We start from the raw sequence: 121,896 nt of genomic DNA on the forward strand, positions 1-121,896 counted from the left end.
ATTTTATTTTATTTATTTGTTTTTGTTTTTGTAAAGACAGTTGTTCGAATCAAAAGCCCATCACCATATGCCCTTAGTGAGTCTTTTTAGCCCACTTCTGATAAGATTTCTGCTATGTTTCCACTTATCTTCAAAGTGTTGTTGTGCATCTCAGCCATGCCTGTAGCTGCCCATCTACTTAAAAGATACAGATTGGTCCACAGATTTGCCCAGCTTCAACTTCAAGCTTTGGCAAAAAATGTATTTGAAAGACTAGATAAAGGTAGGGAAGCAGAGTTGGGCTATTGATTAGAACGTCTGACTCAAAGTTCTAAGGTTTGGGTTTCAAATCTCTTCTCTGGCATTCCTGTGTCGAGTTAGAATCTTCTTCCTGGTTTTCTGCGGGTACTCCAGCATTGACCAATTACAGTGCCAAATTCTTCTTATTCTCCTAAAAATGAACAGGGATGATCAAGGTTGACTGGTTTGAATTATTCTTTCAGTTAGAATTAAATGAAACCAATAAACTGATTTGAATGACTGCGATTGGCTGGCAACCAGTTCAGGGTGTGCCCCGCCTCCTGCCCGATGACAGCTGGGATAGGCTCCAGCACGCCCGCGACCCTAGTGAGGAGAAGCGGCTCAGAAAATAAATAGATGGATGGATGGATGATTTGAATGAATTTGCACATTGCCCAGCCTTGATAAAATATTAAATGTTAAAAACATTAGTCTAACCTTGTGTAATCACCAAATTTATGCATCTCGATACCAGATTGTTAATTCAGAGAAGCAATGCTGACATTTTCAGTGTATCTGTGGTGGTAAACATGATTTTTCAGTTATTCATAAATATCATTGCAGCCCAATCACAGCCTTATTTTAAAAAAAAAAAAAAAAAGTCATGAAGTTTGTGTTAAAGTTACTAAGGCGAGTGTGTGTGTTTTGTGATTCGCAAAGTTGTAAATACTGCTTTTTGGCTGTTAGGCAGTAGTGCCTAGCAGCCCTGGCTCCACCCCCTCGGGTCACTGACCTCTCCGGATTTTGATGGACCACACAACTCGGGGGGGCACTGATACACGGGGTAGGGCCAATGACTGCTAGTCGGGGACCTGGCAGTCATAGTAATAGGGGGGGAGGTGGGTCTCAGTTACTTGCATGGCGGTGCTCCCGAGGCCGGGCCCCCCGGGCTGGATGACTGCTTGGTGTTGGGGCTGACCTCTCATGGCCCGGGGCTGATTCCCCCCTCTTATCGTTCCCTTGTCGGGTGCCCCTATCCACCCTCCTTTCCAACAAACAAGGGACACTTTCCCGCCCTCGGGCTGGGGGAGGACTGGCTGGATCGCAGGCCCTGCGGGTTGGGGCGTCTGGCTCTGTTGGCGATGGAGGGGAGGAGGGGTGGCGCGGCGTGTGGGGCGGTGGGTGTTGTGGGGTGGTTGGCTGGGGGGGGTGGCATTGGGTCCCTGCGGCCCCCGCTGGGTGGCCGGTTGTCGGGGTGCCTCGGTGGGGCCAGCGGAGCGCCCTGGGTCCCTCGGTGTGGGACGTGTCCCGTCCGCCGGGCTGCTCTCAGGTGGACCCCTGGGCCTGATCCCGCCCCTCGATTGATTGGGTGGGGTCCTCAGCCGCCGCGGTGCGGCCACAGCAATTACATGACACTTCTGTCAGTCTTTGTGCATGTAAAACGGCATCAATTCACTTGCATGTATCCGCAGGCACACACCCCTTACTGCAACAAATAACTCATGAATATGCAAATCGCTTGTGTATCCCCTCATTTATACTCTCGTCCTGTACACTTTTATAATTGACATAATTAATGCCACTCCACTTCAGTTGTACAGCCGGGTTCACGACCCTGGTCCTACATGCTTCTTCTCCTGTCCTTGTCCTGTTCTATCTTATCTTGTCCTTCCCTCACAGGGTGTAGCACTACAGCCCCATGCAACACTCATATTTAATGTTTCATTGTTGTAGATTATGTAACGATTTACTTCATTCATCCTATTTACAATTAGTGCTTTATCTTTTGTCTTTGTTTCTTTCTCCCTTCCAGAAACTTTATGTTCGATTGATCAAGTCTGATTCTCAATAAACCTCAATTATAATACCACAGCGGAAGCTTAAAAACTCCACTGTGACACAGTAAAACTGTTTCGGCATAAAAGGGATACAGATTTCCCATTCTGCTTGACCTAACAGCCGAACAGGACAAAAAAAATAAATAAATGTATGGATGGATTGTCAGCCCCAAATGTTTTTCAAACCGATCGAGGAGGGGAAATCATTCTCAACACACCCTACAACACAGGATAATTGCTTAGGATAATTTTTGGGACACATCCAATAATCAAATACAAAAAACAACAACTGCGACTGAAATATTATTTAGCATTAACAACGATGATAGAACAGGTTCAGAGAAGCAAGATATTCCCCGTCCATGGCCTTATTGAAGAGAATTGTTTGATGTTGTCGGCTTCATGAATGAATCATGGTGACTATGTTGTCTTTTGTGTGCTCCAAACCTCTCCATCTAACATCAAAAAAAAAAAAAAAAAAACATAGAAGCAAGGTGTACTTTTTCAGTTGAGTTATCCACAGCTAATTATCTTTTTTTTGTTTGTCAGTTCACAATGTTACTAAAGCTATCAAATAGGCAAACTATTCCTATATACATTGGGCCAAGTTATCAAAATACGTAGTGTATCTAAATGACAGTAAAAATTAAGTTTAAATTTTTACTTTTACCAGTTCCGTCTGTACTTTAACTTAAAAAACAGAGTTAAATCAGTATGTCTACTTTTACCAGTCTTTCTTTACAGAAATGTATGTACGTCAACCTAAGTACAGAGTATAAGTACTTTTTCCAAATTGTATGCAGCAGTGTCACAACCAGGCTTTTATAAGCATCTGCCACTGTGCCAGGAAAACTATTCATTAGTTGAAGACAACAGAAGTGTGAAAATTGGGTTTCCTTCCAAAAATGAAAGGAAGTATCATAATATTCAAGGTCTAGGAAAAGCTAACAAGTGGCAGATTCTTCCAAATGATTTTTTGATGAAATGATGTTGAATTAGTGTTTCTAATCGTCTTCTTCTATTTTATGTCAATTGTTTGACTGTATGGCAGCCCCTCCTCCACTGTTGCAGCAGAATGAGAAAAACTGTGCCACCCAGTGGGTGGCTGGAGGACATCATCAACTACAATGTTGCTTGTTGACAAATGGTCAACTCAATCTGCATGGGCCATTGTGTGCTTTCGGGCTTTAACAGATGCTTTGCAAACAGTGTACCTCCATGTCATAAATATAAATTACTTTTATACATGTACCTACTGCTCTCTGGACGACTAAGAGGAATAGTTTTGATTTGTTGCCGAGTTGCCGAAAAAAAAGGCAATGATCTCCAGGCTATATGGACAAGTGAGAGCAACTAGAAAACAATCGGAAACATACACAATAGGAAGACAATCGCAAGAATGAATACTCTCTCGCCGACCTTTCCCCTCTATATGTATTCTCAGTGGATTGCATCCCTTGATACACTAATAGGAAACAGTAGACAGAACTGGGCCCCAAAAATCTGATTACATTCTGGCCAGTGCATCCAATTAGCAAGTCAAGCGAAACCTCTGCCTGGGGCAAATGGAAATGTAGATAAGATCCTCCGGACAAATTGGAGGTACAATATAATAAAGGACTGACTGATGGAGACCGGGAGTCTTAAGATGCTATCTAACAGGCATGCTGACTCGCCTCGCTTCTGCTGACCAAGCGTTAACCGTGGTCTTCATCCACTGAGCAAAAAAAAGATAATTGTGTTTCTTCATATCAAATATATATAATAAATTACACTCCTGCCAGTTCAGAGACTTGGTAGCATGGGCTCATCAGAGTACAATGTGCTTTAAATGGGTTCCAATTTGGATCAGTCAAATAAAACCCTGTCGGTAGTGAATGTATTCATATGTCTTCCTTCACAGAAGGGTGATCAAAGAGGGTGTAGTCTGTGGGAGTCAGCTCTTTCGCGTTCAAAATATCTGAATTCAAACCACTTTGCCATTAAAGTGGGGCGCAAACCTCCCACTTCTTGTCTCGGGAAGGCATGTATTTTTCATGTTAATGTCACTTTACCTGCATCAATAAACAGTGAATGGAGAGCTGCAGGTGGCATGTTGTGGCGAATGTGATTTACAGTGCAGGAGTTAAAACAGCTCCTCGCTCAGCATCGACGATCAAAGAAAGCAACTTCCCTCGTGTGGAAAAAAAAGCTCTTTGCTACTCCACAGGGGCGGTGGGCGTGAATCTGCATGCAGCCAGAGGTGATTTGTCATAACAGAATGTGGGAATGTGAATAAAGGAGCGCACCTAACAGGGACATTTATTTGAAAACAGTTTGCCTTTTTTTTTTTTTTTAAGTCACCGAAGATTAACCTAATTTAATAATTCATACTTTTTTTTTTAGTATTTTTGTTTGGAAAGAATTTTTCATGTTTTCTTGTGCCTTACACTGAGGACTGTAGCATGGAAAAAGGCACCTGTAAAAAAACTTTTTTTTTTTTAAATAAAGTACAAATTACATTAAGTCTTTCAGTTAGAATTAAATGAAACCAATAAACTGATTTGAATGACTGCGATTGGCTGGCAACCAGTTCAGGGTGTGCCCCGCCTCCCGCCCGAAGATAACTGGGAAAGGCTCCAGCAATCCCGCGACCCTTGTGACGATAAGCAGCTCAGAAAATGGATGGATGGATGCTACAAGCAAAAAAAAAAAAAACAGACAAAGAACCAACGTAGAGTGGGACAGCTCAAAAATGTTGTGTCTCTGATCAGTTTTGTGGTTTAGTGCCTTGCTCAAGGACACTTGAAAACTAGTCACTTTTTTCAAAGCTGAGTGAGTGAGTGAAAGCAGTTCAGTTCATATTTGTGTGTATTCTTAACAAACTCCTGCATCATAATTCGTCATAAATCAACAATATTCTTGGATAATCACATTTTTGGTTCTTATGTCTACATTCCAAAAGTCCAGTGGTTCCATTATTAAAGTGGTTTACTTGCCTCTTGACTTCCATGCAGCATGGGTTGAGACGGTTGGAATGTCTGAGTGTGAATAGTTGGCTGTAAAAAAAGTATTCAAACTCTGTACTTGGGTAGAAGAAAAGATACTTGTTTAAAATATACTCTGGTATAAGTAGAAGTACTGGTTCAACTCCTATACTTAAGTAAACATAAAAAAGTAGACTCTCAAATGTATTTACTGTACAAAAGTAAAAAAAAAAATTACATTCATTTATATACAATATCCGATTTGATAACTTGGTGCAACAAAAAGATGAACTATACACACACAAGAGTTTTCCTCTTATTAACTTGCATAGTGCGTGTACTGATAAGAAGCAAAACATATACAATAACTACATAGCTAGAGTTGGCTCGACATTTAGGCAATCAAAACAGCTTTGCTCGCGTTGTGAAGTGAGTAACACAAAATGCGAAATTAGCAAATGATATCACCTGGAAAAATATACCTAATTTTGTATTTGTAGTGTATTTTCAGATTTTGAAAATCCAGAAGCTGCTGGTTTTGAAACTGACGGAAGACACAATGCATTCGCCACGACTCAAACAATTTTCTTAAACAAGGCGATGAACGGGGACGATCACGTTCCTCCATGTCGCTGCTGTCCCTGTATTGTCTGCCTCATAAGACTCCAAGAGCTCAATCAGTCAAGATCGCAACCGCAATTGACTTTACTTTCTTTAAGTCTTGTTTACGTCAGGTTGTCAACCGCGGAGGATGAAAAAAATGAGCCGGTTTAAACGCAATAAGGAGGAGAAAGTATATATGGCTCTTTTCAAATGTAGGGAATAAAAGTATTTACAGTAACTAAGGAATTTAACTGCTATATGTGCCCTGCAGTTAACTGTCAAGCCGTCCAGGGTGTAGTCTGCTTTGGGCCAGAAGTCAGCTAATATAGGCTTCGGGTCCCCGTGAACCTCAATAGGCTATGCCGCATAGAAAATGGATGGGTCTTCAATCAAAGCTTCTGTGCTCTGTGTACATCGCTTCAAATATCCATATCACACTACACTTCCTTCACTTGCCAGTCAAAACCTCCTCCGTTTGGATGCGTGACTTCACTCAATCGCTGTATTGAATCAATCTTAAATATCACCCTCTACAGTATCCAGTATAACTTATCACAAAGGGCCTAGGATAAGAGAACACGTTTCACTCCTTTAATACATAGCAGTGCATATTAAATATCCGCCAGCCTCACTGCATATACTGTAATTACCGAACACCACAGAAAAGAGAAGTCGTAGCTAATGCAAAAATATCTCAAGCAGCTTTTATTTAGTCTGAGCTGCATTCAAATCTTCCAAGACTCTTTGTTGCCAAGCAACATGAACCTGAGATACTTTATAGCCGTGTGGTTATGGAGTCCCCCCCTCAGGCTTTTGACAATGTATATGAGACATTTACTTGGCATCCCTTTTCCTTGGACCGCAATGAAGTATGGTTCCAAAATTAAAATTCTGCTGCTGATTATGGAGCCGCAATAACTAGCAGGGATTTCCCCTAATCCTCATGGGTGAGGTGTATTTTCTCCCGGTCTAATTGGAGATGCAGAAAAATGGAGGATAAGTCGGAAAAATGAGGTTGAAGTGTAAAATATTTTAATCCAAACATGAAATTGCTTTTTTTGTGACAAAGTAATGCAAAAGAAAGCATTGTGTAATTGAACCTCTGAGGTCAAACAATCTATTCTGGACGCTGGTCCACCTCCAATTGATTCTGATTTAGTGGCATTTTAACATTGAGAATAACAAAGAATAAGATAACCAATTTTGATGTAAAAGAGAAAACTTAACTTTACTTAACTTTAAGAAGAAAGCCATATCACAAAAACAAGCCAAAGAAAAAGTAAAACTTCCATCAATTTTTCTACGCCGCTTTAGGCTACCAGGTGAGCTAGAGCTGACTTTAGGCGAGAGGCGATTGGACACCTTGGACTGGTCGCCAGCCAATTGCGGGGCCCATATAGACAAACAATCATTCACACCTATGGACAATTTAGAATCGACATTTAACCTAATATGAATGCGGGAAGAAGCCGGAGTACCGGAGTAGAAAATTCCACACAGGAATACCAGAATCCACATTTGAACCCTGAACCTCAAAACAGTGAGACAGACGTGCTAACCACAACCGTGCTCCGATGCCCAAAAGCAAAACATTAATAAAAATAATTATGTTTGCTGCACTGACTTCTTGCAAGTTTGCGGGTTTGAAGTAATGTACAGACCTTTTTCACTTAAAGACCCTGTAAAGCGAATTCAGAGAGCATTTGTATTTGTTTTTCAATATATGTTTGAAGATAATTCTTGAAAATGTGCAACAACTGTGAACTACAGTGTGTGAGGAACTCGATTGTGGACGATTGTAGCGTGAAACTTATGAGTTACTTTGGCCCACCGCACACCAAGCAACATGGTTGAAAAGGTCTGAAATGGACCATCGCAAAAACATTACAGTTGGCAACTCTTCGCCACACAGAAAGCGATGAAGTACCTCACGTCTACCAACGTGCTGCAACGGAAAAGTTGCAACCACGTACTGTATGGGTTTTGAGGCTCCACATACAATATACAGTTACAATACTGTTGTTACTTTTTATTAAACCATAAAAACGTGGCATGATTGTCATGGAAGAAGCGGTTGGCAACAAAGACGAGGAAATGTGCAGAATAAGGAGAGAGTGTGGATATTTTGAGAGGCTGTTGGCAATGATCAGTGCCCTATTCACTGACCACTGCACCCGTGCATTTCAGCAACAAGATCACGCTTTGCTTTCGAGCCACAGGTACATATGAAATTATGAACACAGTTATGTATTACTGTAAAACACTATGTATGCTGTACAGTAAAATATTGGTACGGCTTGGCGGCGCCGTGGTTGCCACTGTTCAAATGCTGAATTGTGCAACCATTCTACTTTAGCGTCTGCACCAAATCTGATTTAACCTAATTTCTGTCTAGTTCAATGTCATGGAGTGTGCCATGTTAAGAAATCTGCATGAAAGCCAAGACAGACTAAGATGGGACGACTTTATGCTGGGACTGTACCACTCTCACACTCCTGAGATGAGAAATGAACCAGACTGGAGTGCTCACGTCGTTGGCTGCGGTCCAGTTTAATTAGTGGAAATCTGAGAATACAGCACACTGACAAGTGAATATCTATCTCGGGATCTTTGGGGGCCAAGGGGAGACAGCTGATATAATTTTGCAGCCTACCTCAATTTGTAAACAACATTGATCAATTTGACACAGTTTTTACAAATGGTTATAGTTTAGAAAAATGACAGGTAATTACAATAAAGGTGCAGGGCCAGAACTGTCAGTAATATAGATAATGGCCTGGGAATAAACTGCATCATTGATCTCCCTTGCAACATGATGACCAACAGCATTAGATAAGAAACCGCAATGGAGAGAATCTTCATGAAAAAGAGTAGATGACACGGATTAAAACACAGCCAATAGAACAAAGAGAGCACTAAAGGCATTGTGATTAAAAGAGAGCTGCACCATTCTTTGTGCGTCTCCGTACAAGCTCAGTGACAACATCAGAGCTCAGCGTGCCTTTGCAGCATTCGCCTCTCTGCATATCAACTCCTTCATCTTTCACCGTGGCATTTTAATACTGCATCATGTCCTAGCGCTAACTCACAACAGCGTCTGCAAAGATACAAAAGGCTGATATATTTGCTGTCTATTCTCCGCTTGTGCGCGATCATTGCTGAAGAAGGACACTTTTTTTTTTCCTTTGATACCGCATGGAAATATCAAAATAGGCCGCGTACATGTGGGATAAAATCAAATCAACAGGAATGTTATAGAATATTTTTCAGACTTCCACTCAGCTGAAGTGCTCGAGAAGTAGGGCAACACAGTTCCTCTTGCACGCGGCCAAACGAACAGAAATTGCCCGGGGAGCTGGAAATCAGGCTCAAGGGTACAATGAGGATGGCAACGCTCATTCAGAGCTGTGATCAGCCATGATAACTGGCAGGTCAATGACAACATTCAAAAGCAAACAACGCATGCACTAAAGAGCCTCATTGTTCGACAGGGCCAACGGGAAAATGAGGTTCCACATCACCAGGGAGATATCACAAGGGGGCAACTAAGCGACTGGAACGCAGCCTTGAGATTGAAATTAGGAACAAAAAATGGTGGTATTAAAATTCAGATGCTGCACAGCGGAGAACACTGTGGTGTTTCTAATATTTTACCCATTTCATGCAGCTGCAGGGCTGTCAGGTTCAGCGAGGACATCTCTTACCTAAACACTATTAGAAGGACTGACCTACATTTACAAACAAAGTACTCATATTTGTTACATAAAATTGTATTAATGTATTTCCGAATGTCTATTCTCAGAATTTTTCAGGGTTTCTCTTAGCTGCACTGCCTCCAGTAATCTGTATAGCCCATCATTTTGTAGTTGATTAACGCAAAGGTCATCAAATTATTCGATACACCTTTCAGTCTGATGTATTATTCATTATGTCAGTCACCTCTATTAGATTGCATGGGTGTACCAAATATTGTGGCCCATACAATTGGTGGAGTGCTGATTTTCACCTCCCTCTTTTATGTTCAAATGCAGGAGGTTCTGCCTTTTACAGTATATTCAGTGGAATGTCCAAATAAAAAAGCTTATACTACTTTAAATTGATATAAACAATCAAGCCAGTGGCTTGTGGCCTGTCCTGCCTGCTTACCTTCACCCAGTGTCAGCCGGAACTGACATCAGTCCCCCATCAACTTCCACAGGAACAGCAATAGCATAGAAAATGGATGGATATCAAATAAACTGATTAATAATAATAATATGAATAGTTTTTAGCACTGTACTGAGGGCATCACTTGCATTTCTCATTTATTCCTGCACAAATTATAGCACGTTTTTATTGCTCTGAAAATATTTCTTTCATTCTTCAGACACCGTAAGACTGTCATGATATTGAAATGGAATGGAGCCAACTTTTTCCCTTGATGATTTATAGCTCAGTAGCGTTGTTCAAGAGGAAACTAAAAAGCATCATAAGGAAACTCCTTGTTAGCTTGTATTATCGTGCTTCTGCACGAATTTAACACAATTGTTCAGCTAAGCTAAATTTAATTTCACTATTTTTCCACAGTTGCTTTGCATATTCATCCATGATATTTCAATTGTTGGTTGAACTTTTCCCTATTTGTTGAAGACTTCCACACTATTAAAGCAAGCTCTACACCCACCTGCAAGTAAAACCTACTTTATGTCTCTTCAAACTGAATGTGCAAATAAATTAGTGAGAAATGCAGCCATTTTTACTGCCATCACACTTTAATTAGGTTTGTGTGGATGCATACAGCATCTGTTGAGAATTTGGAGACAAGATCTCTTTCAGTTAACTCAGTGCACGGAACACCTCGTTGTGACAGCATCCAAAATTAATTTAGATTGAGCAGCAGCAGCAGAATAAACCCCAACAAAAACACAAACAATCCGTCAGGTATCGGTAATCCTGCAGTGCCACATTGTTCTTCCAACACCCACTTGCTGTCCAGCAACATGCTTTTTTACACTTTGTGCTCTTCCTCCTACCCACGGGAGCAAGCTTAGCTCTCCTCGTTGCCAGAAATACTGGAAGTAATCGCAATGTAGGCTGTTTGAAAATCATTCACAATAGACCAAATCATTCACTACTACACTGTAAACTTTCAGATTTTACAGCTATGTCTGTCATGTTTTAATTGTTTTGTTTGTACAACCCCAATTCCAATGAAGCTGGGACGTTGTGTTATACATAAATAAAAACTGAATACAATGATTTGCAAATCATGTTCAACCTATATTGAATTGAATACACTACAAAGGCAAGATAATTAATGTTATTGTTTTTAGCAAATAATCATTAACTTAGAATTGTATGGCTGCAACATGTTCCAAAAAAGCTGGGACAGGTGGCAAAAATAGACTGAAAAAGTTGAGGAATGCATCATCAAACACCTGTTTGGAACATCCCGCAGGGGAACAGACTAATTGGGAACAGGTGGGTGCCATGGTTGGTTATAAAAGGAGCTTCCCTGAATTGTTCAGTCATTCACAAGCAAAGATGGGGTGAGTTTAAGGACAATGTTCCTCAATGAGCAATTGCAAGGAATTTAGGGATTTTATCATCTACGGTCCATATCATCATCAAAAGGTTCAGAGAATCTGGAGAAATCACTGCATGTAAGCGGCAAGGCCCGAAAACCAACATTGAATGCCCGTGACCTTCGATCCCTCAGGCGGCACTGCATCAAAAACCGACATCAATGTGGAAAGGATATCACCACATGGGCTCAGGAACACTTCAGAAAACCAATGTCAGTAAATACAGTTCGGCGCTACATCCGTAACTCCAACTTGAAACTCTACTATGCAAAGCAAAAGCCATTTATCAACAACACCCAGAAACGCCGCCAGCTTCTCTGGGCCAGAACTCATCTAAGATGGACTGATGCAAAGTAGAAAAGTGTTCTGTGGTCCGACGAGTCCACATTTCAAATTGTTTCTGGAAATTGTGGACGTCGTGTCCACCGGGCCAAAGAGGAAAAGAACCATCCAGAATGTTATGGACGCAATGTGTGGTTTGCAGGTCCGCGTTACAGTTAGGAGGTTTGGTGTTCGAAACTCAGATTGGGCCTTCCAGTGTGAAGTTTGCATGTGTTCCCCATGCTTGTGTGGGTTTTCTCCAAGTACTGCGGCTTCCTCCTATTTCTCAAAAACATTGTCCACTGGTCTGAATGGTTGTTTGTCTTTATGTTCTCTATGATTGACTGGTGACCATTCCAGAGTTTACCCCACCTAAATGCCCAAAGTCTGCTGGGATGGGCTCCTGCTACTGCCATCCTAATCGGGACAAGCAACATGGAAAATGGATGTATGTATGTACATATTAATTCACATAACTGCAATATTACTCAGTAGACCTGTTTCACTCATATTAAGTATGGCCTTGGCTAAATGTGAAACTTCAGATATTGCCTAACAGTAACACTTTTAACTACAACGATAATTAATTAAATCTATATGAAATAGCATAAATTAAGGACAATTAAGGCAGATGAAATTCTCTTAAATTGTTTTTGTTTACACTTGTGAAACAGCACAATGAGCTCACCCTGTAACGATTACATAGAAATACAGGAACAAGGCAGTTAAATGCATGGCCTAGCTGTTCTTTTCCATAGTGTGTAAGGTAAACAGATCGATGTGAGGCCAGGGATATTGTATCTCTTCTGACTGTGAGCCTTGTTTCCTCTGTTGTTTCTGCCATGCGTCACATAAATGAAAACTTCGCTTGTGTAGGGCTACAGAAATTTTGTGTGCAGTCAGGTGACTTCCTTGCTCCGTTTGATTGGTGAAATGGAGGCAAACGTTGCTAGTGGTTACGTAGGACTGGTGAAAGAGATTCATGTGACAGCGCCAGAGGCAGAAGTCTCTGATGAACCTAAACAAATCGATGCTGCAAGCAATAATATATAGATACAAATAAACATATAGAGCAGAATGTCGCTCAATGTAACAAAGTAAAACAGGGGTTTCTTCTTAACTAAAATACTCAAGTAAAAGTAAAAATTATGGCGCATTAAAACTACTCTGACTAGTACAATTGAACCTAAAAATTACTAAAGTTATTATAATGGAGTCAATTTAGCTTGTTACTTACCCACCTTACAGGAGTCAGTATCCTCATTTGTAAATAAATGGGAAAATCATATGCAACATGTCAACGCTTTGTGTGTGTGTGGGGGGGGATTGTATTTCTTCCTCTGTGTGCCTCACACTAGTTCAAGATGTCCTCTGGATTGGTTTCAGCCAGACCCTCCCTCACATTCTCATCTTCTCAAAGATAAATTGTCTGCCAGCCAACTGATCTGGATCATTCAGGGTCTAAATGAAGAGTGAGCCAGAAGAGACGGCCTTGTCAATTTGTTCCTGTCCACTTCAAGCCTCCCTAGTGGGAACATCTCAATCCTTGCAGGAAGATGTTGCAGCATTCCGCTTTCGATTTTAGCACATGAAAATTAACCCCCCACATGTTTTCTATAGAAGACAAGTGAAAGTAATTTATTAAAGCCAGCCATGCCCGCTGCAAAATGGTTTACTTCACACGGGCTTTGCTGTCATGAGACTTCCCATTTCTTTCAGATAAATGTTGCCACACATCCTCTAGCACCCTGTCTTCATCCATTTACCTTCCATTCCTACACTTTATAGCAGTTTAGCAAATAGCAGGAGCACATAGACGCGGTTTAGAGCAGGAGAAATGAGCGTTGTTACACCAACAGCAACAGATAGACAGATAGCTGTACTGGCAGTGCAATTTGTATCTACATTTGCCTTGATTGGCCTAAGCAAATTTCCTTGGACAAATTAACCTAGAGAGAGAGAGATTAATGAGTTAATCTAAACCATTCTCTTTGGTCCTCTGTGTGGAAAGTAAATACTGTCGTGGCAAATACAGGCGTCATTATGCGCCTTCAGCCCGCCTGGATGCACAAGAAATGTGACGGATTAATCTCAATTGTATCTTATAAACGGTTTCCATAAACAAAGAAAGGTGCCTAAATGAACCAGCAGGAATAATGTATCAAAGGTCCACTTAAGAAACCTGGTAACGTTTTATCTTAATGAACTCTAAATAGTTCTTCTCTGTTTGCTTGAACATCCAACTTTGATAAATGCACACATTTTAGCAAGAAGACATCCACCTCTACCCTGTAAACACAATGCAGGGAAATTATTATAATGAGCTGCTCAAAGCATTAAAAGGTACGTATAAAAAATCCAGCACTATCGTCCGTACCCAGACATTGTGTCCTAGTTAATACACTCGATGATTCAGAGCCTGCAGTCTGAAATTTCACTAACAGCCATTGTATTTTCATTAGAGACCCTCAATAATCCAGTCAAATACCACACAATGATTCCGTGTTTTGACAAGCAATGTCTGTTTTTGTAGCCTACTTAAGAGAAGCATTTTCACACGTTGCTGTTTAAAAAAAATGTTTTGAAATCTTAATGCTGATGTGGGTAATAGAGAAAATATGTCAAAAAAAAAATATTTCATGTAATTTGTTCTGCATTATTGCTATTCAAATAAGTCTCGAATTTCTAACTTACAATACAAATAATGGTGGTCTGTCAGTCGGCACGTCTGCCTCACAGTCAGGAGGTTCTAAATTCGAATCTCAGCTCGAGCTGTTGCTTGCTATGGGTTTTCTATGGACGCTCCGGCTTCCTCCTACATTCCAAAAACATGTCCAAATTGCTCATCGGTGTGATTATATGAATAGTTGTTTGTCTGTGTGTGCCCTACGATTGGTCGAAAACTATTCCAGGGTGTACCCCGCCTCTCGCCCAAAGTCACTTGGGATAGGCTCCAGTTCACCTGCAACACTAATGAATACAAGGGCTACAGAACATGGATGGATGGATAATTCAAACCATCAATATTGGTCATCCCACATGCCATGAGGCACTTACTACTTTGTTTTGAACTTAATTTCTCAAACCAGATTTTTTTAAATGTCATACAATACTTATAGCAGTATTATCACAACACATTAACAGCCTTCGATGTTGCCTCCTGAGTCCCAGGGACAAGTTATTTCTATGTGGGGGTGGGGGGGGGAATAAATACATTTCCTCGCAAAATGTTAAAGAAAATTGTTTTCTTTTAAATGAAATATTTTGCCAAGTTAATTTATTCTGTTCATCACCATCCCACAACCTTGTCAATAATTGACAGCAAAAGTCAATGTTGTTTGCACTAACTTGGGATCTTTTATTAAATCAGTTCTTGTAAACGGACCAGTACTTGGAAATGAAGTGATTTATTCATTTTATTGCTTTGTCTCCATGAAATACAGTTTAAACATGAAGATGAATTGAGATTTGAATCCAGAACCTCAGAAGAGTCAAAACAATGAGGCGAACCTGCTAAACGCTGCAGTACGTGTATATCCCAATGTGCTGCCTCACTTTGTCACATTGTATGTAACTGATCAAAAAAGGTCACATGGGCATTAATAATGCATACTACAATTTGTGTATAAAATTCTTTGAAGTAACACGCACACGCGCACAGACGCACAGACGCACACACACACACACACACACACACACACACACTCACTCACTCACTCATACACAGATGCTCGCCCCACTTCTTGGTTTCTATGGCAATCCCCAGAGGAACTTTCCCCAAATTTCCCATGTGCAATTAGAACACAATTTCCATAAGGATTAATATTTTTCTACATAAATCTCTCACTTCATGCTTCCAATTGATACTCTGGCTGCAGGTTAGCCAACCATAACATTGGACTATGAGAGAGGCACTTAAAAATTATTTTTCTTTTCTTTTTTCACGAAAAACACCAAAGCAAAAACAAAGTGCAAGTAACCCAGATAGAGAATTTGTGTTTGTGCTTCGTCAAAATGGATTGACAGTCTGGTCTCAAGGGTGAGCGAGAAGCCATCTGACATAATCATTATCTAAAATGCTGATTGAGATGCTGCTGCTGAGCTAAGCTTCGTTTCTCACAAGATGAACTAGAGGTGAGAAGTGATCGCTTGTCTAAGTACATCCCTGATTGTATTTATTTTTATGATTTTCATGACTCAAATGGGATATGGTGAGAGAGTATGCTGTGATAGAAACACGCTTTTTTGTTCAGTTGGACTTCGTCACTCTCCTGCTCACTAGTTAAATGTGTGTGCTGTGCCGTTGGGCTTTGTGTGTGTGTGTGTGATTGTTTGTGTGTTGTGTGTGTAGTGTTTGTGTGTAGAAAAGCAAATGATCCAAGACACATTTTCATTGCAGTCACTGACGCAAACAAATGCTTGGCACGCTTATCAGTTTTGTCGCCCAGCAGGCCAGGCTATTGGTAATAATTAAGTAGTAGTAGTGATAAGATGACCAACGGCTGCCAAGCCAATAACTCTTCATAAGCATAGATTTCCAAAGGCGCTCATCATTACCCCTTAACGTATGAATGGACTTGTAAGCAACCACAGTCTACAGTGTAAAGCCATGAACATGAAATGTTGTGATAAAAGGTTGGTTCAGTCTGTCAGGAGTTGCCTTTGAAGCAGGGGGCTGTGGGTTGAGGACGCACTGCAAACGAAAAACAAAAAAGAATGCCCGGTGGAAAGGCTTATGTAATGGCATGCCTGCTCCCACTAGATGGCGGCCCATCCAGATGCATTGTCTCCCCTGCAGAGCCTCATTAGTATTCATTCTAATGAATCCCATCTATCTACAGTACCCTGCAAACGTCTTAGCCCCCATTAGATTTGTTGTTTTACCAATTCTATGATTTCCATTTGTAATAAAAATGTCACTCAGCTGATTGGTGATCCCTGCTAAGGCTAAAATGGAAATGTGGAATGCTGTATTTGGGTATGTTGCCTCCTGAGTCAGGCAGGATGATGAACAGATGGCTCTTGCCATTATGATTCTGCAGGGTGGATGGTTGCATTTAAAATGTATGCACTCCTTTATCCAGATCTTCAGCAAAATAAAAAAAACACCGCACATATATAGTTTTACAATAATACCCAACTAGACTTATAATATCAAATGTACCTGTGGCTAAAAAGAAAAGTGTGGAGAGTCTATTATTTCTATGATATAGTTACAGCAGCCAGAGAAATCTGCTTCTTCCTTGACAGTTGTTTGTGGTTCAGTAAAAGGTGTATAAAACCGGGGGTTGCCGTTTTTCCGTTGGACTGTGTTGGTATATGAGCAAGAGTAAATCGCCAGGTGTGCAGGTATGAGTCGCTGACTGTAATTTGTTTGCGATTGCCCAATTCTGGTACATTCGTCGCTTGATGCACGGTGGTCCTACAGTGATGGGTAATTCCTTGGACCATCCGCTAACCTTCTACAAACCTCCATGGAAATCTATTGTATAATTTATGCGCAATCCTGCTAAAGCGGTGTACACGCCTACTGATTTTTAACATCTTAACCAATTATTAAAATATGAAAGACCCTACAGATAGGCAAGTTTGTTTTACTGCTTAGTTTGTGAGTAATGTACTCGAGAATACCAACGCAGCACACATGCTGCCTCTCACCTGAACTGTGAGCAGCAGCACGGTGCCAGAGGGCATCGAAAGCGCTGGAAAATACAAAGAAGAAATAGTACTAGTACAAGAAGAACTGCTATGCTGCCTGCCTCTTGTAACCACACTGTGGTTGCATAGTCTTCTTCTTGTCATTTTTATTCTGGTGAATGAGTTGTGAGACATGTTACAATACATGTAGCAATCTTCCTAATTGGCAATTGTTTTATTTCACGTCACAATCACAAAGTCCCTTGTTCGGCTTAATTATCGGTAGGTCTTAACCAGACACATAAGGTTTGTGATATTTCACATTTATGACTGTTGTCCAAGCATATCCAGGAGGAAAAATCAGTCCTAACACATACTCCACAGGATAATAGGTCAACGTAATCTTTTAGCGACCACACATAATCGGACCTTTGCTGATTGTCGGTATGTGTGTGTGTGACCATTTACTGCTTTGCTATACCGGAATGCTGTGGCAAAAAAAGAAAAGGTGATTAAAAGAGCAAAGCTAAGGGTGTGCAAATGCACAATATTATATATCTACATTTGTACTTTGTGCACAATTATATCACATATAATAAGCATCTTCCGGAAAAACATCAGAGACCACTTGCAATCAGAAGTAGGCCACTCCATTAAAAACAAGTGTTATGCAGAGTACAATTTGTTCCACTCATTTGAGGAAGTAGTTTCCTCACCAGACTGCCACACGCAAACTGCATTAACGCCTTATATTGAAGTCGGGTCACATACCAACCTGATATTTCATGAGCCAAAATAGCAAGCAGCCTGCCAGCTGCCTAAATGAACAATGGCCTATGTGATGACTGACAAAATCTTGAGTCTGAAAGCAAAGAAAGTGTCTTCGCAGGATGTGAGATGTCAGCCACAATCTCATGTTGGACATAAATTGTTCCCTTCGCAATGATGGATTTCCGTCCCAAGGCTTCTCATAAACATCTCCAGAGGAGAACAGCTTTTTTTCTCCCCTCACACAAGCCAGCCTGTGGGCTCTCACTCGCAACGTGACAAGGTTTCTTTTGTTTCTATTGGCAGCATGTATATACCCTGAGATCTAGCCACACTGGCCCGCATGGGGACAGGACACGATGTCAGAGGACTGCTCAGTTTTAATATCGCTCCCAGGCACAAGTTGAGCTAGATTGGTAGAGCTGCAGCCCTTTTTCTTGGTGATTTATAGACCAAGGATAATGATAACACAACATATACCCAAGCATGTACCTCAAAAGGAAACCTAAGAAAGTTGAAGGAGTCAGAGGAGGTATTGGGGTTAGGCTGTTTTGTCCGAAAAGTCAAAAGGTCGTCGACCGGAGGGCAGGGCGTGAATGAGAGGGTGTGCAGGTAGTGTGTGTGTGTGGGCTGTCCTGCCTTCATCCCATCCTGGGTCAATTTACCTCTCCATCCCAGCACACTGACCTTTTAATATGGGCTATGCCTCCTCTCCTTTCACCCAAGCTTTTATGACCGCATGTAAATCTCTCTCTGGTAACACAAACTTGTCAGCCCTCTTTGAGCCTCTTTCTTTTCAACACATTTATCCTCATCGAGAATTCAAAGAGGGCCCGTCATAGGGAGGCGGTATGCGGCTCAATTCAAGTTAAAGGAGAAGGGGAAAGACCGAGGGATGATCAAAAAGGAGAAAGTCCAGAATGAAACCCTAGACATGGGAATGGCTGGACAACCCAGTGAGCGTAGGGGAGGGGGAAAAAATGCCCCTCTGAGATAAAAGGCAGCCGACAGCATGAATAAGTCATTAAAGAAGACATGTAGATAAAAAAAAGGAAAAATAATATAACACTCAATCGTAGATAGATGTCTGTACTTGAAGTGCAAGCTCACGAGATGAGACAGGGATGCCAATGCCGAAAAAATAAAAAAAAAATGAAAACGTTTGACATGGGAAAGTGATGAACGTCATCTGTATTTGGTTTGTTTTAGAGTTAACTGCTTTTACTCAAAAAAAAAAAAGACACGCTCCAAGGGTATTTGTGGAGAACAGACTGTATTGATGCAGGTCGGTCATTAACTCCTCAGACAGGACTCACTTTTACAACATGATGTTCGGCAATAAAATACCACCCAGAGAATTCAGCTTCTGGTCCTCACGGCAGATTTGTGCTCTATTTATGGAGGCAGAGAAAACACATGGGTGAAAGCAAGCAAATCTTAACTGACTGTATTCTACAGCTGCTCTATGGTGCTGTGTGTGAGTGTGAGTAACAAGTCCCAAAGAGAAAAAAATAAAGAACTCTAAACCTGATCCGTCTTAGTTAAGCAATAAGAGCTGTAATAGTCTGACAAGGGTCACGCTTATTGGTGTTGCCACATTGTGAAACCAGGAAACTTGTGGAGGGAAGCTTACAACTAAATTTACTGGGCGCTGTAAATTCAACCGCTTTAACGGTTATATTGACAATGTGATGTTGGCTTGTGTGCGCCGGGAAAGGGAAAACTTGAAGAAAGCCCCACCAACATATTTCATGTTGTTTTACACCTGATTCCATTGCCTTTTTTCTGCATCATTTCTCTAATAGTAGATGATAGCAACCACGGGATACCTTAATAATTTAACCCGCGCTGCAGCTACCGAACGTTGCTCATATTACTTTTCTAAATTGCTTTGTATTTGTTGCCGTTTGACTGCCGTGAGGAATTGCGGATCACTCTGAAATTACCAAGAAATAACTGCACTCAATGGGCCCGTGCAGCGAATCCTAATCATCCGATACCTCCGTCTCTAAACCCAGGGAATAGCTTTGTATCACTGATTGTGTAGAAGACTGAGTGCCAAACAAAGTCATTGTACAAATGTCACTCCCATTCTGCCATTAGTTGTGAGACACTTTAACTACTTACTATCAGGCCTTTCACGACTGTGGGCTTGTTAGGACTTTAATGACTTGAAATTCCCTGAACAAACACAGCGTCTGGGAAGAGGTCGCACGGCTCTCCTTTCACTCTTCGACTCGGTGCTCGCTTTTGTTTGCTTATTTCAAGGCGTCTTACTAAAAACACAGTGTCCTAATTCTGGATTAGGTGACCTTGTTAACACAAATGTTCCCAAATGCATTGCCATTAACCCCTAACCCTTTGAAATGGGCTCATTATATTGTATTTAAAGGGAAACGTAGAACAATGGGTGCCAGTAGAACAACACAATTTAATCAGCTGTATTGTGTGGGATCTTGAGGTGGAATTGGAGGTAACCAGATGAAGATTAGATTTATTTAAGACCCTCGGAGACTAGCCGCTCACCCGTGCTTCAGGAAGAACAAAATAGGTCGTTGTGGCTTTTTGGAGCTCCGCTCAGTGGGCGAGAGGCACTTTTGTCTATTCAGTAGTCATGTTAATCACAGCCCAGTAAAGGAAAAGAATCACACTTGTTTCCAGTCAGAGTTCCAGTCAGGGGTTAAGGTAAACAATCACAGGCCAGTATTGGCTGACTCAAATATAAGATAACAACGTTGTTGTTGTTGTATTTAAACAATATGAGATATTCCCGTGGTGAGCATGTTTCTGCCGAGGCTCAGGGTTTAAATCTTAGCTCTGGCCTACATGTGTGCAAGTACTTCTCGTGCTTGCGGGAATTTTCTGCTGGTATTCCAGCTTCCTCCCATATTCCAAAAGCCTGCATGTTAGTTTCTATGAAGGCTGTTTGCCTACATGTGCTCGGCGATTGGCTGGCGACCAGTTCAGGGTGTACCCCGCCTCTCGCCCAAATTCAGCTGGGATGGGCTTCAGCTCACCCACGACGTGAATGAGGGCAACCATGATTTAAGAAAATGGATGGATTTTGTTGTACTATGCAGTGGAGCAGAATTGCAAAGTATCATCCTGTTTATTATCTTTTTCCAATATTGTATAGTTAAATACTTTTAGATACTTTATGAGATACTTTTCTATTTTGTTTTGCGTGTTTGTGCCCACCATGATTTTATAATATGGTGGCAGAGAAACATCCTGTAACTTGATTTGATAATGTCAAAATGATGGAATGGGAGAATGGCTCAATGGCCATTCTGATCTTCTCATTTTTGTTTTTTTCTATTTTTAGGTAGTAGTTCTTTACACTTTCTAAGAATAAATTCATCTAGCAATGCTATTTTTAATGACGACAGCCAGACAGAATAGTCAGCATGAATGTATTACCCCCGTTGTGGATGAAAGAGCTGTCATGTTGTAGTGGATGTGGGCTGGGTTGAATCGAGTAAAGGCGCCATGAATGATTGGCGGCAGGACAGCATGTTGGTCTTTTCCTGCCTAGTGAGCAGCTAATGGTGCACAGAGAATACAGGGAGAGGAGAGGGGAGGGGTTAGGATAAACACTGCTGCCCTGCTATGACGCCAGATGGGCTGTCAGCTATATATTGTTGCTTGTAACAAAGCCTACGCACCATGCTCGGCACTTGGAGAGCACTGACGAATGAAATAGGCCGACGCGTGAATGTTTTTACTGCTGGTGCCGACCCGCCTACAAACACTCATTTGTTCTCACAATCAAGATCAAATGACCTTATTCCGCAGCTCCACATCTCAGACTCTCTGCAGGAAGGACTCTCTTACACTCGTAATATGAATAGCAAATATGGTGTTTATGTTAATCCGATTCAAGAAATGTGACAAAGGTTTTGTCCACCTATCAGTTTTCTATAGTGCATTTTTTTTTTTTTTTTTTTTGGAGCTGCAGCCGATCCCAGCTGATGTTGGGCGAAAAGCAGAGGGCAAGGTGTGAATATAAGTGTGGATGGCTGGTTGTCCCAATGTGCCCTGCAACCACGGCAAGCCAATCGCAAGCAGTATAGAAAACGAACGGATGGATGGATGGATGGATGGATGGACGGACGGCAACTATGGACAATTTAGTTTTAAAGGAACTTGACACACATGTTTTTAGCATGTGGGATGAAGCCAGAGTATTCCCCCCACCAAAAATAAATAAATAAAAACACACACAAGCAGAGAGAACATGAGATTTGAGCCAGGAACCTCAGAACTGCGTGGCAGATGTGCTAACTAGTAAGCTACTGCACTGCTGGTTGCCAACCAATTCCGAAATGATAAATGTTTTCTTTCTCTCTAAAATAATGACCATGTGGCTGTCTGTCCTTCTTAACAATTCTTATGCATATTCTTGATTTGAAAAAACTGACTCACCCATTAAAAATAAATTTTACTGTCTGACCACGGCATTAGGTACACTGACACAATCTAATGAGATCCAATACAAGACCTGTAGATACAGTAAAAACCTTCCGTTTTACATTATAAAGATGTTCAAATTGAATTGACATTGTTTGTAAGCTGTCGTGATGGTATATGATGCAATACAGTTTTAACACCAATGCAAAGTTCCACTGTAATAGCACTGAGAGGAGCACAGACCTGTTTGTGTTAATCTTTTTTTTTTTTTTTTAAGTTCGCAAATAATGTCATCATTCATGACGTAAGAAAAATACATACACACACTGAGTCTGTGGTTTGTTGGGTGAACCACCATTGTGAATAAAAAATTCCCCAATCTGTACCTCTATAGATAAAGATACACACTAAAAATTAGTTTATTCTTTCTTGGCCCTTCCTCATCTTTGTCACAGGCCACATTGTAATTATCACATTGTTTCATATTGGCAACTAATTAATGGATGGTAACAAAAACAATATCGCAACGTCATGTCAACGAAATGTTGGTACGGAGTTTAGCAAGAAACATGAAGTACACGCACGATATGCTTCAGCGGGCACCACAATATGATGTGGCGGGGCAGATCTGGCACACAGGCCTTGAGTTTGACACCTATGGTCTGAACATTCAAACCCTCAAGACAACACACACCTCCCCCATCACTCAGGGTGGGGCAGCCATCTGCCTTGAGTAGCAATATCACAATGACCAGGTCAGAGGAATCCATTCATGAGCAAAGACTTTTCTGATGGTAAAACTTCAACCCGACCTCTTCTGCAAACCTTTGGCAAGCCCTTTTAACATTTAAAAGCTACACTGGAATTGTGTTGTAGATGTCTGCAATTCAGTCTTGCCACGTCAAAAAGAACATTGTAGACATCCCCAACTATATTCTTCCTATCCACAATTGGCATTTCCGATATCTGCAACGTCATTTCGCCTAGAGGACACATTACTTTTGCCATTCATATGTATGGGGTTCATCATTACCAATATCTACAATTCAGTTGCAGATACCCGTGAATTACAGCTATCAGCAACGGAACTATAGATATCTGTCACTCCAGTTTGAGATATCTACAATTTTATATGAACAAGTCATAATTCCATTACAAGATACCTTTAATTCACCTCAATTCAAGATATCACTGTCACTTTTTAGGTGTCGTCAATGAAATTTTAACTAGTTGAAACGATGTAGTAGATATACTATATGTAACTGGAATGATGGGTTTATGACAAGTCAGAATTATTTTTTTAGATATCTCCAACTGGATTTAGAGTTACAATTCAGATTCAGATTGACGTAATTCTATCTTTAATGAGAAACCCCACACATGAATGGCTAAAGTGACGTCAAATGATGTTGCAGATATCTGGAATTCAGTTTTGAGTAGGCAAGACTGAATTACAGATATAAGCTTCGACAAGTCAGAATTATGTTACAGATAACTTGAATGAAAACTCCCGCTATTCATAATGTAATTACGACTTGTCAGAAAGACGTTGATATTCACAATGCTAATTGCGAAAAGTCAAACTTAGCTTCTAAATGTTGAAACCGCTCGCCAATCAAACCATGGTTCATCTGCTCTGTATATTTAAAAAACGTTGCGTTTTGAAGTAGCCTGCTGATGACCTAATCACATGCGGCTTTATTTTTTTATGCAAGATACTATCAAAGTCAACTGTAGCCTTGCTAAACCACTTTAGCCGTAAGTTGCGTAAGAATATCGTGACAAAACACAGATGCTGTGCCAACAAGGGTGAGCTATTTTGTCACAGTCTGACACCAGCGCGGCAACAATGGAAGACGAGTCTCGTTGCCCCACTCCGCAGTTTGCGTTTTCTTACCTCACGCTATCTGAAAATGAGGGAAGTGTAACTTAGGAGCATCATGACTGCTGTATAGCATCTTGTGATCTGCGTTTGGCCGGAGGTGTGAGAGGTGAAATGGCGATCTCACAGCAGACATTTGCAGCATCTATCAGTCAGGCTGGTTGATCTACAGAAGGGGAAGTGAACGTGGTTTCACGTGCGTGCATGTGACGAGGCAGTCAGACAACAAGAGAAATGATAAACAGGTTCATTGGGAGTTCAACATGTTCTCCCAGCGTCATCAACTTTGGTTTTGTTGCTTTAGCTCTCATTTTGCCTTGTTTGTTTTTCTCTCTTTATGGATACTTCTAATTACCCTCTTACTGCACTTGTACAGGAGAACCTAACAAGATTCATCCATCCAGTTTTTATAGGGCTTGTTGTTATGAGCATCAGTCTATCGTAGCTGACTTTGGGCAACGGACAGGGTACATCCCAAACTGGTTGGCTGCCAATCGCAGTGAACATAGAGACAAACAACCATATACTTGACATCCAGCCCTATAGACAATTTACAGTAGATTCTTCAATGAACCTGACCTGTTTTTAGAATGTGTGAGAAAACCCAAACAAACATTGGGAGCACCTGAGCCGAGATTCAAACACGGCACCTCAGAACTATAACTATGCTAACTATTGGGCCACCCTGCTGCCACTGTTCTTACTCCATTCATCCATCCATCCATCCATCCATCCATTCTCTACCATCCTTTTCAGGGTCAGCTGGAGCTTATTCCATCTGACTTCAGGCAAAAGACTGACTACACCGTGGACCGGTTGCCAGGGCACATGTAGTGACAGATAACCATTCACACACACATTTGCCCCATTGCTGAGTGGGAACTGAACCCATGCTGTCTGCACAGAAGTGACGCAAATAATCCTTAAGATCATCAGTGACCTGTTCTTATTGCAACGGTAATATCTTGGGACACACCACGATAGTAAACCAGTTAATCAATCATGTTTTTGGCTTATCGTAGGCCTTTTTGTCATCATGAGTAACTATGCTGGTGCACAAGCAAGGTTCATAAAGGGATGCTTGGATGAGTTTGTTGTGAGACAACTTCAGCTCTGACCTCAACCCCATCAAACTACAACAGAGATTGATAGTCAGCAAAGCCCTGGCCCCCCAGTGCCAATAGCACTGACTTCAAAAATGTTCTTGTGGATGAATGCGCAAACCATTGGAGAAGAATCTTCCAGAAAGCTTTCCCCAGGAGATATAATGGCCACGTGTCCCAGAGATCTAATACCTATATATCACCTTTACTGTGCACAACTACGCATATGAGATGGCTTAAAGATGAGAATATAAAGCAGCTATGACACCGAAGCCCATTATTAAAGAAAAGAACCGAGGCATCTTGCAGCAAGATTGAAGTGCTTGTTGGATAAATGAATCATATAGTATAATGCAAAAAGAATTATTATTTTTAAAAAAATCTTGATTTATGTCATCTGGTGTCTCTGTGAAACAAAGCCAGGTGCTGTCATTATGTATGAAGAAAAAAATATAAAAGCCCTCCAGATGATTCGGAAACTTGATGATGGGAGAAACGATCTTTCTCTGCCTGTTATGATGGTAGCCAGCCCCCAGGCTTCCCAAACCAGAAAATCTAATGAATCATGGGGGATGAGACAAGCATAACATAAGAAAGGGTATCTGTGCATGATGCGAGACGAGAAAAAAGGGTGTTGTGTTGTGTTGTGTGAGTCATCATTACTGGCGCCAGACAATGTAAGGTGAGAAAGACTGATAAAAGTCAGTACAACAGAAAGGTGATTAAGATCAGGTTACAGGTACAATAAAAAGTCAATTTCCATTTATACTCACCGGACACTTTATTAGGTACAATCTAATGGGATCCACTATACAAGAAGTGCATTTACAAAATGCTGTATTGCTCACCTTGGGATTTAACAATGTTTTTGTTCAGGTTGGAGCTTGACGTGCACGGCAATGCATCTTCAAACGTTTTCTAATATTTGTGTTACTTTATTTGGTTACTTGAGCATTGCAAATTATTAGAAACCCCATCATTGTAAAGACAGAACGTTTCGATCCAGTTCTTGCATTGAATCTCATTAGATTGTATGACCCGTAAGTGTATTTATTTTCATTGGAAATCCATACCATAGCAGCCTGCGCACACCTTGGATAAAACCATGTTCTGACATGACTAAGTGTGGTTAAATGTCATGTTCACTTGTCAGATTTATTTCTGCACATTTGGACAAGAAATTCCTTACTAAATCACTTACTTTATGGTAACCTTTAGAGAAGCTCCTAGAGTATACCAGAACAGCTAAGTTACTTTTTAGATTTTGTATTGGATACTTTATTATTAACCTCCATTCAAAGGGCAACCAATTATGTCTGCACAATAGTAAGAAGGACGCATATGAGTGAGGGTGGAGGATTCTATTTAATATCTTTTCAGACACTTGCTTCTTATTTTAAAATATGCTGAATGTTATATCTCACACCCTTATGGTAAAAAGCAAATAACTTGACATTTTGAGAAATGTGCTCATTTTGGGGGGATTCAAATGAAGTACCCCAAAAGAGGTTTACAAACACAGGAAGCGTGCTACGCTTTTGTGATCCATCCATGTGTCTCTCGCCTCAGGAGTTGTCATAAAACGAAGTCAAACACAGCAATGTTGCCAAGTGAGGATTTTGGGGCCCCTTCTTCACTATCTCTGTCAGCGAAGAAGACATAAAGACTCTCTTTTATGATAGAAGAGGTATTGCTTTCTCAAATAGCTTTGCTCAAGCAATCGACGGCCCCATAAAAATAGATTCCCTTTGGCATTTTCACCCAAATGATGTGCTTAAAACTCGAAAAGAAAACACAGCGTTAATTTAAGTAATATTAACATTGAGTACTTCTGTTGTGTTTCTTTTAAAAAGAAGCGATTCAGCTAATATTTTGGATGTTAAAAGAGGAGTAGAAGAAATATAACTCCAGAAACATTGATTGCATGCCATGTTCATTGGTTGATATTCTCCACTCAGGGCCACGGAAAAGTGATCGAGGGAGGAAACGGGAACAAAGAAGAAAAGTAATCAAAATGTAATTTGTTATATTACTTTGAGAGGGAAATTGAAATAGTTACACTTCTATTATATTTTCAACATAGGGGTAACTTGTAATTGTAACCAACTACATTTCCAAAGTAATTTTCCAAACATTGCTGATTTAGATATATTTGTATTACTTACTTTTTAAATGTTTTTAAATAAAGTGAACCAGATATTTTCAGTTCATTTCAAAAATAATAACAACGCCTATGACAGAGACACATCTCTGCTTTATATTTGCTCTTGTCTTTTTTTTTTAACACCGGTTCCCATCAAATCATAACTGATGTCAAACAGCCTCCGAATACTGTGGCAAAGTAAATTATTGTGCATTTTGTACATTTTCTGTGCTGTTTTAAATTCAACTAAGTCATAAAATGTGTACAGAATTTAAACTGATAAATATTATATGAATTGGTTCTATGTTGTTCAATTGATTAATAATTTTATAGCGCTTTTTTGTAGCTTAAAAATAGGATGAGTGTTACTTTTATATGTTTTACTCCATATCTCCACACGATAAGTCATATATGTCGTTAACAGTGTAACAGAGAACGTTAACGTGTATAATGACTTCCTATTTAGGACACCCAACGTTTTACAAAAAAATAGCTATGGCTTTTGGCATTTTAGTTTTACACTATCTATATATGGCTTTCAACAAATGAATGATGCACTCTTTCTATTTCTCTGAAATTTACCATGATTTTAACCAGTTTTTTGAGGGGGGCCGGGGGGGGGGGGTTCCAAGTTGATTTTCTACAGCCCTTTATTAGATTTGTAAAAACACAAAGAAACCATTTATGACCAAAATAGTAACAACATTTCTAGTCATGAACCCCCTGAATAAAGATAATTCAGTTACAGCAGTAAATAGCGTGAACTGCGATAGTTCTTTTAAAATTCTTTACTTTCTACTTTCAGCAGTATAGATTGCTTGTTTTGGTTCTGAATGTAGAGATGTGATTCTGCTGCTGCGTATAGAGTGATCCACCCCCTATACGTCATTCACTACCATTGAATCTTATTACATCTAAGACACTTAGGATACTCAAAACAACCAGCCAGCCATGACCACCACAGCATCCTGTCTCAACATCTGCCAATGTATATGTCAAAGTGTCTTACATTCGTCAGACAACATAGAAAACCAGATGGAAAGCTCCCAAGGGGCACAAGGGGCCATCTATAATTCAATTACTGTGTACACACACACATATGTCAGTGAAAGACTTAAGTAGCCAATGGGTACGAGAGAGAGAAATCCTTACTGGTCCGAAGCTACCCGCAGGAAAGAGGAACGTGATGGATCAGGCATTGATTTGATTTGAAGCGAGTGTGAAAGCTTCTGTCCGTGGCCTCTGCCAGAAAGGTTGAACCATGATTGAGCAATGGCTGTCTGGAGGCTTTGTACAGGAAAACTGTTAATGGGCAAGCTGGACCTGCTGCTCGCAAAAACATTTTTGCACAAATTGGTTGTAAATTAAATGTTGGTTTAATATACACAAAATACATACATGCAAAACATTTTCCATTTTTTCCATTTCTTTTGGAGATATTTCACATTACGGAAGAATGCTCCAGTGATGCTATAAGAGATTCTTTAATGCTTCTATGCTGAGAAATGTTGCGTAATGAGTTGATGTAGACACTGTGTTCAAAACATTTACTGAAAGAAATGCAAAATTTTCATCTCTAAACCTGTGTGATGACACTAAAGTTCTCCATGGCTGATTATTGCAACAAAATTGTTCGCATGATTTATCAATAGATACAGTATGTTACTTTCCTTAATGTTAAATTATTTGTCAAACTAAATTCATTTAAATGCAGGAGTCACTGACTTATAATATGAAATAAAGAATGTACTGTATGTATTTGATTACAGAAATACACACGCACAACTTGCCCTACGTTCCTACCACAAACAAAATCCTGCCTGTTTTCCTATGATAGAATATAGTCACTCCTACATGTCAAAACGTGATTCATAAATTTAATTTAAAAAAATAATTCTGACAGCAGATCTAGGTTATTTAAAAAATACATTCGTAGTATTTTTGATTATGGTCAATTATTGTTCATGTAGCTAAGATACACCAATGTAACAATACATTCTATTCTGCTGGATCTATTTAATCATATACAATAAATCTTTTATACAGTGCATTTTGTAATTGATTCATTGATCCTATTCAAGTTAAATTCGACTCCCTGAATGTATGTAATTATCCATCATTCCACCCTTTAATTGTAATCACTTTTTACACTTCTGGGTGCTGAGATTCAACAGCCTCTTGCAGCCGGTTCGACTCATTCATTCATTCATCTTCCGCTCCGCTTATCCTCACCAGGGTCACGGGCGTGCTGGAGCCTATCCCAGCTATCTTCGGGCAAGAGTCGGGGTACACACGAACTGGACGCCAGCCAATCACAGCTGTTCGACTCGCTTTCGCTTTTATTTCTTTGTTTCTGTCTCTTATTGTATTTTTTCCAATTTACTTTTTTTGTTCTTGTCTAGGCGGCATGGTGGCCGACTGGTTAGAGCGTCAGCCTCACAGTTCTGAGGACCCGGGTTCAATCCCCGGCCCCGCCTGTGTGGAGTTTGCATGTTCTCCCCGTGCCTGCGTGGGTTTTCTCCGGGCACTCCGGCTTCCTCCCACATCCCAAAAACATGCATGAATTGGAGACATTGGAACTGGAACATATGCTGGCATCCAAGCAACGTCTTTTTCATGGATGCCCCTGCTTATTTTATTTCAGCAAGACAATGCCAAACCACATTCTGCACGTGTTACAGTAGTGTGGCTTCGTAGTAAAAGAGTGCGGGTACTAGACTGGCCTGACTGCAGTCCAGACCTGTCACCCATTGAAAATGTGTGGCGCATTATGAAGCGTAAAATACGACAACGGAGACCCCGGACTGTTGAACAGCTGAAGTTGTATATCAAGCAAGAACGGGAAAGAATTCCACCTACAAAGCTTCAAAAATTAGTGTCCTCAGTTCCCAAATGTTTATTGAATGTTGTTAAAAGAAAAGGTGATGTAACACATTGGTAAACATGACCCTGCCTTAGCTTTTTTGGAACATGTTGCAGCCATAAAATTCTAAGTTAATGATTATTTGCTAAAAACAATAAAGTTTATCAGTTTGAACATTAGATATCTTGTCTTTGTAGTGTATTCAATTAAATATAGGTTGAACATGATTTGCAACTCATTGTATTCTGTTTTTATTTATGTTTAACACAACGTCCCAACTTCATTGGAATTGGGGTTGTACAGTCTTGAAATCATGCAGACTGACAGAGTGAAACTTAAAAAAAAAAGACAAATTAAGACAATAAATGCATTAGCTATGTCTATTGAGGATGTACATATTTACAGCAAGTGCAAAAAATAAACTTAAGTCTAGCTGCTAATATAATTGCCACCCAAGGAGCTTGCCATAAAAAGCTGCAAACATAAACAATGAATCTATATGATGTTTGCATTAGTCTGCACAATTAGCAAGCCATCTTCTACTATTAGCATGCATCTAATTAACTTGTAACCTCCATCTCGCGAAAGAAGCGACTTTTAGATTTTTCCTGTCAGGTGTTTCTACAACATCGAGTCACTCGCATAATTTGTTTGGCGCACCTTTTAAACAGGACTGATGCCCACCAATTTTCACCTGGGCTTTAATAAACCCATGTCCCAAGTAACTTCACAAAGTCGTTTTTAACTACACATTTGCATATGAAATCACTTCACAAACTATATATGATATGATACATACAGGCTTTGTCACTGCAGGAGTACACAAAGTCTCTCACGGCACGTATGGATTGGAAGCCCACAGGTCTGTTTTTCTCTCAGCTGCATGCACATGGGCCACACGTCACACGACTCATAATACTTCCGGTATTATGAGTCGGTGCTTGCATCACAATAAAAGTATGAGTTTCAAAATAAAAGTCTTTGTGTGTCTGTGTGTATATATATATATACATATACACAGAGAGAGAGAGAGAGAGAGAGAGAGAGAGATAAAGTAAAACAACCCCCACTGGCCGGACGTTTGACTCCTCTGGTCTAAAGGACAGATGAGGCGCTGAAGAAGTGTTTCAATGTCACCGATCGGTTTTATGTTTTATGAGGTATATTTTCTTGATTGCTGTTGTTGTTGTTGTTAATGTACTGTGTTTTATGTTCGCTTTTTATTTATGTGCAGCACTTTCTTTCAGCTGCAGTTGTTGATTAAATTGCTCTAATAAATAAAGTTGAGTGGTGTTTCTACTGTAAATGTTATATTCAATATCTATGAAACACATCTTGGTGCCTCTTACAGTGCACAAGGCAAATATTTTTGGGGGAGGTTGTAGTCAATGAGCAAGAAATGATATACAGTACACATGTTTTTTATCTAGGTACAAGACCAAGGTAAACAGAGAGTAGCAGGATGAAGTCAGCTGAAACACACACAACTCTCTTGATGTTATTGATGATATCCCAGAAGCTTTGTTGACACTTCTGATAATGATATATTCTGTCGGCTGCCTTGGAGCGTCACTCTTCAGCCACCGCGGCTCAAAGCAAATAACCAAGTGTCTCACTACCTGACAGATAATAATCGGTCTGAAAAAAAAAAATTACTTTATGGTGGCGCGGTCCCACCTGAGGCCTAAAAATCCTCCATGTGTCCCCATAAAGGCAGTCTATTATCTACCAGGTCCAGCCATGAACACCACATTGTTCATGAGTCAGATTTTGTTGTTTTTCCGAGTGAAAATGTGTTTTCACCACTCTTAACAACCAAACAGCAGAGGAAAAAGCTGCACCTGCCATATATTGATCAGCATTTCTTTTTCTATGGGAATATAGTGCAACTAACTGTTGCCACCAAATATGTCATAAACAACTTTAGACACAGAGGTCTCTGAAATATTCCCAAAACTAAGACCGGATGTTGGTTCTAGTTCTGCAAAGCCACATGCATTATTGAGTCCACGTTTGTTTACACAAAAACACAATAATCCTCACAGATTTGAGGTGATGGGATGCAGTGAGGGCAACGCTCGGTATCAGCGATCCCAATCTACAGTCTTTGGCAAGGAATTCAATTGTGCTGGGAAAATAAACCCAGAAGCATGACTACAAAGGAGCCCGTTTAGGGCCGGAATTAGGTTGAGGAGGAAGTTGTATCGTTTGGACGGTGAAACAGCACGTTGGTATGTTTATCTTAAAAACAAAAAAGTGATTCACAAGGGGAACTCCGGGCTGCTGCTGCACGCAAACATCAGCTGGTACATCATTAAATTTACAAAATAAATATTCACGTTTCAGGCAGAGTCCTTGGTGTGTAGCCTGAAAAGCAATTGTGCACCTGCACTTCAACTTGCATCACTTTGACTCACTAAAGAATAATGCCAATGTCATCTTATTAAACTGATTTAAGACAAACCTTTATATGGCAAAGGAGTGGCAGGTTTTACTGTCCGCAGCTCCACCTTGCAGACAGTAAGAAGTCGCAAATAAAAAGTTCTCTGCTGGCTAGAGGCTTCCAATGTAGACGGTGTCATCTTTCAGACAAGGAGGCACCGCAGGAGCAGTGAAACGTCCCTTTGGCATAGGCTGATAGATGGCCCTCCCTTTGGTGCTTTGTTTTGGTCTGGTGCTGAGCATTTGTCCCCCAACCAAGTCAGCGCTTTATGACACAAAGTCATGGACAGAGATGCTCATATGTAAACATCTGTGCCGTTCCTTTTCCATCACTGTGTTTAAATAATGAATGAAACAGACCGACCCCCTTGTGCTAAGTGGCATTGTAAATCAGCACGGACAGGAAAGAGAGAATAGAAAACAGCGGTTTCCATAGATTTTACATTTAAAAGTGGTCCTTCTGTGTGTCCCGGCTTGATGCTCTTCAGGTGAAGATGGTTGGTGGGAAGAATATGTAAAGTAACATTATCATCAATTATTTATACTTAAACTCTGGACTAATTAAAGCAGTAAATGTAAATAAATGGTAAACTTTTACATTATATCCAAATTAGGATGTTGAAGAAAAGCAAAACTAAAACATTTCAGTCCTTCTATAAAATGAAGTCAATTCTTTGCAAGGCCGTTGAGCTAAAGAGTAATGTTAATAAGAAAAATGGCATGAGGGAATGATTATGCTTTTCTTTGCTTCAGGGTTTCCCCTACAATGTGAACTGTAATTATTTTTTATGTCACTACAGTATGTGTAAATATTTTATTCATTTGTCAACCGTTGCCATAAGCAAAACCAATGTGATAAATGCCACCAAATTTCGTCTGTGTTATAAAGTAATGTCTGTCTGTCTGGTTGTCGATGGAAGATCATTGCCTGTATTTTCCAGTATTGCTTAATTGACTTTTTTTGATTGTATGTTTGTTTTGTTTTACTTTACTGCTAAACTGAACAGTGACACAGAAACAGGCATTAAATATACAACACATTTGTTACTTTCCTCACTCCCTCACACCTTTCCAAAGTATTAAATTAAAAAAAGACAGTGAACACATCAACCTCCACATACAGGTACACTTGCCTTGATTTATCCTCCCTCCTGTTACAGAAACAAGTCTAGTGTGACAGGTTTAAATACATGACAGCTGAACTGAAAGCACTTTCAACTCTAACGGTGGGCGGTTGATGAGCATGACCGTGACAGTTTTACAAGATTACCCCTGTTTGTAAGCTTACACGCACCTTCCTGCCTGGCCTCTCACCTCTCACTGAAAATGAGCAAATTGGAAAGTCGTTGCTCCCTGTGGGGGAAAAAAAATGTACATGACACACCTGACCCATACATCACCCTGTGCATGAGTGAGAAAGAGAAACATCCTCCAGGTAGACAACTAAAGCAGGGCACACACTGATTTGTAACATTTTCACTGATTTTTTTTTTTTTTTTTATAAAAGCATTCATTGTGGATGGCTCCCACAGGTTGTCTTTGCTCGTCCATGATCCTCAGTGCCTTGTCATGTCACTATACTATGAGTCAATAGGTGCTGTGTTTGTGTGTACGTGCGAGTGCGTGTGTGTTCGTTTGGGCGTGTTTGCATTTATACAATATGTGGGGATGGGAGCGGTGGGTTTTCGTTTAGTTCCTGCTATTTTAATTGTCTGTATTGATCTCTGTGAAGCAATTTAGGTTGCATTTTTCATGTATGAAAAGTGCTTTGTATATAAAATTTGATTGATTGATTGATTGATTGAGTGATTGAATCCATCTACACTGAGCTAATTTTTTTAATTCAAATTTGTAAGTAGTCTTAGTCGTCGAAAATAATGTTATATCTCACACCCTTATGGTAAAAAGCAAATCATTTGACATTTTGAGAAATGTGCTCATTTTGGGGGGATTCAAATTAAGTACCCCAACAGAGGTCTACAAACAGAGGAAGCGTGCTATGTTTTTGTGATCTATAACCTAAAATTGTACAAGGCAAATTTGCTGTAAGTGATGCATTTGTTTCATAATCATTTAAACAGTGAAATAATATAATACAGTTTTCCTCCCTCTATCGCGGTTCACGCGTTGTGGTCGCGCTATATTGCTTTTTTTTTTTTCTAAGTGTTATTACAGTTATTACACTTATTGTTTTTTTTTATATTGTTGTAAAATATTTTTGTTACCCCTTGTGCTTGCTCCCAATGTGTTTAAATGTGTCTGTATTGTTTTAAAAGTGTGTTAAAGAGCTTTTCTTAGGTGCCATAAATCCTATAAAAACATGCCCAGGGTGTATTTAAATAGCGTATTTCTATCGTGCATTCACTTATTGCGGGAGTGATCTGGAATGTAACGCCAGTGATGGATAGGGAATTACTGCACATGAAAAGTTGACCTCCTTTTTCACTTGCCCTTGGCAAAGGTAACTATGATTGACTCAGGTTTTTGTATATATGCAGTACATACAACAACACAAGTAGAGCACAAGGCCAAATAATAATCACAGATAGTGATGCATTCCCCCGTACTAGCATGGGGGCAGACAAGAAAATGGTCCAGTATGCAGAAAAATAAACCACTTGGAAAATAGAAAGTGGTTGACAACTGCATCAGCACCAACAGTTTATGGTTTCAAACAAAGTGACTTTCATGCATACAAAAACAGGCAAAAACATTAAAGCAGAGGTTATAAAGCAGAATTATTTTCCACTTTAAGGTTGACAAGTGCATAAAGCACTTGAAGTGTTCTCCTACAGGTGCTAATGATATAGTCCAGTTGGCAGCTGGTTGATTGGCTCGTTCTCCTCGGTCACCTGACTCTCGAAAGCTTATCTGCTGTCATCTGGCCCATTGTTTCTGTTATCTGAGGTGATCAGAGCCGAGCTGAGCCCCAGTTTGTGTCTCCTGCAACGTCTTTGCGGGCCAGATGGAGCAACCTCCACCTGCAGGGAAACTAAAAAGGACACTTGCTGGGATCTTTAGTCACTTACAAAAGCAGCAGAAGGATTGCATTGAAACTTCGAGACGTGATTAACAATGACTTTCTTTTTGGGCATTTGTGAACTTATTTGTTTGTGAAAACCTAAAAAAAAAACATTTAGGTGTGGCTCACACTACTTTCTCAACCATACTCCTTGCTACTTATATACCCACAATGCTTAGGTTTACAACATATTAAGGTAGCCTGAATAACACAAAATACATAAGACTTGGGAATTTGAATAACGACACGGAGCTGTTCTGTAAATTGTGGCATCCAGGGAAGATGCACTTTGGGGGCTTGGCATAGCTGGCTAGCAATCTGCGCACTGAAGTAATTATAACTAACTCTCCGGATAACCATTGACGCAAGTGAAGGCGCTCAAGTTCTTAGAGAGCGGGGGAAAGGGGGTTCATGTCTGAGTCGAAGTGCTCTGCACTGTTTTTGCCACACCCAAAAATAATCAGGAAAACTGAAACGATGAAAAATACTTCGACGCTATACAGTATCTCCACAATTGAGCACTAAATAGTTTTCAATCCACTTTACAGGGTTTTTAAACCTATAAACTGGTATGCAAATCATTGCATCTAAACATGAATGTTTGTGTGAAGTAAAAGCCATGAAGCGTTTGTTCTTTTTTTAAAGCAAAACCACAACGGAGATGTTGATGAAAAAGGAAAGGGAACGCCGATTGCAGTCATCATGGAGCCATATATAAAAAAACACCCTTACTATGCAACATGTTGCATTTCTCAACCAGTCTTGTGACTTGTTTTGCATCTTGTCTCCTTTAAATTGATATTTCTCTATTTACTTCTTAAGGGCAGTGCCAAAAAATAATCTGTCTTTCTTCGGTGTTTTTTTCCCCCCAGTTTCCTTTATATGTCAGGATTCCATGTCAGAGCAGGCAGCAGCAGGATAGAAGAAAGTAGTCGACATGAAAATTACCAACGACCGTGCCCTCTAATTTTGTCCTAAGAGCCAGGGAATGACCTTGTTTGTATTCCACAAAGAAAAAAAATGAAATAAATCCTCTGAGTCTACTACTACTACTGAAGTGGCGAGACATTTATGTGTTTCTACTGATGTCCTGCAGTGACCCTGAAATAACTTCACCACGCACGTTAGGCACAAAAGTAGGAAAGCATGAATCAATTTCATACTGGAATATGGAGTTTCAGAAAGATTTTATATTCAGTATGGACGTGCGGCTCTTTCTTTATAGCCCTTGCAGTACATTCCGGGTTTGGTGGAGCATTGTGACCTTGATCAAGGTCAAAGAAAGTGCTTTAAATGGGCCGACAACACATGCAACATTAGTGAAAAGTAAGAAGTTTAAGAGGGTGCCTTCTGAAGATAAGTGAGCTTTCAGAGAGACTCAAGTGTTCAAGTGCTCTCTTCAAACACAAACATACATGTAAGCAAACAATATGCTTTGTGTGGAAATATAAATATCCATGTTTGTCGAAAGTATATTTACTCATTTTCAGCTTTTTGTGAGATTTGTGTGTAGCGTATCGACCTGTGCATTTGCTATTGACAGACATACAGCATGACAACTGATACAAACAAAGAGGAAGAGCTCATCAAGGACAAGTAGGTGGGAACACAAGTACCCCGATGGAACCTTGACTGGTAGATGAGAAGATGCATTCCAGAGCAAAATAGTGCACATTTTGCATAAGCATGCAGGACATTCATATCGAAATAAGTCAGACAAAAACACCACATTCTACATTCCAGAATATTCCAGAGGCCACATTATTTTATTGGAAAACCAAAACCTAACTAAAACACTGTGTCCCAACCTTTATTGAGCCAACGCACCCATTTTAGAGGAAGAAATCTCACAGCACACCAACAAACAAAAATGTCACAAAAAGTATGAATACTGAAATAAAGATAATCTCATTTTACTCACATATTAGTGAGTGTAAAATCTCGACTTGTTTAATTGAACACAAAGCTGATATACTCGCAGGAAGCAATTAATCTGTTGTATGAATGGCAACAGGTGTTGTACCTTTTTGCCAGCTAATGGGAACACAATTAGAATCCCTGGAAAGAGAAAAAAAAATGGCTTCTGAAATTCATGCACCACAGAGAAGAGTGCCAAATTAGAATGAAATGAATTATAGAATGGAGCTTCAAAATTGTGAAAAATCAAGCTGAATACGTTCAATCCACATCCCGCTCAACTCTCAATCAAATTTCCACTTTTACGACCTGGAAAAGTAGATCCTTCCTTGTCTAGCATCTAACTTATGCTTTCACATGACAACATGTTCGAGCAGTGAAGATATATATTTGCTTAAATCTTTCAGTGGCTGGAATATATCCCAGTGGGTCCCACCACGACAACAAGGCGCTCTAAAGCCTCTGTCCACATGCTGGCTGCAACATCAAACTTTAAAACTCTTTTTCCCCCTTCTCTATGGCATGCACACACTCATGGCCAACAATGAGGTGCTCGAAAGTGGCCACGCGAGCAGAATATCTGAAGGGAAGATGTATTTTCGGAGCGAAAGCATAGCTAGCTAGCTAACTAACTGCACGTCACAATTGCACCAGATAACCGCATATGCAAACTAAGGCGCGCTAGTTCTTTTATAGTCGGGGAGGGACAACTCATGCCAGGGCCAAGGTGCATCACTGGGCCTTGTTTTAGCCACGGCCCAAAACAAAATAAGGAAAACTGAAATGGTGAAAAAAAGTTATGAAAATAAATCAATTGTCATGTGTGGGGAGTAGCTGGACCAAAGAGCAGGCGGAGGCAGATGTAAAATGATGAACAGTTTATTGAGGAAAGGTCATAGAGGTGGTCCTGGATGTGTTAGCAGGCGGCGGCGTGGACAGGTGGCAGGCAGTGGACAGAACAAGCGGCTGGCTTGGTGGCAGGAATGAGGTGGATCAAGAACACAGGGGAGCACTGGGAACGAGGAGACACAAGAGTTAACAAGGGAAGCGAGGAACAGTATAGCTTACTTGACATAAGGTGGGCCGTGGAGAGGCTGGGAGAGGCTGCAATACTTAGGCGTGGATTTCCGGGTACGGGGACGGGGGCGAGAGAGGACACAAAGCGCCCTCCCGGCTCCAATAATGGAACTGCAGGGCAGTATATGACATAAATAAATGCTGTAGCTCCACAATTAAGCAATACTGTACATCAGCACTTATCTTCAAACGTGTTGTATGATGTATTTAGAAACAAGTCTCTGAAATCATTTCACAGGATTTATTCGCTGGCATAGAAAGATGAACAAAGATATATTTGTAATTAAAAAACTAATAATTTTCCGGCAAATAAAGTGAAATTTGATAATTTCCGCACCTCTTGATGACCTTTTACAGCACACTACACATGTTCAAGCAAATTTGTTATTTGACGCTGAGTAAATGGAACTTCTCTCACAAAGCAAAATATCCCAATGCATTGACAATAATAAATATTACAATGCTCTTATTGGGATCCGGACTAGAAAGTTTCCGTTTTTTTTTTTTTTTTTTTTGTCTGGATCTAATCGTGTACAGTTAACATCTGAAGTCATCTTTAACAACAAAGGCTGTCGGTTATTTTTCTTCAAGACCCATGAAAAGTGAAGGTGACATATAAGTGGAAGTGTCATTATAAGGAAATTATCCTGCGGAGGGATGAGTTACAGCTGGAGGGTTGCCATTGACTGCACACCGCTGCTCTCTTTCCTTTATCTCACTGGCATTCTTGTATCTCATTTCAATAGGCATTCTTCAGTGAAGAGCCCCCTTCGCCGCCGTTCACACGTTTTGTGATTTGTATTCTAAGTAGCTCACTGATCTTTTGTATGCCGAGGCCGATAGCAATCTGAATCCTCGTGCCGACAGTGGAGACAGCAACTGTCCTGCCAGAGCTGTGTTTGTTTTGCGGAGTGGAATGTCTTAAATCGAAATCGTACACGGTAATAAGCTCCATGTACACACGGATTCCATGGCGGCGCATCGATTGGACTGATTATACTTCTTATAATTGCTCAAAGATTAGTTCTCTTTGGAGGGATGGGAGTTAAACCTATGGAAATAGGAAATGTTTTACTGAATCTGACGCGAACTGGTCCTTTCAGTTGATAGTCTATCAATTATCACAGCAGTTGATACCTCACACTGTGATTTAGAGGCCTCAAGTTTAACTTTTATGTATTTGCCGCTTTTTTTTTCCTAATTAAAATGACTGTCAGGTCAGCCGTATTGACCAGTTGGCTTTCGTTTACGCCGACGTTCCCTGTCGATAATTAATTATCAATGTGGCTTTAGATGTTTAAAAGCAGTGAACTGATCCATAGCAGTGAATTTTAAAGGAAAGGCTACAGATTTCCGGATATAAACACGGAATGTAAGTGGAATGTAGAGAATTAAACCATTTGTGCATCATTCAATAATAATGAAAATAATCATTCAATGGGCTTTGTGCTGCTCCTTCTGGTGTGTGCGCCTTGGCCACCAGGGGGCAGTATGACACATACAGCCATATTAAATGGAGATTTGATGATAAAACAGAAGACCGTCGCAACTAAGCTGCAATGAATTTTTTATTTTTTTTCACTGAGGATAAAGAATATATGCCTGTGAGTATTGCTGCACATGTTGCTACCACTTGTGTTCAAACAAAAATTTTTTTTTACAGGTTTTATAATTACCACAACATCGATGCTAGTTTCGGTACCCTGCCTATGGTGTTTTGCCTTGTACGTGAGCAATAAGTTAGCGGGCTAGCATAAGACACACTTGACAAAATGTAGTTTTGTTAAGACAATGTGTAATTCATTTAGTTCATTCATTGCCAACATTCTGTGCTCGTAACAAACATTATTTTGGGTAACTTGAGACAAAAAAGAAATCAGCCGAGGAACGACTGGTATCTTGAAAAATGTGTTAGTCAAGGTACCACTGTAAAAAATGTACATTTGTTGACGTCTTTTACTAGGTGGTAATGTGTTGTAGTTCCGTGCGACCAGACTCATGCAATACAACCTCATTTTGGGGCAATTTGAGGACACAACGCCAAGAGCAAAAAAAAAAAAGATTGCTCAGTAATTCAAATAAAAAAACAACAATTTCACAGCGGGAGGGCGAGTGAAAGTAAAGATGAAAAAGTGCACGCATATGATACCCAGGAGTTGTGCTCACAGACTGATAACACAGCAAATGCCTGCATCTTGATAGTGTTGACAAGAGCAACATAGCAATACAGTGGCCTTTCTCCGAGCTGCAGATTCTCCGTGTTCCTCTCCTCGGGAGTCCCTCTGAGCACACCAAACACAAAAGATTATTGTGAAACCACTTTGATAAGCCTCTGAAGTGGTTCTTGCTCTTCTTGGGGTCAATCTGTATCTGATGACTGTTGATCATTAGGTGATCATTATTTAGTTGCGATATTAAAGTAGTGAAGACTGAGCTCCTAATTTATTTTTTTCTGCCAGTGGTGAGAGAGCACAATATCATCTTGTTGAAATATTTAAGTCCCAAAAAATAAAGGTTTGCAACACAAATCTGGTCTATTCAAGCCTCTGCAACAACCCGTGACAGTAGTGCCTTCTTTTTAGATAGTCCAAGTGTCTATTATTGTGTGCAAAGTGTGCAAGAACTTCCCTATTTAAAAATATCCCCCTGCTCACACGGTTGCATAACACTTTGCTGGTGTTGTTTTGAAACTCACAGCTGTAAATTGAGGTGAGTTTTTGGATCGTTTTCAGGGGTGTCAAATACATTTTTGTCACGGGCCACATCACAGTTATGACTACCCTCGGAGGGCCGTTACAACTGTGGACCCATATAAATGACAGATTACCTCATATACTGTAATTGCACTATAAACAACACATTGATGAATAATCAGTTTTGAAATCCATCCATCCATCCATCCATCCATTCATTTTCAACAGCGCTTACCCTGGTTAGGGTCGCGGCACGCTGGAGCCTATCCCAGCTGGCTTCGGGCGAAAGGCGGACTACACCCTGAACTGGTCGCCAGTCAGTCGCAGGGCACATATAGACACAGACAACCATTCGCACTCACATTCACAACGTCACTGAGTGGGAACTGAACCCACGCTGCCTGCACCAAAGTCAGGCGAGTGTACCACTACACCATCAGTGACTGAGTTTTGAAATCAGAAGCCGAAAAAAAAAAAAGTTTTTTCAACTATTACATTTCTTTTCAAAGGGGGATTGGTAAACAAAAAAAATGCTTGCAAATATCTCAATGGTATTACACCAGAAAGCGATTAGCGATTTTGATTTGCTTTCGTGGGCCACATTAAATCATGTGGAGACACCTGTGATTTAGGTGAATTGTGAATTGCAATATTTGTCGGGCCGTGAAGGTGATTGAGACATCAAGTGTGACTGTGTACGTAGGATAAGAATGTGTAGGAAAAAGAAAATTGTTAATGTCGGGTTTTAGTAGAATGTTAATTTTCCCTAGCTGCATCTTATTCTATTTGGCGTTCAAAACATGAATGATGCGTTGAAAATGGCAAGCAGTGAAATCAATGACACACATCAATGTATAAAATCTATCACCAGTCTCACATTTCAAAGACAAGGCTTAGCATTTGCATGTCTCCTGGTGCAGATTAAGTTTCAGACACCCGCCAGCCTGCGCTCTGTGGAGGGAGGCGGGTTCGGTGTGGCCGGGACCTGTCATCACTAACTTAACTGAAATCAGAGAGGATTGGCAAAGCCGCGAGAAAGAGTCGAGTCGTACGCCCCGAGGCTGTTTGATTGAAATCCCTCATTATCGCATGTAAGGTACTTTGCTCATCCACTGGGGTTATTCAGCACTTTGGAGTGCAGACATAACACTACTTAAGTACTGTGTGAAGGCAAAAGGCGATTCGCTCTTGTGGTGACATCCCACACGTTATCGCGGCGTTGTGGTCTGTAGAAATGCAAAGTCTGAATTTGAACATATAATACTGTGTGGAACGAGAAGGCCTCCATACGCTGCGAGGCTGATGAGATGATCATCAAAAGTAAATAATAGATTTATTAAGCATATTTCAAGGAAACCAAGGGCGCTTCGTTATGATCAATTCCTCTGTGATGCCAAAAGTGTAGAAATTGTCCATCAGTCCACCTCAGCTGTGTGACCTCTCATTCTGTGTGTATGTGTGTGAGTGTCAGGCAGGCGGTGTGTGGTCGTGTGTAAGTCAGAGTTAGACAGAGACTGAGAGAAAGAAAGATTTATTTTCCTGATGACTTTTACTTCTACTCCCTACATTTGAAAACAGATAGAGGTATCTGTACTTTCTACTCCTGATTTTCTCGGAATAGGCTTGTTACTTTTTTTTCAACACAACATAAAAGAAGACAAAGAGAGTTAAAGTTAACTGTGGTTGAAGTACTGATTTATTTATTGATTGATTAAGATCTTGAAGACTCGCAGGGCAGAGAAGAAAAAAAACAGGGACAGCAGCAGCATGGAGGAACGTAGGTGAACGCAGAAATAACGGGAGCATTAATGACAAAAGATTATTGAAGAGAAATGTTTCATGTTGTTGGCAACAAGAATGATTTGTGGCGGATGTGTTGTCTTTTGCCAGCCTAAAAACTACCAGCTTTTGGCATACAAAAATTCCCTGCCGAACAGGTAAACATTGTGTATTTTAACAATGCTAGTTGGCTCTTGGTTTAAAAAAATATAAAGAAATAAATAAAAAGTTTATTCTTCATTGTGCCAAGTTATCAAAACTTGTATTTGATATAAATGACAGCAAAAAGAGTAAGAATCATAGTAGTAATTTTCTTACTCAAGTACATTTCTATCTGTACCTTTTTTACATTTAGTGCAGGAGTTCAATCAGTGCTTCTACTTTTACCAAAAGTCTTTAAAGTAGGAGAAGTATGTAAACTTCTACTTCAGTACAGAGTGTGAGCACTTTTGCCACCTCTTGTAGGAGGGAATGTCAACAATGCTGCATTCAAAACAAGCCAAGTACATAGAGTTGGGTGAATAAATGAGGCGGAGTTTTGAGAGGTCAGTGTGTTTATAAAGTCCACCCGTTTTTGGACCACTGGGTCCGCCTCCTCGTGGGGAGGGGTCGGGGGAGACCCACGGCATTTATTGAGGCGCGTGGAGCAGCCACGCACAACACGCTGTTCAGATGCACGCATGCACACGTAGCACTCCTAACGTTTCAGTAACTTGTTTTTCTTAACTCGGAGGTGAGTTTTTGTTGTTGTTGTTGCTTTTTAAATCTCATAAGAATACACTTCTGAAAAAAAATGGATCATGTGTGGCAACTTGTGTTCACTGTTCGTTTTCTGGTTGAGTATTTGCTGTTTATGATTACATTGTCTTTGTCTACTTGAATGCATTATTTAACTAAGAGAAAAGTGTGAAGTTTATCAAGACAAAGTTTCAGAATACAACTGTTTTGCATATTTGTGTCTTCCGTGTGAAGTAGCAAATAGGCACATGTCTGACTGTCCTCCCCTCCGCTTTTGCTCATTTAGGTTGCTATGGACTTCTACTTATTCGACAACAGTTCTGACAACATCTCAGAGGAGTCTGGAGACTTCGACCTGGATTTTCAGGAGCCATGCAGCCAAGCGCTCAGCAACGACTTCAAAACGATTTTCCTCCCCACCGTTTATGGGATTATAATTGTTCTTGGCATCGTTGGCAATGGATTAGTCGTTATCGTGATGGGCTACCAGAAAAAGGTCAAAACAATGACAGATAAGTACCGGCTGCATCTGTCTGTGGCTGACCTGCTGTTTGTCTTGACGCTGCCCTTTTGGGCCGTGGACGCAGCCAGAAACTGGTACTTTGGAAGTTTCCTCTGCGTCTTTGTGCACATGATCTACACTGTCAACCTGTACAGCAGCGTGCTCATCCTGGCCTTTATCAGCCTGGACAGATACTTGGCTGTAGTGAGGGCCACTAACAGCCAAGCCACGAGAAAGCTGCTGGCAAGTAAAATCATCTATGTGGGCGTGTGGCTGCCTGCCACTGTCCTCACTGTACCTGACCTGGTGTTCGCCAGAACGCAAGACAAGGCCTCCTCCAACTTCCTCCTCATGAGCAATGAAAGCATGGAGATGGCCGACTCCAGGATCATCTGCCAGCGCATTTACCCCCAAGAGAGCAGCCTCACGTGGACAGTGGTTTTCCGCTTCCAGCACATCCTCGTGGGCTTCGTGCTGCCCGGCCTGGTCATTCTCATCTGCTACTGCATCCTCATCGCCAAGCTGTCAAAAGGCGCCAAGGGTCAAGCGCTGAAGAAGAAAGCCCTGAAGACCACGGTCATCCTCATCCTGTGCTTCTTCTCCTGCTGGCTGCCGTACTGCGTGGGCCTCTTTCTGGACACCCTCATGATGCTCAACGTGGTCACGCCTTCCTGTGACTTGGAACAAGCAGTGGAGAAGTGGATCTCCATCACCGAAGCCTTAGCGTACTTCCACTGCTGCCTTAACCCCATCCTCTATGCTTTCCTGGGAGTTAAATTCAAAAAGTCCGCCAGGAGCGCGTTGACAGTGAATAGCAGATCTAGTCAGAAAGCAACGCTCATGACCAAAAAGCGCGGGCAGATTTCATCAGTGTCGACGGAGTCAGAGTCTTCAAGCGTTTTGTCAAGTTAACTCGACTAAACCTCTTAAAATGTGAGACTTGAAACTAAGCTTTAATGCAACATTATACTACAATTTGTACAGTTGTAAAAAAAAAAAAAAAAAAAAAGGAAAAAAAAACATACATTTTAATTTGTTTGCCTTTGGAAGTTTTGTTTCCTTAATGCAGATTGTTTCCTTGTGTTTCACAGTCAAGTTTTGTTTTTGTAAAAACGTCAGTGACCCCATGTAGGTCGGGCATAGAATGTCTTTACTGTGAGGGACGGTAGCTGCTTCTGGAAACTGTAAATAGTTTGAAGAGTTTAGTGTGTTCGCACTCAAGTTGTGTGATTATGTGAAAGCTTTTATTTATTGTTGTTGTCATTCACACTGGAAGTTTTGTAACGGAAACAAATTGCATGCTGCTTTTTCAAACTTTTTTTTTTTATTATTATTTTTAAAATGTGTGTTGTTGTTGTTTTTTTTTTTTTTAACCTGAAAATAAACAAAATCAATGCTTCTTATATTGATCATGTCGTGGGTGTTTTCACTCAAGCAGCTCTTATTGCCCCCAGGGGGTGGGGGATGGGTGTGTGTGTGTGTGTGCGTGTGTGTGTTGGTGGGTAGAGACAAGGGGTCCCCCAACGCACGTGTCCCCACCTGATCTAACTGCAAAGCAGAAGGAGGGCTGTGCGGACCCTGTAATTGCATGAACATCTGTGCACTTTCATCTTAAGCAGCCATAACGCCAATGTTCAGAGTCTTCCTTTATAATTAAAATCCATATGGCGCTCTAAGAAAAGGAAAAAAAAAACAAAAATGATGTTAAGTTCTTCTTTGACCCCATTCATTTTTTTCCCCCTCTGGACACTCGGCTTGTATACAAGTGTTTAACCGTTTAATCATGGCCAAAACTTTTGTTATGCCCTCAAATGTTGTCTTCACAAAATGGGTTATAAATTTAGTGAATGCAAATGAGTAGACACATTGTTTGCTCAGTATTCACATTATAAGTAATAAATTCTGCCACACATGTTGACACCCAAATTAGTAGGTCTTTTACACAGGGAGACTGGTGACAGAGTGATGTCCAAGTTGGGAACTAAAGGAAGCTGACAACAATAGATCTCTAGAAGAATGGAGCCGCCAAATGGCTGCCGTGCAATGCAGCGTTGGCCCACCTTTCAACGAACCAATGGAGGTACATTTCCATTTCTTTACATGTAAAAAGGTGTGAAGCAGCCTCCATCGAGTCAGATGGTTAATGAATATTTGTGGCCTCTCAGAGAGAAACAGGATAAAACCCGGAGGTGGTTCTTCAGTTGGAGATTTTCCTAATGACTCAGGATTAGCATAAAACCTTGACTGCCTTGCAGCTGGTGCAGGAAGAGATCTTGGGTTAACACGTCACTGTTTTCATCCAAAGCCTTTTCATCTCCTTCTTTCCCTGTCAGAATGCATCAGCATTTGACTGGAGAATCGCATGATTATACACAAAAATGTACTGGTGGACACAGGAAGCTCAATGCAGGGAGTAGACTGACCTCAGGAAGGACAAAGTGGAAGTTTTGCTTTGGCAGGTAAAATTCACCTCAGTTTAATTCATGGATTTGCTTCATTTTCAATTACATTCTTAAACAACAGTGGTCTCTTGAGATACAAGTTTCATTTGTTTTATGACCATGCGCTTAGCTCAAATCATCTGAAATGAATGGAAATGCTATTAAGCCATTCCCGCCTCCCCAAAACAACCAACAACCATTTTTGCGGGGTTTTTTTTAATAACGAAAAGTGCACTCTATACTATTTACTGATAAAACATATAGTAATAACATCATTAAATAGAATGCAAAGAATTAAACTGTTTGTGCATCATGATTTATTAATTGCAACTCCTTCTGGTGTTTGCGACTCAGACTTAGGGGACAGTATAATACAGTCATAACAGCGACGAAGAAAACTTCCCGAACTACTGTAACACAGTAAACTGCAATAATATTATTTGTTGTTTTGCTTTTTTGCTGAAGATAAAGAAAATTTGCCTGTGAATGTTATTGTCTGTCTACATCCATTGCTTAAAGCGTTATAACACCACAACTATTGATGCCATTCGTTAGCCCGTCTATTGTGTGTTTGTATTAAGCTATCATAAGACAAAGTTGTGTGGTTGTTTTACACAACATGTTATTATTTCTACGTTTAGTTTGACAGTGAACTTTAACTGCGAGCGTCATTAAACAGTTTGAAGCTTCTTTTTTGGTGGGGGAAAATTGTTCACTACCTGCCTAACTGCAGCTTGTTGTGAAGTAAATTGAGTTGAGTTCACTGCTCCTACAGTGCTTTTATTCGAATTTTTGTCAAAGCAAAGCAAAAAATCGGCCAAAATGACAGCTCGTATCTCGGAAAACGTGTGAATCGGATCACTCGTATCGCAAGGCACCACTGTATATCAAGCAAAACATGCAGTATTGACAAAGCGCGCATGTAAATGGTCCAAAGTGCCTGCTCGAGTGCACGCATTTAAGTCCTCACAGGCCACTTAAGAGTAAACTGGTGGGTCACTTGAGTCCCCTCTCGTACATAATTGAACAGTTGTACCGCATAAAATTGAATGCGACTTATTGAGGTGAAAGATCTTCCAATGTCTGGGTTGAAGGCCAAAGTTGTTGAAACGGATGGGAAAAGGAATCCATGGGCTGAGCAACAGTCTTCTAAAATGATCCGTGCAAATAAAAGAAAGAAAAAAAATCTACATTTTGATTCTGGCTGAGTGTAATCAGGGACATTGCAAACATGAGATGAATGGAACGTAAATAACAACAGTTCCCTTGGGGCAGTAACCTGCTTCTCTAATAGTCACATTGTTTGGCCTGAAGAGTGAGCAGCAGGAAGACTGTTTCCTGCATCAATATCTCATGTGGCCAACAGTCTGAGAAAAGCTTTGATGACACCCCCGCACACTGTATTCAAACCACAATCACCTACATTGGAAGCCAAGCTTGCAAAGCTGTCTTGATACCTGAACCCCCTCGGTGCACTCGACCAAGGCAAAAGAGGTTAGTTAATAGAGGGTGACGCTTCAATGCTCACTTGGAAGCATACAATTGCTGGTGGTCACTACCTATTGTTTTATGTTATTCAGTACCTATGCCATTTTTTCATCAGAATTGTTGGTCTCGGCTCCTCAGTAAGCCGCAATAAATATTAGTCATTCTTCGCAGAGGATAAAGAATATATTCCTGTAAGTATTGATATATTATCTGCCTAAAGGTGTTGCTGCAGCATTTTCGTTCAAATATCTGTTACTGAAAGGGTTGTAACACGGCGACACCGATGCTATTTCTTAGCCGGTCGATGGCATTATGCATGGTTTGTTAGCGTTAAGCTAAACAGACTCAAGTAGGGCAAAGCTATGTGGTTGTTTTAAAAATACACAGAGTCTAGTTCTCTTTGTTTTATGTTTAGATTGAGAGTAAACTTCAACTGGCAGTGGCAAATCTAAGCAAGCCTCTTTTTTTGAAGAATTCTTCACTATCTGCCAAACTGCTTCTTTTTGAGTCACCATACAGCGCTCATATCTCAATACACAAGTCAAAGCAAAAACATCCGCCCAATGACGGATTGTATCTCAAAAAACACGTAAATCAGGTGACTTGTGTCTCAAGACACCTCTTTAAAGTGTTCTTCATCAAATAACAGAATAGCCCCCCCCCAAAAAAAAAACATGATTCGAGTGAGCTCTCAGACTTTGCCCCCCAAAGATACATGGTACATTTTGAATTAATTCTGTTTTCTTTGTTTTTTATGACTTTCCATTGTAGCCACACAATCAACAAACTGGGCTATGTAATGGTAATCAATGAGCTATTTGTCAATCTGTTTTACCAGACTGAGTTTTGGAATTACTTTCTTCCCTGTAGCACATTTTCACAATTAAACATAACTTTGATCAAGCGTTACGGTTTTGCAACGCTATTAGGCACAAGGTTGCATCCTATTTTATGTAACTGGTAAAGTGCCTTGGAAACAGGATTAGGCACTTGTCATGTCTGTTAATTGAATAGTTGTTTGTTAAAAACCCCTCTACGCCATTTTAGTCTGTCTTTCAAACCTACTGTGTTCCTCCAGAGGACATCTTGACTCCCGCTCCCAAAGCAAAATCATGGATTCAATTCCGCTGGCCAATTTTCCAAGTTGAGCGAGAAGAGAATTGCAAGGAGAACTTGCTATGTTTATTCATAACGGTTCTCTTTCAATGTAGGAAATAACTCTGCAGTTTCTGCGGTAACATGATGTCGGCGAGTGTAACCTCCATCTATCAGTCCATGTTCTGCCAGTAAGAGTTTTAATAAAAGTTAAATTATTTATTTATATTCCTTTTTTAACAATATGTGATGTGCATCTTTACCCTGTAGTGCTGTAACACTTGAATTTATCTTCATGGAATCAAGAGGATTATATTATTTTATTTTATCTTAAATACACACTCACTGAGCAACACATAATGTGTAGAATTATTTTTATATGTATTTATTTATTTTTGTATTAGATTTTATCAAAGCACATCGTGGGAAAACACTTATTCGTTTCTACTCGGATTAGAAACGCAATCGGCATTTGGTGTTACCTCAAAATAAGTCCCCTCTTCCCGTTTCCCAGCATGCTGTAACAGCTGACGCGGTGCACGCCTGTCTCTCTGTCTTCTGCAGCTCAGCACGTTCGCCAAGAAAATAACTCGTCATGACTAAAGAGGACGTTCAGGGGTAAGAAGCGTGTCTTATCTTAATCATATTTTAGGTCCTGCACAGATACTCAGTCGTAACTTGGCTTCGGGAAGGCTAAAATGGAGTTAGCGTTAGCAGCGTGGCATTGCCTTTACGTGCATTGGATTGCATCATCTGTCAATGGAAGACGAGAAATGTATTCCCCTGATGTCTCTTGTTGTCATTTGTAAAAAGTGTATTAATTATTCAAAATTAAGATGTTTACGTAACCATTGCACATTTTAAACTTAGATATGATCTTACTTGCGAAGTAACTTGTATATCTCAAATATATATATATATTCCCTGACACTGTTATTCCATGCAGTTTTTCACCTCTTGTTACTTGCAGAAGCAGCAGATTATTGTCATTTTTAATCATGTGGGGCCAGAAATTTCGTTGTTATTGACAACATAGTCTTGTTGTTATTAGTGTGTGCTAACATCAAGGGTATGTGTGTATGCAAGTAATATGCACAACCCTCTTATTCTGTTTATTGAATAAACTTTATAAGTCCGAATTTAAAACCAATTAAATAAAGAGAACAAACCAGGGCTCAATCGCAGTTTATGTTGGCATTGTTTGATACATTGCTTATGAAATTGGCCCGAGGAAAGATGCAATCTTTATTACTTTTGAAGTTATTAGCAACAAATATTTGTTTAGATTATTTAGGAGGACATAGCTTGCAAAATTCTTTTTCCAAAACTGCTTTGGAAAGCCGTACCTGTATGTTCATGATCAACATTCCTCAGCTGTCCTCAAGCAACCCTCTGCTCATTCGTCATGCTGTAGTTAGTTAGATAAGTGGGTGTTTTCTTAATAGAGATTAAAAACTCATTAAACAGGGATTGGTCTACATCCATCCACTTTCTATTCCATTTATCCTGCTCAAGGTCAGCTGGAGGCTGGAGCCCATTCCAGCTGACCGAACAAGAGGCCGAGTCCACTCTGAAGTGGTTATACTGAAGACCAACAATCATTCACACTCGCATTCTCACTCATAAGCTATTTACCCTAAAGTGCATGTTTTGGGAATTTTGGAAAAAGTTGGGAGTACCTGCAAGCAACAGGAGAACATGGAAACGCCTATCAAAAAGGTCCGGGATGGGTTGGAGTATGCGGAACCTCTGACTGGAAGGCAGATGCACTAACCACATGCACATTTTGGTATGCACACAGTTTAATAATCTACCTGATTTAAAAGTTTCTTTTGTTTTTTTCTGGTAATTGAGGTGATTTGAGTCATCTATTAGCAGCTCTGTAAAGCATGCTATAACATTTCAGTTAAGTGTGAGGTGTTGACAGTCATAGATGATGACTACTTCTGCAGCTTTTTGTCTCACTCACATTTATATAGTTTGAACAAACTAAATTAGATTTTAATTTGAAATAGTAGTAAATAGAAGGGTTAGGGTTAAATAGAACCTTAATTTGGTCCTGTATATCGGTGTTCTTTGGATCTTTTTATAGAATTACTCTATTTCACTTAGTTTTATGCTCACATGGAATGATAACACTGATACTTATAAAGTCTTATCAATTTATTGCCTCTTTATCAGATCAGAATTTCTGCAACAGCAGAATAATTGTCAGATAAACATTATTGAGTCAAGTGTGCACAATTGTTTCTTGTTGTCGGGGTGACCTAACGTAATATTCTGTTTGTCTAACAACCTTTCAGAAATGTTTTTGATGCACTTATAATACGTTACGCTACAGTAATTGCTGGCCTGGGGTAAAACGAGGTGGTTAATCCAGTTTAATTTAATAAACTGGTTCGCAAGTCATTTACAATAAATCATAGCGGCAGCCTTTGTTTCTAAATTTGGTTTGAATGTGTGTAGGGTTGGGAGGGAAAAAATTTAATAACTCGGCTAAGTCGACTTCAAAAATAGGTCAACGCAAACGTTAGACGGAACCACGTTTGCGCCGCCGTACCCAATGTTTCACATCAACATTTATTGCAGACGGACGCAGTGTTGGGCCACTGATAAACTTTGCCAAAAACGACAAAAGAGCATCTGTAAGTGATTTTTAAGACACTATTAGATTTGTATATAACATGATTTCTGAGTGAGCTGAATGGTAGTTAGAGGGTTTTTTTTATACCTAAAATGGTAATTGCTCGCGTGCTAATGCTTATCGTGGTTGCCAACCTTTTAGCATTTAATGCAAAATGCATGTTACTAGTAAAAAAAAAATAATAATAATAGTGGCAAGGAGGGGTGATTATTATTCAATGACACAGCCAATCACCAATAGGAGAATTGATTCTAAAAAGATTTGATAGTGAGAGAGAGACCAGTTATAAAAGGTAAAGATTGTTTGTTTGATCTTTGTCAAGGGTATTATATTTTTGTGTATGAATTAATTTTATTGTTAAGAGTTTATTGCTATTTATAGTCAGACTTTGGTCCTTGTTATTTCCTGTGACTAAACAGACTCAGATTCCTTCCTTTAGGTCAGGACACCTGGACTGGGAAAGCCAAACAGCAGTTATTCATGCACCTGCACTTTTAACTCTCTTAATAAAAGTTAATGCAAAACTAATTTTGAGAAGTGCAAAGTTCAGTGTTTATGAGATCAGATGCATGATTCAATAGTTTATTGCATCTTTGCATAGATACCCGAACACATATTTTCACTTTCTGTGCTAGCAACTGACAGCTGTTCCCTAATGTTGGACACCATTTTTCATTTTTTTTGGAATGGTTTTGCTTTCTTAGTTATGGTGGTACCTCAATGGTTGACCAAATTTTTATACAAGTGACTTTCAAAATAAACATAACCATTGCAATCACTTACATGGAATTATTTATTCTGTAGTCCAAACTATTGCTATCATAAAGGTGTTATTAAATGCACAGGCATCTTTTTTAAAGTAACATTTTAACAATACAATCAGAAATCAAGAGAGCCCATCCCTGCTGACTTTGAGTGAGAGACACTTAACTGTAAGAACTAAAAGCAAATCACATTCACACCCATGGGTAATTTCGAGTCATCAATTACCGTATTTTCACGACCATAAGGCACACCGTATTAAAAGGCAAAGTCTCAGTTACAGGGTCTATTTCTGTATTTAACACATACATAAGGTGCACCGTATTATTGGGCGCAGGCATGGTAAAACATACGCTATCTTAAAACATACGGTAGCATGCATGCACGCGAAAACAATGTTTTTAAAAAGGCAGCGGGAGCAAAACTGAGTTCGGTTGTACTTTATTGAAGTATTTAACAATGTTCTCACGTTATTTTTTTTATCAATCCTCATCCACAAATCCATCAAAGTCTCATGTTCTGTATCCAAAATGAACAGCTGGGCAAGTTCTCCAACAAACACGCCGGGTTCCCTCTCGTCATTGTCGGAGTCAGTCTCGTTGCCGGGGGGCTGTTCAGCAATGATGCCGGCTTTCGCGAAAGCTCAGACAACAGTCAAAGCAGATACCTTAGCCCAGGCATCCACAATCCATTCACATATGGTAGCGCAACTCGCCCAGCGTTGCCTCCGAGTCTTAGTAAAGCTATGTTCGTCATCTGTCATCCATCGCTGTCACGCCGCTCGCCACTTTGAACGCCCTGTTGACATGATGTCCAGCGGTTGGAGTTCCTTCGTCAAGGATCCCACCGTCTTGGGCTTTTCCCTGCGGTGGCGAAACTGAAACTCCTTGTCTTACCCAGCCGCCAGAAAATAAAATAATACGAAAAAAAACATTGTGACAGCTTTCACACATTGTATAGCTTTCTGTCTCTTTTCCAACATTATGAGTACATATAGTGTTTATTGCAACTGCATCCAAACTACATGTGCAATATGATGTCCACCTTCCCGGGGCGCTTGACTCAGTAAAGCGTCTGAAGCAGGAAAAGCTATCTCCTCACTCAGCCATATTTATACATCCATTCAGCGAAATCTTTGAATGAACAATTTTAATCCCTGCGTTTAACTGCTCTTTATTCGTACATAATGGGATTAAAGGTTACAAGTGGGATGTGACGATGATGGTGAACAACTTCCTCTGGCCTTCAAGAGAAATACAGGGTGGAAGTTGACTTCAATGTTTATGTTGTGTGTTTCTTCCTGTCTCAGGGCAGCGGCGGTGGAGGAGGACCAGCAGGCCCCGTCAAAGAAAGCCCAGAAGAAACAGCAAAAGGAAGCAGAGAAAGCTGCAAAAAAGGCTGAGAAACAGGCCAAGCTGGTTAGTAGTGTTTTTTTTTTTTTTTTTTTTGGTGTGTCTCACATCCGTTGCCTCCTCTCACAGCTGGTAAGACTGTGTCGTGCGTTCTTGATGGGCATTGTGGTTTCAGCACGGTTGTTATTCAGCAGGAGGGGGACAACGCTATCCATTGTTCAAGTATTCCTGCCATTTTAGCTTTGTTTACATCTGCCCAAACAAAGTGTTATTTTCCTCTACATTGAGAGCACGACATGTTGGCTCCCCCTCGACACGCAATTCTCAGATAACTCTGGACGATAATCTTATATCCCAGTACCCTGTAATTGTAGGTCGTCTACAAAAGAGAGACGCATTTATACATTTACGAGAACTAATCAGGGCTCTTCCAAATGTGGCTAAAAATCCATCCATCCATTTTTCTGTACCGCTTTATCCTCACAAGGGTCACAGGCGTGCTTGAGCCTATCCCAGCTATCTTCAGGCGAGAGGCGGGGTACACCCTGAACTGGTCGACAGCCAATTGCGGAGCACATCTAAAAAAAAAACAACAATTTGCGCACACATTCACACCTATGGGCAATTTAGAGTAATCAATCAACATACCGTGCATGTTTTTAGGATGTGGGAAGTAAGCGGAGTGCCCGGCGAAAACCCACCCAGGCACGGGGAGAACATGCAAACTCCACACAGGCGGGGCCAGGATTTGAACCCCAGTCCTCAGAACTGTGAGGCAGATGTGCTAAGCAGTCGTCCACCAATTCTTTCTAAATTTCTTTCTAAGTAGATGATACTTTTTGCGTGAAAAGGGGCATTGTGAAAACACCTGCCCAGTGACGTAGTTGGACGACCGGTAGGAGTCACCGCTCCCCCAGTACATGTATGTCAGAACTTAAGAAAACTAACTAATGAAGTGAGAAAATATGCTTTCCATATGTATTAGTCCAGCTTTAAGTAGCTAACATTAGGTTGTTCTAGATTTATACAGTCAATTCAATTGGATATAAACATTAAATCCATCCATAGAATCACAGCTATGAATGCTGCATGGCCCTGGAGGCGAAGGCTCAAAGCTTTCTTGTTTTCTGTCCACCACATTTCTCCTGAAACCTGTTGCACAAGCAACTCTGACAGCTTCAGCGGCACTTTATTCAGCTGATATCATCCATCTTTCTGATTGAATTATCAAATAAAGGATTGGTGATTCCAATTCCGTCAACCAACGTCAGGCAGTTACATACCCCAATACCCATTTGCATAGGAAATGAAAGTATAGCCCAACCAAGACTCCATCTCAGTGCACACACTGAGGCTCATTTTCCCCCAAGTCGGCGCAGATGTGGTGAATATCTGTCCACTTCTCCTGTTTCCATTACAAAGCAATATCTCCGACTGCCATTCCTCATTATCTGTGATTTGTTGGCGCAATATGAAGAAGAGCTATGCTTTCCAGGCATCTCAAGATTAGCCTCTAGCTTGAGCTATGAATAACCGTTTTTATTCAGATTTCTTGTATCAAAGGTTTAAATTTCACCTTTCAATTTGTGACATATTTGGGTTTTATATATATTGTATGTACACCTCCCCCCACTACCTGTATGTAATTTGACAGCCTTTTTGTGTTTCAGGCTGGAGATCAGACAAATGAAGAACAAGATGTAAGTATCCCCACAATTTACGTTTCAGGTTTTCTACACCTGTTGACTCACACCTAAGCAACGCTCATTGTGTAAACGCCCGCATTGTCACGCTACCTGTCAGTTCTCCAAATCTGTAGATAAAACGTCTTTATCCCTTATCTCACTTTTAGTGCAGCCAAACCGACGCTTGCAAAATAAAAGTGGAGGAATTACATGCATATTTTTGTTCTTGAAATTTTCAGGACTTTGCCAAGGACCGTTACGGTGTGTCAGCAATGGTCCAGTCCCAACAAAAACTGGGTTAGTATAGCAGCTGTTTCTACCCCTCACTAAACACCCATCCACACTCTGGCTTATTGTGGTTACCATTGCTTTATTTGAATTTCTGATATCCTTATGGGAATTTTGCATGACAAATTTAGTTTTTTATTTTGGGTTAGATTTGAAATTCCACACTCATCTGAATAACATTCGTCATACATTCTACTTTAATATGCTTCAAATAAGATTTGCACATTTTTACAAATATTTTTTATATTTTATAATATATGTCCCAAATATTTGGTCATGTGAATTTACAAAAAGGAAGCAGCAGGGTGGTAATTATTCATGCCCTTTGGATAAATGAATTAATAAATGGAGACTGGCTCAGCTGTGGATGTGTAATTAAGAATATGACCTGACTGGCATTCAGTTGCCAAGAGCAAAGCACCCGGCCCCCCCAGGAATTACATGTAGAGATCAAATTTCATGTATGCATATTCATGACAAAGAAAAAAAAGACTAATTTTAATGCTTGAGAATAGATCACATTCTGTTTGTTTCTGTCTCACAATTATACATTTTCTATGTACGGTGTACCTCAAACTCATCACTGTGCCATTTATTGATATAAAAGGCTGTTTGTCTTTCTCAAGCTGGGCCGTGAGGCCGTTGGGCCCCTCAAATGATCCGTGGTGTTGTGACGTGTATAAAGAATGTCTCATAGCACACACAACTTGCTGTTTTAGTGACTTGATAACACACCTCAGAATGATGACTATCAAGACCAATCTTTTATTCTCACCTTGCCATTCAACTCCAGGGAGTGCCCTCGCTGATAATAAACCCATGCAAGCAGACAGAAATGTCCGGGTCCAACCGTATGGACACTTTTTCAGCTTCAGTGGCTGTAAACAAAGTGGGTCCTTACTCACCTGCATGCCGAGCCTGGGATGTCCACGGGGAGGGGGTGGAGGGCGGAAAGCTTTCATGTGGGTTGACGCAGAGTTCGACAGCCCTGCTTTTTCTGATCCAGCCTCTCTGTCTGCCGTTTGCTGATAATAAGGATGGAACATGCCTCTAAGTGACGCGCGTGAGTCCCAATTTGTCAAAAATCCCTCAGAAGAAGGCAGTGAGGCGGCGTCTGACTTGGCAATGCTGTAATTTCAAAATGTTATTTACTTGTGTACACAAGCTCATGCATGCTTACTCACATTTTTTTCTGTCTTTTGAAAATATCCAAGCCAAGGTCAGACTGAGGTTGGGTGTGCCACTCAGCACCCTGAGGAGGGAAAATGGATTTCAAAAAGCCTTTTCTGAAGTAATTCAACTTGTGCACGTGTGTGTCTGTGTGTGTTTGCAGACAGGGCTTTGGTGCTGGTCAAAGACCTTACTCCAGAGAGGGCCGACGAGTTGATCTGGTTGCGTGCCAGAGTTCACACCAGTAGGGCTAAAGGTGAGATCATCCTTCACCTTTTTCCACCCCATCCCAAAGCAACTTTGCCTTTGTAAGAAGAAAACAAAAATCAAGGGTCTGCTAATCCCAGAAAGACATTTGTATGTACATGTGTGCCCGTTAGGCCAGTCCTTCTAGCTGTATACATTTATTAGTACTTTATTTTGCTCTCCTTTTACCATCAATCAGTTTAGTGGGAGAAACAGTTGCAGTCTAAAGTAAACAGTTATTATAACCTCTGAAAAGGAAGTTATGTTTTCATCATGTTTTTGTAGATACTAACTAGATTTTCTTTGTATTCTGATATTCTTCCAACAACCATCCAATTAAATCCAGGTGACATTATTTCAATTTAGGTTATGATACAATAATCTTTTTTAATAAAAGACATCTTTTGAAATGAAAAAGCAAAAAAAAAAATCTGGATTCTTTTGTTCATTTTTACAGTACAGGATCAAACCAAGTTTCACCCGGATCTGATGTTTGTATTCAAAGATGTTGTTTTTTTCCGGTGTATATACTGTATCTTATACCTATAATATGTGAGAATGAAAGATAAGTGCTCATGTAGGATAAAATGCAATCAGTTTACCACATGCTTAAATCGCATCTGACCATGTTGTAGTTTATTGTCCTCGTGTAGAGTATTTATTGGTAAAACGAGGTAAGGTTTTGTCCAAATCCTTAATTTCCTCTCAACCCGAGGGAACAAAACGTAAACATTTCAGCCAGGTGCTGTGTTTGAGAGTTTTTTAATCGAGATGGAAACATCTGATTGCGAAATTTAGTTGGGAGTTGAGAGTAAAAAAAGCCTTGTCAGAGGTCTGTGCTTCTTGAATGCTTGTTTGAAATACTGTAGAATATTTTCTATTTGTACCACCTTTTGAGGTGGTTTGTTGGCACATTTTTTGTTTTGTAGTGTTTCAGAATAGCACTTCAGTAGAATCCTATAATCATTCAGGTTTGACAAGCTATTACAGTGCATGGTGCCAAAAATGATTGAAATGGTGACCTTTTAGTCATTTCCTTTCAAGATAGCTTCCAAAGTCAAGGGTCTCTTCCCAACACTCATGTCCTCTATCGTTCTTGTCATTGTAAGGATGTCCGTGTGAACACAATAACATCCTAATTCAGTCTAGGATGAGGTGCATCTGATGTGGTGGGATTATGACATTGCTGTTATCCCAAGCATCCACCTCCTGGTCACAGGCAGCAAACATCAAAGTGCCTGGGTGGTCTGGCTGTCTTCTTCCCCAGGAGTTTGCTTGCTGAATTGTTTGCTCCTGTAATAGGTGTGTGTTTGTTAGGAAGGTAGCAATCACCCATTCTTCACTCAGTACTGTTCAAAGAAACTGTTCCATTCACAACTTTACCTGTAGATGACAAGAACGATTCAATTGGGAACTGTGTTACTCCGAAAGCCATACATCACCTTTTGACTGGTTAAGCCTGCATTGTGTAAGGATGAACACAGCACCTTTATAACAGCCATTTATCTTTGTGTTCTAGCATTATCACTTGTTTTTGTCTTTAGGGAAGCAGTGTTTCTTGGTGCTACGCCAGCAGCAGTTCAACGTGCAGGCATTAGTCGCAGTGGGAGATCGTGCCAGCAAGCAGATGGTCAAGTTTGCAGCAAAGTGAGTACAGAGACTGTGTTTCCTGTTAGAGAGGCGCAAAACAATGGTGGGAAAATCCTGGGCACTAATTGTCCACCGATCCATTTTCACACATTCTGAGAGAGGCGTGGGCCGAGGAAATCAATCATTTTCCACTTGACCACAAAAGCCGCCTGTTAACAGGGTAGGATCTGGCAGCGTTTTAATGGAGTGGTTCCTGTCGTGATGGCAGATACAGCAACCTGGTTCGTAGAGCGACGAAAATGCATGAGAGCCAAGCATCATTAGTCATGTTAACAGTTATCGAAGGTAGCCCGATAATTTGTCTTATGTTTACATGAGAAATTCATAAACTACTGGTACTTTAAAAACACACACACACACACACATTTTAATATATTGTGCTTAAAAGTGCCAGTGATTGAAATGTTATTAATAAAAATGTATATTTAATTGCTGTTAAAAAAGATGAGCAAACGTATTCTAATGGATTATGGTAATGTGTAAATGATAACACATTCATTGATTATAAAAAGCTTTGGCAAGATTGAGAACCAATTTACCAACTCTCGAATGCTCAACTGTCTGAGTGTTGTATAACTCCACCTCTGCCCTCAATCTCCCAAGATTGAAAGTCTGGTTGTGTTTTTGACAACAGCAAGTCAAAATACTTAGGTTAGATACATTTGAGTAAGCCTGTTTTGTTAAAAATGATCACTGTAATGCTTCGTTGCAGAAGCAACTGGTCAGCTGGCTATCAAACTGCTTGGTTTTATTTATTGCATCACTCATGGCTCTAGGGCCATCGAGAGAGAATTTGGAGAAGATGATTTAACACAGTCGTTTGCTTTTGTGAAGTATTCAATGTATTCAAGGCAGTTTGTCTGGTTGGGAGTGGGCGTGAGCGCATACCTTGATGTGGACCGCTGGCATCATGTCCTACCATTTTAATCAATGACCGCGAAATAAATTAGAAGTTGACATGACTTTGTTGTGTTGATGTTGGTGCGCAACACTATATGATAGCAATAAAAAAAAAAAAAAACAACTTCAACAATGCAATGTTCGGTAACTCGAGCAGGAGCGTGCTTTTCAATTTCAGCCATTTTGGAGATGTGAGGATTCCACTCGACAGTGACGATATAAAAAATTGGATGAATTGATAACTCAAATTACATTAAGTGATGAACATTGATAAGAAGTTTTAACACAACCAAATGAGATCCCAGAAACATCTTATGAGGCCTGTTGAACATTTTTTGATGAACTGGAAGCTAAAGTCCAACTATATTTTAGTTTTGACCTTTTTTGGCAGAACACAACGATGCGTGACATGCCAGAATTCCCTGACCTTGCTTTAGTTCCTCTCATTTACTTCACCCGCTCCATGCAATCATTTTGTGATACACCTCCAATTTATTTTCAGACACTCATTTGGTCGGCGATATTTAATTGATGTGTGCCTTAAATATGGCACACATATATCTGCTAAATACATATCCAAAGGGACAGATGTCTTGGGATAGAGCGCATAGTCAAAAGTACAGGAATATGTCAGGGGTTGCCCTAGATCCCTTACTTCCCCCCCCCCCGAATAGTAGTTATTCATCTTACTAAGACAATTCTATTCTTCCTCTATTTGCTTCTGCAACATTGAGGTTGGTCAGTTAGGTTATTGTGCAATATCTTGCGACGATCAATGTGATGACAGAGATGCCAAGACAGCACAGTTTTGCTTGAGAAAAATTCAAACCCAAACCCAGTCACCTCTAGCCATTGTGGTCCAAGTGTTAAGCATTTCACACATCTAAGTCTTAAAAACAGTTGCAAAGATCAATCCCATTGCTTTACAAATTTTTATTTTTTATGATTGAAAGACTCTGGATTGCAAGTAAATCCTCTCACTGTTGAGGGCAGTGATGATAATACTGGCAAACCCTCATTTTGTAGACTGAATGTCATCCTCCTCTCACTTGCATAGTTTAATTAGATGACCATCAGGCTACAACCGCAACTACATTCAAGCACTTAAGTAGTGGTAAATCAGGGGTGCCCAAACTTTTTTGCCCCAAGATCTACTTTTCAAGCAGCCAACCTCCCGCGATCTACCTTTTTTGGGGGAGGTGGGGACCGCGCCGATTTGAGAGCGCTACCAGTGAGCTAAAATTCTGGGCCGCCGACACAGCTCAGCACCAATGTATGTCGATGTACCTTGCATCACCGCATGAGCCAATCTTGCACAACACAACATAATTAACAATGTAATTTTTTTTGTCGTTACCTGAGTTTACGCCGATGACTTGCACTGAAGTGAATCAGCCAGGGATGCGTAGTCAGTGTCGTATTTTCCACGGACAGTCCTAAAATGCCGCTCCACATTTCCGTTCTTTGGTAATGCGATGGCAGACTGGCAGATGAGGCATACGCATTTCGAAAATGTCATCGTTAATAAATACTACTCGTCCTATGAAAGTTTTTGTCTTCTTACTTGGTCCAGCTCACCCCGCTAATTTTTATACCCTTTCTTAAGTTTAAGAGAAAAGACCGAGAGATCAAAATTGGAGGTAACTCACCGACTAGCTTGTTAGTTTTGACACACTTTGGCACCGTTGTTTGCGCACCTGCAGTTATCTTTTAGCAGCGTTGTTTGCGCATGTGCGTGACCTAAGTGTCAGAAAAATTCAGATATCATCGATTATATATGTATATCAATCAAGCAACGGGATGGATGATAGGCTGATGTCTTTTTTTTTTTTTTTTTTTTTTTATGTCACGCGATGTCATGCCATCTACCAATACTACCTTAGCAGTTGACTGGTCGATCGCGATCGACACACTGAGCACCCCTGTGGTAAATGCTATTCAAAGGTCTTGGGGGGCCTGGGGGGAATGTATATATAATATGAGGTATTTCCTACTCTCTGGCTTGTTTTAACTCAGTGTTTACCTCATGTGTCCTAAATTACTGTCTGCCTCCGTGCGCTTCAGCGGAAGTCATTAATGTGGGATTTATTTATCTAACACATCGACGAGACGGCAAGGGGCTATGGTAGCATCTGTTCTGGGGCCAAAAGGGACACTATGCATCTGTGTTCTGTCCCTCATTACTGTTATGGTGTGAAGAGGAGTGAAAGATTAAAATGCTTCCCCCCCTAGTCTTAAACTGCTTGACCTTCTGTGTTTTTCGTCATGAGTGCTTTGAGCTCCTGGATAGATGGCGCCTTGTTTAGGAAATGTCATAGTAACTGCCTGCTGCTACATTTGGATTAAATGCAAATGATGTTTCATTGTATATATGAAAAAATAAGATGCCTTTTTAATGTTTTCAAATAGATTCCACTCAAAAATACAGAAATTATGATGTCATTTGTGACACTTTTTAGTCTGTTTTCCATTTTAGCTGGATCAGTCTTTCACAATAGTTCTCTGATGAGCAGGTCTTCATAAAATGATTTATCTTTGATAAGCAAAGGACATTTGTTGAAGAAATGCACATGAACAAACATCCTTGAGATCCTTAAGTTTTCACAATCACTGCATCTATTTTAGCAGTCTAATGCCTACTAAAAAAAAATAAAAAGGCACCAGCAAAAAAACGAAACAATGTACACCAGCAAAGTGCTCACCAGCATAAACATCATATTCTGTTTTTTGTTGTGTTTTTGTGCTGGCAGTAGCTGCCATGCAATGCGGTGCCAGTCCCACTGGGAGAAATTTAGTTCTGGCACATGGACAGTTCGACAGCAGCTGATGACACTGGTGTAACCACCAGGGCAATAGCAGTCTAGTCTTCCTATGGTGGCTTTGGTTCATTTGGTAGAGCAGTTCATCCAGTCACTGAAGGATCAGCGGTTCGATTCCCGGCTCAGACTGTCTGCTGTCAAACTGTCCCTGAATTTCTTCCAATGGGCCTGGTAGCGCCTTGGATGGCAGCCCCAGCTAAAAAAAAAAAATTTTTATATATATATTTTTTGCTGCTGTTGCCCTGATTGTCACAAGCAAGAACAGCACAAAAACACAAAAAAAGCAGTATATGTTGAGAGAACCTTGCTGGTCTCAAAAAATGGCAAAGAGATGTTAGGGAGACGCTGGTCTAATGAGCATGAAGATAAAAATACATCTCGGGTGGCGAATGCTTGTACAGTATTTAAAAAATTTTTTTTTTTTTTACTTTCACCTGCCTGATTACGATGTGTGGAAACTGGAAACAGTAGGAGTCTTTTGCTCCGCTGCAACCTTTTAATTTGTGGCTAATGTACGCCGATACAGTTTTGTCAGCAGAGGTCTCAGCCCCCGCAATCACTTGAAAAGCCATATTTCGCTCAGTGGCACGTTACACATCAAACAAAAGTTCTACTTTAGTGGAAAAAAAACATTCTCATGCTGACAGCCTCCCACACAGATTATAATAGATTTTCTTCTTAGTACGCTGTCTCTATTGTCCCATTTCCCCCCCCCCCCCCCCACTAGCATCACCAAGGAAAGTATTGTGGATGTGGAGGCATCAGTGAGGAAAGTGGACCAGAAGATCGAGAGCTGTACCCAGCAAGATGTGGAGCTTCACATTGAGAGGGTAGATTGTTTGACAATCTATTATTACAGTGTCTACCTGTGGTGCATATTGCTGTCATGTAATAGCCTAATTCTAACTTTGCTCCTTCACATAAAAATGTTATTGCCTACACAGTAAAGCAGTGGTTCCCAAACCTTAATTGAATTCATTGTCCATTTACATTATAAAAATCTCCCAGCACACCACCAACCAAAAATGTCACAAAAGAATTAATATTGAAATAATAATGATCTTGTCTAAATTTACTCAGAATTTGCCTTACTCACTGTGAAATATGGGCCTGTTTAATTGAACACAAAGCTGATGTAGGTACTTGCAGAAAGACTTATTCTGCTGTATACATTGTAATAGGTAGATATACAGGTTTATTGTACCATCTCCCATTTTATGGAAGCGCATTCAATTGTTCTGCCTGTCACTATATGTTGCTGGCATAGGTGAACAAAGCTATGTCTGTAATTAATAAATAGTAATTTTCTGACAAATTCAGTGAAATTGGATACATTTCTGTAGCACGCCTGATGATCTCTCAAGGCACTCTAGTTGGGAATCACTGCAGTGAGGTGCAGTTGTCATGCATAGACTTTTGTGTGCTTATTTTTGTGCACCAAGTTGCGGTGTCAACTATCAAGAGATAAATTGACACATCACACATTAAAAGACCTTTCAACACTTTGCCAGACATTTGAAGACAGTCTGGGAAATGACACATTAAAGTAGAACAAAACCTGTTTTTCACCTCCGGGAAAGACTACTTGCATATATCCAGTGCAAGAAAGTTTGCTCATAAAACTTCCACGTTCATGATTTGATATGCTTTTTCAGATTTTTGTCATCAGCCAGGCAGAGCCCCGTCTCCCGTTACAGTTGGAGGATGCTGTTAGGCCTGAAGTAGAAGGGGACGAGGTGAGGATAAATGCAAAGCTACAGTAGATTAGAGGATCTTGAAACCTCTTTTCTGGCTGCTCCTGACCTCTAAAGCACCACTTTGTTGTTTGAGTGTGCTTTCGTAGCTGTATGTATGTACAATATAATGGAACAGGGGTGGGATATTTGACATATTTTGAGTAGAGCGCTTTCACCTGAGGCGACTCCTTTTAGGATGTGGTTTAAAAAAAAAAGAGAAAAAAAAAAGGTATTCTTGAGCGGAAGTTAATTGGGCTGATGCATTGTTTAAAAACATTTACACCTTAATGTCTTAATCTGTTGAATAAGGTTTTTTGTTCCCTCTCTCATCCAGAATATGATTTCAAAAAAAGTGTAGCCTTGCAGTGCACAGACCATTCTAATTAGGGTGTTTAGTGTGCTAATGCGGACTCATTAGATGCTTTTACGCTTGCAGTAATGAATACCATTTCAATTTCTCTTTGTAGATAATATGTGCTAGACACGTGGAAAATCAGAATAACCATAATTGTGCGTCCTAGCTAAGCCTTGTTGCATGAACTGAAGCCTGCTCGGATGAGAGGCAAAACGTCTTCTACGACAAACACAACAGTCCAGATGCAATCAATTCAATGCCCTGTGCATGAAATGACCTGGATGAATGAGAATATTCGCAGACAAATCATAATTGCGTTCAATGTGCATTTCTTTTGTCGAGGTAGCATTCAGAATAAAATTTGTTTGGAATGTGTTTTATACATGTCGCTGTCCAGAAATAGTTCACGGTTGATAAAACAAAGTAGCTTTATTTTTGTGGCAGCTGAAGTCTCTGATGCTGGTGGAAATTGTTTCCATCATGGTCTTTACTGCAGCTTTGCAAGGTTGTGTAAAGATGAAAAACGTCAGCTCATGCCAGCATTCTGGTCTGAAATTTGCAAAGAATTAAGAACGTCTGCTCTTGTTTTTTTCTTCTTCAAATGCAGTATTACTGACAATTTATTTATCCAAAGTGGAAAAAGTCAGAATAACTGTTCATAAAAGAAGAAATTAAACCATCTATTTAGAATTAAATGCCGTTTTCATCTACAGTTGATTAAGGCTGACCCTTTTTATTAACTATGAATGCTTTTAAATCTGAATAACACACTATAGGTAGTATAAATCAGTGCATTCCTATATCCACTGTCTTCATAATGAAATTTCTGATACCATAAAAATTCAAAGCCTTGTAACAGCAAAGAGCTTGTTTTTATTTAGCCACCAGGCCAACGTCTGCAGCTGCAACAGCATCCCCAGGTGTTTTCTGCTGGGATGTAACATGCCAATCGCACGCTCGAAAGCTGCAAATGCTGTCCTGGGAGACTGAGCCCTTAACAGTCTGTCTGCCCGCCTGTCTAACCCTTTGTCCCTCTGTGCTGGGCTGTTGGGAGCAGGATGTTGCTACACAGCCTATTAGCTCAAAGCCCAGCGGGTCCTCTGAGGAAGGCCGACATGCATGACCCTGGAAGCTGTGGTTCCTCCTGTGATGAAACATTTACTCTTCCATTTGTTTTTGTTTTTTGCTACCATATTTCCACAGTTCCAGGTGTCTTTTGTTTCATTAGGCTACCACGTGGAACAAAGCCATTACCATTCTTTGCCTCGCAAACTGTGTAGTTTAATAGGAAAAAGAAAATCAAAGGTTGATCGCTTTTGTGTCCAGATGATATTTGAAAGGATAGGATTTTCATGACCTGTATTGCTTTCTCTAAAAGCCTTCATACATCACTGGCCACAAAGACGTCTGTGAAAATAACCTGTACAGCTGAACACTTGGTTTGGTATTTAATAAAATGTGTTTTGTTGTCCTTTTATGTCTTCCCACAGGAGGGAAGAGCCACAGTCAACCAGGACACCAAACTGGACAACAGAGTGATTGATCTCAGGGTAAGTTGTTGTCAAGAGGTCTCCCCAATTAAGCAAGATAAGTGAGTTTCAATGAAATGGGTTTCATTTTAGGTTTTCTGTGCTGTAATATCTGTTCATCTGCTGCCCCTCCCCCCGAAAAGCAGATGATTGAGTTTTCTGTGATGTAGATGTTTCATCTTTGTGAACTTGCTTCTACAGTATTGACCTCATTCAATATGGATACGTGTATTCATGTTACTTATAAAGTTAGTGGTGGTTTTCAAAATATTGCTTTGTTGGCAGTATCTTCCACAGATTTATTTTTCCTAAAATATAAAAAAACATATATATAATCGTAAACCTTGTTCAATGCAGTTTCCTTTTATGCAGTTAATTTCATTTTGTTTCTCCGATTGGGTGGTGGTGGGGGTTTAGAGCAAATACAGTTCAACAAAATAAAGACAAATAGAAGCTTTTTTAAAAAAATACATTACAACTCACACGTCAAACAAATAGTTTTTGATTGAATGTGTTGATGCTATACATCTGTGTGGGAGGGATCTTGAATTTATGTGAGCAAATGCAGATACGAAGATGTGAAATGTTTTGATTTGTGCCTCCTACACATACACAATGCAGGAAGGCGCTCACACTACAGCCCAAAATACATGCCTATCACAAGAACCACCTGTTCCTGTAACACTCTGCACTGTAAGTCCGTGGACACATTAGGGTCGGTCCAATGAAGCTATAAAGTGGTTCTCACACTTGCAGACAGACTTTCCAAAAGGAGACCATAAAACACACCCAGTGGGTAGCTGCTAAAGACTATCCTTATATAGAATGTACTTTCTTCTAGAGCACAGTGGAAAAGGTTTACTTGATTTAATTTAGATTGTGCAAAGTCGTTGGACCAAGCTGCTGTTTTGTTGTTGAGTAGAGAAATCTGATTATTCTTACAACCCTTATTTGAGATTGTGTATGTGTAAGAAATCTCCCTTGTATAAGCAGCGTTAGTCTTTGTGCTACCATAAAAAATAAAAAAAAAAATATATATATATATATATATTGCATTTAGTCTAAATAGCACAGCCTTATCGTCATATATAATTAATTAAAGTAATGCAGCAGAGCCCAGAACATCTAACATCCCAGAATGCATTTATTCTGTTTGAAATAACGGCCAGATAAGTGACTAGAAAGAAGGAAAGGGTGTGAGCGCCCAGACAAATGTATTTCACTAGTTATGAAACTTCTCTGTGGTAAATGTTCTCGCCACACTCCAGACTGTCCCGTCTGGTACGTGTCTTATTTTGTGACGCCCTGAACTTCAGGGACACGTAGACGAGCTGTGAGTTTGCTGACGCGCCACGGTAACAACCTTGACACCTACTCACATGAGGTGTACTTGAGACAGGAAGTGACTTTCTCCCGCAGTCCTGCACAGGACAGCTTTAAGGTTGTTTTCTTATGTTGAACAGGTAGCATAGTCCACAGTGGGTATTTTATCATCTAAGTTCAAGTTCAGTTTATAGGTTAAAAAAAAAAATTCTACAGACATAAAAAAAAAAAAAAAAACATTCTACAGACATAAGAATTTTTATGGTGTTTTTGCATCACATTTGTCCAAAAGAAAATCTATCTGAATGAAGTGTATTTTTCCCCCCTTTGATTCACTCATTTTTTGACAAATTCTTTCCTTCAACAACCCACCTCTAAATTGTTTGTCAAATCCAATTGTATTATTTTATTAAGTATATGTAAAATAAACTGGAATTGTCCAAATAAATGTCCTTTTAATAATTTAGACCTACAGTAATACTCTATTTATAAATATGGAAGTGTAACAAATAACAGCAGAGTCTGTTTAACCGACAGGAGATTCTCTTTTTTGGTAGCTACTGGTAGTAGCTCATCTGTAAGAACTTGGGCTTTGAAAACAAAGGGGCATGGTTCAAGTCCTGCGGCTGACGAAATGAAAAAAATAGTAACTATTTTTTGATAGGTTGCTTGCTTGGCTACTGTCGAGGTGTCCTTGAGCAAGGCAGCGTCCCCACCCCGGCAGCTCAAGAGGCGCAGCACTTTTTGCGTACCCCTTTGACTCCGAATTCTCTCTTTGCATGACTGCATGTATGTGGTTTGGTTCGATGCGTGTGGTGTGTGACACAATATATAAAGCTCTGTGTAAAATTGAAATTCCCAATGAGGGATTATGCAAAGAAAACCAAAGAAATCATAGTGGATGCCAAGTGTATTGGAGCACATACACAAATGTATATAACAAAAATAATGTGAGAGAGCAGGTCATCTCCTATAAATATCTGGGAGTGCAGATTGATGTGGAGATGAGCTGGCACAAGCATGTAGTATTTGTATTTCTACAAAAATACAAACATTTTAGAGATAAGTTTTTTAAGAAGACTTAGAGTACTTTGCCGAGGTCTCACTATCGTGCTTTTCTTTTTCTTTTTTTTTTTAATTATAGCATCTGTAATGATATGTGAGACCGCCAGCTCGTTCAGTAAACTAACAGTTAAGATTTTATGAAAAATCCGATCCTTAGATTAAAAAAATAGTGGGAAAGGTCAAGGTCAGGTCTCTGAAGACCCCTCAAGTAATATTTGAACAACAGGCTAAAACAAAATCTTGTCAGACGTGTGACATTCACTGAACTGCCAGTATGAACTATTAAGATCTGGCAAAAGATGCAAGTTACCACTATGCAGGTAACACAGTATATAAAAGCTAATTCATTCCTCAGTCAATTAAGTTCATCTACATGAACAACAAATCGGATAAGATGTGGATGTATGAAAAGGACAAGGTCTTTTGCACTAATGTGTATACGCCGTTTATATGTGATGTGGATGTATGGTTGCTTCTATTCCTTTATGCAGCTATCCCTTTCTCTGAGACAAATCTCTCCTAAAGGGAGATGAATAAAGAGAAACCTTGAACCTTATAATCAGTGTAATTTGAATTTCAAAAAATGATCACCTCACCATTCTTTCAACTGTCAATCAGAAATACCTACACAGGATGAGGGGAAGAAGAGAGAAATGAAAGTCTGGAATGAAAGTAGACCACCAACTGAAAGGGCGAGGTGCTTCATTCATGAGTCTGTTTAATATCTGGAGTTGAAAGTCAGTATGTTGGTTAAATCGGTTGGGAAAGCAGTACTTACAGGGTAGTGCTCAGTTATGTTTTGACAGCTTCTTTAAAACTGTCGCAGTTTAGGGGATTTACTTTCCTGGCCCGTATTCTTTTATTACTTTTACGTTGCGGTTTTACTCTGGACTTCGGTTTCAGTTTTTCCCCTTCATAATGACAGGTTTGATGTATCTTTCAGGTTTCGGTGTGTATTTCAATTTTCCAACAAATTTCACTGCAGTTATATGTGCTTGTCTATCAAAGACCACCACCAGCCAGGCCATCTTTCGTCTGCAGTCAGGAGTGTGCCAGCTTTTCAGAGATACCCTAACCAAAAAGGGTTTCGTGGAGATTCAGACACCTAAAATCATATCAGGTACAGACACATTTACACACGCAGTTTTCCTTTGTTCTTCTCATGAGAAATCTGTGATGTTTTAATATCAGTCCACTTTCTATATCACTACCTAGCCACAGAATGTCTGAAATGTAAGCATTGCCTTAGTGAAAACTGTGAACTTTTCTTATAGGAGCTGTCCATTTTCCTTGCCTCTAATTGAAATGGGGAGCTCTAAGATTTTGACCAAACTATTTTACTGACGAACTGAATGACATATCTAAAATATAGCCCCCGCAGCACATTTTTATATTATGGCATTACAGGCTTCCTTCTTATCTAAATAAGAAAAGGGGGGGGGGAACCCTGCTTCGTGCATGTCTTAACTATTTACATCAAGAGTGATGGATGACTTGGTATTCTATTTTCAGTACATGTGGAGAATGTTTAAAGATATAGTAACTGTCTGAAAATATTTTCCCAGCCATAATTATTTCCTATGCATATACTCCTTCTCCCACTACAGCTGACATATATGGTTGACAGAGTTCTAATATTAACTGTAGTTTAAATGAGATTGCATGTTGTTGAGGTCCTAATAGGAGTAGGAAACTATTTCAGTATCTAAATTCCCTATTTCACACTAATGTATTCAAGATTCTTCTTCTTTTTTTTTTTTTTTTTTTTTTTTTTTTTTTAAAACACAACACAGTGCACAATTATGCAACACTTTCACTTCTTCCTTGCCTCAAAGGCCAATGAAAATAAATGCTCTGACTGATCAGAATTCAAACGTGGCGCTCTTTATTAGAGCGGCAACTGTAAATGTACTTGTTGCAAAAACCAACCTTCCTGTTTGCCAACACCACAACTGACATTGGGTGGGCCTTCACCCTACTTCTGAAGACATGCAAATATCAGATAAAAACATCTGCGTCAAATGAAACAGCAGTTGTTTATGTACTCTAAGTGTGGCTTATCATGTGTGATATTGGCGCCGACTGGTTTGCGGGCATCTTTTTAGAAGCAAATTAGTCACTTTTTGAGAAATGTTTCTGCCACAATTTACAAAACTCCTCGAGATTAGTGTCATCTTCTATGACTTAAAGCTTCTTTGTCCATCTCCAGCCGCCAGCGAGGGTGGAGCCAACGTCTTTACGGTGTCCTACTTTAAGACCAGCGCTTACCTGGCCCAGTCTCCCCAGCTGTACAAACAGATGTGCATCTGTGCAGACTTTGACAAGGTCTTCTGTGTGGGACCAGGTAAAACAACAGTCCGAACATTACAAGAGTGTGATGAACTGTACAATAGTAAAGGCGGCGTTTGCCGTGCTAGCAAGATTGGAATTCCACGTCACGTCTGAATCCAGCTGAATACTGCTCTTAGGTCATACTGACAGTTGCAAGAAATATGACACAAATCACTGTTTTGACAATCGCAAACCTTCCCTTTAACTGAAAAAACAATGTAGTCTGATTACATATTAGGCTTTATACCAGTAACTGTCCGTGTAACTGTCCTTTAGTGTTTCTCAACTTGATATGTTATAAATCATTCAGGGTCGATATTCCACCACGAGGATGGGGCGGCCTTTGTTTGCTTTTTCTGTAGGCCCACAAGAGAAATCCAAGGACTTAAGGTCATCGCTGCATCTAAGGCTCGAATATACTTTACAATGGTTGCCGTAGTTACAGTGAGAACATTTGGGATCACCACTCTGGTAGAGGGCCTCTGTAGTGAAGACCATCGAGGAACAATTTTATTTTAAACATAGCATAGGTCTCAGGCAGAGAGGTGCAATTGTCACACTCTGAGTTATTATTCAGGGGTCACATGGGTGCAACTGTGTCGATTCTGGACTGAGATGCTCTTCAGAACAGGTTAGAAATGTACTATAATAGAAAATAATATAATAATAATATTAATAGTAAGAGAAGAAGTTGTACTATTCATGCCCATCTGACTTGGCTGATTCGCAAAGTTCATTTATGCTCCAGTTAACGGTGTTTGCATCTCACCTGAAGGGACACACTGTCCATTCGGGAAAATATTGTTGATGTCTGTCTGAAGGCAGCTTTTTAATAGCTTCACACCTACGTGAAGTCCATAAATGAGTCGCCATTCTATTGATGGCCGACAGCAATTAGTGGCTAATTATGTTCGGCAGCTAATTATTGGTATATTATGGTCACAGTCGTGTCAGTCATCATAAAGGTACCTGCCAGTCATCAGTAGTAAACAAAATAAAGACCTTTACGTTCTGCTGTACAATCACATATGAATAGAAAATACTAGCCTGCTCCTAAAATTCATTTTGCTTATGATATTCTAATGTTCAGTAACTCATCATTTTTATTGTGTAAAGCTGAGTTTAAAACCTGATAGGGATTTTCATTCCTTATTAATAGCTTTCCCCCCCTCTTAATCAAGTATTTCGCATAAAGAAGCTATAAGATTATAAGGAATGGTTTAAACATTTGGATTGATCTTGTCAGTTTTCAGAGCCGAAGACTCCAACACCCATCGTCATCTTACTGAGTTTGTGGGTTTGGATATTGAGATGGCCTTCAATTACCATTACCACGAGGTGATCGACTCAATCACTGACACCATGGTCCAGATCTTTAAGGGGCTGAGAGACAAGTAAGTCTTACTGTCTAATTCTTCTGATGATGTGAATTTCGAAATGAATTGAGGCATCTGTCATTCCTATTTTGTTGTCACCATGAATGGTTAGGAGGTCCCACATAACTTTTTGTTCTATGACACAAGATCAATCATGACAGGCTGCTTGTATGAAAAAGTCAGATTTTATATTTCCTGACAAAACAATTTCACATTGTTTTGTCGTGTATTTGTCAGCTTTGTAGAAAGCACCTAACGATCAATGACATGATGTGCCATGTGGTTTCAGTGCCTCCTAGTGGTGGCATTCAGCAGCAAACAAACAAAATAACCTCCTCAACTTGGGTCTGATTTGTCAGGATGAATTGATGGAGGGGTGGAATAATTATCGGCTTGCAGTAACTTTTGTCTTTTTATATCAGCTTCCAGACTGAAATTCAAACTGTAAACAAGCAGTTCCCCAGCGAGCCTTTCAAGTTTCTGGAGCCGACTCTGAGACTGGAGTACAAAGAGGCGTTGGCCATGTTGCGCGAGGCCGGGGTGGAGATGGGCGACGAGGAAGACCTGAGGTCAGAAACGACCACACATAGATCAACGCTAAAATATCATAAATAGGGAATCTGTACAAAAGTATTTCCATATGTTGTAATGAACAAGTTACTGATAGATTCCCGGTCTTGTAGCACGCCAAATGAAAAGCTACTTGGCCGCCTTGTCAAGGAAAAGGTAGGTCCAAATGTGTTCCATGTCAATATCCTACTCCTCATCCCAAGCCAGACATCCCATATTATCATTCCACCTGCTTATATCTTTTTCCCCTCCGGCAGTATGATACCGATTTCTATGTTCTGGACAAGTACCCGCTGGCTGTGAGACCTTTCTATACGATGCCGGATCCCAACAACCCTGTAAGTGTCTCACTGACTCAAAGCACAGGCATACTGTAACTATAGTTCTCTGCTTCATTGTGAGAAACGTGCAGCAATATTGTACGGATCATTTTTTAAAATTATTTTTATTGTTTTAAATGCAGAAAAATTCCAACTCCTATGACATGTTCATGCGTGGAGAGGAAATCTTGTCTGGAGCTCAGAGAATCCACGATGCTCAGATGCTGACAGAACGGGCCGTGCATCACCAGATTGGTAAGAACTGGGGGGGCACAGTGACACTATGGTACGACCCACCGAGTATTTACGTCACTGGTGGCCCGGGGGCCAGATCCAGCCCGCCACATCATTTTATGTGGCCCGCGAAAGCAAATCAAAATTGCTCATTGTGTTCTGGTGTAATACCATTGAGTTATTTGCAAGCATTTTTTGTTACCTTTGAAAATAAATGTAATAGTTGAAAAACATGTTTTTATAGGCTTCTGATTTCAAAACTGGCTATTCATCAATGTGTTGTGTATGCTGTATGTAATTACAGTATAGGAGGTATTTATATGGGTTCACAGTTGTAGCGGCCCTCCGAGGGAAGTCATAACTACAATGTGGCTTGTGACAAAAATGAGTTTGACACCCCTGATTTACATGATCAAGAGTGCTGTAATATTGATTTTTTTTTTCTCCCCCCCCTCCAAAATTGGTAAATTAAAATTTCATTCTTTGTTTTGTATTAATTTATCTCATCAAAAAAATTCAAGTATTTTAAATAATGAAATAAAAAATAGATGACCAAAAAAATCCTTTTTTTTTTTTTTATAACTGAAATTCATTACACTTAAAATATAAAACATTAAAATAAAAACTGACAATGAAATATTTTAATATTAGAGTTAACGGTTTTACACATTTGACATACACATTTTAAATACTGTTTGTTTGTTTGTTTTTGTTTTTTAAATGAATCTACGAATTACCTGGCATCTGTTTTAAAAATCTAACGAGGCCCTTGAGCCACAGTATACTGTACAGTAGTTCTGTTTAAGGGACTTGAGGCGCTTTGGGGATTTGTCTCCCTCTGCAGGGGACAATTAAAAAAAATAAAATAAAGAAATACCCAAGCAAATTAATTTGAACTGTCGGAGCCATGCTTTTGCAAATGTGGATGAAAGATTATTAATAGTCACGTGTGACCTTTTGGTTTGTTTTGTTTAAACATCACAGACCTGGAGAAGATCAAGGCATACATCGACTCCTTCCGTTATGGCGCTCCTCCACATGGCGGTGGAGGCATTGGTAAGAAATACACGTTCGTATTTTCCAATGTTAATGTTTTTATCATCTGCATCTTTTTAGCTGAGGCTCCCAAAATTTTTTTTTAAAAAGTCATTATATATAACAACTTACGAGTATGCTTTTTTTTTTCTTTAAACAATCTGAATTTCTTCTCTGAGGATAATTCAAGGATTATCTTAATATATCATTGATGAAATTATGTAGGTGTAACTTTACTGAGTGAACTATCATCCCTTGCAGGCCTGGAGAGAGTCTGCATGCTGTACCTGGGGCTCCACAACGTGCGCCAGACCTCCATGTTCCCCCGTGACCCCAAACGCCTGACACCTTGAAATTGTCAAGCCATCTTTTTATTACCAGATTACAAATCACATAATGATGATGGGAAACTGCTAATTCACAATGCTGGTTAAATGGGTTCGTGCCACAAAGACACGAACATGCTACTGGGATTAATTTCTACTATGAGAGATTGGAGTCAGTGCAACAGTAGGGAACTTTATTGATTGTTGTGAACAGATGTCTAACAACAAATAACAGTTGAAAGGGAGGAGGTCTGCATTCAAGTTAGGTTGGAAAGTTGCACTAGTCAACTTGTCAGCATCTCTTAAGAGGATACTACGACTACCTGTCTCAAGTTCTAACTACCTCCAACTAACCATCGTGGTTTCCTACAGTATGTCTGTAACTAGGTGAGTGTTTTTTTTAAAATCAAATGAAAAGAACAAATCATGGCTCATAAAAATATTTTTCACACCGTAAAGCTGTCTTTTGTGTTCATTTGGTTCTCCTATGATTTTTCTCAGAATAAATTGGGGAAAAAATACCAGCAAACATAGGGAAGTTTTTGGTTTCTACAACAAGTGTCAGCTGTCTCACTTCATATACAAAAGCAATTACCTAAAGTGCACAAGTGTTGGCGGCAAAACAGTGAGGACAACAAAACATTTACTCCTGCCAATGGAACATTCTTTACAATAGTTAAGCTATTCTTTACAATATAATGTCAGTCCAAACTCCAGGGGGGCGTGTTGAGCTCTTTCCAGAGCTTATTCAGCAGCAGAACCACTAATTTGGAGGATGAAGAGGAAAATGTGAACAATGTCAATGTAGAGAGACAATGCTCCGTAAACGTACTCTTCTGGGCTTATCGCCAACTCCCGGTTTCCGATGAGAAGCTGCGTGTTGTATACTAAAAACTAACATGGAGGAAATACAACAGAGTATAGTCATCTTAAAAGAAGGAAAGTGAAAAGGCCCTAAAAGATGTACGAACATTTTTCATTGAGGTGAAATAGTATTCTCACTTGGTCCCAGCATAAAACACAGATTTAAGACCCTGTAAAGTGAATTCAGAGGTTTCTGAATACATTTGAAATTGCTGAAAACGTGTGCAAAGACTGAGAGCTACATATTACTCAATCGTGGAGATAGAGCATTAAATAGTTTTACACCATTTCAGTTTTTACTGATTATTTTTGTTTGGGAGGTGGGGGGGGGCATGGCTAAAACTGGTATGTGTCGTCCCTCCCCCACTGTATAAGAACTGGAGCGGCTTCGTTCGTATCAGCGGTTGTCCGGTGCAGTTATAAGATGCAGCTAGCTTGCTATGCCTTAATCGCAAAAATACTGCACAACTTCCCTTTAGAGTGCCTCGTTGTTGGCCGTGAGTGTGTGCATGTTACACACAGAATGACAGAAGAGCAACCACGGAGGATTTTTTTTTAAGCCTGACTTTCTCAACTAGCGCTCGGACCGGGGCTTTGCGCTAACGTGGCTGGTTTAGAGCACCTCGTCGTGCCGTGGAAAAGGCATGCAACGAATCGGTGGGGTATATTCCACCCACGAGAGCCTTTTAGCGAATATATTTTCGTGGCTCAAACTTTTATGAGGGTGTGGTTTGAGTGCATTTAGCGGACACGCCCACAGCGTTTGAGAGCAGCGAGAACATTGTTTTCTGCACCTTATGTACTGAAAGCTTATTTTCTATACTCGATTTAAAAAAAAAAAGTAATCATTCATCGGCAGGTTTTTTTAATAACACTTCTTGTCGGTGTGTCAAATTGTGAAGACATTTATTTTCACTATACAGGGACTTATAACAAATTGCAAACTGAACAGAGTGAATCGTGGAACTCACCAAGGTGTAAACGATGGCTCCAATGGCAGCATAGAGCATATGAAGCCAAGGCACCTGTTCAGTGTCACAAGAAAAAAGCCTGAATTGTTAATTGGTCACACGGACGCACCCTGCTGAGTGGCTGCTTTCTTCACAGAGAAACATGAGTAGACAGAATCCTTTCTCAAAGAAGCCCTTACATAGTGGAAGGAGAGCACGATAGCTGTCACAGTCCCGATGATGAGGAGCAGAATGGCAGCAATACAGAGAAATCCCCCGCAGGAAGTGAAGTCAACCTGGGATGGGAAGCAATTCAAATGGCAGCATAAAAGTGAACGGCTTGAAGACACATTCGGATATGTGTTATAATGAGGCATAAACCTTTCGAAGAGTGGATACAGAGTTCTCTATAGCAAAGATGTGACATTTGTTTTCATCTCAGTTGCATCAGACAGAAAGATGGATTCACATCTTTCCCAAAAATCTCATGAATATTTAAAAGTAACACGGTTCACAGTTGTAATGCGAGACAAAGGCGTTCTTTTACACTGACAACAAAGACTTTGTGTGACAAGCCACAGGCTGCTGAGCCACACAGACATTCTTTTTACTTCCATCTACCTTGGTTTGAAAGCAGAAGACTGTGGCAGTTACACAAACTAAGGCTGTTATTCCCATGGCAAGAAAGACTGCTTTTGTTTCATAATAGCTGGAATAAGATACATAAGGTGATTAAAACCAAATCATACGTGATGATGAAAATGTGCTGTGTGGAGGTGTTAAAAAGTCATAGCAAACCTTGAGATTGTTCCAGACATGTAAGACAGGGCAACAGTCTGCAGAGAAAATCTCAGAAATAAGTCATAGGTTTTACATTTACATCACATTTGCATTTTGTTTTGGCTCTGCTGGACAAAAAAAAAAACCAAAAAAACGGCAACAATACTCACAAATACTCCCAGCAACACTAGATTCCATGGAAAGCGCCTCCTACACACATTGTAATGAATACATACAGTACATAAATACAAACTCATAACCAATTCTAACTTTTAAGGGGCATGGTACCTTGGCTCTTTACAGCAGATGAGAATGCAGTAAACCATGAAGTAAACCACCCTATGGAGAGACAAAACACTGAAATTGTTTCTTTGCATAACAACCTGTTACAAATAGGGATTGACTGCATTCACTGCATTCCTTTATATTTACTATTGGGGAGGGGCCTAAAACATCAATTAATTGTTGTACTGTATTTTCAAATAATTGAATGGGATGGGAGATGGATCAATGCTGTGATATATTGAATGGTGTTATGCTGCCTTTAAATGTTCAACTTCCCATAGGACAACCTAATTTTGTTCTTTAGACTAGTGATTTCCCACCACTGTGCCACAGTGCATTTGAGAGATCATTAAATCACTTAATTGATTTAAAAAAAAAAAAAAAAAAATTCCTACAAATCATGGAGCTTTGGTCATCTATCTATGCCACCGACGTATAGTGACAGCCCGAACAATTAAATGCTCTTCCACTCGATAGCAGAAGGTAAAATTAACCTGTCAACAGCGTCTCTGCTGGTTACAGCCAAATAGCGAACTCCATTTTGACTAAGTTGCCTCGATTAATAATTAATTTGTATGCCTGTACATAGAATCTCTGATAATGTAACAATTCCGTAACTCACAGGGATGCCCAGTAGATTCCAGGATACCTGATGACAAACATCTTCACAGGATCTCTACAGAAGCGTAGATATAGAGACCACTCAGAAAGCAGACACTGCATGCCCCCACCAGGGTCTTAAAGCATGTATCGTGTCGACACTTACACAAATGTAAAGATTGCCACAACCGAAAAGGTAACAGTGAGCTGAGCTGCTAAAATTAAGTACACCTGGCAAACAAGCACACAAAACAGCCCCATTTTAGAAATAACAAGATCAGCTGTACAAAATGAGCACCCCCACCTTTCTGATGAAAGCATGTCGAACAGATGTACTCTCCCACTGCGAGCTCAGAAAACCCTCCATTTCTCCTGCAAAGTTAGGAGAAGAGAACATGTATTAGCGTGCACAAATAAAACAAGGTGCGATCCACTGCACGGCGACATTTCGCCCTCACTTGGGTTGGTTGCGGGCACCCCGGCAGACAGAGTGGGTATTGTGGTGGGCATCCCAGATGGAGAGAGGCCAGGCGCTGCCCGCATGCCGCCCTGGCTCCAGTAGCCAGGAGGGCCGGCGTACATGTCAGGGCCAGGACTGTAGGATGGAGGCGGCGGGTCAGCTGAACCATGCTGCAGGTGGTAGGGCTCGTACTTGGGATGTTGCAGTGCGTCTTCATAGGGTGGAGGATTATCTAATTTAGATGTCATGGTTGGACCTTAAACACCCTGAAAAGTCAATTCAGAGGTTTGTTTGTTTCGACATGCAGTTGGTTAGCTAGCTATGCCTACACCCAGAAAATGCATCTTCCCTTCGGATAGTCCGCTGGCGTGGCCACTTTAGAGCGCCTCGTTGTTGCGCCGTGAGTGCATGCACGTGACAGAGAGAACTAGGCGGACTAGCGAGGATGGAGAATTTTTTTATTATTTTTTTTAAAGTTCAACTTGACAGTCAGCATGTGGACTGGGGGCTGAAGGCTGGCTTGGCTGTTATAGAGTGCCTCGTCGCAGCGTGAGTGCGCACTTGTCACGGAGAGAGGGCGGAAAAGTGAGGCAATTGTTTTTTTGTTTTTTTAAGTCTCACATGACAGCCACCGTAGGTTACAGTTGAGTGTTTCTTAATGCCAGAAAAGTGGTATTTTCAATAAAAATTGTTTTGTGGCACATCAGTGATTTGTCTTCTTTCTCCAAAATCAAACAGTTCAATGATCATCCTCCAGGAACGGTGATTGCACAGTTTTAGCCAGGGGTTGTATGCTCCAGCCACCGTAGGCTGTAAGCGGATATATTTTTCCAGCTTAAACATGTAGTTATGCATAGGCATAAGAAAGACAAAGTACTGTAGCATCTCTTTTTCCAGGTCGTACAACTGGTATTTGATTGATTGATTGATTGATTGATTGATTGATTGATTAACAACACTCTTCTCTGTGGCGTGTCAAATTCAGAAGACATTTATTTTCACTTTACAAAGACTTTAAACAGTAGATAGCAGCCTGTTATTGTCATCAGTCACATTCATTACTGGTGCTGTTATTGTCAAACTGCAATTAAAAGCACACAGCAAAGATTAACCACCTTTATGCAAACATATACAGTATACGATATATATAAGTACATAAGGTAGACTGCCAAGCTAATATAAAGCATAAGAACAAATATGAGGTTCCATACCTGCCTTGTCTGCACTGTGTCTCCTACACTCTCCTCTCTCCAAAATGTGCACCTCAATATAATGTCCTCAGTGTCATAGGATATGTGCTTTGTAAGGTACACTCGTCCAGTCAACACTGTGTCATTTGCAGGGTGCTCCTGTTGCACATATACATTCTTTTTAAAGACACATTTGGTCTCGAGGAAAACTTTTTTTTTTTTTTTTTTTTTGGAGTGGTGAATCACAAGTCTAATTCTCTCATGGCGGCAGTCTATTTCAAATAATAAAAATGTAATAAAGGCAAAAGAGACCTGACATTCTCGCAGGATCAGAGCAGTGTAAGTGTTGAGGAAGACCTCGAGCAATTCTTCTAAGATTCTAGCACCACCATACCAACCGTGTTCTGCATGTAGAGCTGAAATAAAAAATCAAAAATAAAAATAAAAATAAGAAAGTGTCAAGAAAAGAATACTATACAGTAAAATACACTCTAAAACGTGTTTAAAAACAAACAAAGCTTTCCGTTTTGTATTTTTATTTTATTTTCTATTTAATTTTTGCACGTATGGCGCGTTGCGTTGACGTCATCACGCTGTTCCTGGCTCAGACATGATGGCGCTTCCTGACTGGATCCTTCCGATTACTGTCATCGCATCCTTCGTCTCGCTATGTTTATTTGTTCGTTTCAGACGCACCGGACAACTGCTGTGGAGGAAAGTAATTAGCAAGATAATGGCTCGCACAGAGAAGCCATTATTCCGAATCGCGTAAGTTTAGTCTAATTTAAAGCACGCGGAAATGTTGAATTGTAATCTCGTGTGTTCGTCTGGTTGATTGGTTTTAGCATAGCAACATCTAGCGTTACCTCCGAGGTCATTAAACAACATTATGTGAAGATTTTTTTACGTTTAAAGTTAGTCGCAGCAGCTATTTTAAGCTACTAACTCACTCTATGCTTTGTCGTATTCATTTTTGACACCCGAAGGTCGAACAGTAATCAGTATTACCATAGCAAACAGTAATGTAACGTGACAATAATATTGTAGTAGTAGTAGTAGTACTACTAAAGTAATCAGGAGTAGTGCTGCCACATATAGTTTATTTTGGTGTAAGATATTGACACATTTTCAACAGAGGTATTATAATTATGCATTACATGTTACTTTGTCCACATTTTATTCTTTTTTTTCCCATTAACATCCAACGCTAATATTTTTCTTTTCGTGGTTCCTGGCCCAGATACACACTGTACACCAAGACCAGTCTCGGCTACATGTTTTACAAGAGGCAAATGAGGAAAGCCCGGGAACGCTACCCGACTGGACACTCCACGGTTCTGCCTGTGCAGTTTACTGGTATGACACGGAATGTCGACATGTTTCGTTTAGGTTAAAGCTGACAAGGGCAATACGGTGGACTAATGCTGAGTGCATCTTCCTCGCAGACCTTGATTCTTGGCTCCGGCCTTTCTGCGTGGAGTATGCATGTTCTCCGTGTGCTTGTGTGCGTTATCTCCAGGTACTCCAGCTACCTCTCACAGTCCGAAAACATGCATGTTAGGTGCATTGAAGACTTAAAATTGCCCATAAGTGTGCATGTGAGTGTTATTGGTTGTTTGTCAATATGTGATTGGATACCGACCAGTCCAGGGTGTTCCCTGCATCCCAAAGTCAGCAGAGATAGGCTCCAGCTCACCTGCGGCCTTAATGAGGTGCTATAGAAAATGAATGGAGAGCTCTATCCAGCAATAGATGATTAAGTATGCATTTTGTCCTTTGCAATCCCTACAGGTATGAAAATCATCCCCATCTCTGTGCTGTCAGACAACTACAGCTATCTCATAGTTGACACTACCTCTGGTGTCGCGGCAGTTGTAGACCCAGCAGACCCTCAAACTGTTCAGGTGACTGTTTCCGAAGTTTCTATATTGTGAGCTTACTGCTATGTGGAAAGCAACACAACCTTTCCAAGTATAATTTTTGTTGCAAAACGATAAAGGCACTTAAACACTGCACTTGGTTTTCATGGGGTAACACATAACCAAGTTCAAGGTAACAATAAAAAACACAAGGTAACACATGGCGCCAGGCCATATTTGGCAATGGTTGCTAAGCTACCGAACAAAAAAGTACCCTGGTGCTTTTTCCCGCTGGTGTAAAGTTGTTACAATGGAAAAACCTGGCCTTGCTTATAATGAGAAAAATACATGATACAAATGAAGTATGTGTACCCATGCTATATTCAGAGGTGGGTAGAGTAGCCAAATGTTGTACTCAAATAAGAGTACTGTTACTTTAGAATAATATGACTCAAGTAAAAGTAAGAAGTAGTCATCCAAATATTTACTTGCATAAGAAAAGAGTAGCTTGTGAGTAACTTCTGATATTTTTTTTTTAAATCATAGCATGAACATGAAATAAAATAAAAAAATATATAACAGACACAGACCTGCCACCATTTAAATTTTTAACTGCCCAAAAACCAACACCACATGCATTAGGCCCTCCAGAAACATCCATCCATCCATCCATACATTTTCTGAACCGCTTCTCCTCACTAGGGTCGCGGGCGTGCTGGAGCCTATCCCAGCTATCATCGGGCAGGAGGCGGGGTACACCCTGAACTGGTTGCCAGCCAATCGCAGGGCACATACAAACAAACAACCATTAGCACTCACAGTCACACCTACGGGCAATTTAGAGTCTCCAATTAATGCATGTTTTTGGGATGTGGGAGGAAACCGGAGTGCCCGGAGAAAACCCATGCAGGCACGGGGAGAACATGCAAACTCCACACAGGCGGGGCCGGGGATTGACGCCCGGTCCTCAGAACTGTGAGGCTGACGCTCTAACCAGCCGTCCACCGTGCCGCCCAACAGAAACATTATTTGCTTTATTCACTGAAATGATTTGAGGAAAAAGCTGTTTGCTGAACAGACTTAGCTTGTGTGTGCATGTGCGACACCATATGATGGGGCAAATTTTGCCATATCACTGCCAAAACAACAATAGAAACATCTGCAACTTACCGCAAGGTGTTTTCTCGTTAGAAGTGGGCTGAAATAGCCAAGTTTGGGCAGTCACAATTGAAGAGCTGCATGACAAAGCTGTTGTTTTTTGGAGTTTAAAGTAAACACGCTCGCGCCACTCTTTTTTTTTTTTTTTTTTTTTTCCCCCCAAAATGAGTTATTTTGATTGGCTCACGAAGGCTATGTGCGTGCTCATGTGATTGCCTTGTGTCGTCTGATTGGTGAATTGGATTCAAATGACATTAGTGATTGGCGCAATGGGCACCCTATGTGAAAGTCGAAGATGGAGTCTAAAAATAGACGCGCACACGCAAGAATGGATAAATAAAGGTAGCGAACGGCATGTCGATCATTGTCACGGAGTAAAAGTAGCGATCCTTCACATAAATACTCAAGTAAAAGTCAAAAGTACGGTGCATTTAAAGTACAGTTTACAAAATGTTTACAAAATGTTACTTCAGTAAATGCAACGGGGTAAATGTTGCGCGTTACTACCCACCTCTGGCTCTATTTAATTTTTATCTTACATTTGTATTGTTAAAAATCAGACATTGATACTTGGGCCCGTAGTGATACATTGAGTTTGTGCCTCCAGTTCAGATATAGCCATATTAGCTCACAGTGCTACCAAACTTAATGGAATAAATGTTTTAAGTTCATTTTAGAAAATTTAACCCTAGATTGAATATTAATTTCTTTAGCAAGCGTCCTCCAACTGCGTGCTATTGGACTAATCTTTCCGGTGACAGTCATCTGACCAGTGTGAGCAAAATTGTGGCTACCGCTAATGCTAGTTCAACTCCGTGAATAACAATGTGAAGGAAGGTGTACTGTACACTACATGTAATGCGTTTGTCTGCCACAAGTGAGCATAAATCACACGCCCTGCCAAAATGTTACTGGTTACCAGCTTCTCGTCCTAGTCAGCTTGGATCAGCTCCAGCTCAATCTGCGATGATAATGAGGAGCCCTGTTAGAAAATGGATGGATGGAGTGTTATTCATATTTAATTGTATAGATTCAATAACTGAATAATTTGCTAGTCAGTGAAGGTTATAACATCTTTCCCAACTTTTAGAGAGTCCTCGAGGAGGAGGGGGTGATGCTAGAAGCCATCCTCTGTACACACAAACATTGGTGAGTTTTTCAATGTTATTTTTAACATTGTACTGTAAAAAATAATGTGGATAAATAGTATACACTGCAAATTGGAAAAGCACTATCCCTAAAATAACTGTCTCCAACCACAAAATGATTAACTAAATTGCGTGTCAATGTAGTGTGTACACTGTACACTATAAAGCTTTATAGGTTTACCACCCCCAGTGAGCTTAGAATATATCAAATTTGATCAAATATGCTTGCTCTCCACAAATCAACTCGACATGTTTAAGGGATTTGTCGAGTCAAATCACCGCATGCAGTTGCTGCTGTCTGTGTTATCTGCAGGGATCACAGTGGGGGAAACAAATTACTGAAAAGGCTTCATGGCTCGTGTAAAGTTTATGGAAATGCAGCTGATAACATTCCTGGCCTGACACAGTAAGTTACAGCTTCCTCAATTTAGCAATACATGAACAGAGTGCACGCACAGAGTTCTCTCTGTAGGAACACACCACGGAACAGCTAACTTCAAGTGAATTATTATGGTCTGATAAACTGTACTTCAGTGCAGGTTGTAACTGCGTTTGTTGATAAGGGAGACAATGTAATTGTTTCATTTTCAGGCTCTTTTTTTGCACTGGTGGTGTCTGCTTCCCAGTTACCGTGCTGAATAATAACAAATTTAATTCCATTTCCTCATCCGAGGTGCCATGTGTGCGATATAATGTCTTCAATGTTGATAGTGTACCATTGTTTTCTTTGTGTCTTGTCAGCCCTCTGTCACACAAGGACTCGGTAACTGTCGGGTGTTTGCACTTTAAGGCCCTCTTTACGCCAGGACACACAGTGGGCCACATGATCTACCTGCTGGATGGCCGGCCACTCGGTGCTCCCTCAAGCCTTTTCTCTGGTGACCTGGTGTTCCTCTCCGGATGCGGTAAGTAGAGTTGAAACAATTAATTCGATAAATCAAATAATGTGATTACAAAAAAAAGTCAAAGCAAAAGTTCTTCCTTGAAGCTTCGCAGTGATCCTTTTTCCACATGGACTAATATTACTGCAGACTCATGCACCACCCTGTGTAGGAATAAGTTGGCACGATGGCGGTAAGCCATGAGAAAAGAGTCTGTAAAAGATAGAAAATGTCCCAAGTTTGGAATCATTCCACACTTAAAAAAAGATGACGACAAAGTTTAATGCATCTACTGCATAGCAGAACTAATTAAGGCCTGGTACACACACAAGGATTTTTCAAATCTTAAAAGATTTTTTTATCTGTGACAGACCCCACACATAAAGATGAAAAATAAGTCATTTAATAGTAGTTTTGTCAGTGGTATGCACCGATAATCTCAAAAGACGATACCATACACACACAAAGATTACGTTCATCCACCGATCTCGAAGTGTCATGCGATCACGTGATACTTATTCGGCCATGACAATACATTCTAAATGGCGCTGACAGACTGTAGGCTATATTAAATAAGATAACATCGATACCTTGGATCGGCAACGTGTTGTTGTGGTAGGTTAGTTCGCCTCTGCAGGAGACAAATTGTCACCACCCCAGACTTCATTTGAAGTGTGAAATGATCCCAAATTTTGGACGTTTTGTGTCATTTACACACTCTTCCCTCTAGGGACACCGCTATCGTGCCAACTTATTTCTACACCAAGTGATGCGTGTGTCTGCCATAACATTAGTGTGTGTGTGGAAAAATTAGCACTGCAAAAGCTTCAAGGCAGAGATTATGCTTTGACTTTTTTTTTGTAAACAAATAATTCGAGTTATTCGATGAATCGTTTCAACCCTAACTACAATATTTAAAAACAATCAAAGTAAAGTGGCAAATATAAATGAGGTACTCACATCTTTTTAGTCCCATCTGCTGCCCCTAGCCTCCCCAATGAGGTTTTCATCCTCTGTGCCACGGCCTACAAGACCCTGAACAGATAAATGTAATAATAATAAAAAAAAAAAAAAACTCTTGAGAGTCAAGTGTGTTTCTGTTGTTTAAAGGGAGGATGTTTGAAGGCAGCGCCAAAACAATGCTGTCATCGCTCGACACAGTCAGCTCTTTGAATGATGATACTCTTCTTTGGCCTGGTATGAAGCTTGCTGCCGCACACACAACTCACATTAATGTTACCGTGTTGTGGATATGCACAAACACAGTTTGTACAGGAAGTCCTCGATTTACGAACGAGTTCCGTTCCTACGCTGGCGACGTAACACGAATTTCCGCGTAAGTCGGATTTCAATGTTACAAAGTAGAAAATTACGGCGAAATACTTGTTACGGGTATTGTCCCACGTGATTGTGACAGCAAGCTCAGTGTGTGTGGGCGTGTGCGTCGATGTGTGAGGGAGACGGGACTGCGAAGGAGGAAGGAGTGCACGCGCCGGTGTGAGTGTGTACAGTAGCAAGTGTAGTGACGGCGACCGGGGAAGAGTAGCGATTAGCGGAGGACCCGTTGACGTTGAATGTGCAGAGGAGCTAATAAAGCCATTAAAGCAGCAAATCGGTGCTTCGTGCCTTTATTGTTGCCGCCACCCAGCTCAGCTGTGCAACGAGAGAAGGGAGTTAACCTCTGCGTCTCCCGACCACGGTCAGGTGACCGTAGCAGGAAAGGTTAACACTTCGTATAAAGAAACTAAAATACATTCAAATAAAAAATAAGATGCTGTACTTACCAGTACTGCTGAGAGTGTGAAAAAAGGAGGGCGAAAAATGCAAAGATACTCCCGCCGCACAAACACAGACAAGCACTATCTAAGCAGAAACACTATGGTGCTGGGACAAAATGGCGGACGAGGCACGGGCGTCGTAAAGTCGAAATGTCGTAGGTCGAGTGCGTTGTAACTCGAGGACTTCCTGTATTCAACGCAAAGCTGTAATTATTCAACAAATACTGTCAATTTCAGTTCAATTAAGTGTTAATATGCTGGTTGACAATGCTTGTTTAACTTCGAGTCACATGAATGCCTGTACACTGGCCACCCCTCAGGTCACGAGTACGCCGTCGACAATCTGCTGTTCGCTGCCGAGGTGGAGCCACGAAACGCAGCCAGGGAAAACAAATATCAGTGGGTGCTGCAGCAACGAGACGAGAAGCAGTGCACGGTGAGAGTGATACATCGCCGCTCTCTTCCTGCCGCACAAAGATTTCTATTTTCTAGATTCCCGAAGGAAGTCCTTATCACCTACGTACAGTGTGTCAGGGCTATCAGTGTGAAACTGCTAGTTGTTGTCACACCTCCTTGTCGCATGATACAATCTGCACAGCTAAGAGAAGATGATCATATCTATGCGCTTGTTGTTTGGTCCATAGCTGTATGTTTATGAGTATTATAAACAAAAAAAACGAGCTCCAAACATCTCCATCTCCACTTGTTGCTGACGATGGTAGTAGAGGAGCAGAAGACTTTGCTGCGAAAGAAACGTCATGCTCACGAGCTTCTGCATCGCGAACGTAACACGATAATCCACCATTGTTGTTGTAAATGTTGCCGGTGTTCATGCACGACCACGCGAGAACTAGGAAAACCACATTATCAGCTCAGGAAGGATGCTTATTGGATTGAATGGAGTCAGAGCGTCACATAATGGACAAACGGCGCAAGGACATCATTCTGCGTGACTGACACTTAACAGCATTTGCTGTTTCATGAGAAATAAAAAATATATCGACGTTTAAATGGGTAAAACTCCAGACAATTATGATTATTTTAAAAAGGGCTAAAATCAGCTGATTTAATCAACCGACCGATGAATCGATCAGTGGTACTACCGAAGCGCATTCGAACATGTAATACAAAAGTATTATGCAGTACAGTCCCCAACTTGGATCTTTGTAGTTATTTTGAAGATGATAGGCTGAATAAACTGCACAATGCACTATAAAACAAGACAAGCTTAAAAATGTCACCAACCCAGACATCTGAAGGTGTTGAACATTAAGAGCACACTTGAATATGTTAATAAAAGATGTATTATTTACTACGGCCCCCAACTTGACTCTATTATTTTGAAGATGACAGGCTGATTAGACCACAGAGTACACTATATAACGAGGAACTTAAAAACGTCAGTGCACCAAATATTTTGAACTTCAGCGCAAACTATAGTTTAAAACATCACTTGACATTTTAAATAAAACTGAACAACTTCAGGCAGTGTTCATTTTTAAATTCGATCGATTCAAATGCTCTTGAATTGAGAGTTCAGGCTTTTGAGTACAGTATTTGGGTATTAGAATATAACACAACCCTTTAAAAAAAAAAAAGTAAGTTGCAGTTATTGCTGACTCGGTGTTTTGTGGTGTCTTCAATCTATTCAGTCAAATCATCTGCTTGCTTTTCAGTGTCCATCGACTGTTGGAGACGAGAAGGCGTACAATCCTTTTCTGCGCAGCCACTGTACAGAGCTCCATCTGGCGCTGGGACTCAAGCAGCTGGACGATGAGGACTGGACTCTGTTTCGGGCTCGCGTCCTGGGGGTGCTACGCAAACGCAAAGACCAGTACAGCAGGAGATGATTAAAAAGAATTGAAAAAAGACAACTGAATAGTGGATGGAAGCCATACTATCTTGGTTGCTACTGGTTAAACATACGTTGAGTTTTGCGGTAGAATGCAAAGTCAAGAACCGGTCCAAGTATGGGCCATTCCATGTTTTTTCCCCCATCAACTTTCACGCGTCATCTGTTCAATGTCATTTTATAATAATACTAGCAAGTGTCACATTTCCATATGCATATTGTGATCATATTGTTTATGAACACCCCTTATGAAGGGACATTTAGCACTGTCAATTTGCACTCTCTCTCTCTCTCTCTCTCTCTCTCTCTCTCTCTCTCTCTCTCTCTCTCTCTCTCTATATATATATACACACACACACACACATACACACATAGGTACAACCAGATTACCCTGTAGAAAAGGGTTAAGTTATATTGGACTATTGTTTCCTGCACAACCTTTTTTAGTCATCAAATTGTTAACCTCTTTCTTTTATCGCTAACCTTCTGTTATACTGCATTAGCTTACCTTTCAGTAAAGTGGGACTTTAGTATTAGTTCATGTGTATTAGTATTGATAAAGGTTTTCTGCAGGAATGATCAAATGCATGTTTTTCCCTTTTTAACATGGAGGTCTTTACCCTTTCTTTTTATGTGCTATATTAGCCTTTTTTATGTGAAATTGAAATGACTGCATTCATTTAGGGGGGGGAAAATATTCCAAAACTTCTGTTAATTGCCAACCTCTTTTACATTTCACTCATGAAGCAATCGAAAATGATAAATAATCAGTGGGCCTCAGTCAGCACATCTCATGCATTCTACTGGATCGTGTGAGCTAACTGAAATGTTATAAGTGTAGTTCATTTTAGACATGACTTGGAGCTATGACGTTTATATGGTACATGTTGTTTTGAAACGAGATTGGATTTCATGTTTAATAATGCAGTAATAAGAGGAAAATGCCATGCCATCGCAACGGAATGCTTTTATAAAACTGGAACATTTTGGGGAAGAACCTTCATGCATTGTTTTGATACATTGTATATTTGATGGTTCATTGTACTGTGATGCATATGCCTCTGTATAATATGCACATTCTAATCATGTTGTGCTTTTAACATTTCAGTTGACTCTTTCATTAAGATAATGTAATGCAGCCTCTTTCTGTGGGGATGGGAAAGAACAAACCTGGAAGATATGAAATCTCTTGAAATTCTTCTTTCTGCCGTTAGTTTCTGCCGTTAAAAACGAAAGCAGTGTCCCCTGGTGACTGTTGACTAAAATGTTATTCTGGTTGTTTGATGCTGTTGCACATCTGATTTGCATATGTTTGAGTTCAAAACACTACCGCACGGGAAACAGTTTGACTTTAGGTTATGTTTTAATGAGGAAATATTCAAGTAAACTTTTCCATTCAAACTGTGTACAAGCTGTTTGTTGCCTTTTGTGAGCTTTCTTGCCTGACAGCTGACTTCAGTCCTTCAGCTCCACTCAAGTCAAATAACAAATATAAGATCTTCTACAAAAGATAAACTTTTACAAACCACAACACCACACTATCAAATGGCAAAGACTTGATTCCTTTTCCAATTCAGTCACATTAAACAGAACTTAATAAATTGGGATATGATACTCTTGGACAACTTCAAACAGTAAAAGGAGCATTGCGGCAATACACTTTTAAATGTGATATTGAGCTGAAATAATCTTTGTGCAGATTAATACATAAATGATAGAATTAGTGGATGGCGGGTTAGCGTTTATTCTCTGCATGGGCTTGGAACCAAATAATTGAATGTACTTTTGATTAATCATATAAAAATGCAAATTAAGAGAGTGTCATCTAGCCACATTTGAAATCTTACTTTACCTGAAAATTTGCTTGACAGTATGGACACACATCTTCATATTCATCCAGTAATAATAATAATTCATGCATTTGTATATCACACATATTTTATATTTTCTGAGTAGTTTTTTCTTTTTTTAACATTTGATTGTATCTTTTATTTTTTTTTAAATGTATTTGCCAGGATCAGGCATCAAATCCCAATTAAAATCTTGTTTGAGAGTATGAACTGTTATATTCCAAGCCACGTACCCCGCGCCATGTTTTCCATGTTGGAGGTGACGTCACGTTTGTATGCGGAAGTACCCACAACTGAAGTCGCACCAGCGTAATTTGTTTTGTTTTGTTTGTGTTGTGGGGACTGCCTCTAATCACAGCTTGTTGTTCAAAATGCTGAAGGCGGTTATTTTAATAGGCGGACCTCAGAAAGGTAAGAATAACGCATCGTCTTGTCTCCAGAGTCTGTCAGCGGTTTGTCATATACGGGCAGTTGAAATTCTAATACGCTATCGCTCGTCAATGCTACATTAGTCACGTTATATTACGTTGACGTGGCGTAGCACGAGTAAGGGTGACTGCAACCTTTAAAATATGACCGAATAATAATTTTAGAACGACTGCGCGTACACAAGCACTGGTTTTATATTTAGGAAAGTGTGAGCGGGTATCAGGACTACAAGACACCTGTTAGCGTCCTTATTTAGTCCATGATGTAATTAACCCGTTTAAACGCACTGGCAAGTTTGCCATGTTTGATGCTAGGACAGGTTTTAGTTGTTGTTTTTAACACAGCTTAAAGCTGTCAGAGGTTTTGGATCTCCTACACCTAGAGGAACCCTTTAGTGATGTAGGCTACATCACAGTTATTCCTTCAGTTGAAAAGATGTAATTGAAAGTGGCTGCTAAGATAAAGAGGTGAAAAAGGCCATTTGCCTGCTAGGTTGTTGAAAGGTGGATTTGGAATTGCTGACTTTCATCCCAACCGCTTCACACTTGGCTGCGAGCCACTCCAGTAAAAGTTGAAGATCGCGACTTGATGAAGCCAACAGAACCGCATCATCTGCAAAAAGCAGAGACATAATACTGAGGTCACCAAACCGGACCCCCTCAGCATGCGCCTAGAAATATTATCCAGAAAGGTCATGAACAAAATCGGTGACAATCAGTGGCAGCCATGGCGGAGTCCAACCCTCACTGGAAGTTAATCTGACTTTACTGCAGGCAATGCAGACCACACGGTCGTACAGGGACACAACTATTTGTATACAATTAATTAAAAAGCATATATTTCACAGTATGTCTCCTTTAATTCTGTGTAATGTGTTCCTTTGCAGGCACAAGGTTTAGGCCGCTGTCATTTGAAGTTCCTAAACCCTTGTTTCCAGTAGCTGGTGTGCCCATGCTGCAGCATCACATCGAAGCATGTGCCAAGGTCACGGCATTGCCAAGTTTATGGCAGCATTCAAATTGTACGAAGTCTTGTCGCTGTCTACTTATTTTTGTTTTCCCAACAGGTTCCAAATATGAAGGAGATACTACTCATCGGGTTTTACCAGCCTAATGAAGAACTCACCAGATTCCTTTCCAATGTTCAACAGGAATTTAAAATTTCCATCAGGTAAAATCACATAAATACAGATCAGAATTTGAATCAGAATCATCTTTATTTGCCAAGTATGTCGAAAAAACACACAAGGAACTGATTTGGCTCTTTGTTAAATTAGTTTAATAACTTAGTAGTGGTGAGGTTTGGAGCCGAAACACACTAAAAAGATTACTTCAGGAAAAGAAAGCAATAACATGAAAGCAGTAGTAACATGAAAGATTCTTGGCTGGTTCCACCCAAATTGTAAACCACTGAGGCCCGCCGCACACCGAGCAATGCAGCCAAACACGGCTGAATTGGACAATCGCACAAAAAAAAAAGTACAGTCGGCAACTCACACCCACGTACGAGGCAGGTGACCTCTGCACACATAACCAACTCGCTGCAACAGAAAAAGTACCTTATTGGGAAACCACATTTTGAGGCACAACATATTATAATTTTATTGAACCAAGAACAACATGGCCCAATTGTCAAGGAAGAAGTGAGTTTCCAAAGAAAGGAAATAGGTTAGAAATAAAGGAGAGTGTGTGGATATTTCAAAGGCTCTTAGCAATGATAGCGCCATTCATTGATTTCACGCGTATATTTTAGCGACAGAGACTCTCCATGCTTTGCTTTTTAGCTGCAGGTACATATAAAAGTATAAATAATGCAAAAGACAATGTATATGTATTGTTACGGCTTGGCGGAGGCCAGCTGAATCTCGAGTCTTACCCGGAAAATGTCTTTTTTTGTTGTGAAAGATCTTGCGATACAACATGGCCTTTTTGATTGGCCGTTACGTCAGCGACATTGCGACGCCGTTCACCTGTGATTCAAATTTTGGAATCGCAGTAAAACTAGTGGATGACGGTCACGAGACAATTGAGTGGCGCTCGGCGGGCCTTAAGTTGATTCAATGTCATCGTTAACAACATGCATTTTACATGGAGGCCTAGTCAAGGGCATCTCCTCTATGCTGATGTGTTTCTATTATCCCACCTTGCAGTCTTCAAGGCAAAGTACTTGCACAATTAAGTCTCTTACACAGAGAGCCCTCAAAATGCAGCAGCTGCATCCTTGTTGAATTATTATGGCATTCCTTTACACACAGGTGCTGTCCTGCATCTGTAGTTGTACGGATCCTTCATCTGAATAGGAAATATTGCGGGGGTGAGGACCTTTGCCCCCACCGTGTTCGTGGTGTTATACAGAGCAGCAACCTGAAAAAAAGAAAACCGCAGTGCAATAGGGGCTTAAGCCACAAATAATGAACTCTTGACGAGGATGGGATTCAAACCCACGCGTGCAGAGCACAATGGATTAGCAGTCTATCGCCTTAACCACTCGGCCACCTCGTCTCTCAGCCTCTCTAGGCAGGCATACTTACCACACCATGACTTTTCCTGTGCACCAGGTATTTGCAAGAGTATGCAGCCCTGGGTACCGGAGGAGGCATCTATCACTTCCGAGATCAAATCATCGCTGGTGGCCCCCAGGCTTTCTTTGTTTTTAATGCTGATGTGTGCTCAGCCTTCCCTCTGACAGAGATGCTCAGCTTCCAGAAAGAAGACGGAGAACCAAAGAGCTTCGTTATACTCGGAACGACGGTGAGTTATCACGATTGGCAGTTGTTTGTCTTTTATCGAACTTTTTTACTCACGCTTTTGTGGGCTATTGTAGAGCTTGTATTGTTTTAGTATGCGTTTATTCTAACACATTTCAAACGTATATATTTACACTGCCATTTCCTTCCTCAGGCAAACAGAAAGCAATCCCTGAATTATGGATGTATAGTTGAAAATGAGGAAACAAATGAGGTATATAACCTCCCTGACTTATTTCCATACACACTCATCCTCTCATCTCTGGTTCCGCTCAAAACCATAACAGCTACTCTGTTTGCTCATTAGGTGTTGCATTATGTGGAAAAGCCAAGCACATTTGTGAGCGACATCATCAACTGTGGTATCTACCTCTTTAACCCTGAGATTTTCCAGCATATTGGAACAGTGTTCCAGAAAAATCAACAAGACATGCTGCTGTGAGTCGTGGAACCCGCTGTCGGGGATCCATGGGTGTGGGGAAGTGTTTATTTTATGAATTTGGTTCGCTTCATTTGTCTCTTGTCCCTTTTTATTCCTCCACTATGTTGTTGTTTGCCCACACAATCATCAGTTTTCCATATGATGGGTAAGTTGGTACATGTCAACTGCACGGTGTGATTGTAGAGCACTTATAGTTTGATGTGAACTACCTAGCAACAATGGCTGACTTTGCATAGGATTTTTTGTGATTGTTTCCCATGCCCGTCTTTCTCTTAACTTTTTAGAATTTGTGTTTAAGCAAAATATTATAGCGCTGTCCTCCTAACCACAGGCACAATGAAAAATTTTTTGGGTGTTCCACAAACTCCTCCAGGGTGCTTAAAAGTGGCAAAACCCTTTTGCTTTGGCTTAGTCTTGAGAGGCACCCTTTGGAAATTTTGGACAGATTTAACAAGCGGCTTATCGGCACAACCATTTTCCAAGCAGATCTTAACAGACAATTATCAATGTGTGTAGCCCGCTTAAGACTGACGACATATCTAAATGATGACAATCCCTTGATACTTGTGTTCATTAGTTGGTCCTCCCAAAGACATTGCATTAGGGTGTCACATTGTCATGTGGATATGACCTGTGGAAAAATTCAGCAGCTCACACGTAAGCATGAGGTGATTGACATTTTTTATTTTATTTTTGTTCTTCCCATTTCTGCACTTTGAACTACTGCACTGTGAATAATATTTGTATAACGACATCCCGTACATGGTGAAAGTGTGTGTGGGGGGGAGTCCTTTTCAATCTCAGCCTAAACTAATAGTCATAGTCAACACTGTACTCGAGTTACTCATAGAAGGGAAAAAAGACATGGGATATTTTCTGTTAAGTTTTGAGGTGACACTTTTTGTGTTTCGTGTGCTAGATATTGTGCCTCAAGGTTTTTTACGTGTATCAGAAAAAGTCAAGCCATACTGCATACTAAACCAGGCTACAATCCACCTAAGTGAAGATTAGCACTGAATCAGCACACTTTCTGATTATAGAACTTGGAAGTAATGAAAGTAGATGCAGTGCAAAATCTCACAGGGATGACTTTGCCTCAAACTACACCTCCCTTTTGGTAAATCTCCCATTATGGGTGGAATCCTTAAACAAGTTCTTTTCATCAATATTTAACACTCTGTTTCATCTCTCGGCTCTCACAATACACTTTTAGAGAGATACTGATTAGTATGGAGAGCCATCCACTTAAGGTTTTGATCAAATGCACAGATCGGCTTTGGTTTGAACCAGAAGCTAACAAGTGATGCGCTTTAACTCTAATCGTGCTTGCATTCAATTCTGAATTCTGAAATGGCGAGCGTTTGATAAATCTTTGCTTGGCTTTTCAGGTTATCATCATCCAAGTAGCTAAATACATAAAACATCAAATTTAGATTCAATAACTTTTTAAAAAGATAGCCTCACACAAACATGTTGGAACGTTTTCATTGGTCCCTCATAAAATAATAAAGTACAATGCTGTACTGGAAGCACGTATAATACTCTTTATTTACTATACCAGGAAGCATGGTCATCAATGAATGAATGGATGGATATATATATTGCGCTTTTGCCCCCAAAGTACATCTCCATTTAGGCAAAATGGAATGCATTTTTTTTAATATCCTAAAACAAGTCCCAACCAGAAAAAAAGCCCCATCTAATATTAATTATGAAAATGCATTACTGTTAAATTAAATGGCTGACTATGACTAATGTTTTGATTTAACTCACTGGAATCAATTACTGCTTACTTTTTGTGGATATTTTGTTCCACCACCGACATCAATTGTACATCATCATGTTGTACAAGTGCACATTCACTTCCATCCTGAAATCTGAGGACTGAAGTCAAGTTTTTGTCCCTGGCAGAGAGGAGCCGAACAATGGCTGGCACAGAGCAGAAGCCATCAGGCTGGAACAGGACGTCTTCGCTGCCCTTGCTGGACAGGGCAAACTCTACGTTTATAAAACACTACAATTCTGGAGCCAGATAAAATCGGCAGGGTGAGTGAAACAGATGAACGTCGTCGTTGTCTTACCGCATAGCTTGTAGGTATTTTCTTGCTAATTGACCATATGCTGTAACACTCCACAGTTATCCCTTGTTTACCTCGGGGGTTAGTTTCCGGACTACCCCCGCAATAGGTGACATTCATGAAATAGTGACCGCATATTTTTGTGATTATCTGTGCACATTTTACAGCTGCATGAACCTTCTCAGACTCTTATTAATCTTCCCCAAACTGTTCAAAAGCACTACCATACTCACATAAACACTTTCTATATTCTTAAACACCTTTTAAACTCTTAAACATACAGTATTGCACAGTTGTACTGTACACTATGTACGTTGTATTCCTTGTAATGTGTTGGAATTCTTTTTCTTCAGTTTAATTATCATTATTATTTTATTAAGTTAGTTTTTTACAGTTTTAATGGTTTAGACTGGTAAGCGTTTATTTTACCACCCAAAAGAATTCAGCCTACCCAATATATCCCACAATGTGGCGAATAATGCGAAATATCAGTGTAAAACAAAAATCTGCAATGCACTCAATCCTCAATAGGTAAACCGCAATATAAGCGAGGTAACACTGTATTTTGATTGTTTGTTTTTTTACCCTCCTCTCTCCCTCCACAGGTCTGCAATTTATGCAAGTCGATTGTACCTCAACCAGTATCACAAAAGTCATCCGGAAAGGCTGGCCTCAAATAAAGACCGAGGCCCTAAAATAAGAGGTAGTGCTCATTCACTCTGTTGCGTCATTGCCTTCAAACATTGCATCGACTTAAACGTTATAAAATCTCTTCTTTTGTTCTCTAGGAAATGTCTATATTCATCCTACTGCCAACATTGACCCCACTGCTGTGGTAAGTGTCACTCAACACTATTAATATATGAATGCACTATTAATATAATGCACAAGCACCCCGTGTTGAACAGATTAAAGCAATAATTGTAATTACTTTTTATTTATTTATTTATTTATTTATTTTCTTTCATGCAGTTGGGTCCTAATGTCTCCATTGGTACTGGGGTTACTGTTGGTGCTGGGGTTAGAGTGCGTGAATCCATTATCCTTCATGGCGCAACTCTACAGGTAAACCCCTAAAGCCAGCTTGATATGATTAAAGAAGACGTCTCCATTACAGTTTAAGAGAGAGTACTTAATGTAATCAGATTACAGTTGAGTTACACTGACTCGAGGCTATTGTAACGAGTGTTGCCGTCGCTATCCAAATGTAAAACATCTTCAGGCATTTTCTGTCAGGGACGGACGGCTGTGCCGTGAATGCAGATCCCCAAAATAAACTCTACACAAAATGTCCAAAACCAAATTTGAATTAAACAAAAGCAGCACGCAAGGGCGTGAAATACAAAACTACTAGACACGCGTGAGGGGAGAATATCAAAAAATGAATAACACAAGGAAAACACGACAAAAGGTCAGTGTAATGAATAAACAAACTACTACTTGAGTCAACTAAGATGCTGGGTGGATGGTGTCACAGCAAAAGAACGAGAATCCCGGAATAAAAAGTTGACAATGCGCACTATAAGGGACTCTTGATGTGCTTACTGTTAGATGACAAACCGTAAGAACACAGGACAAAAACTTAATGGCAAGTATACAGGCAGAGCTAAACATCAGCGACGTACATGAATGTGAAGGAGTGAATATTCGGCACCTAAAAGGGCTACCGATTACAATTGGCGACGGGTGCGCCCACCATCGCTCACCCAGACACTGCACCACAAAGAAAAACAAATGATAAACAGAGCCTTGACATTTTTGCTGCGGTTTGAAATGGGCCATTGTATGGAAGTGTTCTCTGTATGTGAAACATTTAAAAATAGCAGAAATCCTAGATCATTCTCATGTCCTATACATATTCCCTTATTTGTGCATGTGCCACGGACGCACGCTCAGAATGGTAAAGACCGACACAAATCCCATAGAACTCAAATCGTGTTGTCACTTTTGACAACTTTGCAGTGTTTTGTCCTGGTTATACAACTGACTTTAGACACAAAGCAAAACACTTGTCACAAGTGTGGAGAACACAAATTCAAGCAAGCAGCTCATGGCAGGCATGCAACAGAGAATGTCCCTTTTCACACAATAAACAAAATGCTGATAGACCAGGGAACAAAGACAAGAACAAAACATTGGAATGAACAAGTACAGCAGAGCACAACACAGACTGTAAACAAAGACAGAAGAAATCAGGGGAGCTGTATAGACTAATGACAAAGACGAGACATAGTTGGGACAAGACACGAGAGAGCCTTGCAGACGAGAGCAAGTAAAAGTAATTGCAAAGATGAGCACAAAAGAAGCCTCCACAGGAAAAGAAGTGACAATGCACAAATATACACCTCACCACAAGGCAAAGTTTGAGGAACAAAACAAAGTCCAACAGAAAATCAACAGTCCGTATGGGCCTGTCTGTGAGTGAAAATACTAACGTTGAAGACGCATGTATTTGTCTCCTAATATTCTAGTATAAAGCAGCACAGTGGATGGAGCACAGTGGTTAGCACACAAAAATGGATGGCACGATATTCCAATATATAATGATTAATTTGTACAGCTATGTCACTTAAACATTTCAGGCTGCTCTCATTTCCCCCCATAAAGCAGATCTAAACTGCACATAATTTAATGGATTCTTTGTGTGATTTATTATTTCATTCTTTCTGTTTTTTTGTCCATATTTTTACCTTCAGGACCATAGCTGTGTCCTGAACAGCATCGTAGGATGGGATAGCACTATTGGCAAATGGGCTCGAGTCGAAGGAACTCCCAGTGACCCAAACCCCAATGACCCATACGCAAAGATTGACAGTGAGACCCTCTTCAGAGAAGGAAAACTCACCCCATCCATTACTATTCTTGGTAATATTCCTTATATTTCATTGTTTCACATTTCGTGCATTCTACCAGGCACCTGCTTGTCATTATAACAACACACACATTTTTTTTCTTTTTTATTCACCCTCAGGTTGTAATGTGTCCATTCCCAGAGAGGTGATAATCCTCAACTCTATTGTCCTGCCACACAAAGACCTCAACCGCAGCTTCAAGAACCAAATTATTCTCTAGCTAATCTTCCTCACTCTGTTTTTCCTTACTGTGTCAGTCGCAAGGGATACACACTACACACCTGAGTTACTGTATATAAGATGTCAGGTGTGAAGATATGGGACACGTATTAAGCCGTTTTGACAGATAGATTTTTCTGTATTTGTCCTCAAGGCTTTATGCATAATTGGGTATCAGCAGTATTAAAGAAAGAGCAATCATACATGTTGATTCACCTTGAAAAGTGCTGTCAGGGGCCAGACTTATTAACTTGACCAAACTGTTAAAATTACCGGCAGTGAATGAGTAATGTACCGTATTTGGTGGACGTTGATATGAGGTAAAAATGGTTTTATAGATGAACACATTGTTTCCCCAAGGACAAACTTGAGAGTGCGGTGAAAGAACAGTAATTGAATAAAAATTACTGACTAGTGACTGTGGTTAAAAATTGGAGGTGATTATTTGTGTGGCAATTTGATTGAAACATTTTAGCGTATTAAGTGTCAGTAAAAACTGACTACCAGCAAAATAAATCAGTGACTTGATATTTACTTTGCAATCAAGTAGCGCTGTTTTCTTTTTGTGTGTGTGCGTAGCAGGGGGCCCAGACTGTTAGACTGTTCATAAAATCAGCAGCACATGGTTAAACGGAGCATTTGCATTCACGAGAGGAACTGTACCCATTGACGGAGACGCCATATTAGCATTTACTTAATAAGCTCCTCAACCATCATTATCACCTCTGCACTTTTAGTTTAAATTATTGCAGCATTAGCGAGAAATGTAAAATTCAAGTAATGGAGCTGAAGTCAGTCCAACAAACCCCATTTCCACTTTAAGTTGGGATATTGTGTAAAACGTAAATTAAAACAGAATACAATGATATGCAAATCCTTGTAAACCTACATTCAATGGAGTACACTACAAATTCAAGATATTTAATTTTCCAACTGATAAACTAGTGTTTTTTTTGCAAATGTTCACTCATTTTGAGTTTGATGCCTGTATCACGATGCTAAGAAGCTGGGTACACCCTGAACCGGGCGGCAACTAATCACAAGGTACAATTGTAATTTACAAACCATTATTAATGCATGTGTCACAATAACAAAAGTACAGCAAACTCGTAGGGACTGAGACCTGCTGAGAATAGCAAAGCAATGCAAGTAATTGACGCCCCTCCAAAATGTTTATAAATGTGTATTCGTGTTTAAAATGTAAGTAAACCACAAACTATGATCCCTAAATTTGAATATGATTTCAAACTCATATTACATACCCCTTAAAAAATAAACGGATTAGAGATTTAAAAAAATAAATACATAAAAAACTGCACCAGAAGTGCACATATTTTGCCTTCACAACAACATCGTAATTGTCAAGCAATAAAGATTTGTTAGCGTTAAGCAAAGCAAAGCAAAGCAAAGCAAATTTATTTATATATCCATCCATCCATTTTCTGAGCCGCTTCTCCTCACTAGGGTCGCGGGCGTGCTGGAGCCTATCCCAGCTGTCATCGGGCAGGAGGCGAGGTACACCCTGAAATGGTCGCCAGCCAATCGCAGTTTGTTTATTTATATAGCGCATTTCATACACAAGCTGACTCAATGTGCTTTACATGATTAAAAGCATTTAAAAACAAAGAAGAAAACAGCTTTAAAGAGAGAGAAAAATACAATTAAAACAGCATACAGTGCAAGAGATATCATTTAAAAGTGGAAGTGCGCTAAAAAGCTTTTAGTTTTTAACCTGGACTTAAAAACATGCTTAGGGCTGACGTCACTTCTGTTGGCAACTTATTCCATTTGTGTGCAGCATAATAGCGAAATGCTGCTTCACCAAGTTTGCTTTGGACTCTGTGCGCCACTATTTGACCTGAGTCTGTCGATCTCTTTGGGGTTTGAATCTGGGACTGTGTGGAGTTTGCATGCTCTCCCCTGTACTTGGATGAGTTTTCTCTATGCAGGTTCATTGAAGACGTTTGTACAACTTGCACATATACCTTTAATGGCATTATCCTACACTAAGTAGGCTTGAACCCGAGTGAGGCTTAGCGGTATCAATGATGTATGGATGGAAACAAATTAGTTACCTGCAAGTTCATTGTGATTCCTGTTAATGAGTTCCCCTTGGGCAAAATGGCAACAAAAAAAATATACATATATTTTTGATGTTCATTGTGTTGTGAGTTTTTTTTCTTCCAGAAACTAATGTTGTTTTCTGTCTTGAGAATGGAAATACTTACAATAATTTCAGGGAAGGGCAACCTGTCAAACACAATCGTGTCAGTAAAATAGTTAAGAAGCACTGCACTTATAAACGTTGCGGGTAAAAGTGTCTCAAAGGAGAATCGGTGAGGGCTCAGATGCCTTATGTGCAATTGTATTGTTCATCCATTTTGTATAGTGCTTGCTTGTCCTCATTAGGGTAAGCGGGGTAGGGTAGGCGCCTATCCCAGTTGATTTTGTCTGAGACATGGTACACCCTGGACTGGTCGCCATTAAATAGCAGGGAAGCAATTGTAGCTCACAAACCAATATTAAAGCACATATCATAATAATATTTAACAAAAAAATAAGTAATTACAAAGGAGACTGCACATCACTGAGTGTCTAATGTACCATCAATGAATGTTCAAAACAATAACTGCAATATTGTTGGAATCTACAATGCTTAATGAGTTTGCAATGTGTATGTTTTTTTGTTGATCCAGACATTAGGTTGTTATACTTGTCCCCCAATCAGCATACATTCTTATAAATCAATAGGGTTTGATAAACCAGCCTTCCCAGTTAACATGGATATTTGACTTCTAAAGCCGTCAATGGCAGTGAATCTTAATAATTATTATGCTCATCCGTCCAAAAAAAAACAGGTCAACTTGTAGGGAATGGCCATCAGAATGTGTTGGCTAAAAAAAGTAGCAGTAGTTTGAGTCTCCCTTTTCTTTTTAGACTTATCAAAAGTTGGTATATTTCTCACATCTCTGCTTTATGTGATTGTGTTTGTATATCAAATGCTACACACGGCTGACAAGAATAAAATACCTGAATTTACTTCAAAAGTCCACTTTTGAGGTGCGTAAACAACTCCTCTCATACAAGCGCTTCCCCTCAGGCACTCAAGAAAAGGAGATGGAAAGTTGAACAAGACCCGTGAGAAGGAGATCAGCATGATAATGTTTATTTTCTACTGTACTCCTTTCAAATAGAAGGGGAACGTGCAAAACTGGTTACCACTGGGAAACATCTAACATTAAGATGAACAAGACAGAAAATTAGGAGTGGATAAGTAATTATTGTTTTTTTTATCGCTTGATTATAGCATAATCACAAATTTCGGTTTTGCAACAAGCACATCTGTTAAGTGTTAAGAGTTATTGGCTGCAATCCCAGAAGAAACTCCTAATGAATAAAAAACAGCTTCAGTCTCGGTGGACGTTGTTTCTTTCCCAGCTGTGTTTGTGTGCAAGCATACGTGAGCGTGTGTCGGTTTGGCACGAGAGGCCTGTTGGACCGCGGGCGACGTTCCAGGGATGTTTCCACCTGAGAGGACAGGTGGAGGGTCTGCATGAGCGTAAAATGAGAGGAAGATGCCTAACAGAAGCCTGAAGGGCTGACAAATGAGCTGTCAAATAGGAACTGACATCTCCGACTCACATGGTGAGGAAAAATAGCATTTGGCTGTCGGGCATCGCCAGTGAATGCTAATGTTTTGCTAAACTGCACGGGTGAAAAATAAAGCGTGCCAGTTCCCTCATTCCCTTAACAGGTGTGAAGCAGGTGGTTTGGTGTTTCTCAAACGTTGTGTTTTCTGACTTCTGATTTTGACAAATTCAACGCGTAAAGCCCCCCCCCCAAGAGACAGGCACACCAAAGATAAATTAGTCTGTGAACTTCAGTTGCATTAATGCGGCAAACACGGCGGCACATTACCAGGACCGTTGTGTTGTTATCAGCAGCTATGCCTGTACATTCTAATGAGGTCCAATCTAAAAGCTGAATTAAAATAGTTGTAACAGTGTCGTGATCATAATGTGATGCAGTGTAGAGTTAAAAACACCCTTTGATGTGACGCGGTGCGGTTCTACTCAGTCTCTGTAAAGTGAAAATAAACCTCTTCTAAATACGATGCACCACAGACAAGAGTGTTGTTAACAACCCTGCTGAATTTCCATCTATCCATTTTCTGTACAGCTTCTCCTCACTAGGGCCGGGGGCATGCTTGAGCCTATCCCAGCTATCGTTGGGCGAGAGGCGAGGTACACCCTGAACTGGTCGCCAGCCAATCACAGCCCTGACAAATTTGAATGATTAAAATAATTGCCAAGCACTTGAGAAGAGGCTTCAAAATTGTAAAAAAAAAAAAAAAAAAAAGTCTTTTTCTCCGCTCTCTAATGGTGTGTGTATGTTTGCTGAATGAGTGAAACCATGTCTCGCTGCAAAATAGATGCCAATTTGTGTAGCAACTTTCTTTTGCCTACACATCTCTACATGTTTGAGCTGCGAAAATATATTTCGTCAAGCCTCCGCTGGGGTTGTCGTGCTAGCAACCGGCTCGCTTGCGAGCTACCGGGCCTCCGGGACAGCTCTAGGCCGGCGGACGGTCGACGGGCTCATCTGCGGCGTCCCCTATTCGCTTGGGTGGATTCCCAATCAAATCGGTGGTCATCGTAGCCTACTGCATATTACGCAAGACAAACGTATTGAGACACTTCGTGGAGCTAAAGGGCAAATGTGTGCTATTTTGATTGGTAGGTTATACCTTGTGCGTTTTCTTGTGTTGAACCACTACAGTATGTGTATGCTGTTTCACACCATTGAAGACCGAGGAGCTAAGCCCGGTCCGAATCATCACAGGGAAACAGCCTTAGTTCCACTTCTCAGCAGACTGAATTTTCATCACAGTTTCTGGCCGCTTTATCCCGTGTCTCTCTTTAGTCGGTGCCTTTGAACACGGGATTTTACACAAGCATCGGATGAAAACAAGAGAACTCATTTGAAGTGGATCAGTGTAAAAGTGCACTTGTAAAAGCTTGTTTGGGAAAGGGCTTTACCACACAGTATACACACACGCAAAAAAGGGAAATTATGAATACTTGACATGTTATTGGTGCTAAAATAATTAATGTGTGCTATTTTGCCAACAATAATATTGTGACACAGAAGACACAATAATTATATTTGAAGGTAATGTAGCTAAAAATGAGAAACATGTTTTTCAAATAAATGAACCACTCAGAACTAGAGTGGGGGATTTATATTTTGGTCATCTTCTCGCTACTTGTTTGTACAGGCATTGTGGTTTCCTCTGATATTATTATTTGTATTTTTTTCCCCCAAACATCAAATCTATCAATGTTTCATTAAAGATGATACATAACTTATACAGTATGAACATGCGGAATGCACGGGCACCCACTACTCACTTAGTTCCTTTCTCTCACTTTCTGGGGCGTCTTTGCGGGAGGTGAAGCCCGGTTTCATGGCCACAACCTTCTTGGAAATGGGAGCTGGTCCAGTTGTTGCACTGATGTTGCAAAGCTGTGTGCCTGCTGTGAGTGTGGCCGCGAGTGTAGGGCTAAAAAAGTGGCGATTTCTTAAAAATTAATTTAAAGCTACAAAATGGGGCCAAAGAGGGTTGAGTTTCCCCACAGATCATTTTACTCATACTGCTGTCAGGTCACAATGACGGTTTTAACCACAATTACGTGTTTTTCTCAAATTGAAAGTTAGCCCACTCTTATTATCCGTGGCCCATATAACTGTTAAACAAGTTAAATTAAAGAATATAAACATACAGTACATTTTCCAGTCCAGTGAGAGTCTGGTTCGTTTTATTTCTGATACAATAAAAAAGTCAACTCAAAACACTCAAATGACATTTTTCTCCCCCCCACTTTTAGTCACTCAGGGGTTGAAGAATGTTTCATAACTTCATGTTCGTGTTTCAAGCAGAGAGGCCAGTGAAGCCAACTGGAAAGCTTCTTGCTACCCACCGGTGGGGTTCCATGGTCCAAGAGGAACCTATTGCAATATTCATTTGACATGCACAACTGCATCACTCCGCATCGCCAAAATCAATAGCGGTGAGTCAACAGAATCAACATGTGCGGCAGTTGACAATGTTGGCCTGTCGCTTAGTAATTGGAGCATGTGAGGAGCGCAGCGTGTCTCGCAGGCCGAGGTTTGGCAGACATCCCCTGCATTATAATTGACCTAAGTACAGTACACACAGTAGATGTCAAAGCATGTTTAATGTATGGTGTATTACACCCATCAATCAAGTCATAAACTTCCTGGCCTCGGAATGTCACTTGCGTGTTTTGCATATTCTCGCACACCTGTGTCAGCTTCTGCTTTTATTTATTTAGTTATCTATGCCATTATCTTTTTCATGATGTTTAAGAAGTGCAAGCATTTTTATTGGTTCTCGGCTCAGCAGATGCTGTTAGAGTGAAACCATTTTAACCCCCCGTTACGTCCAATTGACCTATTTTGTAGTTTGAAAATCCACGAAAAAAATATTTAAAAATTAATCAAAATTAAAATTCTTCTGTTGTACTGATTGGATTTTTCAAATGATTTTTCAAATAGTAAAAAAAAATAAAATAATCAATGACGTGTGAATGTCATGTAATAAAAATGACTAATATAAATTATACATATATATAAAAAATTTAAAGTATAAAATATTTGTGCATTTATGATTAGTTATGTATGTTATGGGTCAGATTTATCTTTTTGAAGTTTGAAAAGGTAGAAAAAGAAATACACTCGTTCAAAGGTCGGGGGTCACCCAGGCAATTTCATGTTTTACATCAAAACATACCATTGTACAGTATGTAGACATTACTGGTCAAAGGTTTGGGGGTAATTCAGAAATGTCCCTATTTTTGAAAGAGAAGCACTTTTGTGCATTCGTGTGTGTGTGTGTGTTTTTTTTTTTTACCACATTAACATCAAGACAGTATTTCTGATTAATTTGATCTTAAAAAAAAAATTACCCTACATGACTTAAAAAAGACATTTCTACCTGACCCCAAAATTTTGAACAGTAGTTCTTATAACTATATTTCCTCTTTACTGTATATTAACATATACTTATGCATTTTATCCTGCTGGTCCCACTGACACATAAACATTGTTGGTCTACGAGCATAACAGGTGAGAACAAGATGAGAGTGAAAATTCGGAAGTGTCTTACAAACATGCTATTAAAAAAATATAGATTTTTCTGGTACTTGATTATCTTATGTTTCCCGATTAATGGACACACAGCCTTGCTGAAACAAAACTATATTTTACTTGACGGCACACATTGAGTTTTGATGATGGTGAAAAATTCCCCTCAATAGAATAGGGATTATAGTCATGGAAGGGACAGAGGTGACTACTCACTAATAATTCAATTATTGTATTATTGTAGTCGAGTGCAAGTAGAGTTAAGAAGATGTAATTTCATTTTTATTGATGGTAATCTGCCTTTTTCTTCTTTGTGTGTTGTTTGTATCCAATAGAGGGCACTGTGGCTATTCTTTGAGGTCCAGTCATGTCCTGTTGCTCTGTGTGTGACCTGCTTTGGGCTACAGTTCATACTTTCTTTCCAATGTTCAAGAAAAGCAGAGCTGCACGCTACTTATGGCACTCAGCAAAAAAATAAAACTAAAAAAATGTACTGCACAATATTAGACTTCGATCTTTTCACTTTCATCCCCGCAATGACTACACTCGCTCTACGCTGCATCTTTTTTCTTCAACAATTTTGTGTGAAATCTTACCTCTCCGTGCGCACTTTCTTTAGCAATCATTTTTTTCTTCTTTTGTTTTTTTTTTGCATTAAACGAGTATTTTCTTTCAGCTGTCTCTACCCGTCACTGTAGTGTATAATTGTCGCTGTCCGGTAGCACAATGCAGTTGTTTTCAGGGGAAAAAAACTGTTTGATTGTGAAGTAATTCATAAAGACGCACCACAAACAAGCCTATCATTCAACAGCTTTAGTACCAGCATTCTATCTTTTCACAGTTTTTTATGTTGATTGATTTTTTTCCCCCCCAAGGATACTGGCTGTGCCACAAAGGTCGAACTGCACATAAACGACAACAACACAAGGGTCAAGACTCAAGTAGCGACAACACGAAAGTAAATAGTTTTTGATCATGTGATCATTGTTTTTCCGCCATTCAGGTGCTCAAGCCAAAAAAAGAGAACCCATCACCAAAATTATTCATATTCGATTTAAACCAAAAAAAAAAAGTGCTCCACTTATGTATTTCTGTTGACACAATCGATAATACAATGATTAACAAAGGAGGTGAAAAGAGGTGACAGTGGATATAAAAGGGATATAAGATACCCCTCTTCAAATGAGCATGGCGGGAGCATGTTTTAAATTCTGCCAAGTCAAATTTCAAAACAATTTGGCTAAAAATTATGACAAAGAGGGTAATTAAAAAAATACGTTGCTGAATGATGGAAAAAAAAAAAAGGCTGCAGCAAAAAGGGCACTTTTTTCTGTGCAGGTCAAAAGGGCAGCTGCTCGAGCACCACCCTGTGGCTATGTGTGCACGTGCCTGGTGAGTATTTATGCTGTGGTTTGGAACGTGTTAAGGGATTTTCCCTCGTCGATTTTCCAGCCGACGATCGTAAATGTTCAAACCTGTTCAGTATTTACGATGGCAATTCACCGGAGTTGGTCTGAGCCACGAAGTCCGTGATTGTGACGTGAAAAGGAACGATAGCCAACCAGGAAGCGACCCGAACCTCACGCTGTTGCTGCACACAAATTGATGAGTAACTGGTCGTGTTGAGCGTTTGTTCAATCGTCGTCACCCTTACATAGTCCCTAAGTTAAAGGCTACAAAGAAATGAATCAGCTAGTAAGAGGGAATGTGGTCATCAACGTAGCTACCATCCCTCCATTGGTCATGTTTTCCAAGTGCAGTTGTTTATTCTTTTCTTTGTTGTACATTTGTTTGCACAGATCTCCGGAGATTAACATGGATCAAATTATTTTCTTGTTTTGTTTACCAGACACGGTTGGTGATTGTAGGTTGTGTCTCGGGTGTTCCTTCAGCCCCGCGGCCATCTCCATCCTCATTGCTCACAGCTAATGTCATCCTTCCGACGTGTTCTTCCTTTTGCAGTGGTGTGGCCTCCCTCCCGTCTGCCTTAGATCTCCTTGCTTCATGACTCATAAGTACCCAGGCTACCCACCTGAGGTGCTCTGCTCTAGCACTCAGGAGCCAACGGGCATGCCTGCCGAGGGTCTTTTTCACAAATACTCTCCAGCTATTTGCATACCCATTGCCCATCACTCGTGGTTTATTTGTTTGAGCCATCTTTCAAACTCATATTGGATCAAGAGAAGAAACAAATCTTCCCGGTTAAGACGTTTTTGAATTATTCTGGCAACACAAACGCTAACATTTATCATTATAGCGACCGCCAGTTTATTGTGGGTTTTATGTTCCAGGTAATAACCCAGAATGATGTGAGAATGAATGATGTATAGAGATATTAAAACATTATTTAAAATACTTACTTGTGTTTATTGTCTGTGTTGTCTTCCCGGCATAAAAAGTACATGTGCGACTGTAGCTCTCCTTTCCCACATGCGAGGGCATCAGGACCAAGTCGTAAAAAAGCCTTAAGAAACACAATATAGTGTACGCTGACAATATTATTGGTGGCGGACCTGTTGATGATATGAGTTTTATACATTTAAAGTCGTTGTACAAATGTGACTGTAGCACAAAATAAATAAATAAATAAATAAAAATAAATAAAACGACAGCCTAATAATAATTAAATCAATTTATTTTCCATTATGGTTCTCTGGTCCATACCTTGTATTGATTTTCAATCCAATAATGGTCATGATTTCATCATTAAAATACTGTTTAATACTGCAATACGCCCTAAACTGCCTCGAGTGACTCAAGTATATCGCCCGTGTTTTATCCACACAATATACTTCACATCATGACGCTCAACAGTCTCTCAAAAATATTTCATGAATGTGTGTGAGTCTTTCTGATCGGCCATAAATGCGAGTAAAAATAAAATTGTAATAGTAGCGACGAGCCCGGAAAGTACCGTGCCGCCTCGTCAGGTGGCAGTGCTCAGCTCCATTGGTGCAAATTAAGCGTAGAAGAAGAAGCAAGGCGCTATTCTACTCGGCATATGGTAACTATCTTAGCATTGAAAAGTACGACACAGAAATATTCTGTACAACATTACCATTTCAATATTTTACAACAAAATGGAAGATTGCATCTCGAAACTATAGAATTTTTCCAAGTTGGATTTTCTGTGGAAACAGGACATATTCCAGAGACTCCCATACAGGACGAAACTACGCTTTGGCAAACATCTCCATTTGAAGCAGCCAGAGTTTTAAAATGAAGGAAAAGGAAGATTTTTATGGCAGAATGACTGAGATATTCTTGGAGAAGGACAGGCACTGTGGACTTTATATTCAAATAAACGTAAGACCAAATGCTATTTAAATGTAAAAAAAATAGAGCTCAGCCAAAAACAAAAAACAATGCATTTGACCTCATATTAAACTAATTTGTTTCTCTTCTTCAAACAGTGTGGAATTGATTGAAGCGTAATTAAAAGCTACGAAAATGTTTTGTTCAATGTTTCACTTAAGGTCAACATTGAACTATAGGCACATTTTTAATTTTTGATTCATATTATTATATCCGACTCCAAAGGAGTCAATGCCTCACCAGTCATGCACCTCACTGTGGGGTACATACTCAATTCTCTATTGAATTTATAATTATAATTACAATTTATAAGATTTTGTCTCTCAGTGTCTCTATTATTTCTTGGTGGGGCGTTGCTTTAAATACTTCTGCCATATAAAGGATTATGGGTAACATCCTTTGGTACATTTTTTTGTAAAGTTTTGTCAGGAGTAACCTATGCTAACGGCGGGTTAAAGATTGCATCGATGCACCTTTCCTGAGCAATTAAAAAATTTGAAAAACCTTTCCTCCAACTACTTCAGGGTCATCGTGCTCGGGTAGGAAAGGGAAGCAAAGTTCCCAAGCAAAAAGTGGAATGGAAGAGTCCCTATATTTATTACTCAGTCAAATTGGGTAGACTTCAGCTATACAATTATCATTACAATTTCTTTTGGCCAACAAAAACAAGTTATGATATGTTTATTAGAAACCTTCCCTCCTGAAATAAACATTTTGGCTGTCTAGAAGACCCAGCACAGTTGATCTCCGGAATTCATTGGTCTCAATCGTAACTGTCCCTGAAGCCACTGAAAATCAGGGCACATTTATACAAGCAATATCATCTGAACCGATTGCCTAGATCGGACTGTGGGATTTTTGCTCGGATATTGACCCGATTTGCTATCGCGGGTGATTTCCCAGATCAGGTCCAGCGTATTTTGTCGGGAACGACAAAACTTCTTATAGACAAACAATCAACAATCAACGGTTTGGCCCTACGACGCCAAAATGAAAAGTCTGTTTTTTGGGATATCTTCCATGTAGTGGGACATATCAACGACAACTCTTCGACAGCACACCTTGACGTCGTCCAATAGGATTGCGTTTGTGACCGGCACATCGCGTCTCATGCTTGCCGTTGTCAACATACTTGGTCGCCATTGTCAACACTTATTCACACACACAAACCAATGTTTACCAAAGCTTTGGAGCATGATTCGACGGAATGCCGCCATGTTTATGTACAACCGTTAGCGCTAGCACTAACTTGGCAGGCTACATAACCTTTTGTTGCCAGCTTGCGAGCCGTATCGTATTAAAAGTACTTGAACATAACTCGAGCCCTTCTTGAATGGACAGCCCAAAGCATCCTCTCCTGAGCACCTGGTGACACCGCACAATTTTTTCCTCTTTTTGTTCTTTTTTACCCCCAACATTACCGCGATCCAATGTTTGACAACAACTTGTTGTCGCCATGGTAACGGTTGGATCCGGTTGCGGTGAAAGGCGACACATCTCTGGTCAAGCCTCCCCGACAGTGTTTGACTTGACAAGCTAAAGCTCAGTGATCGTAAAAGATGGGATTCAGTGGTATCGGAATACATGTCGTGTAGTGTTGCCACTGTCTGACAGAGATACGGCAAGATTTTATGGCAGTAGTCTGACACAGTGCAATGGTGAAAGACCAAATTTGTCTTGTCGTCTGATCCAGGCATTGTGTGTGTGTGTGTGTGTGTCTGTGCAAACAAAGGCTGAAAATTGGTCTACACTTATGACATGCACCGTGACTGAATCAATTGCCTTGGTTATTGACTTACCTCATGTTCCCAAGCACTGTAGTTTGTTAATCAAAAATATCTGTTGCCTGACCATAAATAGCATATTTTAATATCAGAAGCATATTAAGATCTGTTTCTCGTGAACAAAAAAGTACCTATTAGCAGATAAATGAAAGTAACTGTAATCTGACTTCTCTAATATAAAAAGTAACACGTTAGATTACTTCTGATGTCACCGGACCACATTTTTGAGTAATGTGTTACTTTACCGGCATCACTGCTCCTGACCTTATCTGGATTTCTGAGAATTCGATTTTAGGTTTGATTCCAGCATGGATCTCAATTGTATTTTGTTATTTAAAAAATTGCACAATTGCACCCATTTAGGAGCTGAAATGTGATCGCGAGTGATGTATGGTAGTAGGGTGAAGTCATTTTACATTTGTCAGCATGTATGCGTCTGCAGCGCTGACTCATGTTTCTGTTGAATTTTCATTGGCTGGCTTGATTGAGTAAAAATAATAGCACCTTTCAAAGGGCCCAAGGACACTTTGTAAATTTTTTTTTTCCTTTTGTAATTTGTTGCATTGGCATTGTTGTCATCGATGTAGAGTATTATAATGTTATTGCTTAAAAACATTTTAAACTTACCAACATCTTTCTACTTTTGAAATACCAGGAATTTGGCGAGTAAAGTACCGCAATCCCTTGAAACATTGATCTGTGTGTGCAGCCCTATTATGAGGGTAGTGGTGTTTAAGCGGTTGAGACAAATGTGCGGCACACCACAATGCTCTGGGAGCCATTACTGGCTTCACTGATGCAAGAAATAGATTCAATGTAGAACATTATACCACTGAATAGTTCATTAGATGAATTTTAATTTAACTGAAAGCAAAGTGGTTGCCGATCGACGGGCAGCCTAAAAAGTGTTATTTAAAAAATGTTATGTGAACTGCAAGGATAATGAGCTTGAGCTGCAGGGTCAGAAACGCATGTATGAAAACATGTTTTTAGTTTTTTGAAAATTATATCAATTCAATTAGGTGAATTTTAATTTAACTGAAGACAAACACTTGTACAACAACAAGCAGCCTAAAAAGAGTAGATATTGTGTCTGAAACCATGTTTGTCGTTTTGTTTTCACCAGCATTTACTGTTAAAACTAAGTAGCCCAACAACCAATGCCACGGTTACGAGTATCTATTCGCTGCCAGAAGTGGCCTTCGACACGTACTTTCCACTTTAGATCACACCTCCTCCGATCACTTTTGGAGACGAATGATGTCTTTGTTTTAATGAACCATATGTCGACAACATTGGTTAATGAAGGACATCTCTATACAAGTGAAGGAGGCCTTCATTTGGCTGAAAACCCTCCATCCATCCATTTTCTGAGCCGCTTCTCCTCACTAGGGTCGCGGGCGTGCTGGAGCCTCTCCCAGCTGTCATCGGGCAGGAGGCGGGGTACACCCTGAACTGGTTGCCAGCCAATCGCAGGGCACAAACAAACAAACAACCATTCGCACTCACAGTCACAGTTACACCTACGGTCAATTTAGAGTCTTCAATGAATGCATGTTTTTGGGATGTGGGAGGAAACCGGAGTGCCCGGAGAAAACCCACGCAGGCACGGGGAGAACATGCAAACTCCACACAGGCGGGGCCGGGGATTGAACCCGGGTCCTCAGAACTGTGAGGCATGACGCTCTAACCAGTCGCGGCTGAAAACCAATACCTGTAAAATAACATCGTGGGTAGCCAAGTCAACTGGGGGCATTTTTAAGGACAAAGCTCAACAGCATGCAAAAGCCTAGAAGACAAAGTAAAAAACACTTCACAAGATCAACATAAGTCAAAAATATCCTGGAGGAGGTTGGCGTATCATTGTCAAAAATCTGCAACCAAGAGAAACCTTTAAGAATGTAAATACAGACGCCTTACAACAATGCGCAACCCACTGGTGACAATCATGCACATATAAACCAAATTAGATTTTGCCCAAAAACAAAAAAAAAAGCTTTCCATTTTCTGGAATCAGATTCTTTGGAAGAAGCCAAGAAACCAATTGTCAACTTGTTTTATGACAACGAATGATTCATATGGAAAATGAATTCAAGAGGTTTTGTGAAACCTCTTGAATTAAAGCTATATGTTTGCACTCCCTCCGATCCCATAATAATTGTTTTACTTGAAATCCAATATCGTGGTGTATAAAGTCAAAGCAAGAAATCTCCAAATAAAGACATGTTCCTCAACTGTAAAATCCAAGTGTCAAAAGGTAGTATGTTTCTTAGTGTACACTGCTTTTTTTTTTTTTTTTAAGCCTTCACTCATGCCATCCAGCCGCCTCTCAAACGTCAGAACATCTGCTCTCATGCTATTCCAAAATGTATTGTCTGGGCCCACTTCCTTTCATTTGTTCCAGTTTTTAACTATTTATCTGCTCTCCTTTTTCCTCCTGCCCAAACATCCATCTGTTCTCCTGGTGCAGGATTTCATACTGCCAGTTTGGCAATGCATGAGCTTAGTCTGCTGGACGTTCCACTTTGGACTCCATCCTCCACTGCTCCCAACCTGTTTTCTAACCGTTCTCAAACAAAACCCTATAAAATTGACAGGGTGTTTGGCTCATTCAGTGCATTTGACCTCCTCTAATTCTGAAATCCAAAGCAGAAAAATAGTGTTCGATCAATCGTAAGAATGATTTGGAAAGCAATGAAAATTAATTTCAAGTTATCTCAGAAAGTATAATATAAACCCGAAACCATTAAGCCAGTGCAATTATGAAACGCTGCTTAGGTATTGCATGTATCTGCTCGGTAATTCTGTACATATTTGATGAAGTGGGGGCTTCACAGACAATTGTAGTCACTTGAAGTGCCTCTTTTCTCCAATGATGCCTTTTCAGGGGGCTATCAGTCAGTCAGTTGCAGTGGCTGCTCCAGTGGATTTGGAACTGAAACCATGACATAAATGAGTAATCACTTAGTTGATTACCTCTGAACATCTATTTCCCAGTGTTTGGCCATTTAAGAAAATTTTAGGGTACATTTGCATTACTATCCACACAAATATCCGTTATTACTACCCACAATGCGCAATTAATATAAATACTGTATGTCAATCTTTTTTCATTAAAAAAAAAAAGGACTCCACCTGACATTAACTGAAGACCACTCAATCCTGTTTCTGTAAAACATTTATGAATTTACGCCAAGAGAACAACTTGAGGAAATACTGCTTTCTAACCAGCAGCCTACTGTACTTTTGGGACGATTGTAAGCTGTTGTTCAACAATGAATAGTGAGACTTGAGTGGTCAGCATATTAATGACCCATGAGAGTTTGTCAACGTCCTGTGAGGCAGTCCATCCATCCATCCATCCATCCATTTTCTGAGCCGCTTCTCCTCACGCGGGTCGCGGGCGTGCTGGAGGCCTATCCCAGCTAGTCATCGGGCAGGAGGCGGGGTACACCCTGAACTGGTTGCCAGCCAATCGCAGGGCACATATAAACAAACAACCATTCGCACTCACAATCACACCTACGGGCAATTTAGAGTTGTCAATTAACCTACGATGCATGTTTTTGGGATGTGGGAGGAAACCGGAGTGCCCGGAGAAAACTGTGCAGTATATGAATGTTCTTTTCTTGGAACTGTGTATAAAGTGGATGATGCAACTTCATCTAATCCATCATTTTATTACTGTTCACAGGTAGGGACATATTAATTAGCTGTGTTTTCCAGTTTTCAGAAAGTCAATATATAGAAATACAATGTTTCTCTTCTGTTCATTTAGAATGATAAGCAGTAAAACCACAGCTGCTTCTGCTCTACAAGCTCAGGGTAATTTGGGGGCCTCATGTGGAAACTCAAAATGAGTGAGATAAAAAAAAAACAACTCATAATCGCTGTCAAATGAAGCAGCTATTATTGCCATGTTGATTTTAATATTTACACAATGCAGCTGTAATAAACATAATAAGCGTATTACAAATGATTATTGTCTGTTACTGCATTGTACAACGGACCATGTTATAGCTGCGGCTCATGGCTGCTGATGGCCTGATATGATTAAACAAGTCATACGTTGAAATATAAAAATGAAACTGTTATCTTGTTTTCCACAGCTACCCTTATTTGAGAAACTTGCTTTCGATAGCAAAAAAAAAACTACTGTCATAATGGTACTTGCATGTCACTGATGTAGAAGTTATTGTGCAAGAAACATTAAGTGGGAACCACTGTGGAAGTGACAAAAAGGCAGCCTAGTTGGTGCAGTTTAGTCAATGATGTACAAATGATTTTTTTCATGGCAGGTACAGCAAGAAATTCCCAAACACGGCATAACCTTGAGGGCCACATTACTCTACTAATTATTAATCAAATATATTTAGGAAATGCACGTATTCATTATTTTACTTTTTAATGAGCAGACTCAAAATGTCACAATTTAACCCTCTTGTTACGTTGTGGGTCAAACTGACATTTTTTTTTTTTAAAGTTTGAGACTTTTTAAAAGAAAATTAAAAAAGGATCCCAAGCTATTTACTGTAAAACTCACCAATTTGTGTGCTCTTTTTGTATCGCCCTAATAAACCCTGTCTCAATCGGAATGTAGAACAGTCATGTCCAAATAAGTATGTTGAAGTTATACATCTCCCCTGAGGAAAAAGGATTTGTATGTTCTGGAGGAGCTAAGTTTAGCCTGTGTTGTTAGTGGAAGTTGCGGACATGCACACTTAAGGTGCTTATAAAAAACAACAACAATGAAATCAAATCATCTGTAAGCCATTTATTTTAAGTGTAATGCTGCAAGATAAGCTAAAAGATAAATGATGATCATAGATAAATTTGATCATAGATCATGATCATGATCATAGATAAAACCATAAATATGATGATCACCATATTTATGGTTGAAATTTTTAATATAGTCATTTTCAATATATTTGTACATTGACTACATTAGAGACCTTGCAACTTTCATGTGAAAACAACAATTTTAGCAACAAATCACACACTTCAAATGAACCGTCAAAGGATCTTAAATAGTTGTAGCCGTCTCTATATTAATCACAATAACATCTTTGCCAGCTTTAGGCAAATCAACTTTTTTGTTTGTTTGGCGTTGTAGTGGTAACGCAAATAAGGGAATTACCATTGTTCATACCATGCACGCCAAACATTTTTCACTGAAAAGAAGGTATGTTTTCAATCTTGCCTGAAGAATCTGCATTTTTTGCAAAAAAGAATGTGGAAGGAGGGTGAATGCAGCAGAAGCATGGCAACACAGTGGCGTGGCTTCCCCAGAAGTCGACCCAGAGTTAAAAGGAGGCCTCACTTTTATAGTATGTCAGTACTACATGTGAAACCACCCATACTCAAATTCCAGCAATACCCAAATCTGAAGCTTCCAAATCAAGAATAGAAAAGAGACTTGTAAAAACCTGAGACTGGAAAAACAAAACTATGAAAAAAATAAAAATAAATCACCAGCACCCAATATAACTAGGAGTAACTTCAGACCGTACCCTGAATTACAAAGCACACACCTCAAAGGCAAGAGCTAAAATCTCAAGCTCGTAAATTGTGCGTGGAGCTTATTGCGTACATCAGCCCCGGCCTTGTGCTTTTCCACCATTGATTATGCCTGCCCCGTGCGATGTAGCTCAGCCTATGCACATAACCCAATCAATGAGACATATAGGATAGTGACTGAGTGCATCAAAACAACCTCCATGCACCGTCTCCGTGACCTCTCCAGCATCTGAGCACTCTGCGGTCCAGAAATGGCTCAGCTCCAGGAGACATTTTCTGAACACTAGCAAAGAAGCCAGGATCACTAAATGACAGTACTGGTGGAGGAGCCTCGGCAGCCAGACAACCTCAGTTGATGGTGAGCGGCAATACCCCAGCCTTGTTCCCATTCATGATCACCATTGGATCAGTGAAGGATGCTGCAAGGTGTCTGGAAAGAAGTAGAAAATACCAAGATTTGATTCATGTTTGTGTGACAAGCCGCAAACAGTGGAGTCGCAAAGTTCTGCAATGTCCTCGAGCCAACCAAATCCCGCCGTGCTTGCGTGCGGTAATCACGAGAAAGACTTGATACAGATGAAAGGAGACGTGTCGTATCCTCAACCCAAGGCCTTCTCTGTTGGGAAATCCGTACACTGACACAACAAAGATCTCTCCCCCATCGGCCGGGCAGCCAGATGGCTCACACAGCCAGAGTGGTGGCACACCTAATGGCCCCGGCAGGCAAAGTGGACACCATCACCTTATAGCTCGCTGACATTCTATCAACCCACCTGTGTTCGTTCACTCAAGTGATTTAATCACCACTGGGCTCAATTAGATATGGCAGTCAGATCTTGGTTGTGATGCATGATGTGAAACATGACAGACAGGTCGGGATGCGAGAGACAATGTTTGGACATGAGGCCTTGTTAAAGTGAACGTCGATTTGGTGACATCGACGATACTTTGACAAGATGTATCGGAATTGAGAAGATGGCGTTATGAAGACGCCCATCATAATTGAGTCAGATTCCCACAAGTGGTCGCAGTGTAAGGTGTTAATATTAAGGTAATAAAAATATGCGGACCAGTTGCAGGTAATTGTTTAGTGAACAACATTTGTTCGCATTCCAATGGACTCATTGAGGAGAAAAAAATAACTCAGTTTAGTAAAAATACAGATTCTGTCTTCATTTTCCCCTTGTACCTGCTCATGCCAGTGCCCTCTCATCATCAGATTGAAACACTGGAACAAGTTTAGCGATTAATAAACAATACATAAGATTCCGTCAACGTATGCTGCATGTCTACTGCATTTAATTAGTTGGTTTCTATGTTAATGTTGTGGCTCGTAAAAATCTAGTTATCGGGGGGGTCCATATTACATTTTGAGGTTACAAAATCTCCCAAAGGTGGGAAAATGTGATTTGGTCCAGTGAAACCAAGGTGAAACCTTTTGTCCGTAATTCCAAAGGTTAGGTCTGGCACAAACACAACACTGCTCATCACTAAAAGAACATCATACCTACAGTGAAGCATAGTGGAGGCAGCAGCAGCATCATACTTTGTGGCTGATTTTCTTCAGCTGGAACTGGGGCCTTAGATAGGCCTTTGTGTACCATCGCTGGCTGTAGGAACAGAACCCCATCTTAAAACCAAGCACCCGTCTTATAGTTACCGGTTCTATGAAACACAACAGTGCGTCTGTTGTCGTATATGATTTTATTGAAGCTGAATGTGAAAAAAGGAAGTCTTTGGGGAGTATATTTCCCCCCAAAATTCAGTGGGAAATAATTTACAGCACTGTACTTCATTTTATTTCCTTGGCTGGCATATAGAAACAAGCACACACAGGGAAGTGTAAATATTGTATGTGTGTATTTGGCATGCTAATTGTTTCTGGAGAAAACATTTACTCCATAAATGTTGCTTTCAAGTAAATTGCGTTTAAGAATCCTCTCAGATTTATTGCTCTGCTCTGACACAGAAATGAAACTTAATTGTCAATCAGTGAGCCTTTACCATGTCTCTTTATCAAGACCTGTGTGGTGTCTCATTAGGAATTCCTCTGACAGACACATGAAAGCTTTTAGTAATTTTTTTCAACTGTTTTAAATTGACTTGTTTGTGTGTGTGATGGAATGAGGAAAGAGCTTTTTGATTATTGTTGAACAAAACACAGCATCCCTTTGTGATGCTTTCACAACCTTCTTGCTAAAAGGCCATAACAATTTAGTATTATTGTCTTGATAATCAAGAGTAGCACTTGGGGTTGAGACAACTCAGTGACAGCCTCTGACCTTTCAATTCCCATTCTAATACAGAGAAAAGGAGCACGTTGGTAGACAGACCTGCATAAAACCTGACATGCCAGGGAGATACTTTATTTCACCAACTCACTTGGAAATGGTATGAAAGGTCAGTTAGTACAAATAAGGCATACGTGTAAGATGATAGAAGTTTTAAAACGTCACACTCCACAAATTAAAGTCAACAAGTCAAGGATTGCGTTATTTTACTGATAATTTGTCATCTTAAGGCTACTTTAGCCACCTAATTTTGTATCAGTAAAATGATCACCAATCATCAACAGCATTACGCTCATTCAGAGTCATTTTAATTGTCCCACAGAGGGGAAATGCGCTTTACAGTGTAAAGTGGGTATGAAAAAAATGTGTCCAACAATATCTGCAATTGGTTTATGAACACAAATTGCGGGATGCACCCTGGACTAGTACTAGTACTAGTGTAGTATAATGGCAATCCTAGTATTCTTTGAATGTAATTATCCAACGGTTAGTTCCGATCAAGCAATTTGACCAGACAAGAGTCATTCCGTGAGTAATGATAAACAGTACAGTACATCAGGCAGCACTGGGACTTTTAACTTTACGTATTAATCCTCCTCACAGATGTTCTTAGCCGTTAATTCAGCCTACATCAACAGTTAGTGGTTATTGTGGGTTGTTTAAAATGAGAGACGCCCATGCGAAACTCTAGGTGTGCTCATAAACGGGAGCGTACACTCAGCCAGCATGCTAACGTTGCTAATGAGCGCTAGAGCGTCGTCGTGTTGATTGGCTTCATTTTGACTTTCAGTACTATTTTGTGTAACTTGTACTCATTGTGGAGCACCTACTAAATGATGTAATGCGACGTGACTTGACGTGAACTAATCATCTGACTTGTTCTGTGAAAGTGAAATGGTTAAACAAGCTTCATTTGTTTCTTTTTTTTTTTTTTTTTTTTTTTTTTTTAGTGTTGGCGCTAAAGCTTTGGCTGGCTATTATGTTACACTAACTGCTCTGCTAAGACCATTGTTTGCTGCTGTTTGTGTCGGTGTAGCCGAAAAACTGATTTTAATTAACTAACAAATTCTAATTTGGTTGCTTATTACTTAACAAATTGCGCTTGTAGAACTGTTGCATAAGAGCAATATAACACTTGAGGTTGATTATCGATTATTAATTTCGGCACTCTGCCTGCGACCTCTTGCCTACGACTGAATCCCAGCCAACATCACTCCTTCTTTTGTGATATTCCCTAATTTAATCATTAAAAGTCGAGTGAAGAAGACTTTCTGTCTTGTTTTACACTACAGTATTTTGGTAATCATGCTCTCCGAACCTATAGTGTAGACGGTACTTTGACAGGTACCAAATGAGTGTGAATGACTCTACGAATTTGTATATGTGTTTAAGAACAAACTTGGAGACACCCCAACGAAGGAGAACTTTGCTTGCAACTTGCTTTGGCCAATTGGAGGTGGAACAGGCTGGTCAAGCGTTCATCTCACCACCCGTGAGGCATGGTGAAAGTTTCACTGCTTTGAGAAGGACCACTGCACGGCTAAAGACTTGAGTCTGTGAGTAATTTTCTCACTTGCCTTTGAACTTAATCCTTTCAGCAGCAGCTTCAGCCTTCAGGGTCTGACCGTCATATTGGATATATGAATAAACCAAAGAATATGCATAAAAGTAGCGTATTGAAGAATTGAAGAATCAAAGACTACCTCCCCAATTTGGTTTCACCTGGCTCTGAAGAGTGATTGGTATTCGTAGGACACAGACAATAGAGATACATAGAGATCCCCTTTCTCCCAGTAGAAAAGATACACAATTTGAAAAGAACATCACTTGGAGTTTTTGTGACCGTAATTGGAGCAAAACTTGAAAGCAAGAAAATCTCTTTTTTTGATGACAATACTCTAGAATTTCTCCTCATAATAAATTTGGCTGGTGGTCCCATACAACGAACAAACATAATGACCACTTACACAATCTAATGAGATCCACTTCAAAAGCTGTCAAAGATTCTGCCTCTATAAAGATAATCATGTATGGGATGACACACTGGCATTGGCACTGATGCGCAACTTTTTAAGATGAAAACAGCTTTTGAACCGCCGTACATTGTCTTGAGGTTCAAGGTTTTTGCAATGCATTTGACAGTATTGGGTAAATGTTGAAAATACATATGA

The 121,896-nt window shown here is 40.1% G+C and overlaps 5 protein-coding genes and 1 non-coding gene across 7 annotated transcripts; 4 read left to right on the top strand and 2 right to left on the bottom strand.

The window, feature by feature from the left end:
* Positions 1 to 43,847: 43,847 nt before the first annotated feature.
* LOC133410506 (C-X-C chemokine receptor type 4-like) lies at positions 43,848 to 45,796 on the top strand. The gene is made up of 2 exons (XM_061691790.1): positions 43,848 to 43,980; positions 44,272 to 45,796. Exon 2 carries the CDS (start codon positions 44,278 to 44,280, stop codon positions 45,397 to 45,399), a length of 1,122 nt encoding a protein of 373 aa, XP_061547774.1. The 5' UTR covers positions 43,848 to 43,980; positions 44,272 to 44,277; the 3' UTR covers positions 45,400 to 45,796.
* Positions 45,797 to 50,019: 4,223 nt separating this feature from the next.
* dars1 (aspartyl-tRNA synthetase 1) lies at positions 50,020 to 75,701 on the top strand. The gene is made up of 18 exons (XM_061692247.1): positions 50,020 to 50,129; positions 54,227 to 54,335; positions 55,940 to 55,969; positions 56,194 to 56,251; positions 57,576 to 57,668; positions 59,203 to 59,305; positions 63,755 to 63,857; positions 64,683 to 64,763; positions 66,609 to 66,668; positions 70,044 to 70,155; positions 71,245 to 71,379; positions 72,613 to 72,760; positions 73,165 to 73,311; positions 73,426 to 73,468; positions 73,570 to 73,650; positions 73,776 to 73,887; positions 74,851 to 74,922; positions 75,163 to 75,701. Exons 1-18 carry the CDS (start codon positions 50,107 to 50,109, stop codon positions 75,252 to 75,254), a joined length of 1,602 nt encoding a protein of 533 aa, XP_061548231.1. The 5' UTR covers positions 50,020 to 50,106; the 3' UTR covers positions 75,255 to 75,701.
* A 270-nt stretch (positions 75,702 to 75,971) lies between these two features.
* LOC133410825 (protein lifeguard 3-like) lies at positions 75,972 to 79,414 on the bottom strand. The gene is made up of 11 exons (XM_061692388.1): positions 79,165 to 79,414; positions 79,011 to 79,078; positions 78,873 to 78,937; positions 78,729 to 78,782; positions 78,110 to 78,160; positions 77,992 to 78,031; positions 77,840 to 77,877; positions 77,663 to 77,750; positions 77,242 to 77,337; positions 77,063 to 77,116; positions 75,972 to 76,121 (listed from the first exon to the last, which is right to left on the bottom strand). Exons 1-11 carry the CDS (start codon positions 79,412 to 79,414, stop codon positions 75,972 to 75,974), a joined length of 954 nt encoding a protein of 317 aa, XP_061548372.1.
* Positions 79,415 to 80,969: 1,555 nt separating this feature from the next.
* On the top strand, positions 80,970 to 90,409 carry pnkd (PNKD metallo-beta-lactamase domain containing). Its single transcript, XM_061691794.1, has 9 exons — positions 80,970 to 81,124; positions 81,597 to 81,712; positions 82,148 to 82,260; positions 84,464 to 84,522; positions 84,835 to 84,927; positions 85,263 to 85,426; positions 86,513 to 86,599; positions 87,501 to 87,616; positions 88,857 to 90,409. The coding sequence occupies exons 1-9, from the start codon at positions 80,970 to 80,972 to the stop codon at positions 89,028 to 89,030; spliced, it is 1,077 nt and encodes a 358-aa protein (XP_061547778.1). The 3' UTR covers positions 89,031 to 90,409.
* A 748-nt stretch (positions 90,410 to 91,157) lies between these two features.
* Positions 91,158 to 100,182, top strand: gmppaa (GDP-mannose pyrophosphorylase Aa). Of its 2 annotated transcripts, XM_061692724.1 has the most exons (12): positions 91,158 to 91,293; positions 92,198 to 92,295; positions 92,378 to 92,481; positions 93,869 to 94,061; positions 94,212 to 94,271; positions 94,365 to 94,495; positions 96,411 to 96,545; positions 97,183 to 97,280; positions 97,366 to 97,412; positions 97,550 to 97,642; positions 99,274 to 99,442; positions 99,549 to 100,182. In XM_061692724.1, exons 1-12 carry the CDS (start codon positions 91,158 to 91,160, stop codon positions 99,647 to 99,649), a joined length of 1,365 nt encoding a protein of 454 aa, XP_061548708.1. In that variant the 3' UTR covers positions 99,650 to 100,182. The 2 variants fall into 2 exon arrangements, with proteins under 2 accessions (XP_061548708.1, XP_061548709.1); XM_061692725.1 differs by lacking the exon at positions 97,550 to 97,642.
* Positions 93,731 to 93,812, bottom strand: trnas-gcu (transfer RNA serine (anticodon GCU)). The gene has a single exon. It is a non-coding gene; the product is annotated as a tRNA-Ser (tRNA).
* Positions 100,183 to 121,896: the final 21,714 nt, after the last annotated feature.

Source organism: Phycodurus eques, chromosome 12, assembly GCF_024500275.1.
Source record: "Phycodurus eques isolate BA_2022a chromosome 12, UOR_Pequ_1.1, whole genome shotgun sequence".
Taxonomy (NCBI): Eukaryota; Metazoa; Chordata; class Actinopteri; order Syngnathiformes; family Syngnathidae; genus Phycodurus; species Phycodurus eques.

Bases quoted from the DNA above. Each gene is read 5' to 3' on its own strand.
- LOC133410506 (XM_061691790.1), top strand. From the start codon at position 44,278: ATGGACTTCTACTTATTCGACAACAGTTCTGACAACATCTCAGAGGAG.
- dars1 (XM_061692247.1), top strand. From the start codon at position 50,107: ATGACTAAAGAGGACGTTCAGGG. The intron at 73,312-73,425 runs GTCAGAAACGAC...CCGGTCTTGTAG, and splicing joins GGCGACGAGGAAGACCTGAG to CACGCCAAATGAAAAGCTAC. The intron at 73,469-73,569 runs GTAGGTCCAAAT...CCCCTCCGGCAG, and splicing joins GCCGCCTTGTCAAGGAAAAG to TATGATACCGATTTCTATGT.
- LOC133410825 (XM_061692388.1), bottom strand. From the start codon at position 79,414: ATGACATCTAAATTAGATAATCCTCCACCCTATGAAGACGCACTGCAA. The intron at 77,878-77,991 runs GTGAGTATTGTT...TTTTCTCTGCAG, and splicing joins TAGTGTTGCTGGGAGTATTT to ACTGTTGCCCTGTCTTACAT. The intron at 76,122-77,062 runs GTGAGTTCCACG...CCTCCATGTTAG, and splicing joins GAGCCATCGTTTACACCTTG to TTTTTAGTATACAACACGCA.
- pnkd (XM_061691794.1), top strand. From the start codon at position 80,970: ATGGCGCTTCCTGACTGGATCCTTCCGATTACTGTCATCGCATCCTTC. The intron at 81,713-82,147 runs GTATGACACGGA...CAATCCCTACAG, and splicing joins TCTGCCTGTGCAGTTTACTG to GTATGAAAATCATCCCCATC. The intron at 85,427-86,512 runs GTAAGTAGAGTT...TGTTGTTTAAAG, and splicing joins GGTGTTCCTCTCCGGATGCG to GGAGGATGTTTGAAGGCAGC.
- gmppaa (XM_061692724.1), top strand. From the start codon at position 91,158: ATGCGGAAGTACCCACAACTGAAGTCGCACCAGCGTAATTTGTTTTGT. The intron at 94,272-94,364 runs GTATATAACCTC...TTTGCTCATTAG, and splicing joins AAAATGAGGAAACAAATGAG to GTGTTGCATTATGTGGAAAA. The intron at 96,546-97,182 runs GTGAGTGAAACA...CTCCCTCCACAG, and splicing joins AGCCAGATAAAATCGGCAGG to GTCTGCAATTTATGCAAGTC.